Source organism: Spea bombifrons, chromosome 2, assembly GCF_027358695.1.
Source record: "Spea bombifrons isolate aSpeBom1 chromosome 2, aSpeBom1.2.pri, whole genome shotgun sequence".
Classification (NCBI taxonomy): Eukaryota; Metazoa; Chordata; class Amphibia; order Anura; family Pelobatidae; genus Spea; species Spea bombifrons.
Genome location: NC_071088.1, coordinates 119,090,423 through 119,234,601, shown reverse-complemented (window position 1 = coordinate 119,234,601; position 144,179 = coordinate 119,090,423). Strand labels below are relative to the sequence as shown.

Sequence of the window (144,179 nt, the reverse complement as noted above, 5' to 3'; positions counted from 1 at the left end):
TATCTCACTATTTAACCTCTAATGTCTCACTCTCCCACACTGCAATATTCCACAGGGTATATCTGCTTGTGTTTTAGCTCCTTGTGTTCACTATACATTGTGCAGGGTCAACCCCAGTGAACTTCTTCTGCAGGAAGAGCTTGGCTGGCCCTATATACTGTCTAATTAAATCAATGAGATTTCTGCAATGTCTTGTGGATTATGAATGAAGGAATTATGGATTATACAGGACCAGCTCGCCATCTCATGCTAGATCCAATTGCTTGGGACCTCTGCTGCAAATTCGCCAGTCAACTTCCGTTCCTAGTGAATAAACTGCAAAATGGTGTTCTCTGCTCTAGTGTCCATCAGATCCAAACAAGGGCACTCTTAGAAAGAATACAATTACAGATGGATATCCATACATTCATGACTTGAATACTAATGCCTTTTTATTTCTCTAGACAGCATATTGAGGGATTTCTATAATGAGCCAGGTGCGGTACCTGGGTCCTAAGATGACACTGGGCCTGGAAATTTTTAATTCTGCATCTGGTCCAAGAGAGAATATACATTTCTCCTCAGCTCAACTGTATGTTGGCTACATATGTATTACCCTCCCTAAGCATTCTCATATAGGGGACATGTATTATGCCAGTTAGTCAGGCATATGCAACACCTTGTGTTTAAGAAGTGTTCCCAATGAGCACCTAACGACTATAAAGAGGAAAGACATCTACAACTGTGGCATGGATCCCTAAAAAAGTATAAATATGACTGTACTGTATTTCCTTAAAATCTATTTGTAATACATGTCCCAATACTTTTGCATTCCTTTTATGCATATTTTTACTAGTATTATTAAACATAGAGCCCTGATAAGTACTTTAGCTAAGGGAACCAAAAAAGACGACTACCTCTGCATGTGATCACTGATTGCTACACTAAGAAAGCCATGAACCGTGCACTTCATAAGATGATCACAGTTGTCTTTTAATTCTTCCTAATCTAACACATCTTTCTGTGTCTCCTAAACTGTTCTCACACTTTACATGAATAAACGTTTCCTTGCTGCATTCACCTATTCAGTACCAAAATAACATGTAATTATCATTCCTCAAAAGACATTGACAAAAGACTTATTTTACTGCAGTTCACTACAAACACCGGCTCTCACCTGTCTCTTGTTACGAGCTGCAAAAACAACAATTTTCACAGGGCTTCAGATTGCCAACGGTCCTCAGATCGTACCATTAGGTTTCTACTTATCTTTGTAGTAGCCTCTAATACACCCAACTACCTAGCTGCTAGCATAAACATACCTTACTTATCAACCGCAACTAACATTATTAATAATGCCCAATCCTAACAACCTACTCCTGCACAATTTACAATACAACTATAGGCCTTGGGTCCATCTCTATCATGCTTCTCCAAAGTATCACAAACTGGTCTTGTATAGAAAAGTACTGTGGGGAACTATCTGTATGTACAGCTGTAGTCCATGTGAAGTTTTACACTAACATTTGCAGAAGTTTATACCACATGACAATAAACATAAAACATGATGTTAACTTAATGCATTCTAGCATTTTCACAAGGTGAGCCAAAGATTTTTTACATTCAATTTGTTATGGGTCAAGCTGTTTTAAAACAATGTAATACAAAGTTCGAAGCATAGCATTGTCCAAAATGTTTTGGTGTGCTGAAGGGGACATACCAAGACATTTTGGGCAACGCTATGCTTCCAACTTTGTGGGAACAGTTTGGGGAAGACCCTTTTCTATTCCAGCATAACTGTGCCCCGGTGCACAAAGCAAGGCCCATAAAGACATGGTTGGGTGAGTGTGGTGTGGAGGAATTGCAAGGCAAGCCTTCTCATCCAACATCAATGCCTGACCTCACAAATGCTCTGCTGGATCAATGGGCAACAATTCCAACAGAAACACTCCAAAACCTTGTGGAAAGCCTTCCCAGAAGAGAGGAAGCTGTTATAGCTGCAAAGGGGGGGTCAACTACATATTAATGTATGAAAAATGCAATGTCATAAAAGCCCCTGTTGATATAATAGTCAGATATCCCAACACTTGTGTTCATATAGTATATGTAACATGATGAGACCCTTATAAAATCATATATGGACCACATCCATCCTACTGACCTTCAGCCATGAAGTACTGGCATAAAACAACCACTTTAACCACTTTATGGGATGACAAAAGTAGGCAATTAATTCATTAAAAGCAACAGATAAATAATAATTGCTAACAATTACACTGGACTCCATCAGGATGAAGGGAATTAACAATATAATTACTGTTCAAGAAATGATGGGTCTCGGAATAAGGCAGCCAATGTATTACCCACATCTAGTTGAGTTTGGCACTGATCTCAGAAGAACTCTCTCCAGGCCATTGACACAGGTGTCTATTCCACAGGCTTCTTCAAATGAAAACAGAAATCAATTAAGAAGTGGGTTGATTATTCCTTCAAAATTATACTGTAGCTAACACACCACTGCTGGGATTATACCATCTCGCATCCTGTGATTTGTAATACAAATATGCAAGAAATCCCACACCCACCTTAAGGGAATCCTACAAAAAAATAACGTTAACAACTAAATGAATTTAAAAAGCCCACCCGAATGCAATCTATATAGACATAATGAAGCCGAACTAGTTTACGTGTATGTAAGGAACTTACAGCTGGACAAATAAACTTTGGGATTTAGATTTCAAGGAATTTGGGAAAACAATCCAGATCTTGTCTCTTCATGTTTGCACTATAATAATTGTGGAGCCGGGCGCGAAGGTTTTGAAGTTAAGTGAAGTGTGAATCTCAAAACAATACATTCTTCCCCTAGGCCACGACATGATTAGTTGCTTATTGCTTCTTCTTTTCAGGTACAGAATTTAAAAGAAAATAGAAACATAGAATTTGATGGCAGATAAGAACCATTTGAGTTTGCCCATGTTTCCTGATGTAAAGAAAAAAACTTTTAATAATGAAATACTTCATGCAGAGAATTATTTAGTATATCCTAATATGTGTTTCAAATAACTTAGAGAAGATATATAAATTCATCTACCAATGCTAAAGAACATATGAAAATTGGTGAATTAACAAGCTTATTGTAACAATTATTCTATTTTTTTAAATTCTTAATTTTAAATCATTACATATCTCCTCCTTTGTGAATAGCTAGCTATCATAATATTTTCCTTTTGGTTATTTTCTAAATTCAATTTATTTTTGTATATTTTCTAAATGTAATTCAATTAATTTAATATACTATGACAGTATATGTAGAGTGCTTTATGGCCTTTTCATATATATAATAATGTTGCTTTTGCAGAGATGATACATCGAATTAAAATAAGATGGTCAACCACACACATATATTAAGTCATTACAAGCTGGAATGGGGAAGATGTTGTGTGGTAGAGATCTGTCAGTCACTGTTAGAGATTGGGTGTCTAACCAAGAGTACCTGTGTTCTTCTTGAAGGACTTTTTTAGATGCAAGGTTTAACCTATAATTGGTAAAAGGGTGGGGACCCAATACCCTCTACAAATATATCCCCTGTGATCTCTTATCTTGATCAGGGGCATCAGATTTATTTCTGTGTTTTACCCACCCAAGCAAGGAAATTATTGGATTATATATATTCCAAACCCCTACTGAGACTATGAGCAATACATTAGGTCCTATAGTCAACCAGAATGGATCATTGAACCCTTCATTCTGTCGTTATCTGTAATACCATATAGAATACCAATATAGAAACATAGAATATGATCGCCGATAAGAACCATTCAGCCAGTCTAGTCTACCCAGATTTTCCTTATGTAAAGACTCCTTTATCCTTGATCTTGTCTTAGATTGTAAACTTGTTAGCAGGGCTCTCTTTTAACCTAATCTATCAGTTTGTCTTAGTCTGTATGACTTTTGTATTTTTATTTTTTTTTGTATGAGTTTTGTAATGTAAAAAGCGCTTCACAAATTGTAGGTGCTATATAAGTAAAACATAATAATAATAATCATCATAATAATAATTCAGGATAGCCATATGCCTATCCCATAGATGTTTAAATTCACTCACTGTATTAGCCTCTACCGCTTCTGCTGGGAGGCTTTTCCACATATCTACCACCCTCACAGTGAACTAGTTCTAGATTATGATCTTTTGTTCTAACATATCTCATATTAAACATTGCTCCTTTGTTAAATCATTTTAAGTATTTATATGTTGCTATCTCATCCCTCTCCAAGCTATACCTTAGTCCAGGAGTGTCCAACCTGCAGCCCTCCAGCTGCTGCAGGACTACATCTCCCATCCTCCTCAACCAGCCCCTTAGCTGAAAGAGCATTATGGGAGATGAAGTCCTGCAGCAGCTGAAGGGCTGCAGGTTGGACGCCCCTGCCTTAGTCTTTCCTGATAATTTTTAACTCTACAAACCATTTACCATTTTAGTAGCCCTCTTCTGAACTCTCTGGGATGTCCAATACCTTTCTGGAGGATGTGTATCTGGAGTCTACAGTACTGTACCCAATACGGCATAGTTTATGGTATAATTTGTTACCATTTTAACTATATAATATATACTTGTCTGGTATTATTGTAACATTCAGTGTTGGGTTTATGAATGGAATATTTAGTTGATTCCTTTTATTATATGGCAACATAGAAAAAGGTTCTAAAATTATATAAGCTTTTGGGACCTCAACTTAGAGAATGACTCAGACTACAGTACCGCACATTTCTTGATCTATAATAGCCAGCAAATGCATAGATGAAGTGATATTTTGTGCTACCCCACAATGAGCATAGGGGCTCAATTAACTGCTCATTGTACAGGTATGCATGGGGGCTGTGGGTATGTAGACCCTAGCGTTGACAGAACAGAAACGCAAACACAAAAACACAAAAACACTCAGAATCTACTATTTCACTGTATGCCATTTGGATTACTCGGTACTGAAAGGGTAATAAAAGTTGTTGGTAGACTTGTAGCCTATTCTTCATACCGTGTAAATTCTCATGGCTTTTTTGAAGTTCTTCCTGTTTTGGGAAATAAGTAAATCCTCCTAAAAGAATCATACAGATGTTTTGGCTGAAATGTAGCTTTTGGCTACATTTCAAGGATCTAGACGGCTGATTTTCCATGAGAACAAAATGCACCAGGCCAAATGTTTTGATAAATTTCACTGTCTTACTCCCAGCTCTACAGTAGGTTGTAACCTTTAGCAATTGAGTTTCCCAAATCCCAACCCTTTATGTTTCTGCCTACTTCAAACCGTTGCAAACTGCTGCTGAGATATTGTATTTTTTATGAATAAATGAGAACACATTTTTCTCGTTTCCTCTGTTGTTATTCTTACTCTAGCCGCAATAAAACAGGATTTTGCCCAGCATTAAATTAGGCGGTCAAGATCTTGGGATTGGAATATTTTGTGCTTTATGGAGTGATGTTGTGAGCTAAGGAGTGGTTTCTGTGAAAGCCCGCTGAGGTGTGAGCCAAGCTATTGTGATCATAACTCAAACAAAGCAGCGGTGAGTTCCTTTTTCTATATAACATGCAAAGCAGAACAAAGGTCATTCTAAAAAAAACGGAATCAATTGTGAATCATATCAAAGTATCGATTGTACTTTTCGCAACAGTGTGTTGGTGTATGTCTGTGACTCTTTGTCACTCTGGGAGGTATGATTAACTGTGAATATCTAGGCTAGATATCGGCTTTTCAACCTACTTTACTGTCTGCCTCCCTGATATGCCACTCTGCCCCCCAGATATGCCTTATACCCATTTGCCACTCTCCCCCCGGATATGCTTTATACCCATTTGCCACTCTCCCCCCTGATATGCCACTCTGCCCCCCCCAGACTTATCAATGCATCCCCTAACCTCCGTGTTTCAGACTCCCTGGTGTCTAGTGGGGGCAGCCGTTGAACGCCTGCGCGATGTGGTAGACAAACTCTGCTGCTCTCCGGCACTTCCGGAGCACTGGAAGGTCATGTCACGCCGGAGCTCCGTTATAGAAGCCCCAGTAGAAGTGTCGGGTAGAAGCAGACAGAGCCGGCCTTAGGTGTTCCGGCGCCCTGTGCGAACTACTCCTCTGGCGCCCCCCCCTCACTACCCCCCCTCTGCCCCATCAAACTACCCCCCCTGTGCCTTCAAACTACCCCCCCTGCCCCTTCAAGCTACTCCCCTCTGCCCCTTCAAACTACCCCCCCTCTGCCCCTTCAAACCGCACAGGGCGCCACACTCCAGGGGGCGCCGCCGCCGGGTCCTCCACCGCCGCCGCTGCTGCCGCCGCCGCCACGGGGTCCTCCGCCGCCACCGCGGGGTCCTCCTCCGCTGCCGCCGCCGCGGGGTCCTCCTCCTCCGCCGCCCCCGCTGCACCTAAATGAAAACGTTGTTTTTTTTGTTGTTGGTTTTTTTAACTTTATTTAACATCCTCCATGTTAAATAAAGTTAAAAAAAACTTTATTTAACATGGAGGTTATTAAATAAAGTTAAAAAAAAACCAACAACAAAAAAAACAACGTTTTCATTTAGGTGCAGAGGGGGCGGCAGCGGAGGAGGACCCCGCGGCGGCGGCAGCGGCAGCGGAGGAGGACCCCGCGGCGGCGGCGGAGGAACCCGTGGCGGCGGCGGAGGAACCCGTGGCGGCGGAGGACCCCGCGCCGGCGGCGGCAGCGGCGCCCCCTGGAGTGTGGCGCCCTGTGCGGTCGCACAGGTCGCACACCCCAAAGGCCGGCCCTGGAAGCAGAGGTTGTCTGCGCGCAACGTGCAGACGTTTACCGGCTGGAAGAGAGGAGGATCCAGGTCTGAAAAAACCTTGTCTTATATTTGAGCAAATAATAATCATAATAATAAACTCAGAGAGCAGAACGTTTCCCTATGATGTAACGATGCCTCTCCGCTGGAATTTCTTGAAGCAGAGGAGTCCGTTACGAGTATGGTGCCATAGGCTAAACGGTGGGGAAAAACAAATTTTATCTTTGATGATTCTGCCAGGCATAAGAAGCCCAAGACCACACTGGGTGGATTCCTGTAGAAGATAATTATACTCTTTTATTCTGCAGATGACATTTGCATGCAAGATCTCAAATCTCAGGTTTATTGTCTAGTTACCCTTTGCAACATCCGAGAAGCAATTAGATGAGCTTTTTTAAAAAATAATGATCTATTTTTAACACTGTGATACTTACCTGCTGCATTAGCACTCTTATTACACAATTCTATGGCAGGGACTCAGAGTTGCCCGAAAAGACAAAAGACCCAAGAGTTACAAACATTTAAATAATTTCCAGGTCAACACAGACATCATAGATGCATCTGAAGCCTAGCAATATGTTACACTTCACAGATTTAGTGGGGCTATTACAATAAAGGGGAGTTCAAATTAGCTATATAAAAGACATACTGGAACAGAAGGTGAAGAGGGCCCTTAAAACCGATTAAGAGGCTGAGGGGGAATGAGACAGAACATGAGAACTGCTTGACCGAGTTCAATGTAGTGAAGGTCAAACTCAGCAGAGTCTAGTTTAACAACAAGGAACCAAACTTGTTAGATTCTCACCAGTGATGGAGATAGCAGTAACAAGAGGCTCAGTCTTGGAGATGCTAAGCTTCACGTAGTGGGATGCCAACCAGCAGATAACTGCTAATAAATGTTGAAGAACGTTCCAGTTCCTGGTGATGGTGTTTTACAGTCTGTAACTGTATCTCTCCACTAGTGAACTAGTTGAGTTATTTTGAGGGGACAGCAAATTTACAGGCTGTACATTGACTACTATACATTTTAGCAGAGTGTCATTTCTTCAGTGTTGTCAGATGAAAAGATAAAATATTTACAAAACTGTGATTTATTTACAGTTTACAGTTTATTCACGTTTGTGAGATACTGTATGTACAATACAGTAAAGAGATAGTACACTTAGTAGTGTTGTATAATAAGTAAGGTACTCATACAAGACTTTTAGCACTTTGTGTTTCTAGGTTCTTCTCTGATTTTAGCTCATAATAACTTGAATGCTTGGCAAATATGGCCACTCCTTCTGCCTCATTTACTTTTCCACTGAAATGTGACACGTTCCTTTTTGTTTACCCATATCCCATTCCTCCCCATGCCATTTACTCATTCTCACGTTCTGCTTGAGGGGGCAGGTACAAAATTCCTTAAGAGATTGAATTTTCTGCCTAACAATGCAATCCGGGAAATATTTGTTCATCCTTGACCCACGCCTCTTGATTTAATCTTGAGGTTTTTTTTCACATTCCCCACTAATTTAACAACCAGGGTGTGTATAGGTGGGCCCAGGCTTCAGGGGATTCCAAATTGACCCCCACAACAAATATCCAAATGACCAACATGTTGAATGGACCCTTAGAGAAAGAACTCATAATATTTTATCAAGGAACCTACCTGAAGCCTCAGATTACCAGCGTATCTGCCCTTACCATCTACAGTTATACTAGCATAAAGTACAAAAACAGCAGCTAAGGAGGGCCCTGGACAAACAAGTTTACAATCTCTAGACTGTAATCTCGTTTGAGCAGGGCCGTCCTCATCTGTTGTCTCTGCAAGTCAAATTGTTATGTTATATACTACTTGTTATGACCTGTCCTCCCATTGTACAGCGCTATGGAATTTGATGGCGCTATATAATATAATAATAAAAATAAAGTCATCATAGCCTCTTTTGCCCAATGTTAAGAGGTACGTTTTCCTGATCATTTTATTTGTTGTTTTTTTTTTTTTTTTACTACATGCATTTATTAAACAAAGTACAATAAATTGCATTGTCATCTCACTAACTTCACCGCGCACTACAAAGGGCTAACCCCAGTGAGCTCCCCCTGCGAGAACGGTTGAAGCCGCCATGCGTAAAGCAAATCAATGAGGTGACTCTGAAGTAGTGCCAACTCAGTCCATCTTGCAAAAGAACCAGCAAACCTGAGGTTTAAATCTAAATACACATCTTACTCCCTTCTTTCACCACAATTACCAGTACATTCCATGCATAGCAGGAATGTGTTGCCAGCATCAGGAATACTTGGTGTAATTAGATTTCTTTGAAGATTTAACTATGTGTTATCCAAGGACCAACTGCAGGAGAAACCTGTCCACCTCGTATTCTGTGTATTTCTATATAAAGCTCCAGCTGACCTAATAGACAGCAATAGGTGACTTATCTTTCAAATTATTCCTTTACAATGTGTTTCTGTTTGTACTTATTTACAAATGCTTTTCAATGCAAATCCCTTAACTTGGCTAATTTGCTTTGCAGACCTTTGTTTCATTCCATGACATATCACAAGCCATTGTTTTTGAAGCGGCTCTGCAGTCTGTAGGTTTATCTCTTGTATTGTCGTACACCTGCCGTTCTAATGCGGAGGCTTTAGTTTCTTTAGTATTTCTGAGCGTAAACTACATGATCGAAAAATTGCTGCCCCGAGGAGACTGTATAATCTGCGGCCAGGTAAGCGGTGCAGGGCGCGGCCCTTCAAAGTGCCGCTGGGCCTAGACATGAAACGGAAACACTGGAGCAGGTGCACCGTAATTTATACCTGTGTGAGTCACCCACGGAGACGCAATTTAACCCCTTGCTGCTTCAGCCACAGTAATTCTTTTACTCTCTTTAGTTTACATGTGGATGTCTTGCAGGTACTAATTCTACACGCTCAGCCTTTTACATGTTACACGCTGCCCAGCTCCAACATTCAACGAACAGATATGATTACCGGGAGAGATGTAGAAAAGTATTATATGTTGGAGACCTTTCATTCCATGGGGTGAACCTACTATTCCAACATTTTACGCAGCCTAACTTTTACAAACATAATAATTATTGTCTCCCGTCACACATGCTTACCCTGAAGTCAGTAATATTCAGTAATATTATATGCTTGAGTAATATTTACTCTGGGATACAGTTATGTGGCATCTGCCGGACCCCCACTTCTTTCTAGATTGTACGCCTATTGTTTCTGTCTTGTTTGCCCAGCACTGCCCAAATCCAATCAATCAAATAATAAAATCAAATAATAATATGTATATCAAACATAAGGGGGGTAAAGTTGCCTGTTGTTTGGCTGTATATAGACTATAAAACAGAAGTAGTTTTTTTTTTCCTCCAGGAAAGTGAGCCCTATATTTCAGCAAATATAGTACATTAATACATGGATTCTCTAGAATAACACAAGAACCAACAGATTTGTGCAGTGATACTTTTGCTGTTCAACAATAATCCCGAACAGCATCAAGAATAACATATTATATAACAAATGTAACAATTGTAGTTTGCAATTCACTTTAAATAATTCACAAGAACTGCTTTGAGTAACACAAAGCCATACATGTGCCAGATGTTCTTCACTTTTAGCATTGGTAAGGCCAGGTGCAACTATGGATTCACGTCTGTTAACTCCTTAATTGCCAGAGGTGTGCAATGCACACTGCAACTATAATACTGTTTTTGTCTCTCATACATATCGCACAGTAAGACCCAAAAGCAGATAAGGCGATAATAAAAATCATCTCCAGTACATGCTTAGCTTTTTACAAAGGCTGCAACATATATTTACTATACATGAGATTAAGAGGTTAATCTTCCAAATACTTAGTGCTTGAAATTGTAATAGTAAAAATGTTATATATTCCTTATATCTTTACTAAGTACACTGCTCTAGATATAGTGGGGTTTTTTGCATGGATGTTTAAAGATTTTAAATCACCCTAGACGTTGTAAAATAATAATATATTTAATATGTAATATAATATTTTCATTATATGAGTAATTGTGACATTGCAAAGGACCTAAGCTTTTGCATAACATGCAGAATTTCCAAACTTTTAGAATAAACGTTCTTCTTTAGAATTATAGTTCTCTGGTAGCTTGCATTCATTCCTACTTTCGATTACTTTTCTTTGTGTTCACTATTGTTCGGTTGTTTAAATTTTGACTGATTACCTGTGATAACACAGGTATAAGCAAGAAGGTAAGCATAATATCTGTCCCCTCCCCCCCCCCCAAGCACCCACGCCTTGTGATTGTGAATACTTGGCAGGAGGCAGAACTTCAGCTGAAAGGGTGGAGAAATTTATTCCACCCCCCTCCCCTTTCTGGTATAAATCCAACTGTTCAAAGTAAGACTGAGTAGCCAGCAGCTCTTTCTTTAGTGGTTTGTGTGACGCTCTGTCCTTTGCAATCATGAGTTACTCTCGCTCTGTGTATTCTTCCACCTCTACCGTAGGAACGGGCGCTTACCGTCCCTTGAGCTCTGCTCCCCGGTTTGTACCAGGGAGCAGCTCTGCCAGTGTCCATGCTGGAGCAGGGGGTTCAGGGGCCCGGATCTCAGTGTCCAGGGTATCCACAGTGGGATCTGGGTTTGGCGGATCCGGGTTTGGCGGATCCGGGTTTGGCGGGGGCTACGGTGCTGTAAATCTGATTGGAGGGGTCCAGAATGAGAAGGAGACCATGCAGGACCTCAACGATCGTCTGGCATCCTACCTGGAGAGGGTGCGCAGCTTAGAATCAGCCAACCAGAAACTGGAGGTGCAGATCCGTCAGCATATGGAAAAGAAGGGCCCCTCCAAGGATTATAGCCCGTACTACAAAACTCTGGAAGACCTAAGGAAACTGGTAAGGGCTCTTTATGTTCTGTATTATAACCCAGAATGTTTAGAAATCCAAACGCTAAGCTTGCAATGCCAAAATTGTAACTGCGAGTTAAAGTATATATTTTTTTTTTTTTGTACCGTACATGCAAGATTAGAAATTAACTTGTTCTGTTCCCTATTTAACTGGTGCACAAGTTATCTTGCTGATCAGCTTTAACTGGATAAAAAAATGATGAATAGTAACATTATCTCTGCCTCATCCACTTCCTTATATCTGAGCCTCTAGGATGCTGCTAATCAGCAGGTGTTGCAAGGGAGGGGGTGAAAGGGATATGACATGGGTGTGGACAGGATAAGGTTAAGCGGATCCTGTTCCCAGGAGTCAACAAATATGTAAATTTGTAATATGGAAAACATGATATGGCTTCTCTATACTTTGTGTTAATGCATGGTCCATGAATTAACCCCACCTTAGTCTAAACTGCCCAGTGTTGATACCTGTTAATCAGCCTGGTGTATTCTATTTACAGTATAATACACTTCTGGATATTTCTGATCACATGTTACAAGGGCATTTAGGTCTACTGTGCTAAAATTATTTATTAAACTCCCCCCCCCTTACCTGTAAAGCGCTTCCTACATTTTAATACCCTGTGCCTTTTTCTTTCCCATCCTAGGTGTTTGATAGCACAGTTGAGAACTCTCAGCTGGTTCTGCAGATTGATAACGCACGCCTGGCTGCCGACGACTTCAGAGTAAAGTAAGTCTTGATTGCATTGTGTCGCCTTCCATAAGAAATGGGGCCAAAGTTTATTCAATATATTTTTTTCCTTTTACTGTCAATTTACCATTTATACAAAGATGGCCAACAATGCTTTAGCATTTCCCATCCATCCATTTTTCATAGTGTAAACTAAATATACTTTAATCATTGAGTTCTGGGGAGTTTAATTACAACCTTTTTTTTTTTTTTTTTCACCACAGGTATGAAGCTGAGCTGGCAATCCGTCAGTCCGTTGAAGCTGATATTGGAGGACTGCGTAAGGTCATAGATGATACCAACATAAACAGACTGAACCTGGAGAATGAGATTGAATCCCTGAAGGAGGAGCTAATATTCCTGAAGAAGAACCACCAAGATGTAAGTAACATTAATAATGGGTAGAATGTAAGGACTTATAGCTATGTCACCGTTTAGTTGAGTCTCCAATTGTTGCAGCTGATGTGGAAATCAGAAGGAATTCCAGGGTCACTGATGCTTTGCGATAAAACCTCCAATTTCCTTCCGATACCAGAAGGAGGCTGCTTTCTGTTCTGTAAAAAGTTGTCTTGCAGAATGTAGTGACTGTTTTACTAAAGTAATGATTGTAACAATGTCTCTTTGTTATATCTCTGCAGGATGTTAAAGAACTTCAGGCACAGATTGCTGGCTCTGCAGTTAGTGTTGAGGTAGATGCTCCCAACACTCAAGACCTTGGCAAAGTTATGGCAGAAATCCGGGCACAATACGATGTACTAGCACAGAAGAACCGTGAAGATGCAGAGAAATGGTATCAGTCAAAGGTATGTTTATTTGAATGAGAAAAGTACTAGTTTACTAGATATGTAAAAGATGCACAAATAGTATATTTGTCATTGGATGACATTAGAGACATCTTTGTAAATCTTTCTCTGTTCCGCCACTTCCGCAGGTGGAAGAGCATACAGTTCAGATCACACAGGATACCCAAGAACTTCAATCTGCAAGGACCACTGTTACAGAGATTAAACGTACCCTACAGTCACTGGAAATAGAGCTTGATTCCCTGCGCAACCAGGTAATGCACACATCTGAATGTAAACATGTATGTATAATGTAGATTGTTTGGACTCTTTACAAAACCATGTTTTGACTCAACAGAAAGCCAACCTTGAAGGTACATTAGCTGAAACAGAAAATCATTATGTAATGCAGCTGGAAATGCTTGGTGGAAACGTACTATCTCTGGAAGCAGAACTATCTCAAGTGCGCAGTGATTGTCAGCGACAACAACAGGAGTACCAGGTTCTGCTCAACATCAAGATGAAGCTGGAGGCAGAAATCCAAACATACAGACGCCTCCTCGAGGGAGATGACCTTGAGTAAGTATCTTGTTCGCTGTGTTAGATTTTCTCCTTGGGCTTGTTTAAATATGTTCCATGATATAATAGAACCTTCATGTGAACAAGGTCTGATTATAACATTACTACATAATTCATATGGAACTTTTGTGCCCTTTCATCTAACTCAATTGGGTCTTCAACCTGCAAGCACATTTTGACTGGTCCTCTTATCAGGTTTCTAACGCTCTCTTTGCTTTGCAGTCTACAAGATGCAGTCACAGCCTCAACAACACAGACGGTGAAGAAAGTCATCACAACCACACAGAAGATAGTAGATGGAAAAGTTGTTTCAGAAAGCAATGACACACACGTTCTGAAGTCCTAACTTGTTCCACATACTGCCAGGACACAATGTTTCTCATGTCCAATACATGCAATAAATAAAGGTCACTGGTTTCATTCTTACCAGCTGTGTTGCCATCTTATTTTGAAGAAACAAAATTCAAACAAATTACTTGTATATGACACCCAACACTAAGTCTATTTAGAATGGCATCCTCTAAGAATCTCAACATCAGCATTTAATGTCCTCAGGATCATAGATACACAGCATGTCCGTGTTTCTATCTTCAAAACATGGTTCTTCCTATATCCAGCATAACATTAAGTCTGTCTTATGTATGCATACTTTTATTTGCCACTGCCAATTCTCATTCTATTACACATCAAATTTTTTTCCCATCATTTTAGACCTTGCTTTCTTATCCTTCTATGCTGTATGTGTGCTTATCCATTCATTTTCGTTCTTCTCAATGAGTCATATTTCTATCATCTTGAGGGGTTTAAATAACCAGCAATGCATGTAGTTACCAAACCTCAGCTTTAACTGTTCTTCCTAACAACCTTATTTGTGAGATTACTCGATTACTAAATTGTTGTAGTGTGGTTCCGATAAGTACAATACATTTTGTTCTGATGGTGTCAGTTTTGACTACAATTAAAACATAGGAAGCCGCTGCTAGGAAAATATATATGGTTGTGAGTCATTTTATTGATACATTTTGCTGAAACTGGCTTACTTATGAGAGGAGACTAAAGGTCATATACCACACATTCCACAATGGCCTTTTTTCCAAATTTTATTACATTCCAACCTAGAGAAAACAAACCACAGAACCAGCAAAGCTGTTTTTAGAGCAGGGAGTGGTTTTGCGTTGACCATTAACTGGTGAGACGCTCTGTGCGCTTGACCTTTTCTACACCATTACTCATCGGACTGCTTAATGCACTTGATGACTTGATAAGGTGCACTGAAGGATGATAAGGGTGGAATTTAAAATAATCCTGCAAATTCATCATTATGTGTATGTTTATGATCTGGTTCAAGATTATAAAATACAAGGGGAGTAATAAAATGGGAAATAAATATAAAATGCCTTCACCATATGAAAACATTTTTTTGAAAAAACACTGAACGGACTCATTTCTATATTTTGTATAACACTAACAAATATTTAAAATAATACATTGTTGCCTGGTTTTAGGAAAATAATTTAAGACCCACTTAAAATTATTTTGTCAATTCTGGGAATTCTCTCACCATAATTCCACAATAGTATTTTTTTCTCAGGAACATTTGATATTCGAGCATTACGATAAAGAGCTATGATAATTACAAAGTTTAGTTTTAAAAAAAATCAACACTCAACTACATAATAAATATACAGTGTCAAAAGTCTTTTGGTAACCTAATTTTATTCTATTTATTGTAATTCAAAATATTCTGTAATATTAAATATACTAATATTTGTTGTAAGCCAATGATGCACAGCTTGCATGAAGCATTTGAATATGCTGCTGTGTATAATTGCAGTTTCTAAAAAATATTTATTTCAATGAGTCATTGTGGCATCGGTGGCAACAAATTCAGGAATTACAATCCTTCCTTGGCATTCTACTACTTTTTCTGCAATACTACAAAGAGAAAAAGTCTTCAGTACGTGATCTCCTGGCACATATTTATGTCTAGCATTGAATTCATGCTGAACGCTCACTAAATTCATTTTTTTCTCCTAATTCCTCTTTTTTTACTACGCTAAATCCTGCTATACAAATCACCATTCTGAAACCTGAGATGGAGCCAAACTGCGGGAGTCCAAAGCATTTTCCTTCTCTAGTTTCCTTGGCTTGATGAATGTGCTTCTATGTGCTTACTAGTAATGTAGGGGCATGTCTAAGCTGTTCTAAAGGTTATGTAGATAAAAGAGATCACCGCCTTTTAACTGAAAATAAAGCTATACATTGACACTTCTCAAACACAGAACAGAAGCAAACACTGGGAGAACCGCCTGAGCAAGCCTTTGCAAGCGACCCTTTCTCTAGATCCATACCAAGCAGCCTACTATTTAATGTGGTGTTTTCCAAGTATATTCTCTTAAAGTGCGGTCAGTAGCTTTCAGCGGGTGGTAACGTTTCAGAACCTACAGGTTCAACCATTTCTATGCATGTCATTTTGTCTGGAATTCATGTTTAATGGGTAGACACAAAAGAGACCCTTCTCTGGTTACCGTGAAGAAGCCCTGTGGGCTGAAGGATGTAATGATTAATGACTAAAGCCCAGGTTACCTGTTAGTCTGGGGTGTGTGGAAGTTATTCAGCTCCTGACCTTTTCAGGAGCTCTCGCACTTAAGTAAAACATTAATTACACTCTCTTTTATAAGTTAAGCAAATAAACCTAAGTAGATCTGTTTTTTTATTATTTCATTTGAAGGTTTAATCATATAAAACCAGAAGAAGCATTTTCAGACTCTATGGCAACAACCTATGAGTGCATTTTATGAAGATCTCATGAAAATGAAGTGCTGCCAGCAAAAAATATATTAATTCTATAATTCTATATTAAACAAAAGATTAAAGAATACTTTCTAGGAAGGTTTTGAGAATTAGGTATTTATTATGCTGCATTTAGTTACAAAAGTTTAGTTCATTAATTGGAACAGCACATTTAACACAACCACTTTACCTAATTCAGTTCCTAACTAGAGACCCTGAAATTTTGTTGTTATAGGAGTTCTCTTTTCTGACCCATATATTGAGATCTGTTAAAATTTTTATTATGTCGTTTTCATGTAGCGCCAACAATTTATGTGGCGCTTCTTTCAATATATATCAGGGGTATCAAGTAAAGAGGGCCCTGCTCGCAAATTTGGACTTTATAATCTACAGCATCATATAAAAAAAAAAGGAAAATTACCCGAAATTTTTCAGGTATGTGCCCCCCTTATGTGGGAGCAGCCATATTAACTTCCTGCATGAATATCTACTATATCAGATACAAGCAAAGCTGCTCTACCAGTCTTTTTGTCCACTACTTTGCTGGTTAAGACAGAAACAAACTGGATCAAATAGGCTTTAAAATTCTTGCATACAGATTAACAGATAAATCGGTTTGGTGTTTATCTCTGTATACATTCAATTTACATGTTTATGAGCCCTTTCAGCTAAAAGTAAGCACTTAAACTCTTTGAAACCATTTAAAGCTAAAGTCATGGTCTCCATGTTGACTGTTACTAAGACTATAGCCGTAATCTGCATGTAAGAAGTGTACTGTAGTGTAAAAATGTCCCTGAACCAACCTGAGATAGCCTACTATACACCAAACAAACTCTTACATTACATCTTCCCATTATCCCTAGTAAACCATTAACAGGTAAAAGCCATACTGTGGTCGGGGCTTACAGCGTGGGTAACATAGTGTAAGTGGTAAGTATTGGACAGCATGATATCTTGAAGAAAGGTCTAAGAATACACACACACACACACACACACATAAACCCCTTGCCGCAGGTGTATAAAATCAAGCATCTAGCCATGCAGTCTACATTTACAAACATTTGTGAAAAAAGGTCCTTCTGAAGAGCTCAGTGAATTCAAGCATGGCACTGTGACAAGATGCCACCCTTTTGATAAGTCAGTTTGTGAAGTTTTGAATGAGTGAGTGAGTAAATGAGTCAATGAATGTGTGTTTGGGAGCAGAAATGGCACAAGCAGGCTGTTTAAAGGCAGAGGTGTCACAGGCAGGCTGTTTAATATGCACATTTGGCACAGGCAGGCTCTCTAGGGGACAGAGATAGCACAGACAAGCTGTTTGAGACATAGATGGCACAGACAAGCTGCTTGGGACACTGAAAAGCTGCGTGGGGCAAAGATGGCACAGACAAGCTGTCTGGGCTGTGCTGGCTCTCCTGTTAGAAGTCCTGAGTTTTTTTCGCATGCTTTCATGGTAACTCCCATGGAACCACTAATACTGCAAATTTGCTCAAGTTTGGTTGTCAACAAACTTTACAGTCCCAATTATTGGGCATTGCCCCACTTTGGTCAGCTGTGGGGATCATAAGTTATTCTCTGATCTACTCTGATGCGGTGATGCAAAGAATCGCAATACTATTGTGTAAATTCACTACATTGCTATGGATTAGGTAGGTTCACCAAGTCCTGCCCTCCTATACCTCCACCTCCCAATAAGGTTGTCCTGGTTTGGACACCTGAAACGTTGGGGTATGATTTTGTGCTTACATCCACAATTTCTTATTCTATATGCATTTGCTTTTACTATGTTTCCACTCCTTTGGGAATCCCACGGTCATCCAAAAGTACCTAATGTGTTCAAAATAATCAAAGTGTAAGGTAAAAACCACCACACCTTGCTTACGCCATGCATGATTTCAGGTGCTTTTTTTTTTTCTTGGGAGTCATACAGGACTACAAACAAAAGAGCATCTTTTTTCACTAATGCTTGTTTGGCTCATTTGAAAAGCTCAAAGGTTACCGCTTAACAGGGTGTTCTAGTTTGCTACACAAAGAATTTAAGGGGATTTGTCCCTTTAATTCTTTCCCCAATAGTTTCAAACACAGAAAAACATCATACTGTAGAAACATTCTTTTGGGTTCTTTGACTGCCAGAAGATATGTCAACCTATAGATGGTTGCATCACATAAGCTGCAGTAATACAAATTAGCAAAATACATAAATTACCGCATTGGCTCGAATATAGGCCGCACTTTTTTCCCCCACTTTAAGTCTTTAAAGTGGGGGTGCGGCCTATATTCGGGGTCTAGCGCCCGATGCCCGGGACAGGCAGCGGGGTTAGGATACAGATCCCCCGCAGCGGTGCAGGGGACCTGCATCCTACTCCCCGCACGATGCGTTTTACCGTCCGCACGATGCGTTTTACCTCTGCCCACCCCCTACTTACCGGAGCAGAATCCCGGGTGTCTTGCGGGGCCGGCGGGGGACATCTACGCAATATGCGTATACAACTTCCGGTGCCGGCACCTGCTCCGGTAAGTCGGGGGGGCAGAGGAGGACAGTGGCAGCATATCTCGGGGGGGGCAGTGGCAGCATATCTCGGGGGGGAGGAGGAGGACAGTGGTAGCATATCTCGGGGAGGGAGGACAGTGGTAGCATATCTCGGGGAGGGAGGACAGTGGCAGCATATCTCGGGGGGGAGGACAGTGGTAGCATATCTCGGGGAGGGAGGACAGTGGCAGCATATCTCGGGGGGGAGGACAGTGGTAGCATATCTCGGGGGGGAGGAGGAGGACAGTGGTAGCATATCTCGGGGAGGGAGGACAGTGGCAGCATATCTCGGGGAGGGAGGACAGTGGCAGCATATCTCGGGGGGGGACAGAGTGGCAACATGTTTTTTTGGTGCTTTTTTAAAGAAAAAAACTTTTTCTTTAAAAAAGCACCAAACTTTTAGGGTGCGGCCTATATACGGGGGCGGCCTATATCCGAGCCAATACGGTATTTCAAAATAAATACATCTAGTCAGATATTTTAAAGTAATATGGCTGATATTTCTAATGATATTTCTGATATTTCTCATGGCACTGAGATGGAGAGCATCACAAGGATGCCATGTGGTTGTGATGGAGGTCTGTGAAGCAATAGCACAGACCTCCATGTATTTAAAAGCTCCCTTGGCCAACCAGGGGGCATCAGAAGATCTCCCCAGCTGGCTCCTGATCCCTATTGCTGGGGGGAACAACAGGACAGCACCGGAAAATAGGACGCTTGTGATGTATGTTATTGTAGATCACAGTGAAACTTATCTCTGTTTTTTCTTTTGTTTTGGTACATGGAACCAAAATGTTTTTGAGACAATGAATACCAAGACTTGTGAGTTATGTCCAAGACTGCAGTAGTGCTTGGCTACCAGTGTGTTACTTACTACTGTACATCGCACCCAGTATCCCTCCCTTCCCTTATCTATCCGTGTCATTGGCATGGCAGCCTGCCAAACAGCCTACCGTGCCAATCAAACAAAAAAACCAACGCCAGGTGGCTCTGGGCATCCTTACACTGCATGGCAGTGGAACAGAAAGAAAATGAAAGTTGGAAACTTATCTTGAAGTAGCTGTTTATCAGTGCGGTTAGCATCACAACCCTTTCCGCTGCCCCTTAACACAGACTGGAGTGAATGTGTATCTAAGAGAAAGAATTCCAACATCCGAGAACATAAATATGTAGCAAATATGTTTTTTGTGTCCAGTGCATTGCAACAGCATGTTAGGTAACTAAATAAATAACATATTTTAAAGCAAGTTCAATGGTCTATATACTAAGCCAATAGCCGTGAAACAGCTTTGATGTCTTCTGTTTCATGCATATGCCATTTTATGTACAATCATTACAACTCATTGACAAAAAGCGCACAGATTTATCAATCGAACCATTTTTTTCACAGCAGCTTTCCACATGTCTGGGAGAATATCATTCTTGGTCCCCAAGGCTCAAACCTCCTGCTAGTGCCATCTTTGCCCTTCCACAATTATACATCTATGATACACAAACACTTTTACTAACTCACACTTTAATTCAGACAACTCATCCACATATTAACTCATGCTCTCTCTCATTCAGACAACTCATCCACACATTAACTTATGATCTCCCTCATTCAGACAACTCATCCACACATTAACGCATGCTCTCCCTCATTCAGACAACTCATCCACACATTAACTCATGATCTCCCTCATTCAGACAACTCATCCACATATGAACTCATGCTCTCCCTCATTCAGACAATTCATGCTCTCCCTCATTCAGACAACTCATGCTCTCTCTCATTCAGACAACTCATCCACATATTAACTCATGCTCTCCCTCATACAGACAACTCATCCACACATTAACTCATGCTCTCCCTCATTCAGACAACTCATCCACATATTAACTCATGCTCTCCCTCATTCAGACAACTCATGCTCTCCCTCATTCACACAACTCATGCTCTCCCTCATTCAGACAACTCATCCACATATTAGCTCATGCTCTCCCTCATACAGACAGCTCATCCACATATTAACTCATGCTCTCCATCATTTAGACAACTCATGCTCTCCCTCATTCACTCAATGCATCCACACATTAATTCACACTCTTCACTTTTATCTACCCCTCTCCTTCCCTTATCACTTTCTAACCCCTCTCCTTCCCTTATCACTTTCTAACCTCTCTCCCTCCCATATCACTTTCTAACCCCTCTTCCTCCCTTATCACTTTCTAACCCCTCTCCCTCCCTTATCATTTTCTAACCCCTCTCCCCCTTTGTAGTTCTCTCACCTTGAGGGCCAGCGACGGGAGCAAGAAGCTTCTGTCTTCTTGCACTGCTGCGGTGCCCGCTGCTTCACTGCTGAGCGCCGTAATATGACATCATATTTCGGCACTCAGCAGTGAAGCAGCAGGTACCAGCGAGCGGCTTTTAAACACTGTCTTTTTTTTTTATGCGGGGGAGAACGAGGGGCGCCGAGCGGTTGCTAGGCGCCCCTCTCTCTCCTCCGCATCAAAAAAAAAGACAGCGTTTAAAAGTCGCTCGCTGGTGCCCGCTGCTTCACTGCTGAGCGCCGAAATATGACGTCATATTACGGTGCTCAGCATGAAATGCCGGCACCGGGACGGAGGTAGAGGCCTCGTGGAGGAGAATGAGGGGCGTCTCATTCTCCGGAAAAAAAAAAAAAACGGCGTTTGAAAGCCGCTCACTGGCGCCCCCTTCAAATGGCACCTATGGCACGAGCCATAGGTGCCATACCCTAGATAGGCCTCTGGGTCAGTACTATGATTAACATGGATATGATTTACAATTCACACATCTATAGGTTGAAGAACAGGACAACTCAGAAACACGATCCTCCAAAAAACTTTACTAACCTCTGTAAAGAAACCTTCAGAGGAAGTTGGATAAAACATACATAGCTCTACATACTGAAATGCTAAATGACGGCACCTGTCATAAGATATGCAAATGCTTAACCCTTCCAGTACCAAGCATTTTGTGACATTTGGTTGGTAAAGTGGACCTCAGGAGCACTTATGTCACATGTGTTGGCAATCTCCCCACACTCAAAAACATCTTTTTTTTAGAGCATTAAATATTGTTTGATATAGAGCAGAGTTTCTCAAGTATGTACATAGAAACAAGTGTATTTATAATTAGACGATAAATGATCCACTTGTGCTAACTAATGACACTCTAAGGCTAGGTTTCCACTTGGGTTTTTTATGCTAAAAACGCCTATAAAAACGCCAATAGCGCCACCTGGCGTTTTTTTGTGAAAAACGCATGCAGCCAGATGTTAGCTGTAATTCAATGGGAAATCGCAAAATGCCATTTCCACTTGGCGTTTTTCTGTTTGGCGTTTTTTCAGTCCTCTTTGGCGTTTTTCTGCTTTTTTGGGCTCTGTGGCAGTTTTTCAAAACTGCAGCATGTTGACACTCTGGCGTTTTTTGCAAGAAATCTTGGCTTTTTTTCTCCAATAGAAGTCTATGGGAGAGAAAAAACGCCATGAAAAAGCCATGTGGGTTTATTGCCTTGGCGTTTTTTATGGCGTTTTTTCCACAGTTACAATGCAGAGGATGGACCCAGTATCTGTGTGTCCTACGAGAAATAGGCTGAAAACAAACAGTTTCACACAAAACAAAGTCCTGGACTGGTTCATATTGAATTTTACACCATTTGGAACAAACATGCCATTACAAACAAACATTCGCGACCGGATCCTGCGTGCCAAAAGCAACAGCAAACAATTTGCACCATCATTTGGGGCCAATCTTCCCAGAGGAGCAGACATTCGGAATAAAGCATGCCTTACAAACCACAGAAAAGAGACAAAAGGGTCTACCAAGTAAATGACATCAGGAGAGGGCAGATACTTGCCATTTATCCTAATCCCTTTTAGCTGGGTGAAACTTCTAACTTGTAAAGGCTGGAAAAACTGCCTAAGGTCAAAAAAAGCAATTTCCACAGAAAGGCTAAAACGCCAGAAAAAACTGCAGAAAAAACGCCAAAACGCAGGTAAATGCAGTGGCAGTTTTCTTGGCAGTTTTCCTGGCGTTTTTCATCAAGAAAAAAACGCCGGACAAAAACCCAAGTGGAAACCTAGCCTAAGGCTAGGTTTCCACATGGGTTTTTTTAGCTAAAAACGCCTATAAAAACGCCAATAGCGCCACCTGGCGTTTTTTTGTGAAAAACGCATGCAGCCAGATGTTAGCTGTAATTCAATAGGAAATCGCAAAATGCCATTTCCACTTGGCGTTTTTCTGTTTGGCGTTTTTTCAGTCCTCTTTGGCGTTTTTCTGCTTTTTTGGGCTCTGTGGCAGTTTTTCAAAACTGCAGCATGTTGACACTCTGGCGTTTTTTGCAAGAAATCTTGGCTTTTTTTCTCCAATAGAAGTCTATGGGAGAGAAAAAACGCCATGAGGCTAGGTTTCCACTTGGGTTTTTGTCCGGCGTTTTTTTCTTGATGAAAAACGCCAGGAAAACTGCCAAGAAAACTGCCGCTGCATTTACCTGCGTTTTGGCGTTTTTTCTGCAGTTTTTTCTGGCGTTTTAGCCTTTCTGTGGAAATTGCTTTTTTTGACCTTAGGCAGTTTTTCCAGCCTTTACAAGTTAGAAGTTTCACCCAGCTAAAAGGGATTAGGATAAATGGCAAGTATCTGCCCTCTCCTGATGTCATTTACTTGGTAGACCCTTTTGTCTCTTTTCTGTGGTTTGTAAGGCATGCTTTATTCCGAATGTCTGCTCCTCTGGGAAGATTGGCCCCAAATGATGGTGCAAATTGTTTGCTGTTGCTTTTGGCACGCAGGATCTGGTCGCGTATGTTTGTTTGTAATGGCATGTTTGTTCCAAATGGTGTAAAATTCAATATGAACCAGTCCAGGACTTTGTTTTGTGTGAAACTGTTTGTTTTCAGCCTATTTCTCGTAGGACACACAGATACTGGGTCCATCCTCTGCATTGTAACTGTGGAAAAAACGCCATAAAAAACGCCAAGGCAATAAACCCACATGGCTTTTTCATGGCGTTTTTTCTCTCCCATAGACTTCTATTGGAGAAAAAAAGCCAAGATTTCTTGCAAAAAACGCCAGAGTGTCAACATGCTGCAGTTTTGAAAAACTGCCACAGAGCCCAAAAAAGCAGAAAAACGCCAAAGAGGACTGAAAAAACGCCAAACAGAAAAACGCCAAGTGGAAATGGCATTTTGCGATTTCCCATTGAATTACAGCTAACATCTGGCTGCATGCGTTTTTCACAAAAAAACGCCAGGTGGCGCTATTGGCGTTTTTATAGGCGTTTTTAGCTAAAAAAACCCAAGTGGAAACCTAGCCTGAAAAAGCCATGTGGGTTTATTGCCTTGGCGTTTTTTATGGCGTTTTTTCCACAGTTACAATGCAGAGGATGGACCCAGTATCTGTGTGTCCTACGAGAAATAGGCTGAAAACAAACAGTTTCACACAAAACAAAGTCCTGGACTGGTTCATATTGAATTTTACACCATTTGGAACAAACATGCCATTACAAACAAACATACGCGACCGGATCCTGCGTGCCAAAAGCAACAGCAAACAATTTGCACCATCATTTGGGGCCAATCTTCCCAGAGGAGCAGACATTCGAAATAAAGCATGCCTTACAAACCACAGAAAAGAGACAAAAGGGTCTACCAAGTAAATGACATCAGGAGAGGGCAGATACTTGCCATTTATCCTAATCCCTTTTAGCTGGGTGAAACTTCTAACTTGTAAAGGTTGGAAAAACTGCCTAAGGTCAAAAAAAGCAATTTCCACAGAAAGGCTAAAACGCCAGAAAAAACTGCAGAAAAAACGCCAAAACGCAGGTAAATGCAGTGGCAGTTTTCTTGGCAGTTTTCCTGGCGTTTTTCATCAAGAAAAAAACGCCGGACAAAAACCCAAGTGGAAACCTAGCCTAAGGAGGGCACTTGAGCTCTGATGCTTTGAAATTCTGGCATACAGTAGCATTGGATAAATATGTTTTCTTTATTAATGTTACTAGATGGACTTAACCTAACATGATGTTATATTAGGAGGCGGCTGATCCATTAGTAACCAAGCAGTAACCAACAGACAGACTGGGGCACTGAAGTAGGTTTCATTACTGATTGTTGTTGATGGGACAGTCTAATGTACCATGCTGCTGCCTCACTCAATAAAAATGCATATGAAAGTACTTAGTAAGTATTTTTAATGCATTCATTAAATCTGTCAAAAATAGTACTTACTTATAGAAAAAGCTGCAGCTCCAGAGATGCAGTACAATGCTCCCCGTTTGGTCTAGTTTTTGTGCCATTGATTAGCTGCCAATTAGAGGCAGGATAATACTTCTATTTAAGTCACCTTACAGCAGCAATTGGCCGAGAGAATAGCATGGTAGTGCTTCTGCAAGTCAAGGAGTTGGGGTCCGGAATCCCTCCATGCATTTGCAGGAGGAGAGGCAAGTGAAAATTTAAAGGAACCACTCAGCTATTATACACATTAAATATTAATATGACGTCCCTTTAAAACGTAGGTGGGAGGTGTGACATTGTGTGGTTCCCTGTTTCTCATTTCCCAATATTAAATAAAGCCACATTGGGAAGAATCGAGGAGCATGTGTCAAGCTGGCTCAAACTTCTCCCTTCTTTTGGGATTCTTTCGGGAAACATGCACCTCAATGAGTTTAGCCTGGGGCCTGGTTCATCCCAACTCAGTTTGTAATCTCCCACCTCTCAAATAACATGTTGGTAAGGTCACTGAAATAGTTTTTTCGAAACTACCTTGGTTTGTGGTTATTTCCACATGGAAGTAAAACACTGCACGTCATAGGGATATTAATATGCAACTAAAATTAGGTAAATATTTCTGTTTGGGTTGAGACCCCTCTCACCAGCGACACAGAGTGGGTTAAACATTGTTGCGTGTGAGTTGTTGGGATTTGGATGAAGCAGCTGCAGACTTACTGTAATCCATCCCCTATCGCGGCAGAGCCGGTAACTAACACACAGGTAAATTATTATCTGCTGGAAGCGGTTGCTACCTCCTCCAACTACACACCTGCACTCTCCCACTTCACTGTATCCGCTGAACAGTGAGGCGCTATCAGATTGGACTTGCTGTTTGCATATTGGGTGAGACTGATGACTAGTTCTAATTAAATTGGCAGGTAGCCACATCTACCATCACCTACATAAACAAGGCTCACACCGCATCCTGGCGGAACAAAGCAACATCACGCTCTTTTCACATGATGCAACAATGTTAACCCTTATGTTACATGCCCTGTCTCACAAACCATCATGTAGTGTTTGCTCTGCAAGATGTTTTGCCGTCCTGTGATGAGAGATGTAGACCTGTGTTGATGGACTAGCAGCTCTGGGCTTTATTAAGGGCATACATTTTAAAAGATATGAATTGACCACAAGAGACTTGCAAATATGTTGTCCTTAGGAGATGAAAGAACTGTGACTCAGTACAATAATATCCTTGAACGTCTACGGAGCGATAGAAAAAAAAATACTTATCTACCAAAGAACAGTATAATAAAAAATAAACCATGTTATGCATTTTCCAATCTTCCTGAGAAAATGTGGACAGTTTCCATGAAGGATTTTTTTTTTTAAAGGGACCCAAGAAAAATAAATGACCACAAATGGTTTAATAGATTTTATGCATCAGACATAAACTTTTTGTATCAATCTTCTGAAAACAGAACAGGACAAAAGGACCTGGGAAAAGGAGCCCCAGGGTGCATTAAGCGTTGTGGGCGGACGACTGACCTGGCCCATGTCGTACAGGATGGACCCATCTTGTTGGTGCCAGCTTCCGGTTTCAGGATTGGGCGCCTTTCAGAGCAGTTGGGGATAAAAGCAGGAGAGCGGAGTGCACCGTACACTTCCTGTGCAAGCTGATAATGAGCATCCCGTCGAGCTCTGTGACCATTGCCTCAGGATGGCGAGGCATCAGTGTTTCAGTTGGGCAGGAAGCAGATGGGGAAAAGTGAAAGTATCCACCACCAATGTCCCCTCTAAGCTGTGCCCGTGTGCACGCACACACACGTTTTGCATTCAACATATGTTGTAGACGCACACCTTATGTATGCACAGAAGGTTAGTTAACGTTTAAGGTGTGTGTCAATGAGTTGCAATTCAACTGTATAATACTGTATAATACAGCACAAGTGCAACTTGAAATTTCCTGCTAGGATGACTTCTCTGGGGCCATTCTTGAGGCTGGCCATCTAATCACAGGGCATATTGGAAGGCTTTGGATAGGCAAAAGTAATGGGACATCAGAGTGCCTCCACAAAGGCAGTCTTGAGCACCTAGCAGAGTTGGGAGGATAACGGTTGCTGTAGGGCAACGGTCAAGGGGCTTGGAGTTCCAAAGGAGGAGCAGGTGTGTTTGGAGGGCCAAGCACTCTAAAATCAACAGGATGGATAGGTGCTTCAGAGGTCCTCAGGAGGTGCTGCTCACACCTACTGAGAGTGTGGAGTTTGCCCGGGACATTTAGTGCCCATGAGGCAGAGCTTCAGCCTGCACCTTGTAACCAGGAGCCAGAGAGAATGGGGCTGTGTCAGCCATGAAACAGATGAATTGTTCAAGTGTTCAAGCACATAATCATACCAGAGAACTTTATGCCGCTCCCTGTAAAGTGTCTTGGCCAAGATAGCCATGTCTGTGTTGAGAAGTTGTAGCAGGGATTGATGGGTCTGGTCCTGGTGGTGACCACCCATCCACCTTTGCTGACTAGCCTCCTAGCACCGTTGTTGAAATGTGCCAATAATGCTTGTTTTACACTGCATTTTCATAGTGGAGGTCAGGACTTGATTTGTTTGAGCGACAAATGCACTTTAATAAAATGGGTGTGAAGTAGAAATGCAACGTCCAGTGGCGGAACTACCGGGGTCGCAGGGATCGCGACTGCGACCGGGCCCTGGAGTTCTGCCAGTCAGGGGGGCCCAAGGGGTGCCGAGCGGTTGCTGAAAATGACCGCTCGGCAACTCTTGGGCCCCCCCGACTGACAGAAATCCAGGATGCCTCCGCTCCCCGCCGCTGCTGCCACCGCTGCCGCCACTGCCGCCTGCCTCAGCGCTGCCCAGAGTGCAGTGTTGGAAGCATGAGGCCTTTGTCTCGGGTGCCGGCGCTTCACGCTGAGCTCCGGCATACAAAAGCATATAAGCCACGATGACACCATGGAATGGCAATTTTGTTTTTAGATTGTGGAGTTTACCTGTCAGGACAAACTCCGAAAGCCTTTCAGCATACCTTACTTTGTAAATCTATGAAGGTCTCTGGAATCTCTTACTCAGCTTAAGTGGAATTCCAACAGGAGGCATCTGATAAGAGCAGACATTAACTCGCTCCTCCACAATACCTCTAACATCTGGACATGTGTTTAAAATACGCAAGATACCAGCTTTCTTGAGCTAATTATATATTGCAAAATGAAAAACTCTCACCAAGCACAGAGTGACACAGCAGCCATGTTGAAAATATTCAAAAAGCAAATCCAGCAACAATGAACAATATTATATCAGATAAATACATAATATAAAAGAAACAGCAAAATATACAAAAAATAACAATTTCATAGCAAAATTAACCAGATGTTTTTCTATTTTTATTAGACCTGCTTAAACCTCATTTTTGTCTGTGTTGCTTAGATGCCTATGTTGAAATATTCATGTAAAAATGTAATTTTTATATTAACCTAGTATAAAATCTGTGATTTGCTCAACCCATACATCCCAAGTGCCTCTGTTTGGGACTTTTCTCCTCCCTTACCAAGGCTTTGCCATAAGTGCCAAAACATTAAGGTTTTTTTGCCATTCCACCATGTTTGTTTAATCAAGATATTCTTTTTTTCACAGAAAAAATAGGGCTTTCATTTGAAACCATGTAAAATATATTAATTGTGAGTGCTAGTGAAAAAAAACAATACAAACACCCCCTAGTTACAGAAATACCCCACATACATATTATTTATGTTCTAAAGGGCCACATCCATCCCTTGCATTATACCCTATAGGGTAGTGTTTTTAATATTTCTGGCTTAAGGGGCTTGGGGGTTTATAATTTTTACATGTAGTGCTAATAATAGGGCTCACTGTATTGTTTAATTTTTATTTTTCATTTTTATTTATATTTCAGTATAAAAAACTTTTTCATTAAAATACTTTTTCTCTCTTCTAAGTTCTTTCTCACTCTCTACCCTCTGATCTCCTGTGCACTGATCACACAGGGATCAGCAAGCAGGGTTCCATAGACTTGCATGCAGCAGTGGGAGCAATCAGAGATCCCAGTAGGGTCTAGACCAGGCATGTCCAAAGTTCCGGACTGATAAGGCCCCACAGATAAGTTGCCCAAATATAGATCTGTTTTTTATATAAAAGGCAGAGTGATTTAACACCTGTTTAGATTTGTCATCCAAGTCCCAAAATGAAAAGTATGCCATTTTCAATAAACTTTGCATAAAATTGTTAATTTGCATTTAATTTTAATGGTTCAAAGAATGTCAGGCAAAATGGTCGGCCCTCGCACATGTTCACGTCATCAAATCTGGCACTCTTCGAAAAAAGTTTGGACATGCCTGGTCTAGACAGACCCTACTGAGTCTCTTCTGTCCTCAAGCACGATGAGCATCAGTAGTGATGTCTTATCCTACTACATAACTAGCTATCAATACATCAAGTCAAATTAAGCCCTGTCCCATCAAATATAACCATGCAGGAAGATATACGCCATTAGATCCTTATACATCACATGTTCCGCTACCCACTTACCCAGTGACAAATCCTGGCTAATACAGGAATAATGTCACCAACCACAATTTTTACTAGTACAGCTTGCACAGACTTCGTAGAATGCATTAAAAGGTGCTGCATGCCTTTAAGACACAGATGTCTAGATATGACATTGTATCTTGGCGTCCTGTAGTGGAGATGATGGCCGTGGACAGGGTGGTTGGAGGCCTTGCACGGGTTAGGCCTGGGGCAACCATGCATGTACTGCATGGTAGCATGGCCACTAACCTTACCTAAAGAGCCATCTAGCAGATGGGGTTGCCACCTGTTTTCTCCAAAAATATTGGGCATAGATGCGGGTCAGTGAGGGTGGAGCCACAAATGGGGTGGACACTGGACCCCCCAAAAAGATGGAGCCATAAAACGGTGGAGTATTAGAAAGTGTCAGAGCCACAAAAGGGGCCACTCAATGTTGCATGCAGCAGCACTGACTACCTGTCACGAGGGTCTGGAGATTGAGTCAGCACTTCCCTCCTTGGATGTTGGCGTTGACTGAGACACCGACCAAATGCACACAGCACACCGTTGGCGCTACGCATGCCAATATTTACGCCCGCTGTCTGCTCCCCACCCTCAAAAAAAAAACCCGACTTTGCGCAGCTGGTATTTTACTTATGCCAGCAGTGGCTCCAAAGAGTTGACTACCGGCTGTGTCAGTAAAATACCGACTGGGTGGCAAACCTACCTGCAGAGCTCAGCTTTAGAACGTTGTGAGGTGGCCATAAGAGATTTTCAATTGAGGTCTGTGTTGTTGCATAGATTTCACAGCTCCCGCAAAGACTGAGCGGTGGAACAGTTATGCAGAACAGCATGACAGTGTTTGGAAATTGGGACTATCCCAAGGAAACCGGGAAACTTGGGAGTTATGTGTACCTTAAACTGAAATCTTAGCTAACAGGGAAGCAGCATTTTCCACTGAAACAACATTTAGTGAAGCAAATATATTCTACCCCGACGATCTAGATCAAAGTAACATAGGATAACGGTCATGCAATAATAATATTAAAACATTTATAACAAATTATTTGTTATTATTAGACTTAAAAATATTATGTTAAACATTAAATTGAATATTGTTTTCACAATTTAGAGGCAAAATATAAAGGGCTATTGAAATCCTTTTTTCCAATTCATCCCATGTTTGCCTATATAAAGATATTTTGTTTTAGCAGGGAACAGTGCAGGTGGGGAGCTAATGAGCAGCCCTGGAGGGAGGACAAGGGAGTGGAAGACAAAGCTATGTGAAAACAAATGTTATCGGCCAGACAGGGAGGAAATGCTAAAACAAATCTAACGCTACTTTTTCAATCTCTTTTTCCCTTTTATTATCATTCATCCTTTTAGGACATCCTTATCAATGAGTCTTCATATGACTTATATACATAACTCGGAATTCTCAGTGTTTGAACCTAAGTCTCAGAGTTTTTGCCCCAATCTCAGGGTCTCAGAGTTATGAGGCAGAGGGTCTCACAGACTGGAGCTGACTCCTTCCTATTCTACACTGCTGGGATCATATATAAGACTTTTGCCCCCAGTACAATATGGTTGATATTTCTGCTAAAATGTAGGCGACTCAATTAAGTGTATCTTAAAATAAAGACAAGTCAAGGTTTCCATGAGTACCAAGATTAGAGCCATTTGGTTAGTACATTTAGCGAGTCACCACATACACTCTTCTCGGTAGGCTATGAAACGGTTAATATTTCAAGCATCTCTGGTCAGCTCATTTAGAAAGCCCCTTGGTATGCTTGGATGGCTACACATATTTTACCTACTCTTTGTTATGTTATAAAGCACTAAGTACACCTGTTAGCACTAAAGAAATAAAAACATTAATGCATATGCATAAGTAGTGATGGGGTTAATAAAATTACTTGATTTATCATACATTTTACACATAATTTGCATTAATACGCAGGACAGCTGCTAGGAAATCAAAGCATAATATAGACGGTCAACAAAAACATTATTAAGTACAAACACCTCCACAATTATTACAATTGCAAATATAAATATGTCAAGCATGTAGAAACTTAAAACAGCGTTTTTAAAAGACTTTTTGGTGGCATCAAAGTCTTGTTATATGAGAAAATTAACGTATTTCAATGTATATTTCACCAATAAAAAAATTGGGCCTGAGCGGTTGTGTTTCTTCTATGGGGGTTTATTTTATGTAAATGGTTTTGTTATTTATTTAATAAATAAATGTGTTTCGAAACATAGAATATGATGGCAGATAACAACCATTCAGCCCATTTAGTCCTGTCTTGTCTTAGATTCAAGATATGCCATATGCCTATTCCATGCATGTTTTACTTCCCTCAAGTTTATTAGCTTCTACCACTTCTGTTGGGACGCTGTTCCGTTTATCCACCATCCTCCCATTTTTGTGGTCCACATTGCACTATTCCATTGCATACTACATGTATATTATACTATAAATCTTTCCCTTGAACTGCTTGCGCCCCTTTTGGGTTTATTGTTTTTGGAAGTTCTGTCTATGGGTGGCTGCATCTGCCTGGGGGATAGTCATTGATGTTCTATAGTTTAGATTATTAATCACTACATTCACTCTGTACATAGAAGGATCAACATAACTATTACAGCATGTAAAGGAGTTTAATGGAGTGGTCACCATAGCAACCAATGTTTATGTTGCTTGCTCAGCTTTTACCACTCATTGAAGGTTATGTATCAATGCGATTTGGTGCAAAGTTTCTAAAAATTGCTTTATCACATCATACCGGTTCTCTGGGTCAAGACCCGAATCCTCCGGGTCGCGGGAGCAGGGTCTTGACAAGCCCCGTTCCCCACCCATTTTTCCTTTAAATGGGGGTGTTTCCCACTGACCTCATGGGGACCGCCCACTGGCATCAGCAGGACCATCCACTGACATCATGGGACCACCCACAGACATCATCAGGACCACCTGCTGACCTCAGTGGGCAGTTCTGGCCGTGTCCCGCAAGGGAAGGCTCCAGGTAGCCGAAGCTCAGAAGTTCCCAGGTATGATCACCATAGCAACCAATGGAGTGGTTGAATCAGCATGGTGATTTCATCAGTTCCTATGGTGATAAAACCCCCTTTCAATTAACTTTCTTTAAAATATAAATAAACACCATTGTTCATGCAAATCATTGATCATCATGCAAAGGTGCATTTGTTCATCAGGCTGCATGTTGGCATTGAGCCTTCTTAATCTTACTAATGCCTTCATTGTCTAGGACCAAAATGGACTCACAATATGTGCATTAAAAGATTCCAGACCTAGAACAATACAAAATTTCTCACTGCCTCATCTACAAGTTTTATATACAAATGATGTCCTTCACAGGAGGTCACCTCAAACTCCTGCAGACTCCAAATATTGCATTCTCAAAATTGAAGTGTATGGGGTGCCAAAACTTATTGTCCGCTGTGACAAACCCTATAGCATGAGGGCCATACATGTCACTTTTAGGGGTCCTAAGCACAGTCCTCTAGGGCAATCAGAGTCAGGAACAGCAGCTTTGAACAAAACAGCACTTTATTCTTAATTGCTGAAACCCCAAAAACCAAATCATAAAAATAAAACCTAGCTCCCAATTGGAGCCCTCTCTAACTTAACTATGCTGGTTTAGACTGACCAGCCTAATCACCCACTAACTCAACCTCCCAGACAGACCCAGCTACGCCAGGCTCTGGAAAACCTCCCCCAGACAGCACACAAAAGGTCCAGGCAGGTATTGCCTCACTTTGCTCAGGGATTGTCTTCTTCAGGCCCTCTCCTTGCCCTGGGAGCACAGGGAACTTCCTCTTTCCCCAACAGTCTCTCTGAGTATCAGGCTCCAGGGGTTTTTAATGTCCAGCACCTGTGCCTGATGCCGGCCCCATAGAAATCCCGGACCGGTATCCTGTGGACTTCTTGCCTCCTGGAAAACCTGGCATGGAATTTCCACAAAATGGGGAAATGGAGCATTGGCCCACCCTGCTCTCCAATTGCTCCACCCCAGGGACCCATATGTATAATCTGCATAGCAGCTGTACTCAGATGCCATGCTAATCATCTCCCTGGGGTTCACAGTCTCACACCGCATTCAAAGAATGGTTGAATAAAAAAAAAACTAAGAAAAGATGGATGTGAAACAGGAGTGCAGGGAGACGCATGCGGACAAAAGTGAGCAGATTTCCGTGTGTACATAAAGTAGAAGGCCAACAAAAGCAGCTGTCATTTGTTTCCGCCCACACCTGGTCACACTAAGTAAAGCAGCGATTAAAAACGATATAGGTTCGGGCATCAGGATTCCGGATCGCAGCCACAACCTAGTCAGCCAATCACATTCTCCCATGTGTCATTCCCTGTGTCGCCCTGTACTTCTACCGTGTGTCATATCCCAGGAAAGGGGAAATAAATCACGTAAAGCTCATAGTGGGGAGGAGCAAAGGTCTCACCTTGAAAAAAAGTCTGGCAACACAATATAGCAAGTTCACCGATCGAGATGCATTGTGTTACTTTATGTAAACATGTGGCATTACTCACCACAACTGTCTGCTAAACAAATAGGAACTGTGCGGCCCACATGACTTACGTTAACTGTCTGAGAGCCCGGAATTATGTTGCTCACATAAATAGAGTGAAAACATTATATTATCTTTTTTTTTTGTACACACTTGTGTGTTATTCTTGTGTACATCTGTTTCCTTTGTTGTAATAGAATTATTTTATCACAGTTATGTGGAGGAGCTTGTCAAGTTTAATTTTATGATGTGCCTTCACCCTTTGTATATAGACACACACATGCATATATGTATATCTACAGTGCAGTTCTCAGATATAATTATCATCGGCACCACATTTTGTGCCAATAACCATTATTAACCACCTTATTAATTATTTTTTGAATCTTATATGTTTCCAACTTTTCTGTCTTGCTTTTGGGATCATAATATGACATAACGTTACAGGGGGATGTTATTGTATCAAGTAGCTTTAATCATGTTCGAAAAGCAATGTTGTTAGTATGTTCGCATATTAAAAGGGCATCTACCTCTCATACTTCTGTAGCACTCCCTTTCTCTAAACGAGCTAATCCAGAGCACCAAAATTATATCCTATTCCAAAACAACGCAGAGGACAAGGAAGAGATAGCAGAGGATTCCCCTCAGCAAGTTTGGTTCATGGTAGGGGGTTACTGCCCTAAGTCAAAACAAGGGTCGCACTCCTCATCAATACATCACTGAGTGGTGTGCATGTAAATCGCCTTTGGACATCCTGAACCATCATAGAACTAATAAAACTGTCCGGTTAACACCAACAATAGGAAAATCTTTGCCACTCTTTGTCTCAATCCTTTGGGAAGATGAGCAATGAACAATTCAGAATACAGGATATTCCAGTTTGGCAAACACATATGAGGGTTCTTTGTTCTTGTCTCCAGCTTGATTGTGCTGCAGACATGTTCACTGTACACAGATGAGACAAAACACTGTTTATGATGGCCAAAGGCCCACAGTTACCAGCAGGTGGCACAGGGAACATCCAGAAAAGTTTTCCTCTAGTTCCGCTCAGTGGCCATATCTGGAACTGCAGGTTAAGCAGGTTATTTAAACAGTATATAACTTAGACATTGAATTTGACGGCAAGGAAGAACCATTCCACTCAGCTAGTCCACACATTTTTCCTGATGTAGAGACATTAATTAGTCCTTGGTCTAAGATTCAGGATAGCTTCATACCTATCACATTCATGCTTTAACTCCTTCATAGTATTAGCCTTTACCACCTCTGATGGGAGGATACACCAATTATCTACCTCCCTAAGGTGAAGGTATGACAGTAGCTCAGCCCAGAAGAGACAGCGCTTAAAAAATCTACCCTACCATGAACTCAATTCTGGAGAGTCTAGAATTTCAGCTAATTGTTGTCATTACAGAGGAAAACAGCATTTAAGACTAGACCCACTAACAAGAGCAGTTCAGCCTATTTTTATAGCAGGTGGTAACTGTGAACAGGAATCTCAATGAAGAAGAGAGGAAAGGAGAATGTTAGAGCAAGGGGTCATAATCTGAAACTAGGGCATCAGAGGGTTAGATTCAATGTAAGGAAGCTTTACTTTACTTGGAGGGTGGTAGATAAGTGGAACAGCTTCTCATCAGAGGTGGTAGATGTTAATACAGAATTTAAAAATATGTGGTATAGACATAGGGCTTTCCTGAATCTAAGACGAGATCAAGGACCGGTTAAGGTTTGAGTCTTTACAGCAGAAAACAAACTAGATAGGTCGAATGGTTCTCATCTGCCTTTAAACTCTGTGTTCTTAGGGGATTCCTGTTGTTAGGACTGTCTGGGACTGTAGGGACTATTCTATTCTAGGGAAGAGATAGTGCTGTAGATGGATGAAGGAACAGAGAGAAACATGGAAAACCAGGCTTAAGAGAGGTGCCCAGAAGTAAAGGAAAGAGAGGTGGAAAAATATTAGGACTAGTCCAATTGAACATAGTGGGTACTGGGCAGTGAAGGGGTGCCAAGGGTTAGTGCCCTCTACTGGTAAGAGATTGAAGTGTAAATGGATCAGGAACTGCCTCTATCTATAAGACAGGTGAGAATATGGAAGAATGTTTTGCAGGCTTTAAGAGGGGGTTATTGAGGAGGTTTGCTCTGGGTTCAGTTGCTGGGGTGTTGTGGGAAGATAGATGAATGTGTTGCAGGATTTAAGAAGGCAGGAACAGTAAGGGGTGGATATAAAAGATAAATGGTTAGTGGAGAAGAAAAAGAGGAAATATAATAAAACAGGTTGAAGAGAAGACAAGCATGACATACATCTTCCCAAATAAGAACAATCAATAAGAGAATGCAACATAGCTGTGGAATATCCATACTGAATACACAGAGGTAATGGGTTAACTTGGCACAAAAGCTACCATTTCCCTCCATGATCCTACATGTCTTGCCACTAATTGGCTGCTTGGAGATATCAAAAAGTGGCAGAAAAGTGTTCCCATTCAAATCAATGCTTTGCTCTTTAAGTCTTAAGGGGCATGCTCTTTAAGTCTTAAGGGGCAGAAATGGGACAGGCAGGCTGTTTAGGGGGCAGAGGTGGTGCAGGCAGGATGCTAAAGGGGCAGAGGTGGTACAGGCAGGTTGCTAAAGGGGCAGATTTGGCACGGGCAGACTGTTTCACAGGCAGCGGTGGCACAGGCAGGCTGTTTTAGGGGCAGCAGTGGCACAGGCAGGCTGTTTTAAGGGCAGTGGTCGCACAGGCAGGCTGTTTTAGGGGCCTACCTACATTGTCTGGCTTAGTGTATAGTGATGGGAGCTATGCTGTACTACCATCAATGTCTGGCTCAGCATATCGTGATAGGAGTTATGCTATACCATATCTGTTCGATGTTATTTATTTACATTTATTTATAAGTTAAGAATTTATTTTCTCAGGTTTCTATTTTTTTTCCAGTTGACATACAGTTTACAAATTTATGAAAAAAAATATTCTTGCCAACATAATTTTTTTTGTAGGGGGGGTGCTAAATACTCTAGGTACATCCCTGATGTCTGGTTGTGTGTGTTAATACGAAAGTCTGGTTGTATGTGTTAGTTCAAGTGTCTTGTTGTGTTGGTCTGCTTAGCCTTTCATGCAGGAAACACTCGCCTGGTTAAGCTCTTCATAATGCATAATTACAGGGGCAGGAAAAGTTTTTTCCCTTTTGATTTAGCAAACCAGGCTTTTATTTACATGCCGATGACAGTGGGGATTTGAGCTTGCGGTCCTCTGTACTTTCTGAGATTGACTGTAAACTCAAGAGCAGGTAGGAAGCACACAGGGTAGGCACACTCCTGCATTGTGTACTGCTGTGCTTTCTTTAAAAGCTGAGTGCTGGGATATGAGTTAATATTCCAGGGCCACTAGGAAGGACAGCAGTTGGAGCTGCCTGGGTTGAGCCTAGTGCGGCGCCGAAGTTAAATATGTCACTGAGTTTTCGTGTTTGTGAGTGTTCCTACAGACGCACATGAGAACGTTTCTTAAGCGATAGGTGGGCTCAGCAACTTCATGAGCTAGGGATCTAGCACAATTTGTAAAGTGCCACCAACTGCATTGTCTATTTCTGCTAGTGACACAGGTACAGCCAACACGTACTCCTTAATCAAATGAACTTCTCTATTTTTCTTCCTTAGTAATGGGATAAATAAATAAAATAAATAGGATGTGTTGCCAAGAGAAGACACAAGGAAGATCTATTGTACAGTGCTAGGGATTATGATGACTCTACTGTATATAAATCAATAAATAATAATGTGAATAACTAAAAATATGGAATCCACAGGTACTGTAACAAGTCGCGTCTGTAGTAATGGATTGACAAATTGAATAGTAATAAGAAAATGGATTAGCTAGTTAACTTAGATGCAGGTGAGTTGGGACAATGTATTATCTAATATGTGGCCAGATGTGGCAAGTATCTCAGGAAGGGACATCCCTACAAAAATGCATAGTTACATTTGGATTTTATTTCACTGGCTTAAATACTTGGTCCTCGCTGGAGAAGAAGGGGTTTGATCTTCACAATGCATAATTTATGTGCAAGTCAAATCATGGTTATAAGATGTTCTTGTTAAAAGGGGCTGTGGTTTCGTTTTACCAGCTTTAACATGCATGGCAAAGGGACGACCCAAAAGGATTTTTAGGATCAAACTAACAATTGAGCGATGGTTAGGAACATTATAAATTATAATAGCCAATTCTACAACATGGCTAAGTAAGTAAGAAAAAATGTCACTTTTTGGGCTGAAAATGTAGTATCAATATGTATTTAACAGTCATATATCCTACACGACACACACATTCGGCGGCGGTAGAGGGGAGCCCGAAAGTTATCCATCGATTATTAAGGGAGATCACTGAGACACTAGTCCCATTGGGGTATTAGGTTTAAAGTCAAGCTAAGAAGGCCACCTCACGATAACAAGTATTTATATATGGGAGGAATAGCTAGGAAGTTGAGGTGTGCAGCTTGAATATAATCAAACCATAAGGACCAAATAGCATTATATTTGGAAAGATTCTGATTAAAAGAATAAAAATATCTTTCCATATTTGCCTGAAACATAATTTGATTAGTAATCTCGCTCCAAGTAGGAGCTCGGTCCTAGTAGCATTCTTAAACACACTTAAGCACTAACATACACTGAAGTACTAACATACACAATAACAAACATACTAACACACAAGTGCTTACAGACACATTAACATACTAACTCAGGGTTTGATCGGGCTGGCATTAGGAGGACCCTGCAATAAGGGGCCTCTGTTATGCCTAAATTCAACCATTTTGATGGTTATTCATACTTTTTTGTATTACCTCCCCATAGCTGTGAACGCCAGTATATTGTGTGCATCACCATGTATCTAAATATGCATGTTCAGGGCCGGACTGGGAATGAAAAGCAGCCCTGGAAACATTTGGAGACCAGCCTCATATATTGTATCTCGTGGTCGAGTTCTTGTACCCACACGCACCCCTTATACATACCCGAGTCACACTATTTGCCATACAAATAACCATAAAACATTCTTTTTATCACATTATTTGTATTAAAATACCAGAAAGCAAAAGTGTTAAAAGGCCCTAATAAATTAAATACATTAGACATAATGGAATGAAAACGTTTGCTACTGCAAAAATTTTAGAAGAAAAGGTTTTTATTCAGTGGAACAAAACAGCGATCACATTATTCTTCACGATATTCTTGTAAGAAGCTTTTGGCTATTAATACCACCACAACTGTTATAGCACCGCATCATCAGCCAATGAATACCTCATTCCAGATACATATTATTATTATTTTTTTAAATGCACACAGTTCATGGTGCAAAGTGGTCTGCCAGTATGTTTATGTAAAAGGTCCTCTCTTAAGGGGAAAGGATTGTGAAACCAACAGGAATAATGAAATCAGTTCTTACAACTAAATTGGGTTTCACTCTGAAGGTCCCAACCACCATTCAAGTTTCTGCGATTAATCCTTTGTGAAAACATATGCAGATTGAAATAAGAGTAAATAACACAATACCTTTACTTTTCCTCTCACTGATTTCTGGGCCTAGAAAGTTTTGTCCTCTGAAGCAACTACAAATTCAGGAGGGTGTTTTATCTGGATAAGTAAACATTAAATAAATCAATTTATACTAGAGTGCACACACCAACACCCAGACACACACACCAGGACAGCCTCTGCCAGACTGACACCCACACACACCAGGACAGGCTCTGCCACAAACACCCAGACACATACCAGGACAGGCTCTGCCACACCGACACCCAAACACACACACCAGGACAGGCTCTACCACACAGACACCCAAATACACACCAGGAAAGGCTCTGCCACTCTGCTCAAGAACTTGCCATCTACTTTAAAAACTAAATTGACACCATCATTGATAATATTCTCCCCATGGTGTCAATCATATGGTACCCCAACCTCCCTCCTCACCACAAGCCACCATCAACTGCTTCACTCCAGTCACCCCTACTGCTCCCTCGACTCTGTACCTTCACATCTCCTATGACCCCTTACCCCAACCCTGACCAATATATTTAATCTCTCTCTTTCCTTTGGTATATTCCCATCTTTACTTAAACATGCTATCATCTCATCCATCCTAAGAAAACCCTCACTTGATCTCACATCTCCATAAAATTATGGTCGAGTTTCCCTTATCCCCTGGCATCCAAACTGCTGGAACAATTAATCAACTAAATCGCCCCACAAACTCTCTGCTTGACCCTCTACCACCTGGCTTCCGTCCACAGACCGTACTCACTAAAATTACTAAGAATCTCCTCACCGCTAAAACTAAAGGCCATTTCTCACTACTTATGCTCTTGGACCTCTCTGCAGCCTTTGAGACAGTTGGCCACCCCCTCCTTCTACAAACCCTCCATGCCTATGGCATCTGTGACATAACTCTTTTTCTGGTTCTAATCCTACCTCTCTGGCCATACTTTTATTGTCTCATTCACTGGAACCTCTCGCCTACTACTATCTGTTGGTGTTCCTCAGGACTCAGTTCTTGGGCCTCTACTCTTCTCCATCTAAACCTCTTCACTTGGACAACTCATACCTTCCTTTGGTTTCCAATACGATGTATATGCAGATGACAACCTAATCTATATCTCCTCTCCTGACTTCTCACCCTCTCTTTAAATTCACTTCACCGACTGTCTTTCTGGAATAGCATCATGGATGGTGATGCATTACTCGAAGCTCATCCTCTCCAAGACTGAGTTTATAGTAATCCAGTCATCTGCTCTGTCCACAATTACTGATCTCTATCACTCCACCATCCAACCAACAGACCAAGTTTGCTGCCTTGGTGTGACACCTGACTCTGCTCTCTACTTCATCCCTCACATCCAGTCCCTTGCCAAATCCTGTGGTACCCAAGAAATGGCCTCACACAAGAAATGGTCAAAATACTAATCCACTCCCTTGTGATATCCCATCTGGATTATTGCAACTCCCTACTAACTGGTCTACCCCTCTCCTGCCTTTCACCGCTACAATCTGTCCTCAACACTGTAGCTAGATTAATCTTCCTCTGCTCTCTGTCTTCCTTCTCCGTTTTGTGAGATTTTCTCCCTCATAAGCAAATTTCAAAAGAAGCATACAACCCTTCCTCATAGCACTCACTTGGCCTGAACAACCAACAACCTTGAGAGCTCATTATGACTCGACCAGCTCATCCTCATCCAAGCAATCCTCTCCTACTGTTTCACTTCCCCCTCAGCCAACTAGATTGTAAGCTCCCAAGAGCAGGGCCCTCTTCTCCTTTTACACCAGTTTGTTATTGTTTGTGATTTTAAACATATCCTACAAACTCTGATTGTAAAGCGCTACGGATTCTGCTGGCACTATAAAAGTAAATGAAATGTAATGAGAAGAAGGTGGTCCACAGTGTCAAAAGCAGCAAAAAAGGTCCTACCAGAATCTTGAAAAGGCCATCACTGAACCCTACTAATATGTAAAGCTTCCACCCCATCTCTCCACTTCCTGTTGGCTCCCAGCTTCTTGAACAACATGTATATACCCAACTAACCAAGTTTCTCAACTCCAACTCTGTACTTGACCCTCTTTAATCCAGATTCCGCTCCAAATATTCAACTGAGGCTACTCTTTCTGAAGTGACAATGATATACTCATCGCTATATCTAAGGGTCACTACTTTCTGCTATTCCTTCTGGAGCTTTTGACACTTTGGATCACCCTCTTCTCTTTTGACCTCTCCTTTGTTTACCTCTATGATACTGCTCTTTCCTGGTTCATATCTTCCCTTTCTGATCACACCTTCAATGTCTCCATTTTGTAAACTCCTTCTCAGCCGGTCTATGCCAAGGCTCAGTTCTAGTTCTTCTTCTTCTCACTTTATACTAACTTCCTTGGCAAACAAATTTTTCAGTATCACCTATATGCCAGTGACACTTTTTCTTTGCTCAGGCCTTATTATGACACGACCAAGATTTATTAGAAAAATGCATCTAGGCATGTTTGGTTCATGGTAGGGGGTCACTGCCCTAAGTCAAAACCAGGGTCGCACTCCTCATCAATACATCACTGAGTGGTGTGCATGTAAATCGCCTTTGGACATCCTGAACCATCATAAAACTAATAAAACTGTCCGGTTAACACCAACAATAGGAAAATCTTTGCCACTCTTTGTCTCAATCCTTTGGGAAGATGAGCAATGAACAATTCAGAATACAGGATTTTCCAGTTTGGCAAGCACATATGAGGGTTCTTTGTTCTTGTCTCCAGCTTGATTGTGCTGCAGACATGTTCACTGTACACAGATGAGACAAAACACTGTTTATGATGGCCAAAGGCCCACAGTTACCAGCAGGTGGCACAGGGAACATCCAGAAAAGTTTTCCTCTAGTTCCGCTCAGTGGCCATATCTGGAACTGCAGGTTAAGCGGGTTATTTAAACAGTATATAACTGTTGAATTGAATTTGACGGCAAGTAAGAACCATTCCACTCAGCTAGTCCACACATTTTTCCTGATGTAGAGACATTAATTAGTCCTTGGTCTAAGATTCGGGATAGCTTCATACCTATCACATTCATGCTTTAATTCCTTCATTGTATTAGCCTTTACCACCTCTGATGGGAGGCTACACCAATTATCTACCTCCCTAAGGTGAAGGTATGACAGTAGCTCATCCCAGAAGAGACAGCGCTTAAAAAATCTACCCTACCATGAACTCAACTCTGGAGAGTCTAGAATTTCAGCTAATTGTTGTCATTACGGAGGAAAACAGCATTTAAGACTAGACCCACTAACAAGAGCAGTTCAGCCTAAGCCTAAGCTTCTCAGCAGAGGTGGTAGATGTTAATACGGAATTTAAAAATATGTGGTATAGGCATAGGGCTTTCCCGAATCTAAGATGAGACCAAGGACCGGTTAAGGTTTGAGTCTTTACAGCAGAAAAAAACTAGATGGGTCGAATGGTTCTCATCTGCCTTTAAACTCTGTGTTCTTAGGGGATTCCTGTTGTTAGGACTGTCTGGGACTGTAGGGACTATTCTATTCTAGGGAAGAGATAGTGCTGTAGATGGATGAAGGGACAGAGAGAAACATGGAAAACCAGGCTTAAGAGAGGTGCCCAGAAGTAAAGGAAAGAGAGGTGGAAAATATTAGGACTAGTCCAATTGAACATAGTGGGTACTGGGCAGTGAAGGGATCCCAAGGGTTAGTGCCCTCTACTGGTAAAAGATCAAAGTGTAAATGGATCACTAATTGGCTGCTTGGAGATATCAAAAAGTGGCAGAAAAGTGTTCCCATTCAAATCAATGCTTTGCTCTTTAAGTCTTTAAGTCTTAAGGGGAATGCTCTTTAAGTCTTTAAGTGGGGGGTGCTAAATACTCCCCTGATGTCTGGTTGTGTGTATTAATACGAAAGTCTGGTTGTGTGTGTTAGTTCAAGTCTCTTGTTGTGTTGGTGTGAGTGTCTAGTTGTGTTGGTCTGCTTAGCCTTTCATGCAGGAAACACTCACCTAGGTAAGCTCTTCATAATGCATAATTACAGGGGCAGGAAAGGTTTTTTCCCTTTTGATTTAGCAAACCAGGCTTTAATTTACGTGCCGATGACAGTGGGCATCTGAGGGTGCAGTCCTCACAGGGTAGGCACACTCCTGCATTGTGTACTGCTGTGCTTTCTTTAAAAGCTGAGTGCTGGGATATGAGTTAATATTCCAGGGCCACTAGGAAGGACAGCAGTTGGAGCTGCCTGGGTTGAGCCTAGTGCAGCGCCGAAGTTAAATATGTCACAGAGTTTTCGTGTTTGTGAGTGTTCCTACAGACGCACATGAGAACGTTTCTTAAGCGATAGGTGGGCTCAGCAACTTCATGAGCTAGGGATCTAGCACAATTTGTAAAGTGCCACCAACTGCATTGTCTATTTCTACTAGTGACACAGGTACAGCCAACACGTACTCCTTAATCAAATGAACTTCTCTATTTTTCTTCCTTAGTAATGGGACAAATAAATAAAATAAATAGGATGTGTTGCCAAGAGAAGACACAAGGAAGATCTATTGTACAGTGCTAGGGATTATGATGACTCTACTGTATATAAATCAATAAATAATAATGTGAATAACTAAAAATATGGAATCCACAGGTACTGTAACAAGTCGTGTCAGTAGTAATGGATTGACAAATTGAATAGTAATAAGAAAATGGATTAGCTAGTTAACTTAGATGCAGGTGAGTTGGGACAATGTATTATCTAATATGTGGCCAGATGTGGCAAGTCTCTCAGGAAGGGACATCCCTACAAAAATGCATAGTTACATTTGGATTTTATTTCACTGGCTTAAATACTTGGTCCTCGCTGGGGAAGAAGGGGTTTGATCTGCATTATGCATAATTTATGTGCAAGTCAAATCATGGTTATAAGATGTATTTGTTAAAAGGGGCTGTGGTTTCGTTTTACCAGCTTTAACATGCATGGCAAAGGGACGACCCGAAAGGATTTTTAGGATCAAACTAACAATTGAGCGATGGTTAGGAACATTATAAATTATAATAGCCAATTCTACAACATGGCTAAGTAAGTAAGAAAAAATGTCACTTTTTGGGCTGAAAATGTAATATCAATATGTATTTAACATTCATACTAACAGTCATACATCCTACACGACACACACATTCGGCGGCGGTAGAGGGGAGCCCGAAAGTTATCCATCTATTATTAAGGGTGATCACTGAGACACTAGTCCCATTGGGGTGTTAGCTTTAAAGTCAAGCTAAGAAGGCCACCTCACGATAACAAGTATTTATATATGGGAGGAATAGCTAGGAAGTTGAGGTGTGCAGCTTGAATATAATCAAACCATAAGGACCAAATAGCATTATATTTGGAAAGATTCTGATTTAAAGAATAAAAATATCTTTCCATATTTGCCTGAAACATCATTTGATTAGTAATCTCGCTCCAAGTAGGAGCTCGGTCCTAGTAGCATTCTTAAAGACACTTAAGCACTAACATACACTGAAGTACTAACATACACAATAACAAACATACTAACACACAAGTGCTTACAGACACATTAACATACTAACTCAGGGTTTGATCGGGCTGGCATTAGGAGGACCCTGCAATAAGGGGCCTCTGTTATGCCTAAATTCAACCATTTTGATGGTTATTCATACTTTTTTGTATTACCTCCCCATAGCTGTGAACGCCAGTATATTGTGTGCATCACCATGTATCTAAATATGCATGTTCAGGGCCGGACTGGGAATGAAAAGCAGCCCTGGAAACATTTGGAGACCAGCCTCATATATTGTATCTCGTGGTCGAGTTCTTGTACCCACACGCACCCCTTATACATACCCGAGTCACACTATTTGCCATACAAATAACTATAAAACATTCTTTTTATCTCATTATTTGTATTAAAATACCAGAAAGCAAAAGTGTTAAAAGGTCCTAATAAATTAAATACATTAGACATAATGGAATGAAAACGTTTGCTACTGCAAAAATTTTAGAAGAAATTGTTTTTATTCAGTGGAACAAAACAGTGATCACATTATTATTCACGATATTCTTGTAAGAAGCTTTTGGCTATTAATACCACCACAACTGTTATAGCACCGCATCATCAGCCAATGAATACCTCATTCCAGATACATATTATTATTATTTTTTTAAACGCACACAGTTCATGGTGCAAAGTGGTCTGCCAGTATGTTTATGTAAAAGGTCCTCTCTTAAGGGGAAAGGACTGTGAAACCAACAGGAATAATGAAATCAGTTCTTACAACTAAATTGGGTTTCACTCTGAAGGTCCCAACCACCATTCAAGTTTCTGCGATTAATCCTTTGTGAAAACATATGCAGATTGAAATAAGAGTAAATAACACAATACCTTTACTTTTCCTCTCACTGATTTCTGGGCCTAGAAAGTTTTGTCCTCTGAAGCAACTACAAATTCAGGAGGGTGTTAAATAAATCAATTTATACTAGAGTGCACACACCAACACCCAGACACACACACCAGGACAGCCTCTGCCAGACTGACACCCACACACACCAGGACAGGCTCTGCCACAAACACCCAGACACATACCAGGACAGGCTCTGCCACACCGACACCCAAACACACACACCAGGACAGGCTCTACCACACAGACACCCAAATACACACCAGGAAAGGCTCTGCCACTCTGCTCAAGAACTTGCCATCTACTTTAAAAACTAAATTGACACCATCATTGATAATATTCTCCCCATGGTGTCAATCATATGGTACCCCAACCTCCATCCTCACCACAAGCCACCATCAACTGCTTCACTCCAGTCACCCCTACTGCTCCCTCGACTCTGTACCTTCACATCTCCTATGACCCCTTACCCCAACCCTGACCAATATATTTAATCTCTCTCTTTCCTTTGGTATATTCCCATCTTTGCTTAAACATGCTATCATCTCATCCATCCTAAGAAAACCCTCACTTGATCTCACATCTCCATAAAATTATGGTCGAGTTTCCCTTATCCCCTGGCATCCAAACTGCTGGAACAATTAATTTATAATCAACTAAATCGCCCCACAAACTCTCTGCTTGACCCTCTACCACATGGCTTCCGTCCACAGACCGTACTCACTAAAATTACTAAGAATCTCCTCACCGCTAAAACTAAAGGCCATTTCTCACTACTTATGCTCTTGGACCTCTCTGCAGCCTTTGAGACAGTTGGCCACCCCCTCCTTCTACAAACCCTCCATGCCTATGGCATCTGTGACATAACTCTTTTTCTGGTTCTAATCCTACCTCTCTGGCCATACTTTTATTGTCTCATTCACTGGAACCTCTCGCCTACTACTATCTGTTGGTGTTCCTCAGGACTCAGTTCTTGGGCCTCTACTCTTCTCCATCTAAACCTCTTCACTTGGACAACTCATACCTTCCTTTGGTTTCCAATACAATGTATATGCAGATGACAACCTAATCTATATCTCCTCTCCTGACTTCTCACCCTCTCTTTAAATTCACTTCACCGACTGTCTTTCTGGAATAGCATCATGGATGGTGATGCATTACCCGAAGCTCATCCTCTCCAAGACTGAGTTTATAGTAATCCAGTCATCTGCTCTGTCCACAATTACTGATCTCTATCACTGTTGATAACTCCACTATCCAACCAACAGACCAAGTTTGCTGCCTTGGTGTGACACCTGACTCTGCTCTCTACTTCATCCCTCACATCCAGTCCCTTGCCAAATCCTGCGGTACCCAAGAAATGGCCTCACACAAGAAATGGTCAAAATACTAATCCACTCCCTTGTGATATCCCATCTGGATTATTGCAACTCCCTACTAACTGGTCTACCCCTCTCCTGCCTTTCACCGCTACAATCTGTCCTCAACACTGTAGCTAGATTAATCTTCCTCTGCTCTCTGTCTTCCTTCTCCGTTCTGTGAGATTTTCTCCCTCATAAGCAAATTTCAAAAGAAGCATACAACCCTTCCTCATAGCACTCACTTGGCCTGAACAACCAATAACCTTGAGAGCTCATTATGACTCGACCAGCTCATCCTCATCCAAGCAATCCTCTCCTACTGTTTCACTTCCCCCTCAGCCAACTAGATTGTAAGCTCCCAAGAGCAGGGCCCTCTTCTCCTTTTACACCAGTTTGTTATTGTTTGTGATTTTAAACATATCCTACAAACTCTGATTGTAAAGCGCTACGGATTCTGCTGGCACTATAAAAGTAAATGAAATGTAATGAGAAGAAGGTGGTCCACAGTGTCAAAAGCAGCAAAAAGGGTCCTACCAGAATCTTGAAAAGGCCATCACTGAACCCTACTAATATGTAAAGCTTCCACCCCATCTCTCCACTTCCTGTTGGCTCCCAGCTTCTTGAACAACATGTATATACCCAACTAACCAAGTTTCTCAACTCCAACTCTGTACTTGACCCTCTTTAATCCAGATTCCGCTCCAAATATTCAACTGAGGCCACTCTTTCTGAAGTGACAATGATATACTCATCGCTATATCTAAGGGTCACTACTTTCTGCTATTCCTTCTGGAGCTTTTGACACTTTGGATCACCCTCTTCTCTTTTGACCTCTCCTTTGTTTACCTCTATGATACTGCTCTTTCCTGGTTCATATCTTCTTCTGATCACACCTTCAATGTCTCCATTTTGTAAACTCCTTCTCAGCCGGTCTATGCCAAGGCTCAGTTCTAGTTCTTCTTCTTCTCACTTTATACTAACTTCCTTGGCAAACTAATTTTTCAGTATCACCTATATGCCAGTGACACTTTTTCTTTGCTCAGGCCTTATTATGACACGACCAAGATTTATTAGAAAAATGCATCTAGGCATGGTTACAAAAACAGTGAGCAGGGGCTTTTGTTTTAATCCATTGTTGTTGATTTAATGCCGCATATGGTGTATTCACCAGTGTTCTGTTTAATGTAATTAAATACTTAACAGTGTCTGACCCTAACTTCGGCTTTCTTTTGTTACTTTCTATATTACAAAATCCAAGCAACAGTGTTTAGATTAAACAAGAGACACATTTTAGACACCTACTTACTATTCTTTTCTTAAATGAAAGATACGCTTTTGAATTAGTGTCCTGGTGTTTTGTGCAGCAATTTTCTGACCCCTTTGATCATACATAACAGATGCCTCAGCTGTCTTGTTATGATGCATTATTTAACATGACTTGATGTTGATTGATGACAAAAACGTGGCCTTATGCTGAAATCAGGACGTTTCCAGAGCATTTATTAATGTAGGTATACTGTCGTCATAACCCTAAAGATGCCAATGGACTCCTTACTAGTCTAATCCAGGCACCTACCATCAACAGATAAAGAGGTAAGATTTCAGCACACTAAACCGACCAGCCACGGGCTTATTTAATATGATGTTCTCCTCGATGACTTTGTTGATTGCATATAGTGCATTAGAGCCTATGCCCTAAGCCAGTAACAAAAATGGCGGAAGCATGCTGTACGTCTGCTGCGCGCTTACGTCACACCCATTTTCCAGTAGGCTTCGCTGAAAGACCTGGCGCTGCGCGCACGTGACCGCCTCATCCGGGTCTTCGCGTTCTTTCACACTCGGCCCAACATGGCAGCTTCAGGTGAGTGTGTGCGGGAACAGGGGGTCGGGCCGGTATTAAGAGGTTTGCCGTGTATGTTCGTCAGATAATCTGTCGGACATTTAATCCTGCATGCGGTGTGGCTGCTTGGGCGATCGCTGCTTGACGCTAGGCGGCCCATTCTGGTGATATGGGCCACCGCGAGGCGTCCTGCGGGCACAGACACGCTATCTAATCCTCGAGCAGTTGCAGGCCGCACCCAGTCTGCTCGCCTCGCCTTTGCGTGGCCGGTACATGTGTTTGAGGGGTTGAAATCTGTTGTAGGTCCTACGGGTAAGCTTCAGGTTTAATAGATCCCCGAGCGTGATGTCTGTAAAGGGCTGGCGCCCTGCTAGCAGCCGCTCCAGTATGGAACATACGCCGACCGTCCCGCCATCAGACTACTCGATCCTCGCTATCCCCCAGTGTAGTGTAACAGACACCGTACCGGGTAGCCCCTTTTAATGTTTGTATGGCAATGGCGCATACCTCAGATCGCCGCCTGGCCGGTGTGTTTGGGCCTAGCAGGCGGGGAAAGCAGCCACCTTGGTTTGGGGATTTTTTAACCCATTCAGTCGTGGCGTAATCTATTCCCGCAATGCCAGCTCACTGCAGTAGCTTTGCTTTATTTCGGGGGTCCCTGTGTCCGGCTGGGGCATGTGAACAACACGTGGCCCGGAGGAAGTAAGACTAATCGTTTCACAATTTACGGGGAGCGGGATGTAATGGCGGTGAAGGACTGCTTTGGGCAGGCCGGACTCGGGCCTTGTTTGCCGCAAGGCCCGATTTTTTTTTTAACCTTCCGCCCCCAGTCGGGGGGACACGTCAACATATGCAAGGCCAGAGTGGGCAGTCCGCAGTTACTGCAATGGCTGCTGCTCGCAGGCTGTAGCCGCAAACAAAGCTCAGAGCCGTGTGTGAGAATGTGCGCTAAGTGCCTCAGCAGCCAGCGGTGCACGCATTAAACCTCTTTAAATGCTACCATATGCTGCTTGCCGGAGCCCACAGGGTTAATCTCACCGTGTCTGTGGTGCTGATGCTGACACACGGGTTGTGTACCTTAATATGTATTTAACATGGGGATGCTTCCAAACCTCAGTATAACACTAGTGCACAAATAAAAATATATATACATACATGCATGCGTACACGTATATAAACATGACGGCCATCTAGTCTGCCCTGTCTTATTGATGTGATGCAAGTAAGTGAAAAGAGACTTATTTACCTAATGTGTTGGTTCATCTTGCTCGTAGTTTTGGCATCGCCTGTATACTGTAAATGCAGTTTTTTTTGCTATTGCTATATATAAGATAATGTTCTACATGTATAAGGGCTTTTGCACCCTTTAGTTTGGAAGCAATATGCTGTTGATATATCGGCAATCTGTACCAGATACAGTAGATCTAAGCAAAAGTAGAGCTCCAGCTGTGTTTTCTTCTCAAACTACAACTCCCATGATTCCTTGGGTTAGAACCTCCAGGTTGATTTCTTACACTTTGTAGTTATTCTGGGAAAGCACAGTGTGTGATTGTGCTTTACGCGCATGTTCATAGCCTTATCCTATCGTATTCTAAAGGAAGCAGGCGTTCATCGTTATGATTTCTGTTAATTTCCAACGCCACAATCTTCTGATCTCAAATGCTTTTCTAAAATATAAAAAATATAAAGTAAACAATGTTTGAAGTAGCCTGCGGTTTCATTACATTCTTTGCGCTGTCCGGTGGCTCTTCATCTTGCTCATCTTCTAGCCTGCCAATGACAACCTGTGCGGTTTTATTATTTTGGGGGGTTTAGTTGCTCTGTGCCAATGCAGTATAAAATGTTTCATATGCTGTAAGTTAAAATGTTCTCTTCTGGGCTGGACTTGTCTTTGAAGGCCTTTATCAAGCTTATTCAGCACTGCTGCTCACCGAGAGATATCCCTATCATGATCAGCTTTTGCAGTGCTTCTATAACTGGCGTGTGTGCTTGTCTTTGAAGTTACATGTGCATGTTTTCTCACCTTCCCTCCGCCTGCACATAACATGATCCAGCAGCCCCTCTCCTCTATCTGGCAGAACCTGCTGTGGGTTCTTGGTAGTGCCGGACAGAAAGTGAAAGCATGGAAGAGACAAATGTATCCATGGGGGTTCTGCAGAAGCCCCCCACACATTTGCAAAGGGGACACAATGAACATTTAAAGGGGCCATGGAACTATTGTATATTAAAGTGCATATGATGGCTGGAGTGTCCCTGTAATAACATATCCAAATCCAGTTTCACATCGACCCATGCTTTCTCTTTTCCGTAACCCCTTTTGACACTTCTGTGGTTTGTTTCTCTGGTTTACTATACGCACACATTATAGCTTTGTTTTGATCATATAACATATTATAAACATAATAAAATCTAGTAAAAGATTACCACTTTATGACATTTATTTGAAAAATCTTTTGTCTACGAAAGCTAATAAAAACTGACAAATTACTTTAGAAATACCCAATGTCTTTGGGGGTTTTTGTTATAGGGCAATAAGTGCAAGTAGCTTATTCATATTTTATAAGGGCATAAAATGGCCCCTTACATTATACACCGTTTTCCTATATTTGTACTTTAGGTGCCAGAGATGGGTTTTTAATGTATAATTCTAGTGGGAGGGGCACAAGTTGTTTGGGTATCTATTTTTACATTTTGGTTTCTAGTTTTGATTTTCGTGAAACTAGATGGTTCACCTTATGATGTCATGTTCATATCACTGTTTTTACATCTCTAATATTTTTTCTATTTACAGGGCTCCATTGCCCTGCCCCTGTAAATGTTTGGTGTTGCTGAATGCCCCGATATATCAAAGCATTGCAACAAAAGCAGCTGATCGAAGAAAGTAATAATTGATCACTTTCAAAGCTTGTTTAACCCCATGATGTGCCAGGCATGTCAGTTGTCATTAAGGGGTTAATTTCTGGGGGAAGAAACATTTCTTGGAATCAAATTCAGAATTCTGCAGGATTTTTGAACCTCTGCATTCACAATTCACTACGCCGCTTACTTTGAAGCCGTTTTCTGCGTACTGAAGCATTCTAACGTTGACAAGGCATCTTCTGTGTGTCTGGGCTCGCTTTCTTTTTCTCAAGCTAACTAGATATTTCTGCCATCAGCTGCCAAAATCAATGTGAAGTCGATACGATATAAAATATGCTTTAGCAGGTCTTTATCACAGCATAGTCTTGTGGAATATCTGCGATGGTTGCAGTGGGGAATGTTTCTTTGGGCAAAAACACAAATGGCGCACCTTTTCACAGTAAGGGACACCATGACACTAAATGCTCTTTAAAGGGTTTACTCTTATACCATAAGCCAGGTATATATTGCTTCAATCGAGCTTTAGTGTTTTCCCCATGTATATTCACATTGCTAAATTTCTGTTTAGGAGTGCCACCTTCCTTCGCCAAAAGGTGCTACATTAACGAATCTGTGTAAATATATATATATATATATTACAGTTGAATGCTATATAAAGCCCTTAATATTGGAAATGAATGAAAATTGTACCTTCCTTCAAAGGCATAGTTTACTGTCCCCGGTCACCCCCATTAAATAAGAATACCTATGCTACTTTAATAACCATTTAAACAAATCCTTTCCCTAGAAGCTGCAGCCCTTGCCGTGCATGTGCAGGGGGTCTGCGTGCAAATAACTGGGTGGCTGGTAGGGGGCAAATGGATATGCAAATACTGCAGTATCCCCCATGCATTTGGAAAAGCAACGCCTCAAGAATTTAAAAGGGCCGTACAGCTTTCATATGCATTAAAGTGCGTAGGGCGGCTGCCGTGTCCCATCAGTGGAGAAAATCATAATCTGCGAGTGTGTCTTTCTCTCCAATAACATACAACCCGAGTCCATCACTCACTCGATCAAATCCTTACCTCCTTGTACTGATCTATCTGACATATCTGATGGTCACCCCCTGTGAAGTCAACCGGTTAAGGTCTGAGTCTCAGCATCAGGGGTAATGAGTGGATTTAATGGGCCAAATAGTAACATACCTTTTTCCCTACAGCAAAGAAGAAGAATAAGAAGGGGAAGACTCTGACCCTGACCGACTTCTTGGCGGACGATAAAGGTAGTGGTGGAGCAGCTCCTGTTGGTGGCAGTGGCTATGCCCCCAAGCCAGTCAGCTGGGCAGACGAAACCGATGACTTGGAGGGTGATGGTGAGCGTTATTGCTTTTGGTTATTTACCGCCTGCACTTGAATGATTTTGTAACCAGAATATAAAAAATCCAAGAATGACAGTATTTAAGACACACACATGTACCTCTGTTAACGGCCAGAAAGCTGTTACATCGATAAGCGGAGGGATTGGGCAAAGCTCCCAATTTGGGGTGCTTTTGGAGAATTACGCTCTTCACTGGTTTAAAATAATCTTTAGGCACATGCGAAGTTTACATTTATTGAAATAGTTTGTTTAATTTACATTTTTGTTATACCGTTAAACTAAGTATTTTTGATTACTTTATTGCAGTTTCCACAACGTGGCATAGCAATGATGACGATATGTACAGAGCCCCTCCGATCGATCGCTCTATACTGCCAACTGCCCCCCGAGCTGCACGTGAACCTGATGTGGACCGAAGCCGCCTTCCCAAAAGCCCTCCTTTTACTGCTTTCCTCGGGAATCTTCCTTATGATGTGTCTGAGGAATCAATCCAGAAGTTCTTTAGAGGACTTAATGTGAGTTTTGTTTAGATCACTTATTACATCATAGCTGATTAGCTTATTAGATCACTTATTACATCATTTTTGGTCAGTGGAAGATGTTAAAATGGATTTGCTCAATATGTTTTTAGTTTCAGATAAGTTTCACATACTACTTTTAGGAGTATCAGGCCTTTTATATTTCAAGCCTTTCTCCATTTGTATTAGAAATAAATCATGAAAGAGACGCTCCAGCCGTCATATGTTAGCTGTGTGCTCTCAGATTTTTATGGTGTCATCCTTCCAATTCAGAACGTGTTTAGATCTCTGTGATACTCGTGCACATGCATGCAAAATGCTTACATTGTTTGAATGGGGTATCTTTTTTGCCACTGATTGGCTACTTCAAGCAGCTGATCAGTGGCAAACAGCCAGACCACAGAGGAGGAGGGAAGCAGCAGGGCTGCAGCCTCTGTGTGAGGTAAATGCTTTGTTTTTATTTATTTTTTATGAAGTTGTATTGGGTATAGTCTCCATGTATGCTTTTTACTATGATGTATGCGGCAGTTTAATTATTCCAATAAGCACAATTTGTTTTTTGGGTTTTTTTTGGATACTTGTGATTTGATGTTTGGTTAAATCTTAAAAATGTTCTCTTCATGTTCCTTTTTAAATATAGATTAGTGCTGTTCGCCTGCCCAGAGAGCCCAGCAACCCAGAGAGGTTAAAGGGATTTGGTTATGCTGAATTTGATGACTTGGACTCCCTGTTACGGGCTCTGAGCCTCAATGAAGAAGTAAGTTATTGCCACATTTAAGAATTTGTTGTGTGTGTGCAATCTAACACTCCATGACGTCTAAAACACATACTGCAACCTTTTTTGAGACCTTTTTATTGACCGATCATTTGTTAGCCCTTAAATTCACAGTATCCATTGTATGTACGTTTGTATTGGTGCAACTAATAACTTAAGAATCACACACATCGTGTGTCTTAGGTTTGACAAGCAGTCGAGTTCATTACATTTTCACAGTAACTTCAATCTCTCCAAATCCTAAGCACCCTGCTATTGTCACAGGACGTGCATTTACTGTTACAAGTTGATAGTTATGTGGAACAGTCTAGGAAACGAGTGCTTATTTGTGACGTTAATAGAACCAGTTTTAGTATAGCAGCTCTGGCTTGAGTCGGTGGAACGGAATATCATTTCTCTGCCACGCGGTTCACTGATGAAAACGTATGTAGTGCAGTTTTAAAGCCATAACCCATTCTGATCCCTGGTTTAATATTTTGGCTGAAATTCGATTTTAATCCTATGTGTCATGTTTCCTGTAACTAGTTTTTCTTTATTGCAGTCTCTTGGAAACCGAAGGATAAGAGTGGACATAGCTGATCAGGCACAAGATAAAGGTGAGCACTGTTGATGTGGAAGCCATGTCCCCACAGATGGGCTGGGCCATGATATATTAAGTCTATTAAGCTTGCATTTTTCCTTTCTTTCCAGGTTAAGTTAATTTTATCCCCAAGTAATCCTAGGGCAAGGGCGTCCAGCCTGCTGCCCTCCCATAATGCTCTTTCAGCTAAGCGGCTGGCTGAAGAGGTTGGGAGATGTAGTCCTGCAGCAGCTGGAGGGCCGCAGGTTGGACAGGGCTGGTGACCACTTAGCCAGTTTAGTATACCTTAATGTCCTGGTCACAATCTCTGTTGACTTCATAAGGCAACGTGAACATACAATGTTCTAAGTGAAATGTTGCTAGTTTTGCCCAAAAATAGAATTAGTGAAACAGGCGATATGCCTTGATACAAATAATTGTTGCCGCCTTTTAATGCTTAAATTGCGGTAGGTATACTGTAGATTTCTCATGCTTGTACCACTGTGTTTAAGCTGATACTGACTTTAATGCATATTTAATATATTCAAAAATAAGCTTATCAATCATTTCAGTAACTTTGGGGCTCCTTAAAGGGTCAATCATGGCATGTAATCCATGTCTGTTTAATGGCCGCAGACACTTGTGTATGTTTCCAGTTTAACACATTTTATAGCGGAGAGCAAGGTCAGCTAATGTTTTTGCACTTGTTTATTGCTTCAGAACGGGATGATCGCTCGTTTGGCAGGGATCGTGATCGCGATCGCAATAGAGATTCTGACAAGACCGACTCTTCTGATTGGAGGGCGCGTCCTACAACCGACAGCGCTGATGATTATCCCCCACGCCGTGGAGAGGACAGCTACGGAGACAGTATGTTTTAGGAGTTTACAGCGCATGCTTCTACAAACATTTGCCAGTTTTATTGTGTTTCTCAAACCATATTGTTTCTTCAAATATAGGGTACCGCAGTGACAGATATGAATCTGATAGGTACCGAGATGGTCCGCGTAGAGATGGTGGTGGTGGTGGTGGTTTTGATAGAGAGAGAGGAAGAGACAGATATGATGACCGGGATCGCCGTGATTATGATAAAGGTAAAAACCTGATACCCAGAATTAACCCCTTCCTGTGCTTTGATTTGGTAGTAGCATTGGGAGAAGATTTAATGGCCGGAAAAAAAATCTGTAAGATGAATGCATAAACTAGGCAGTTAAAATTGATTTTCTTTAAAAAGCAATGTAACTTATGAGGATTTGAAAGAAGACCATCGGCAGTCAGTTTATGAACTTAGATTCTAAGCAAAACACAAAGCTTTTCCCAATTCTGTTAGTGTGGGGGGTACATAACTATTTTATTTGAACTTGCTGTATTTTGCATTTTCGCTTTCCATTTCCTCATATTTTAAACTTGTGCTCAGGTGGTTATGATTCCCGTGGAGGCAGAAGGGCGTTTGGTAGCGGTTATCGGCGGGATGACGATTACAGGGGTGGAGGAGATCGATACCCTGATAGATATGAGGAGAGACGAGACGATCGATCAGACAAATGGAATGGTTTCTCTCGGAATGAGGACAGCAGGCGTGAAGAACGAGGTAGAAATAAGTAAAAACTTGTTTTTTTATTTTAAAATTTTAGTTTTGCTTCCAAATTTTTATTGCTGTAAATTTTCTGCCTTACACAGCAGGTCCTCCACAGAGACCGAAGTTAAACCTTAAGCCACGTTCGGCGCCCAAAGAGGAAGAAAGTAGTGGGGCCTCAACCGCTTCCAGCCGTGCAGCCTCAATTTTTGGTGGTGCCAAGCCGGTCGATACATCTGCTCGGGAACGTGAGGTAGAGGAACGATTGCAGAAAGAACAAGAAAAACTGCAGCAACGCCATTTGGATGATGACAGGCCTCGACAAATAGAGAGGAAACCCAGAGAAAGGTACAATCCTGGTTTAAAATAGTTCTGTTTGTGTAAAACTTGCTTATTTTATACATATATAGTGTGTGTGTGTATATATAATTCCATATTATATATAATTCAGAATTCCATTATGTGAATCCTCCGTGTGACCTCCGTGTGTTCTGCAAACTACGCCACCATAATTCCTCGAAACCTAGTTTTTACCTTGAGCCAGTTCAAGCCCGTTCACCATTACTGTATTATATATATATATATATCGCACTGTTTCTGAAAGGCATGTCATTGCATATTACTGTTGGCTTATGCCAACCATCGGACATAGAAACAATGCGACAGCTCATAAGCAACATTCTTCAATCTAGTATGCCCATTGTTTCTGATGTAATGACAGACCTTAACCATTACTTGGTCTGCACAAAATTGCCGGTGATTACACCTGGTCAAACCAAATGCAGCCGGTAGATCTCCCAGCTTTGGTGATATACCAACCAGTAACTTTTTATAAAGCAGAATGAGTAATGTGGAAGGAAAGATTATACCTCTTATACAGGTTTTAGCAGCCCTGTGACCTCTGTGTCACAGAGTAAGAGTTTGCTTAGGCAGTTGCCATGTCTAAGCTTTCCTTGACGTGACACAAACTTAACTCGGGAAGAGTTTTAAAATTTGTTTGTTTCCAGCAACACCTGTGTATTGTTAAAATGTGATTTCTGTAATTGTTCCTGGCAAAACTCCCAAAGTCTGTCTTCTGTTGGGCAATTTAATTGATGAAGGGAGAAATCCATAGCCATCCTGTCTATCCAGCGCTTGTGCTGGTCTTAGTAGATCTCATTCCTCTGGCACAATAAGTTAAACATCAGTGCAACAGTCAGACCTTGATCCACCACATGTGATGTACTACCTATGAAATGTTCATCCATTGTATGGTGGTGTGAAATATGCATGTGCTATCTAAATAATTTAATACATTTAATTGGTTACAGACTCTAATATTCCTCTTTCCTTACAGACATCCCAGCTGGCGCAGTGAAGATACCCAAGAGCGTTCTAGGACTGGCAGTGAGTCTTCTCAAACAGGCAACACTGGCTCGTCTTCATCCAGGAGTAAGTATAGCATTTGATTTGGCAAAACATGTTATGGCTGCTGTTTGCTAGTATATGTGGATGTACCCAACATGTTAGAAGGTTGTGTGAACAAATATGTTGAAGGCTTTGTATTGACGTTCATGCAGTTTTTACTTTGTAAACCTCTGCCTTTTAAAACATGTTCAGTATCCTAAGAATCTACATATTTTTTTTAGTTTCAAAGAGAAGGGAGAGTGAGAAATCGGTGGAAAATGAGGTGTTTGGAAAAGACGAGGAAATTCATTCTCCAAACTCAAAAGGTCCCAAGGCAGACTCTTCGCTTCCTTTAAAAGTAATGCCAGCCCCACCGCCTAAGGAGAACGCTTGGGTGAAACGCAGTACAGTAGCTCCTGCCTCACGATCCCTGAGTTCAGAATCCTCACAGGGGTAAGTGTTCGCTTACTGTGTCTATGCTACTCTTTAGATAAAATGAACATTATTAAGCCTTTGTGTCTAATTTTTATTCCAATCTGTTCTATCCCTTTCTGTAGCAGCGAAAGGCAGTCTGACTCTGATAGGTGGACATCAGGGACTGCACAAGGACCAGGTAAAGTAAAAAGAAAGCAGCCAAGCAGAGTCTTTATCAGTTAGACGGGTGCCATGTACCAAAACATTTTTGTTCTTTTCAGAAGATGGTAAAATGAGTCCTGAACCTGGATCAAAAACAAGTGGGCGCAACAGCGATGATCGCGGCAGAGTGACTGATAAGTAAGAAATTGATTTATATATATATATATATATATATATATATATATATATATATATATATATATATGGAATGTGCTTCTCCTCTAAAATATCCACACGCTGTAACATCTGTGTATGAACTACAGTTAAGATTTGCTCCAGTATCCCGGGCGGCCTTTTAGGCGACGCAGAAATGACTTGCCTTTAGCAGAGGCTTCAGCCGGCCAGCTTTTCCGTTGTCGGGCGTTTGGTGCCCCTGCCTGAAGGCGCACCGCACATAGCTGGAGGTTCTGCAAAATACTCCACCATAATTCCTCGAAACCTAGTTTTTACCTTGAGCCAGTTCAAGCCCATTCACCATTACTGTATGAAATACCGTATTGGCTCGAATATAGGCCGCATGTTCGGGGTCTAGCGCTCGACGCCCGGGCAGGCAGCGGGGCTAGGATACAGATCCCCCGCAGCGGTGCAGGGGACCTGCATCCTACTCCCCGATACGCTCAGACAGCCTCCCCTGCCAGCACTTCCCACGGGGGGGGGGGGGGTGCCGGCAAGGGAGGTTGTCTAAGCGCATCGTGCGGACCGTCCGCACGATGCGTTTTACCTCTGCCCACCCCCAGACTTACCGGAGCAGACTCCCGGGTGTCTTGCGGGGCCGGCGGGGCACATCTACGCAATACGCGTATGCAACTTCCGGCACCGGAAGTTGCATACGCGTATTGCGTAGATGTGCCCCGCAAGACACCTGGGAGTCTGCTCCGGTAAGTCGAGGAGGGGGGGAGAGGAGGACAGTGGTAGCATATCTCGGGGGGGGGGGCGGGGGACAGTGGTAGCATATCGGGGGGGGGAGGAGGAGGACAGTGGTAGCATATCTCGGGGAGGGAGGACAGTGGCAGCATATCTCGGGGGGGGGAGGAGGACAGTGGTAGCATATCTCGGGGAGGGAGGACAGTGGCAGCATATCTCGGGGGGGGGAGGAGGACAGTGGTAGCATATCTCGGGGAGGGAGGACAGTGGCAGCATATCTTGGGGGGGGACAGTGGCAGCATGTTTTTTTTGGTGCTTTTTTAAAGAAAAAAACTTTTAGGGTGCGGCCTATATACGGGGGCGGCCTATATCCGAGCCAATACGGTATATCACACTGTTTCTGAAAGGCATGTCATTGCATATTACTGTTGGCTTATGCCAACCATCGGACATAGAAACAATGTGACAGCTGATAAGCAACATTCTTCAATCTAGTATGCCCATTGTTTCTGATGTAACGACAGACCTTAACCATTACTTGGTCTTATCATAACTTCAGCCTAGCTTTATACGTATCCAATGCCTTCTGTCTCTCTAAAATAAATTCCTAAATGTAATTGAGTTTAAGGCTGCTGAACTCTGATGTGTAATTATAGTTTGTAACTTTCGACAGGAAAGAAAGGGGCAATCCAGATTCCAGGGTGATGCCGGAAGGAAAGATGTTGGAAGAAAAGGAAGCTGTAAGAAAATCTCATTTCTGTGGAACCTTCCATTTGTTTGTCTTCTTGATACATTTTTTTAATGCTATTGGGGATAAATGTTACACATTAATTCCATTTTGCTAAGAGAGAACTTACAAAAATATTTTTAACTAGATTTTCACAACGAGGAAAATGAATAAGCTTAAACCTTACCTAATGTATGTGCTGCTTAATCGGCCAATTCTAGTTTTGTCATACCCCTTGAATATATGTATTGTAAGAATCAAATATAATGTGCAAGAAATGTATCAAAGTTATATTCTTCCTGCAGAAATTCAGCCAAGCGAGTAAGTATGCAGCGCTAGCTGTGGACGGGGAGGAAGACATTGAAGATTACGCAGACTAACATGGGGAACGTCTGTGTTCGTGGATTTCTCTACACCTCCCCTTACCTTTATTGTCCCTTCTGCCCTACTCCATGACAGTCATTGGCAAAAGCCTGTCAAGAAAAGCAACACCCTCTTCCGGCTCTGTCCTTCTCAAATGTAAAAACAATCCGACCTCAACACCTCAGACAAGGATCTTCAGTTAGAAATCTAATGAGCTGTTTCTTCTCTTGCATGCCGCTGCAGCTTTTTACCGTGTGTGCGTGGGTTGGGAGGGGTGGAAATGCAGTGCGTGGCAGCGAGGTTTGCCTAATCATCGCTTGGGGTAATAGTTTCCTGAGCTACAACCCCCCTCCTCATTTGTAAAGATATCATTTTAAGCAAGGAGCAGATAGGCTCCAGACTTCATATTAGGGTGCTTCTCAGAGATGCAATTTCTTATGATTGTCCTCTGGAAAACCAGTTCAAAAACATTAATTTGGCGAAGAATGAAAGGAATGATTGACCCTTTTTAGCACATTATGGTAAAGCAGATGAAATCAATTTAATGAAGCTCTTTGAGTATCAGTAGAGAAAGGGATGTCTTCAGATGTATGGTTTGCACTCAAATAGTACTGCTGTCAGAATCCTTCAACCAGTGTGCCAGTGATCATACAAGTAGCAGCCCCCTAAAGGCACTGAAATACTTCTAGAGACCCCCGTCAGGCTTTGGTGTGGTGCTGTGGGTTTGACAGACTGCCATAGCAGTGAATGCTGCTAGGGAAGGTATCTTACAGTGTTTAGTAGGAGTATATAAAGCATCTGGATCAGACAGTGCTCCCTGTTTTCCTAGATATTGCCTTACGCATTTGGCAAATCCCTAATTGGTCCTGTACCCATCCTCAATCACCCTTTTCCCTAATTTATAACTATTGTACTTCTGGGAGCTGTGTCCCGTCGCAGACCAGTTTGCAATACCGCCATTTACCATTTTACACTTGCAAAAGTGTACACCAAGGAATAAAATCTATAATAAAAAACCAAACTTGTAATGATTTATAATCTGCTTTCTCAGAGATGTTTTATTATCATGTAAAGTCCCTTACCAGCCCTCTTAGGTTTTTTTTTCTGTTTATCAGCTCTGTCCCCCTCGAAATAAACTAATCTTTAAAATATTTTTGTCTGGTTGTTATTTATAATTCTGTTTTAGTATGGTTATCGTTCATTGTCTGGAGCTTTAGCTGGCAGCGTAGTTTCATTTACATCCAGGAGATGGAGCAGCAGCCGCTGGGATCTTCGGCTTCCAAAAGTTACTTTCTTTGACTTGGCCGCAGATTTATTAATCGAGGGAGCCTCCCAATGACTTCATCTCTGTAGCCAAAGGAAATTTCTACTGCATGCTTCGTGCAACAGTTTAACCAGTTTCAATTCGAGTGTTTCAATAAACCTATGTATAAAACTCGATTCGATCTGATCCCATCCTGATAGGCCCCTGTTTGTGACGAAATGGGAATTTCTTTTGCTGGATATATTCCTAGAGAATGTGAATAAAATTGTTAAAAACTTAAACAGTGTGAACGTGTATTAAAAGTCCCACTGGGAGACAGGCGCTAGATAAATACTAGTTATATGAACTGATTTCAGGCTGTACCCCCCCCCCCCATTCAGGAGCCTAAGGTTTTCCGTGTATACGCGTTCCTGTTCTGTTTATCCCCACCAACGAGTGTGCCATACAGCTAATTAGAAAAAAATACTATGTTACTATCGGTACACTACCCTTTATTCTGCTATTCTGCTTTTAGTATTTTATATTCCAAGTGCGTCGCATGTCAGAACCCTGACCGGTAACTGAAAGATGTTACTTGAGTGCATGTATAAAAATAATCCCAACAATATATTGTATAACAAAGATATGTAGCATACATCATTCACAAAAGTGCTTTCCATTTTATTCCAACCTTATTGTATAGCAGAGCAATGCAGTATACATAAATGCGTATTGTTAAATGTCTAGCTTCCAGAAAAGCGTATTAAGTTTCCTGCTATGAACATTTGAGCAGCCTAGTTAGAGAAATATGGCTCAAAGGGTTAAATGTGTGCATTAATATCTTTGAGTTAATATGGAGGACTTATATCATTTGTATATTTCTATTTGAGGTTTGCAGAGATCTTTTCTCTGTTTGGAATGGTAGTTTTATTGGAAACAATGAAGCTTCCACTGATCGCGTTTCCCTTCCAAGTTAAATGGCTGTATCCCGCATATATATATGGATTAATGCATGCTTTTTGCTGTAGCAGGAAAGCATATGCTTGTATGCGAAGGAGGAGTGGGACTTCTTGATTGTAGAGGATACCACAAATTCTTAGGTCTGGAGGAGAGTAAAAGCGTTGAAGAATGTGTCCTGTCAGCGACCCCCCCCCAACTTCCTAAATCTCTCTACCTTCCATCCATCAGGTTCTGTCCCAAGCCCCATTCCATCCATTCCTAAAAACCCTCATAGTATAAAAGAGCTGTAAAAGAGCTTTGAGTGACACTAACCCCAATAAGGCTTTAATGCAAATGTTAAGAAATGAATGGTATCCAAACCACGGTTAAGCAGCGCTAAACTTCATACACATGTTTTAATGTTAAAGCAGATCTGTTAACTTTGATATACCCAATCCATGTAATGGTGAATACAGATTATAATAACTATATACAGGCTTGGACTGGTCACCGGGAGAAGCCGGATAATTATTAGGCTTGCTTATTTTTGTACAAATGCGTTTCTGTGCTGGATTTTGTCATTTCGTCAATTGGTCCATGTAACCAACGAATGTAAAATTAGACAAAATTCAAAAAAACGAATGTGCGCAATACGAAAATCTTAGTTCATTTCTTAATCGCCAGGACCGCCATTTTGACTACACTAAGAGAAGGAGAAGCTTGCAATTTAAATTCAGTTTCATTGTTTCCATGGCAACCCGGACGACGAAAATGTTGGGCTCACTGGGGCTGCCCATTTATAATGTACAGCGAACTCAAGGAGTTAAAATAACCTTCATGTTTACTCCCCATAGTTCACCTAAATCTGATGTTTTATTACAGCTTGATGAAAATGTTAATTACAACTTTAAGTATTGACCGTGTTATGTTTGTAACGTGGATCCATTACAAGCAGCTATACATTTTTTAAAACTTGGTAAAACATAGCGCCTCTGGAGAATAAATAGCTTGGATCTATGCAAAACCCAGCCAACCGATGCCCAAAGCTCTAAAGTCAAATATTTGGTATTTAACAAAATAAATGAAGAGGTGGGGGGAATAAAATAACACAACTCCAGGCTCTTATACTTTGTTTCAGGGGCACATTTTGGAAATGTTGCCCATTTATTATTTGCTACAGGGGCTGCAAGGCAAAGGGCATATTCATATGAATCTGATGGGAATTCTGAAAGGTTGATAATGATTCTAGACAGAATATAAATATATACAAATCACCCGATTATATATTGTAGTATGGACATATGTATCCAACATATAAGGATGTAAACAATAAAAGAGAAAAAAAAATTGTGTAATATTGCACTAAATATTCTTGAGATGGAACACTCCAATACCCTCGCATTTCAGTTGGAGTGCAAAGTACATTTTACTTGCACCGTCCAAAGCTATAGTAGCCATGTGTACACATAAAGGATGGCCGAGATAAAAAATAACTGAGATAATAAAAGACGATAAAAAAAATAAAAAGTGACAACGCATTTAGCTCTGTAGTATGAGCTTCCTCCAGATGTAACAAAACAATGCCACTAATATATATGCATTTGAGAAATCCTATGTAATCTCCCTGGATTAATGGTCAAACCTAAACATTGCAAGTACTTAGAAATCATTGCCTTAAGGAGAAGCTGCAGTTCCAAGAATGCAATGCGTCCTCTGTAGGTCTTCTCCTTAAGATTTTCAATGCCTTGTTTGAAGCAGCCAATCACTGACAAGAAAATGCTCTTTGGCCCGAGAACTCTTTATCTTGTCCAGCGGCTCCTGAAATCAGAGATGTGTGTGTTTAACCTACAGGCTAGGCCATTCCCAATGCCTTCTCCGGTCCTGCCCCAATCCTGCTTCTACCTGGCTTCTTTCAAATTGCTTTGGGGAGAAGCTCTATCTAGCCGTGCCTCCTTAATCCAGACACACAACCTCCCTGTGTCCTATAAGGAGCAGCAGGGCGCTGGGGACGTAGCCCTGGGATGTTTCCACGTACGTTAACAACTATAATAAGTGCCTGAAAAAATACAAAACAGCAAATCTGGTTAATAAGCGTTGGCCATGCCCTAGAATCAGGATTTCACGCAATCCATTATAATATACAGATAAAGGAAGCAGCAAAATCAACAAAACATTTCCTAAACCATTTGTCTCTTTGTCATATGTCTGGCTTTAGTTTACCTTCCAGATATTTATCTTGTACGTCAAGAGGCACTGCTTTTTGGCGTCATATCTTATTAATGTTGTGAAGACATTCATCGTCAAGAGGTTACAAACCCGCATAAACTAGATCTTAAAAACTAAAATCTGGGCATCTAGTCCAACAATAAAACTAACACATTAACAAAACACTTAAAACTCCTTGTCAGCAAAAACTAACCTTTCTTTTTAAATGTAGCGTTTCCCTCTGCTAAGAGATATAAATCCTTCTGATATGAATTACGCAGGCACTCTCGTGCCTATGAAGGTATTCAAAAATCTCCTTCATTTTAACAACTTCAAGCAGGATCACTCTGCTCTCCCGTAAACATTTACCCATTAAAGGAATATTTAAGTGACCTGCAGTGTTTAAGGTCTGCCAGCTGCTGCCTGGGAACCAGGAGCCAGAAAATAATTGAGTGTTTTTATTCTAAGAAACCAAATAATTATTTTGGCCAAAATCCAACATGCAAAAAAAAAAAAAAAAAATGTTGATTAGAATAAAGTACTGAGCTTGAAGGGAAGCATGGAAAAGAAGCTAAATTATGGGAGTATGGGCAGACATACAGTATGTATTTATATCATATATACAAAGGAAATCCCTTTTCTTTTACTAAAATTGGAAGGGTTACTGCACGTCACCAATGGTAGTAATATGAAGAACAGAAGTATCTCTTCCTTATTCGTATGTTTATGAATGTGCGTATCCTAAAATGTATATAGAAGCATTCTAAATCTACAAAATATTTACAGGAACGTTTTTGCTCCCTGTCGGGAAAATCTTCTATTCACTCTGTTTCTCAATTTCTAATAACGGAACAAAGTTCTCAGGAAGTGAGCAATGCAAGCAAAACTTGTTCATTCACTCACTTTAAGAAGAACAGTTACGTATAAAAAACATACATAACTGAAATATATATAAATATATATACAGTGTATATATATATATATATATATATATATATATATATATATATATATATGTATATCACGCATGTATATTTGGGGGGGGGGGTTCTAGCTTTTGTTTTTACTGGCTAAAAGTATACATAAAATTGTTAATCCCCTTAAATTAAAAAGTCTGAAAAAGTCTGAAGAAAAGGCAAGTATGCACTCCAATCACATCTTTCAAATCCATTGTGGTGGCCTACAGAGCCAAAATAAAGTAAATTGTGTCACTGTCAGTCAGGTCCATAAATACTTGGGCAGTGACACAATTTACACAACTTTGTAGTTTGGCGCCGTTCACATTAATGGTGACACCCAAAAATGTGACATTTTCCTTACTTCAGGAAAAACAGATGAACTAGATGGTTTAAATTGTCCTTATCTGCCGTCAGATTCCATGACACGTGCTGCTGACCATCTCTCTGAACCAGCTTTAGACTCTGTGGACTCTGGAAGCTGGGTAATGTATACCAAGCAAGGACAAAATGTAAAAATATTTTGCTGTAATAATCCTATTTCACACTATTTATTAATGCCCCTTGCCACTTACAGGATGATGAAGGATTTTTTCGGGTACAGGGAATGTGTGCTTGCGTGGTATAGGCATAAGGTTATCCTAACATAAGCCAAGGACCATGCAAGGTGAGAGGGTCTTAAAGTAGGTAGGACTAGATGGCCCAAGTGGATCTCATCAGCAATCATTCTATGTTTGTAAAATAAATAAAGTGTGATGGAAATAAGGAATTAGGAGGATTTGTCAAAGTCAAAGAAATTAACATATTTCCAAAAATATATTTAAGTGTCTAACCATTTAGGGGTATTGACGTCACATAGGAATAGTATTTTTGGTAACTGGTAATTCTGTCAAAATTGATTTTACAAACTAAGCCCTTACATAAAACACCTAAAAACAAAATAGCAAGGTTTCAGAATATTCTCCCCCCCCCCCTTGGTGCTGGGTAGATCTTCCCAAAATAAGAACATAATGCCTTGTATTGTGGAGTATCTGACCACATTCTGTAAATGCTCAGTATATGCAAGACAAGTCATGCAGCCAGACCCTGCAAAATTAAAGAACGAACTGTCAATAAGTGTCTCATCTGTTCCATCGACAAAAATACCAGCGTCACATTCTGATTTTGTATTGTGGATCACATAGAACAAAGGCCTTCAGTGATGTGGGAGCAGCAGGGAATTTTACAGACGCCCATTTCACACATACCATTGGTTTTCTACTAATTAAAAAAGGACTGTATGTGTCATTGATGTCCAACCACTGGTATCAGTGACCAATGACCTCTTCTTGACTTGTCACAGTAGGTATCCTTCTTGAAGAGAAACTGTCTTTCATCCATGAACCCACCTATCAAACTCTATATTTTACACATAACATTGAGTTTTCCAGATGGTCACCAAATCTATGTGAGGTTCTCATGTATAATTGTCTTTCATCCACATCATACAAACACTATACAGAAATATATGGAAGAATGAATGAAAGAATATTTTTTATTGAAATATTTAGGTATATTTATAGTTTTCAGAGCTCCTTCTCCTTCCCCTTCCATCTTTGGGTACTTGCGTCTGTGTTGGGAAGCACACAGAAGGATCTGCGTTTAGATGTGGGTCACCTAGGTGGCTGGGTCAACATCAGACTCTGCCCCAGCTTAGCAAGTTAAGTTTGTCCCTCTATCTCTAGTATATTTGTTAGAGTGAAATTGCACAAGTTCTGTGGTCAGAAGACCTTCTCTCGCAGGACTTTCCTTCGTCATCTCAGACATTTTATTTATAGAAACACAAAAACGCTTTTTCAAAGCAATGTGTGCTGGTTAACTCACCTACATCAACTACAGCAACATCTACTAAGAAAATGTCAACACATAGTGGAAGGTTCTTTGGATGAAAGTGCGTTTCATAAATTTGACTGAAAAAAACATCACCGCAGAACGACAAATTCCATTCCATGTATGCATTAAAAATAAAGAAATGTTCCTTACTGATATATTCTTGCTATGAAAGTACGTGCTGGCACAATGGGAGTCATAGTCGCAGCAGCCGGATTGCTAAGTATTATCTAATCCTGGTATGACTATGTAGAAATGTTTCCTAACTTTCCCCATCGTTTAAAATGTAGGATTCATTGCAAAATGATTGAGTTGTTAGAGTGGATCAGTGAATGAAGGTTATGTAATCAATGTAAAGGCACTGACAAGCTGGAAAAGTCTCTGAAAATAGACCATTAAGGTTTATTTACTTAGAATGTTAAAGAAATGAAATATCTTAAATCCTAAACTGTTTTTTAGGACTGATAAGAAAGCTTAAAAGTTGGAGCAACCTATCCAAAGGGAGATTAGAGGAAACAGGGCCTGGGCCTCCATGCTCCCATCAGCCTGCCCCACGCTCCCTCCACTTGCTTCACCCATCACGCCTCCTTACGATCGTCCCATAAGCACAGCTTATAAGAGCGGCCGCCTATAGCTAACACACTACACCATACACCAATACATAACACCCTAACACAACTTAATGATATACACACTCACATATCTATCTATCTATCTATCTATCTATCTATCTATCTATCTATCTATCTATCTATCTATCTATCTATCTATCTATCTATCTATCCATATACACATTGATCAGCAATAATCTTGTTATCAAGGCACCTGTAAGTGGATGGAATATATTAGGCAGCAAGTGAACATTTCATACTCAAAGTTAATGTGTTAGAAATGGGCAACAGTAAGGATCTGAGCGACCAAAGGGCCTAATTGTGATGGCTAGATGACTCCGTCAGAGCATCTCCAAAACTGCAGCTCTTGTGGGGTGTTCCTGGTCTGCAGTGGTCAGTACCTGTAAAAAGTGGTCCAAGGAAGGAAAAGCGTGTGAACCGGCGACAGAGTCATGGGCTGTCCAGACTCAAATCCAACAGACGAGCTACTGTAGCTGAAATTGCTGGTTCTGAAAGGTGTTGCAGTTTGTCGCATATGGAGCTGAGTAGCCGCAGACCAGTCAGGGTGCCCATGCTGACCTCTGTCCATTGCCGAAAGAGCCTTCAATGGGAACGTGAGCATAAGAACTGGACCACGGAGAAATAGAAGAAGGTGGCCTGGTCTGATGAATAGACTGGCCTACCAGGATACCAGGAGATTTCCCAGCAGGCCGCATTCTCTGGTGCCAGAACCTGACATGTGCAGTGTGCCCATAATGAAATATGGGGCTGGTATTTAATTATTTCTAGGGCTGGTTTTAATCCCCAGTCTGGCCCTGCTCCCCTTGCTTTAGCCACCATACCTGAAAGAGATGATATGATTAATGATATAAATCATTCACAACCATGGATACTTCAAAAAGCTTAAACAAATGGTGTCAATTTCTAGTCCTAGAAGAATGGTGCCAGAGTAGCCAAATCAGTACCGAGTACTGAATCTTGAGTGAAGATCACAATCACCGTATATGCAAGGTCTGAAATTCCCCAGGCACTGCTGAGGCCACCAGAATGATTTATGGCATAGGTGCGGAATAACTGGCAGATCCGAAGGCAAAGGCCAACAGAAGGGCTCATAATCCTATGTCGAGAATTTCCTGAGCGACAGAAGATCCGAATACAGAGAGTGCAAAAGGGATGTCATGTAGAACTGTGGAAATACAAAAATATACTATTTATTTCTTCTGAATTATGGTATTTAACCCCTTCTTGTATATCGCTACCTTGTGTTATATAGGATCTACTGAACTACATGGGCTGTGTGTGTAATCTAGTTATAAGCTATCCTTCCTATAGCAAACCTATGAAATTTGGCCAACCTCCATGGGGAAAAATGTTAAACACGAAGGATTTGGAAATACTTGCAGGCAATAGACTTGGCAACAGAGTGCAATGTCAGTCAGCTCCTGCAAGGCCAGCAGATTATCATCATGTATAGAAGGGGTATTGGCACATGGGAGGAAAATATACTTTACATGGTTAGCCCCGACCTTGAAGATACGTTGCTGTTAATGGAACATTCTCCAAATTGGCAAAAAAATGTCCTCTTCTGGACAGGAATTCATTTTTGTCCGGCATGGACATATTCTTCACGGGGCAGAGTTCAGACTAAAGTAGCTCCATGCCCAGAAGACTGCAAAGGAGATGCCTGTAAAGATTTACGCTGCAAAAGGGCAGGGGTGACAAAGTTGGGTGGAAAGTCATGGTGACTGGGGGTAGGAAAAGGAAAGAGGAGACGGCTGAGAGGGGAAAGCAGGTTTAAGGTGAAACAGGAAAAGGATTTGTAGAGAGGAGTAAAAAATAGAAATGTGCTACAGAATCTGATAGTGCTATATAAAACAAATAATAATAATAATAATAATAATAATAATAATGATAAATGAACTTTTGGATAATGTGAGAAAGAGAAAATAATACCAGAGTGGAACAAGGGTAAGTGATTTCTGGGTGATAACAAGAAAAGGTCAGGAAAAATAAAGAATACAGAGAAGGATGGAGAGTGATAAAGGGTCATTAATATGGAGGATATGGAAGAAAGAGGGCAAAGAGTCTAGGAGGTTAGAGACAGGTGTGAAGGCTGGGTACCATGGTGAAGGGTTGGTTATAGACCCCCCTTAAGATGTCATTATGAGTTACCCAATAATTGTGTTTCTGCTTTGCCTTGTTGTTTTATGTTTAGGGATGTATCACATTGGATAGAAGGCACTCACACCCAACGCACATGTTGAGCTCAAATGTTTGTAACGGTTCTGTTTGTACACACGTAACAGTATATCTATTTTACCATGCAAGTAAATATGTGCCTGTATCAGTGTATCATTGTACGGGAGTTGTATGTTCCTGTATCCATGTGTATCATTGTACGGGAGTTGTATGTTCCTGTATCCATGTATCACTATGTGTGAGATTTGTATGTATCTGTATCCATGTATCGGTTATGCATGTGAGTTGTATCTTGAGTTATGTGTGTGAATTGTTTGTTGAGTTATGTGTGTAAGTTGTATGTTGAGTTGTGTGTGTAAGTTGATTTGTGTGTTTGAGTTGTATGTTGAGTTATGTGTGAGTTGTATGTTGAGTTATGTGTGTAAGTTGTTTGTTGAGTTATGTGTGTAAGTTGTTTGTTGAGTTATGTGTGTAAGTTGTATGTTGAGTTATGTGTGAGTTGTATGTTGAGTTATGTGTGTAAGTTGTATGTTGAGTTGTGTGTGTAAGTTGAGTTGTGTGTTTGAGTTGTATGTTGAGTTATGTATGTAACTTGTATGTGTGTAAGTTGTATGTTGAGTTATGTGTGTGAGTTGTATGTTGAGTTGTGTGTGTAAGTTGTATGTTGAGTTGTGTGTGTGAGTTGTATGTTGAGTTATGTGTGTAAGTTGTATGTTGAGTTGTGTGTGTAAGTTGTATGTTGAGTTATGTGTGTGAGTTGTATGTTGAGTTTTGTGTGTGAGTTGTATGTTGAGTTATGTGTGTGAGTTGTATGTTGAGTTGTGTGTGTGAGTTGTATGTTGAGTTATGTGTGTAAGTTGTATGTTGAGTTGTGTGTGTAAGTTGTATGTTGAGTTATGTGTGTGAGTTGTATGTTGAGTTTTGTGTGTGAGTTGTATGTTGAGTTATGTGTGTGAGTTGTATGTTGAGTTATGTGTGTAAGTTGTATGTTGAGTTATGTGTGTGAGTTGTATGTTGAGTTATGTGTGTAAGTTGTATGTTGAGTTATGTGTGTGAGTTGTATGTTGAGTTTTGTGTGTGAGTTGTATGTTGAGTTATGTGTGTAAGTTGTATGTTGAGTTATGTGTGTAAGTTGTATGCTCTTGTGTCCGTGTTTCAGCGTGTGCCCGTGGCTCCGCCCCGTGGGCGGGGTTTGCTGTGGCTGCCGCACAGTTGCACACAGTGGTGCGGTGTTGCTGCGTGGTGCGGTGTTGTGCTGTGCGTGTCATGATATTTGTCCTGTATGGGCTGTGCAGGGAGTTGTGCGGTGGGAGGACAGACAGCCGGACACAGCAAGAGGACAATGCATCTGACCGAGGTACCGGCTGCGGCTCGCGTTTACTATTCTTACAGCCAGAGGCACTCGGTTCCCCCAGTACCGAGCTGGCGTGAATGTAGCGGTTATTTGGTGTTACGGGCATTCCTGAGGTTCTGTGTGTTTCTGCCTTATTGTAGGGTTCCCGTTACGTGTGATCTGTCATAGAGGCATCTAGAAACTTTCTAGAGAAACTTCTGTGCTGAACAATCGCTCCTGGCTGCTGACGGGATGGGGGCGGAAATCCCCCTAAACACTCAGTGGATCCCCAGAGTTTCCTGCAGATCATCTCTTAAATCTCAGTGGGTCCCCAGTATTTCCTGCAGATCATCTCTTAAGTCTCAGTGGGTCCCCAGTATTTCCTGCAGATCATCTCTTAAGTCTCAGTGGGTCCCCAGTGTTTCCTGCAGATGATCCCTTCTCAGATCTGCTTTGTGTACCCCTGTTAGTCGCAGTTAATTAGGGCAGCTTTGGTATTGCTGGCATTCTTACTATAGATGTAGATTTTCGTGACACAGTTACCGGAGCCAGCGCTGCGCTTCCTAAGGAAAAATCATTATTAGACCATTAGCCGGGGTGCAGCATGTTGGAGTCTCTGTGCCGTTGGTTCTATGATCCCTGGCTTTGCGGTATTCCAATTATATGAAATGAGCCCAGAAGATTCCGCTATTACAATAGAGAGCGTGAATTAACTGTAACATTAGAATTGTTAATATATAATGCGCTTTATTAACGTTACTGGATATATATGCAGTTGTTTTTTTGCAAGCAATGGGCTGAATGGAGCCGGGAGGGTGCAGATGAGTGTTAACACCTTCAGTGACAGAGAGGTGTACAATGATTTGTGTAAAAGTACAGTACTGAGTACATCCCGTGCATGTAAAAGGGTCGGTGCATATTCACTGGACCAGAAAGTTAGTGTCTGGAGAAAGTCAGGAACATATAGGATGCATGCGTAGGATTGAGTTGTAAAGTGGAGCTGTAAAGAACACTGTATTGATTCATCACTTGGAGTGAGGTGTTCAAATTGCCCGTCTGAATCCCGGAGGATCCGCAGGAGGCAGATCTCTCCCTCAATGCCTCCAAGCTTCAATCCTTGTTTAGACCCAGTGATCAAAGCCTCGATGAATGGGCCTCCAGGGGCACTTTTGAATTACAAAAAAATCTACCCCCAACCTTCTTATAGTGCACTTATGTTGTTCCTGTGTTAAACAATCCAGCCACGCTGTGCAGAGCAACTCCTATGATGTTTAGCCAGCCCTGGGCTCTGTGATCGGATTTGGATCGGTGGCGGAGGTTGGTTGTCCCTTCCCCTCCGTTGTGTATTTTCTTGTGTCTGGGAAATCTGCAACCCCTGTGGCATCCAGAGGAGGATTAAACTTAAAAAAAAAAAGAACTAAAAGTTAAGGAAAGAGGCGATCGTTGTGTTAAAGAAGTGCGAAAAAGTCCATAACGATTTATGGGAGGCTGTTCAGTAGACGCCGAGTTATTGGTAAAATGAAGAATTTCTTTTCCGCATTATCTATGCATCGTACAGGGCTACCTGGGCTCTTCACGTAGGAGAAACTTGCTGGCTTGTCATAATATGCGGTTAATGCAGAGATAAGGAATTCTTCATCTTATTGCGGTTTACTGTTTAGTGAGTAATTGCTCCATCCGAGTTTTTTAATGCATTTTATCATGCTACTGTTACGCAATAGATCTGCTACTTTAACACAAACTTTTCAACAGTTGCAGATTCAATGTTGTCATTCAGGCTCACAAATAACTAATGTTGATTAGTAAAGAAAATATTTGGTAGCCGCGGTTTTGTGGAATGAATGTTCCCAGTCGTTGGGGTTAGTGACGTGATGTAATAGGGCAGCGGGACCGATGTGTATACAAGGTCTCCTATCAGCCTACATAAAACATACCGCTATGTAAGCTTCCCGTCTCCTTTCTGTAAACATTCACATGGGAAGGGTCTGGGGGATGTAGGGTGACTAAGAGGAGACAGGAGGAAAATACTTCTGAGTGAGCAAAGGGTGCAATGGAGGTCCCAACCATGTATGGACTTTGGAGGAAAGGTTGGGTGTTCGTCTATGAACTATGAACAGTTACCATAGAGTAGGACAGCATTTACTCCAACGCACTGCAGACTCCCAGCCATTGTTGGGGTATGGCTGAGATCATCTTCAGGAATCTGTTGGCTGGGGTGATAGGTGTTAGCGCTTCTAGCAATAGCCATGGGACTGAATGATGCCCAACCCTTGCACACACCGTTTAGCAGTAAGCCGCTTAGAAAATAACATAATCTATTGATCTGTGTGTTATCAAGAAAAGTTACACAATCAGTTATCAGCAGCCCCGTTTAGATGTGCTGATTTTATCAGCTCTGTCCATACGTGACATTTTAGAGATAAATGTGCATTTCTGGCCATTGGACAGAAAAATACAACTTCCTGCCTTTCTAATGAAGTAAACAGAGTGACGTAAAATGGTAAACTTAAGACAATGCAGCTTTTGGATTACTGGAACACTTCCCCTTGGGTCCGCGTTACATTTATTTATATGGCACCCGCAGATTCCGTAGTGTAAAGTCAATTTGAAAGTGTCTACAACATTAACATTCATTTTAAGACATACCGGTACAGAAGGAGAAGAGAGCCCTCCTCTTGTGAGTTTACAATCTATTTGGTGATTGAGGACGAAGGAGACAGTAACAGAAGAGAATGGGTGAGGTCGAGTTGATTGAAACGAGGGCAATGTGGAGAACTCTATGTCTATCTTGCAGGTGGCCATCGCTGGTGGCTTCTTTAGGAATTGGACAGTGTGATTGGATATGATGGATGAACGAGAGATCAGAGTAGAGAGTGACATAGAGGCAGCAAACTGTTGGCTGGATTGTGCCCAATTAAATATAATCTACGTTGGCTTTCAAGAGTAGACTACTTTGGTCTCCTCTTCAGGCATATTATAAAAAGCATGGAGCAGAATTGCAGTAGTGTTTGTACCCAAATACCATCAGAATATTATTTCAAAAAATAATTCCTGTTAATTAAATAAAAATAAATTCTGCACAAGGAACCTTGAAGGGCACAGGCAGTGTGTGTGTGGCATTTAAAATACATTATACAAATCATACAAGGAATGTATTGAAGGTAAACTTGTCTTCAGATCTCCGTAAATTGAGTTATAATAGTGAGAGTAACCAGAGGGGGTAAACAACAGCTGTAGATCATCCATCCAGCACTAGAAGGGTTAAGAAAGTCTATAATCAAAAAGGATACATCTTCCATTCATTAGGATGAGGAGGGTACGCTATCATTTGTTTATAGCACCCTTAAATAGGGATTAAAGAGCAGCGTGTGAAATACCATGCAGCTTTTTAATTCTAACAAAAGGGAGGACGTAAAGTATCCTATGTCCCATAAAAGTCAGGGAGTCTTGTATGAGAAATGCTAGACATCTCAGACCCTTTATGTCTGGAGAGCTGCTAGCTGGGTGCTCTCATACAAGCAACGTACATTGCCTAGGTCCGGGGTGGGCACCAACATTACTCCTGCAGAGCTATATGATGTGATTCTTTGCTATCACTTATTCCACTTTGGACTGCAGTCATTTTTGAGGCATGAACCTCGCTAAACGCATCACTATTCTTATCCCCACAACTAAAACCCAAAACAGACAGAAAAGGTCACAGCTTTAAAAACACAGATGAGGTTTGAGTAGATTGTGGGGAAATAGTCTTGTGTTTCTTTCCATAATAATGGTCAAAACTTTGCCCCTAGATGGGCCAGAATGTTCCCGTTTCCAACTGGGAGAAAAAACATCCTTTAAAAAAAAGTGTTGTTTTTGTTGCCGTAATGGTAAAAATAAAAGAAATAGGCAGTCATTAGGTTCTTGTGCTTTTATAGCTGATGGTAATGGTTGAATGTGACAGTTCAGCTCCCCAAGCCTCAAAAATAGATGTCGTTTATAAAACACAATGCAAAAGTACGCATGCCAAGCAGGGATGCGCCAAGGAGCACCACCGCGACTCTACCTTCTGACATCGGAGCTTGTGGTTATGGTTTAAAAATGCCGTGTCAGATGAGGAAACCCAAGTTGTAATGTTTAGCTATGCGTTGGATTCTGGTGATCTGCGCACGTTCTCCCTGGGTCTGTGGATTGTTATACACTGCATCCTGTGACTGCTTATTCCATTACTCTATGGCCTGTCACAAAACCTTCTCCGTCGCTGCTCTGTATTAACTCAAAACATGGGCAGTGTGCTGCGTACTGTCACAAACCCAACATCTCCAAAACTTCTGCATGCTATCAGTGGCTTTACACGGACAGCGGTATTCAGGACCGATATCCTGTGATCCTGATTTCATTCTGAGATGTCTTACAACGGAGAATGCACACGGCACATGCGCAGAATTGTGCGCATGCACAGTAGTTGAGTCAGTTGAGTGGCACTCTACCTCCTAAGCTCTGCCCTCCAGTGTCTCGATTTGCTAGGGTAGAATTTGGGAGGTATGTAATAACCATGTCCTGTGTACATTCTTACTCCTATATATTACCACCACTGCCTATCTTTGGATGTTAATCTTAACCTGTGGCTCTTTACTACTCTGCCATTGCCCATCTTCCATTCAAAAGGTGCGTTTACTTTCTCTTCAGGTGCTCCCCTTGTGATCATTAAGCATTTGTAGTATGTAGGAACTGTGGATACTATGTAGTATGTCCATACTAAACGAACCATTGCCCCAATAGACTGAGCTACCTGGGACAGCGGCAGAGCACAGATCATTATGTATCTTCTCCTTCCTAGAGCCGTCTTCTTATCCAGATAGCAAACGTTGCCGTGTATTGTTCTAAATTCCACTCAAGTTGCTCCCCACCTGTCTTTTAAACCTTCCAAACACCCTGATGCTTCAAATAAGTACAGAGGGACACTTGCTTTAGTGAGGGACACGTTTGCTTTAGGGAGTAGATGCGAGTCATGGTTGGGAAGGCGTTTCTGAGACCTTTTATGTGGATTTGTGATCCATTGACAGCCGTGTATGTAACTAAGCTTTGGATTTGGAGAAAGAAGACATGGATATTAGGAGAGGGACTGTGCCACCTGAAAAGGGTCACTTAGAAGGTATGCAGAGCTACTTGCATATAGCTCACAGGGGAAATCAGGACTTCTTACAAATATTTCTTAAATGCAACAACCTGCTTATTCAGTCTCATGTTCCAGCTTTGGCGTTTGCCAATCTTGGTGTGCCGGGATCACTCCCTTAATAATGAGATGGATGAATTGTTTGAAAGCTGTGTTATCGTCTTCCTCAGCTGTGTTCATACAACACCATCTGTAAAAGCTCCTGTAGTTTGGATATTACAATACCGCATTTCACAGCTGCGCTGTCAACTTAATATCCCACAGCAGAAAAAAAAAATACCTAGCACATTAATGTCCTATTTACAAGTCCTCCTAGAAATCCAAGTTTTACATTTTTGATAAATTTCAAAAATCCTCATCTGATCGCATTGCCTAATGTTTCATTTAGAGTAACACACGCAGTGTGTATACTTTAATTACAAACTTCTTCTCACATCCTACACCTAATTTCCTCCTTCCGTTTCTTTTTTTTATTATATTTATATTTTACTCCCATTGTATCTCATTTGCTTATACATAACTCATTTTAGTTATTAATACATATAAAACTCTCCCTGCCCTTTTCACCATCACACATGGTTTTTCTCAATCATCTGCATCAAATTTCATGGTGATTGGGGGTATCATCTAAAATCTCTGCTCTGTATGTTTTCTGCTTTTTTATCATTTGTTTAATATTTTACTCTTATAGAAACATACAATTTGACGGCAGATAAGAACCAATCTGCCCATCTAATCTCTCTGTAATCTCCATTCCGCTTTCAAAAAACTCTCTCTCTATATACACTGCTTTCCTTTTTTTATTGTACCCTCTGTCTTCATCTTTCTCCCGTTCCTGCTCTCCTTAACCCAATTATCCCCTTTTTATCAGTATCTTATCTGACTTTCTCCTTAGTATGTCTCTTACCTTAGCTTCCTGTTACCCTAAAATTTGTTATCAGTTTCCTTTTTCCTCTCTCCTATTCTTTCCTCTTCTACCACTATATCCTTTTCTTTATCTCCCGGCACTTTTAGTCACAGCAGCTGTGGCGTGATGGGGTATCCAGCATGTGACTCCTGGAAAAGAACCGTTCTTAGCAGGGGAGTGTTTTCACTGTGTGAAAGGTTAATATGAAAACGCATAGTGGGAGCTGTAGAACGTCAGGGCAATGACCTTCTCCAAAACCTTTCATTTAGTCCTCTACTGTGATCCAGGCGTGGGGACACAGCACAGAAACTCTATTATCTAATGTTCATATAGAAGAATTACATCAGAGATGTGGGAAGGAAAATGCCAGGAACCCAAGTAGAGAGAAGTGGGGTGAAATAATTGGTAATAATTTAAATAATTGCTATATCATCACAAATATGTGTTGTGGGGTTCCTTGGTTTAATCATAATGTGAAATCCATACTCCTGTTGATAAGGATAACGGTGATAACACTGACCGGATTCTTGGGGGAGATTTGCTATTGTGGGAAGTAGGCGAGTTCTCTATCTTTTTATCACATACTACCTGTAATCGAGCTAGGAAATGATGCAACAAAACAACAACAAGGGAAATCTCTACACTCATCTGCTTAATACAGACTGTCTGAAATTCATTCATGAGCATTCTTACCTGACCTGGTTTCTTGCCTCTGCCGTATATTTTCCCTACATCAGGTATAAAATTTAAGATGAATTAAAACATTGACCTGACTTCATGCATTAGGCCATGGTAACCTGGAAGCTTCTATGGGGACCTCAACTGGGACCTCCATGTCTCTAGGATGAGAAGCTGGAGGTCTCTGTGCAGCACAGGGGTCTCCAACCACCAGCCTGGTACTGTGGATGGCCACGGCCACCAGCATGGTATTGAGAACAGCCCTACTTCCCCTTCTAACTCCAATACGCGCTAAAAAATCCAAGGGCTGAGGAAAACCATTTATAGCGTTGTGTCATCACAATTTACCCCACTGTTTTCATTACAAAATATTGTACCACGTTTTCTCATTCCAGAAACAGAATGGGTGAAAATATGAGATTCACCTTATCACTATGTGTATGTCTTTAAATTGTTCTCTTCATTCCTGCACGTTCGGTCCTAGCTTCAGCATCATATCCTCCTGGATCCGTGCCAGATAACAGATGTCGTACTTGTGAGCCGTTTCGCTTAAATGCTTATGGTCTAATGGAAGGACAGGCATGCCACTCTAAACCACCAGCAGATGACTACCATAATATAGAGTCACGCCTAAATTCCAATAATTAGACTGTATGAAGGATGCCAGCGTTGCAATATATTCCATCACTTAAAGCTAGATTTGTTTTGCATGACCTCTATTTCTTTATCCCCCTTGCTTGCATTCCTTCTGCGCTCCCTTTCTGTATGTCCCACTTTCCCCCCCTCCGTCTGTCCAGCTGCTGGGATCTCGTAGCACATTCTTATAATATCAGGGGAAAAGTCTTTCTCTGCTCCTCTTATCACAAGAGGGACATCCGGGGAAAAGGGAGGAGATGTTTCTGTCCTGGATCGATGGGACAGTCCTCAATCCCTCTTCAACTTGGACTTCTCGTCATTCCAACCCTCACAGGGTGACTTTCAGGAAGAGAAATCTTGTATTCAAAGTAAAGCGGAAAATCCCTTTCTCGTTTGGTCAGTCAGCTGCCATAAATATCTTCTAGTTAATCAACAGTACAGCTAGATATTTTGGGAGTCAAAAACAAGCACGTGAATATATTTAGTGATTAACAGCGTTGGCTTGTTTATAACAGAACATTTTAACAAAACAGTTCACTCTACGAACATTCACCAACTTTCTTATTGCAAAACTCACTAATCAGTATCAAACAGATTAACTGGCTCAGAGACTTTGTTTTTTGTTATTTTTATGTTGTTTTGATTTTCAGACGGGGGAGGTTTGATAAGTTTTCTCCAAAGCCATTTGTTCTTCTTGTATCCTAATTTTAAATAACTTTTTTTAGAATGTCTGCAGTATCCCCTAGCATCTGTACAATGAAAGCCAATATTGGGTAACTGCGGAGTGAGTAACGGGAACATTCTCTCGATTTTCATGGTTATTGCTCCACATCTAGAGCAGGGTTAAGTAGGATGCCACAGATAGCAGTTTACTTGAATTCCCAGTCTAGTCTCTACTGCCATGATGCTTTCCCTGCATCCACCACTGTCATTGTAGAGCAATATATGGTGTCACCACCGCACCCCTTAACTCCGATTCTACCTTCAGTTGTTTTTTTTTAGAGCCCCTTTTCTTTGGCACTTACTTTCATTGCAAATCCTTATATTACTAAGACCACTCATGCCATCCCTAAACTTTTTAAATCTTCTCCCTTTTACCTATTTTTTAAACCATACTAAGGTGCTCCTAAGAGGTGCTTTCCTGCCATGATCTTCCCGCTGCTTGCATGAAGAACAGTCATCACCCACCTTAAATGTTAACCTGTTTGTTTTTTTTGTTTGGAGCCCAGCCTGTACTTTTGTCTATAAGCCACTGTGATCGAACCGTGAAATTCGAAAATCAAATCTCCTACTACCCTTAGAATGTAAGGCGTTTGTCACTGGGACCTCCTGCCTAGTTCAGATTTAGGATTGAAGTGTAATTCTGAATGTATTGCTCCTTTGTAAAGAATACAGGCAGATAAGAACCATTGGCCCATCTAGGCTGCCCATTTTTCCTGCTGTAAAGAATTATCAAGGGATCCATGTAAAGTGGATATAGAGGCAAAAGGTTATTATTGTTGACCTTATTTGCATGTGCCTACCCAGAATCCCTTGTGGTTGTGGCAGCACCATGAGATTTCTGAGGGAAAAACAAGCCTTCTGGCTTGTCTGGTGTCTGTAGATGAGTGTTTAATAATACTTCTACTATCCCCTTAATTTTAAGTGGAAGAGTTTTCCCATCACCTTTACCCACCATAACTTATATAATGGTAAAGAATTATGTCAGTGTCAGCTCTAGCCGAATACCTGCCCCACTTTCTGGATAATCTTCTAGTTATGTTGCTACATGTTATATGCAGGGCTATAATATGCTGATGGTCGTGTATATGCCTAACGACATATATTAACATGAAATTTGATGGCTGATAATGTGTACCATCTACTATTTTTCTTCGGTTTATTAACAAGGACAATTTGTAATTGAGAGAGCGGTGTACAGCTGGATGCGTATGGAGATTGCGCACGCGCAGTAGAGTGCTTGCATCTGCATCGGTCCTACCTGACAAACTTCAATATACACCCCCTGGGGAATAAAACGCCGGTCATTTTAATAAAACCTTTGCTTCACTTACTCCTGCCCCTCAACCGCCACCATGTGACCCACTCTTACTTAACTCCTTCCTGCTGTAGGCCATTAACAACTTCCTATCAGAAGCTGATGCTGTGTCAATGAATAACTTCCTGTTTGGGATACTGCAGAGTATCACTCCATTTATCTCTTCCTGCTAGAATCCTGCTGAGCATCTCTCTGTCGTTACCGCTGCATTGAACTCTCAGTCACCGCATGTATGTTCTGGACGAGCTGGATGGACGTTCTGGATATTTTCTTCTAGCTGTCATGATTCCTACAGAAATAAACATGCATGGGCTTTGGTTTTGTTCACACTTAGCAAGACTGACCTTGGAAGCTTAAAGCCTTACATACTCTGGGTTCTTTGCATATCTGGAAATGTAGTTATATCTTCCATAAACGTATTGCTGGGGTGAGAAATATCCTACCTGGTATGCAGACAAGAAGACATTCAAAAACGTTTATAGACTTAAAACACGTTAATGCAGGGTGAGCTCATCCCGGCTTTAGTGGAAATCCTGAAACAAAGTAGGCAAGTGTAACCAGTCATGTTAGCTTCGGTTATTGTAGCCCACTCGGGAGAATCAATGGCCGCTTGGAATTAATGGACTCTGTGAAAGTCAGGGTATAAAGAAGCAAAGGGCTAGGAACTCTTGTGAATTGGGCAATATGTAATGTCAGATATTGTCATGTTTGTTCACTTCTTGCAGTTAATGGGCCACGCCATTTAAAGTTTGCCCCTAAAAAGTAGGGCGCATGTCCCCTTGGACTGCTCTTCCATATGTAGCCACCGGGTTGACTATCAGATCAATGACTTCATGCAGTATTTATATCCTGATTTCAGGAACGGATTGGGGATGACAATCGCCCCTCTCACTTTAAGGCTAGCAGCTGATAAATGACATGCTTGCAGCTGTCTGCTGGCTACATGTGGCTGCACGCTACACCCTTACACCAGCCATCTAGACTCTCACAGCTTGGATCCATCGGAGAGCCACACACTCGGTGAGGGTGCAGGACACCAGGTAATTGCCTTCTGTCTGGGTCTACCTGACTCAATCCTTTACTTATGGGGTTCCTTTGCAGTCTGGATATTGCACAATAAGTGTGTTGTCTACACTTCCTTTATTAATGGGCTGCTTGGTTGGACTTGCCCAAGCGGCTGAATGTTGCAGACCTCCCCTAACTAGCCAGCACTGAAAAAATCGGTGGGAAAGTAGGCAGTGCTTGACCTGCCATTAAGTGCTTCCCATCTGTCTCCCTAGACCGCCCCAAAAGAATGGTCCCGATTGAAAAGGGACAGTTGTGATTTTTGGGCACACTCCCGCAGAACCACACACTGTCCCGTTTTTGTGGGCATTGGGGATTATGGGCTGTCCAGGAGATCAGAATATCTCCCCTGACCAGACGACATGCTGGGACATTGATTGAGATCACAGCTCCCACATGGCCCCCTCGTGACACACTGAAGCTTTGTTTACCAACATTCATTCTGCCTCTGACCCACGGCACATGATTAGTAGGAATATCAAGCCCTGTTTACAATTCTAATCGCTACGATAATTCTTTACTGTGCAAATCAGCCTGAGACTAGCTTGGCCTAAAACGGGCAGCCTGCATTAGCTTGCCTCGTAGGGCAGGTTATTACGCCAGTCTAGTCTAGACTTTAAGACAAAAGAAACAGTGTGATAAACGTGAACACATCGTGTGTTACAGAGTAATATATTCAAAATCTGGTAATATTAGAGTGGTGCAATTTCATTATATCTGTTTAACTTTGTATTTAATAAAGTAGATAAAATAATAATAAATAAATCTCTTAGAGGATTTGCTTTTTTGAAGGCGATAAGGGCAGATTTCTGCATCTGATATAATGTACAATGTTAATGTATATTGTGTTTTAGGATAAATACAGTCTTTCGGCACTTCTTCAATTCTGCGTAAATATAAAATTAGTAATATACCAGATCCTTGTTACTTGCGAGTAAAAGTAATCAAAGGATCATACTTTGTATGTTATTATTTCAATAGTATTTTCATAGTCTATTAAACAAACCTATATTACTACTTGAATCTGGCAGTGCTAAGGTTAAGCTCCATGCTTAACATTAGGTGGGGAGGAAATGTGAGCTTTGTCTTTCAGGAAAGGCTAGTTCCCCCCATGATGTCCTCCACCTCCCCCCCCAACATCCTCTGTCCGCCCTGAACAACCACCACTCCCTGCACACCCCCTACACTGACTACGCACAGCTCTCCTACTGAGTGCAGCCCGGGGAGCTGCCGGACAGGGCTGCCTCATATAAGACATGAAGCCCAGAAGGTCGTTACAGGATGTGTTGAGAGGACTTAGCAGGAGTTTCAACTGCGCCACGGTATGGCAAGGTGATACGACGAGTGTGTTTGCACCCGTGTACGTGCTAGTAGGTGATGCATCTGCGTAGCTGGAGGACAGCTCACATCTAGGGTAGGGTACTATGCCTCTAGCAGGGTCGTGGTGTGTATCGGCATTAGATAAGTGAGTGACTGGTTGTGCAAGTCAAGAGATGATGCCCTTTGGCCTGCATGCTAGTGATATACATGCTTATATATATGTGCCAATCAGTTTCTACGCATGTGTCGGAAGGGTACTGTGTGCATGCAATATGGAACATGTCACTATGGATATCAAAAGACCATCCAGAGTTTTGATGTTTACATCCTGTAAGCCATATAGGTGCCACAAAACCACTGCATTCATATATGTACGAATGAATCCCTGTGTATGTGCCAGGGTGGCACTGCATAGATATTGCCTAGGCAACATCTACGTCTCCTAGATTGTGAGCTCGTTTGACTAGGGCCCTCCTCGCTTCTTGTTTCTGTAAGTCCATATTGTGATGCACTGTTGGTCCTGTTCACCCTTTGTACAGATGTGTGGAATATGATGGCGCTATATAAATCACGACGTTGATGTTGGCTTTGAACACCAGACCATTTTGTGTGTTTGAAAACATTGTGTAACAGGAAAGTGATAGTACACCACGCTAGGGACATAGAATCGCTGTGAGTATGTTACAATCTACCATCCTTAGGGTTATAGTGTTTGACAGGTGGACGACTATTATTACTTTCGCAATTGGGTGTATGACTTGAAGTACTATCATTTTCTTTTATTATATAAATAACCATGCTATTTTATAAACATTTGGGTACATTTACCTTTTCTGTTAGTATTTGAATTTACTTACCAGATAAAATCTCTTCTAAGATGACTTTTTACATGGTGCTCCTCCATGTTATTTTCCAAATTAGCTCAGCTCACCAAGGACAGCTAGGTTCCAGTTTTCCAGACAGGACGTAGACGCACGGAAATAAGTTCTCTATAAGCTGACTTGAGAAGCATCTATGTGCCAGCTCACCAGTCTTATGGAAACTACGGTTTGTCAGGAATTCGGAACATATTCTGATTTTTCTAAAGGTTCTTTGATGGGAAGAATGAGCAGGACACAGAAGAGAGTGTTTAGAGCATCTCCTGAAAATGTGGGCTTCAGGCACATGTTCTGTGTTATGGAAAATCCAGATCTGCAAATATGAAAGAACCCGCTACAATTTGTGTGACACAAACTCATTGTTAATTATGAAAACTTGCCAAAAAGTAGCACTTGGATGTTCTTTTACTACTCTGTGTGCAAGTCCAGTTTAATGTCATACCCATCAAGAAATATAGTTTTGTATTAGTAATTGACTTGCTTACTAAGGATAGTTTTGTGTATTTGGGCCCATGAGTCAAAGACCATGCTTGATTGTATTATCCTGTGTGTGATTTTGATATGTTGTGATGTGCTTGGCTGTCACTAGCAGAGCTGGGTGGAAAGTGATAAATCCTTCCAGCACGATGCTATCCCGTTTCATGGGACCTCTCGCTGGAAAAAAGAACTAAGGACAACTCACATGCAATGTTTCCTAAAAAAAATTGCATGTACGTTTTGAAGACACGTACTCCTCACTACATATATGACACAAATAGCTGCAGAAATTCAGCCACATGATTATTCCACGGTTGTTTCCACTGGATGAAAAGTGCTAGTGTTCTTTGGGTACGGGCGAAAGTGTTCACGCTCGCTTTGATCACCAGTATGTTGTGAAGTAAGTATATCAAAACACATCCAGGGAATTCTGCCCCAAAGATCAACCTCTCCTAATCCTAGGTGGGGTGGCTTCATAGGTTATGGGTGGTGTTTAACACTACACCCCATTTAGAAAACAAACCCTAATATTTATCCATCAGATGGCTCTTGCTAGGTGAGTGTCACTTACCTTGGGTGCTCTTGCAGCATCCATTGAGCATTTGCAGGGACCAGTATCCCTAGTTTCATTCTTCCTGGTGAAATAAGGTCACACTCTGATACAACTACACATCAAGATACACACCGGATAAGCTTTTTTGCAGAGAGAGGAGATTGCAAAAATCTTCCAAGTATAAATCCTAACTTCTATTGTAGCGGTACTAAATAAAACGGCACCATGTAAAGGTTTGCAAGTCAGCTTACAACCTGATGCACTTTGTCCAAGAGAGGACTTTATAGTCACGCTTTGCTACAACCCTGTACTGCCGCTTGAAAGGGCTTTTACCGTTACATGTTTATGGAGAGGTACTTGTCCCAGCCTAAACTTTTTAGAGGCCTTTCAATTTCTTGTTGCGTCACTGCTGGAGATCTCGGAGTAGGTTAAGGTACTGTATGCTTAAGGGGTTTGTGGATTAACACAAACCTCCTCTGTATGAGCATGAACACTGCTGTTCTGTGTGAGTTTCATAAAGTACGCTGGATTTACAGTCTGTGTGGTTCTTTGCTGATTTAATACACATGGAAGGCAAGAATCAAAGAAATATCAAAGATGCGCTTGATTTAGAGCATGCAATAAAAAGTCTATTAGAGTTTGCTGGTTCCAGATATTGAAATGTCCAGCACTCGGTAGGAAACTGGGTTAGAGTAGGTTATAGACCACAGAAATATTAATTTAGATCCCTCTTCTTAGAATGTAAACTCTAGCCATCATTAGGACTAAATCAACAACTAATAGCAACTATACACTCTCTACCGTACCTTACAACCCTGAACCCGCCCATTACAGGAATATTGGGGTTTATTGGGAGCTCTTTGAAGCAGAAACATAGAATTTGACGGCAGATAAGAACTAGTCAGTCCATCTAGCCTGTCCGTTTCTCCTGATGTACTGACACGGACCTTAACCGGTCCTTGGTCTGGCCCATTTCTTGCTGTGTTAGCATCTACTGCTTCTGCTGGGAGGCCATTCCACTGGAAAGACAGTAAAGCACATTAGAAATGCGTGTAATTTTTTAACCCCTTAAGGACTATGGGTGGTCCCTAAACCCATTGAAAACAATGCATTTTGAGCCCGTGCATGTACAGGATTTGTCATTAAGGGGTTAACAAATAAGTGTTTGTGTTGATCTACTAATTTAAAGCACAGTATATGTATTTGCCATTAGTTCAATAAACTGTAAGTACCATACCCGGATACTCGTGTAAATCCAGTGGGTCACTGCAGAGTAGGTCCCAGCCATCCATCTACTATAGGAAAAGTTATTCTTTTTCATAGGAAAAGGAGTTAAAAATCAGTATTTTCTGTGGTTGGGGAGTTCTGTCCAAAAATAAAATATGCCTGGCAATTTTGTAGCTTTCCTGTGCCTGCGCTCCCCCACCCCAATTTTTATAAAGTATGTTCACAGGGTTTATTAGTAACCAGATCTTAAAAAGCAAAGAACTGGAAACATTTCATGTTTTCTTACACAGAAAAAAGGCGGTATTTAAAAAATGCTGCAAGCTCTGCTCGTGTAAAAGATTAGGATGAAAGACACTTTATACTGTAAATTTCCGCTATTTATCTTGGCGCCGTTTTACAAGATATTTCCATTTGTCATGCGCACAAGATGTTTACACAATGATCTGTTTCAATATGAAATCTTTTTATTTATTGTACTGCATGGATAAGATGCCATTAATAAAGTCAACTGTGTTGTGGGTGGCGTGGTAACAGCAAAGGCATGCATCCGCCATTTATATGGCAATGCACATAAATAACCATTTTTGGTTTTCATCATTTGGCAGCTTTTTACATACATTTACCTTGTTAAAGAAGATGCCACATGAACAAAAAACAGCGCTGTCTACATTAGCGTGGTTTAGCACCTACATACTGAGAACCAGAATTTTGTATCCATAAACTCCCTTTATCTGCAGACCAGGAGGCCGCCATTGTTGTCAGTCATATGACATTTGGGTGACTTTCCTGGCTCAACAACCACACCGAGCTGATTCTTTATGGCAGTCTGTTCCTCCATAGACTTTCATTAATCAGAATAGTCAAAGGAACCTGAAAACCATATATTATGTAATGAAAAACAAACATATTCAACATATTTTTAATCTGATAATAGTAAAAACGAAATATGGCGGGAATCCCCCTTTAAGTGCATATCAAAGTACACTTAAGTACATATCCAGAACGTCAACACCGCTTTGCATGTAGTTCACTAAATTGTAGTCCATGCAAAATGGATGGCAATATGCATTTTACATGAAACTGGAGCTTGGATGTTCCTTTAACTAATGTGGCTTGTTTGAGTTTGCAAGCCATTGGCATGTATGATTACTCCAATCAGGATAGAATGGGTCCAACAATGGGAGTGCATGTATATGTGAATAGATAGGCGTTCTACTAAACTTCACTTTCCATGCAAAATACCAATATTCTTTTGTGTTTTCTACCAGTATTCGTTAACAATATATCCAAGCATTTCAGTGTTACAGCATTGGATCACACTGTGCAAATGTTTGTCATACCCTTATCTTCAGTTTGTACTTTATGATAAAGGATGTTTTCTCTTCGAGCAACTTATTCCTCTGTCCGGCACAGATCTGTTGCCATGACTTGTTATATTTAGCTGTGTGATGTCATCTCTTAGCTGATAAGTTGAATGTTTTCTTTAATTAAAGCCCAAACTTCTGATTTTGTTGATTCTGAGTTTACATAGCTTTTGAAAATGTATCGAGAAATATATATTCCATGAGCTAATTAAACTATATGAGATGTGCGTGTTGTGTGTATAGCAAAAGGTACTTCAAATGTTTCATGGACCAAACAGAGGTCTACGTCTTACTATTGTGTTAAAGACTTTACAAGTTCCAACATGACCACCAGGCCTGGACTGGCCATTGGGCAAGTTGTTCAAATGCCAGATGGGCTTTTGCCCAATAGTGCCCCCTACGTACCTTTATTGCTGCTCATGTGATCAATTTTTTAACCTTTAATATGTGGATACCTGCTGGATACCTGTATAGGCTGCTGGTCTTAAAGAGCCCCGACCGATTTTAATCACCAGTCCATTTCTAATTGACATGGATCGAAATCCAAGTCAATCCTGTTAGAAGCTTGTTTTTGCAGTTGTAGTTTGGCAATATAACTATTACGTGGCTCCCCCTGATCTAGGTATGGAGGAAATATTAGGATATGTATTTTGTACAAAATGTGCAGTTTTTTAAATAATAGCCACAATGTTACATTGCTAGTGAGCCAGTGAAGTTACATGATTCAGTAGTGGGGTATTCAATCATCATGGCTATTTAGAAGGTGGTATTTTTAATTATGTATTTGCATTATTGGAAATATATAGTTATGAAATTTGATTTGGTTTGCATAGTTTCTCATGTTACTTTACAATCAAAATTATAACCTGTCATTCATTTTAAAACATAAAACTTCATTTTTGTACAAGAAAAGTATTCTTTGTGTGAGTGACCCATCCGTATATGGACACACACAGATCTCATACGGTGTCCCCACCTCCACCTTTTTTTTTTATATTGAGATGATTATCACCTTAGGCCTTCCTGAAAAAAGAGCTAAAAACAGAAATGTTTATTAACTTTGGTTGACTTTTGGAAACTCTGTTTCCTGATCTTACTGTGCATTTTGCTTGACCAACGCAAACCATCCTAAAGAAGACACTTGCTACGGCTTGCCCTCCATAATGCACTTTGAAGTCCTTAAGTTTGAAACCACGACTATTCTGCAAACTCCCAGTTTTAGTGAATAGACCCCAAAGTGTTCTCTCAAAGTGAATATGATCAAACTCCAGCCCATCTAGCAAAGCATAACTTTTGTGCTACATAATCTTTGAGCTGAATCCTTCAGGAATTCCACCAGGCGCAGAAGCAGCTGAGGCTGAACTTCCATATAAAGTGGAAACGCTTACAAAGCCACATTCTTCTTCTTGTGTCTGATGGGAATTGGTCTCCAAAACAAAAACCAATGGATCATAACAAGACATTTAACAGTTCTCCCCCTTATAGAAACATACCATGCTCTCATAATCTTAAAGATATGTGCCCCCCCGCCCTGTTTTTTTGTGTGGAAATAAAGCTCCCTGTATTCACACTATCATTATGTATTGGTTTATATAGCTCCATCATATGGTAGAGCATGTACAGTGGGTAGCGGCACGTAATATTCTGGACTTCCAATGTAAAACCTTTAAAAACGTAAAGCAGGGTTATTATGAGTTGTAGTTCAGTTGGCTGATCCTAAAAAGTCCTGATTTGGATGTCTATTGATGACCCTGCTCCTGAGAACCTCTACTTATTGTCCACCTTTTTATTTAAAACAATGAGTATACTTGCCCAAATGATTAAATCTTGGATTTCACCCTGAGGGAGTCCACTAGAGCTTTCTGTCCTACGTGTTGACAGCATCTCTACGTTATATTTCATTTCTTCCAATAAACTTCCAATATTTCCAGACCTGAAAGCTTACATTTTTCGGCTAACTGGAAACTTTTTGGTGTTTTTTCTTTGCAGCCTGCATCAGCGGAGCGTCATGTATTCCAAGAGAAAGCACTGAAGAAAAAGAAAGCTTGTGCAGCTTGTAATGAGCCCGTTGTGTCTCAGGGAAGTGTCTGCAGAGGTAAGTGCTAAAACCACCTACAGTATATTTTAAAACAAAGTGCTTCCTGATATAATTGTCAGAATTACTTTGTACCTCTTAATACGCATGTCTGCCATGGATGGGACACTTTCAATCCTCTCCAGCTGAGCAGGATCTAATGTCCCTTCAAGAAAGGGTCATATGACATGGTTAAAACGTCCAGAGATAATGGCGTATCTACACCTGTGTATCTGACCCACAAAAGACTACATTTCAGGCACATGGTTATATCAAAAGCACAATTGGTGGTGTACTCGTAACAATTGCTGTATATTGAACAGTCCCACGCCTAATCTAGAGCAATTTGTGTAATTTCAGCAATGTGTGTTTCTGTGTCTTTGATGCGATTAGCCAATGCATTGTGGCACTTTGCCAGGTTGGGTTGGATCTACACTTTACATACCTTGACATAGGTTAAAAGGTAGGCTGCAGAAGAGATCACAGTGCAGCCACAATGTAAACACTCAAGCATTATACTCCTGGTTATTCATTCACTTTTTTTCTTGCACCATTTAGCCAGAAAGATCATGGCCCCATCCTGAGAATACATTAAGAGCTGCCCAATGTTGCTGAATTTAAGGGAAAAACCCCTTTCCTTCCCATCTGTTCTGGAACTGAGAATTACGTGGCTCAGCTGAGGGTGTGTGTGGCACCAAGAAGTGCGTTCAGCACAGTTGACATGACATTATAGGTTAATTATAACAAATAAATAATAATAATTATGCTTGGTGCACTCAGCAGGTGTGACAAAATTCAACCCGGGGGCAATTCCAGCCAATTTTAAAAATGCGCCCCAGAATACATTTGGCAGAAAACATGGTCACTTACCTATACCTGTCCAAGTCAAAAAATACCCAGAAATTGGGCACAAAAGTTTCCCAGTAGTATAAAATACCACCTAAAGCCCTTATTCCTATAGATACCCTTGTGGCCATTGCCAGCCCTCTCCTGGTCCCTGTCTCATAGAGCCTACAGTCTAACTTTTATTGAAAATAAGTAACCTACAAGAACCTACACGGAACCAATATTCATACGTGTAAACAAGATATAGTGAGAAAATCACGCTGTCGATGAGGTTTCTTTGCTGTATCGCTGTGGGTTGCGTATTTTACATACCCCAAAACTGCTCTTCGTGTTTTAAGGACATCTGCAGAGTTTATTGCACATCGCATTTCATCATATTGTGTTATCTTTTATGGCAGTCCATGAACATGAGCTGTAAACATTGGCAGAGAGAGTTTAGAGGGAAAGGGAAGATTGGTCCCAGAAGGGGAGGCTTGGCGTGTTAGAAAATGGGATCTCGTTCCATATTTTCTCGATGTGTTCTGTATTCATTAGATAACCGCCCAAATGGAAATGTTCTCACATTCTGCTCCAGGTATGAGAACCTGATGGCACCTTATAGCTTTGGAATACATTGATGTGAAACGTCTCACACGGGACAGTATATGAAATAGTTAACTGCGGGCCTAGATGAAGTAAGCGAGGGGCCACCACATATATTAAGTAACGCACACGTATAGTGGAGCATTTATGTTGTGTCAATTACTCTCTTGTGTTATCCAACATGCATCCAAGAAATGTTAGGTTAGTCCGCGAAACAAAAGATTCTGACATCTGATATGAAATGACTGCTTGTGGCCAGAATATATATTTCTAAGGAGATTTTTTATGCCATCTGTTTTTATTTATCTTTATGTTCTTTTGGAGCTCAGTTTAATGAGTATTGAACACGAAACATACTATTTTGGCATCTCTGGAGTTTTACATCATCGACAATGAAGGAGTTGTTTTAAATCGGCAGCTTTACAAGAGGGCAGAGGTAGCTTAATGGGGGGGGATAATCATGTCGATCATGAGAAGGGGACATTAAGATGGCTGCTCCCATGTTATACATATAATGTGGATTTTTTTTATTATACATACACTACCGTTTCGGGTCACATAGCTGTTTTCATGAAAAACAAGAACATTTCTAGCTTTGCTGGCATAGTTGCAAAAGGGTTTTCAACTCAAACTTGGATTAGCTAACACAACGTGCCATCGGAACACAGGAGTGATGGCTGCGGATAAAAGGCCTCTGTAGGCCTATGAAGATATTCCATTAAAAATCAGCCGTTTCCAGCAACAGTAGTCATTTACAACATCTACACTGGATTTCTGATCCAGAAATGGACAAAATGTGCCTTCAAAAACAAGGAAATGTCTAAGTGACCCCAAACATTTGAACCGTAGTGTGTATATAAATATAAAAAACATTAAATATGTTTATTTAAGGTGAGTTGCATATATTATCTTTGCCAGACCTGCTTTATTTCAGCAAAACAGGGTCTGAAACCTTGTTCTGCTTCTCTTGATAAATGACCCTGAATTTGTTGTAGTTGAGTCACAATTATGTGGCGTTTCTGTAAAGGTGAAGTGGTGTTGGCTCTGTGCCTTCCTGTGTAATGGACGGTTCTCGGTTAAAGTGGCAATTATCTAATAGTTTCAAGATGAAATTATACTTTTTCACATATTAACACTTCTTCTATTCACAACGTCATATGCGCTCACTCTGGCAATTTTTTCAGTCTAATATACGGCGTATAAACACAGACATTTACTTTTCAGATCAATGTAACATGATACAAATACCCAGGATATATATTTCTCGTCTGCAGGTTAACGTAATTTTGCAGAGGTAACGGAAACGAGCAAGAACACGAAAAATGTAGGAAAAGAGAAGCGTAGTATGATAATGGGTGTTGGATACTAGGTACCGTGAAAATGCTCTGGCACATATAGCTTGACATTATGGATATGTACATATCTAGATACCCTACGCTCACAACAGGAGGTAGCGAGGGAATGCTCTTTAAGGCTGCCCTGGACGTCCCCTGGTTTTGTTCATGTATGGTTCTTGAATGCATTTCTTGCTAATCTCAGTGCATACAGACTATAACCGTTTCCCAAACGCTATTTTATTTTCCGCCCGTACAGAAATATTTTTGCAGAATGGGGAAACTAAGAAAAATCTCATGTAACAATATATTATTATCTTTTATTTATATAGCGCCAACAATTTACGCAGCGCTTAATACAATACATATATTCAAGGTGTATGACTAGACGAGAAACCGATACATGAGGTAGAGAGAGCCCTGCATATGTATATATACTATATATATACATAGAGCAGAAATATACTATGCCTAACATTTACCTTTTGGAACTATAGCGCTTGTGACTGGTTATGTTAATAAATTGTATGCGTCAAACTCTGGGTTTGACTGAGTGGAGAGCTGGCAACATTTCGACCAGCGGTCAAGCCAGACAAATAATCCCGCTGCCAGTTGTATAAATTCTTTAAAATCGGATCAGCCCTCTCCCTTGACAGCCATGACCCGGCCAATGTTACGCTGCTTTGATCCGTCTCTTTTTTTCAGTATGTGGTGAGAGTTGGCATTGCCAATAACCTTTGAGTCTGGTGTTCATTAGAACTGAGAGATATCAAGAACATTTACCACTAAAACAGTTTTGACCTAAATCAGCAGTTTTTTTTATTCGGGTCATGTGCTATCTGTCAGCAACTCTATTCTTAGTGTTGTTCGTGGATGGCAGGTGTAGCTACTTTGGGGGCCATTTAACATGTCCTCTGTTACTATAAATGCCCACCCTTTGACCCTCTTTGCCCTGAAAAATGCACTTGCCTTGTCTGACAAGTGGTTGGGCCACAGAAATGATATTGTACTTTTGTATTTGTTGTATAGATGTCCTTTCGCTTCCAACTGACCACCAAGGTAGTCAACATCTTTCGCTTAAAGTCTGAGCCTAGTGCGTTGTCTGATCGCTGATATCCGCAATATTTTAAGACATGTTGGTACAGAAGGAAAAAGAGAGCCCTGTTCTTGCAAGCTTACTATGTAATTGCCTAATACACATAATTTTGAGAGAGAAAATGGGACATTTGACGTATCTTATTTTTGGCTTTGCAGTAGGCTTGTCTTTGCCTTAAATAGCCTGTAACATGAGTGATGAGCTCTGGTTACAGGACATTGTCCCATGGAGATATCATATAGCTGCCTCTTCCTGTAAACCATAAACGAGAGACCTTCGGGTTGACCCTGTCTGTGATTTCCTTTCCTAAGCTATGAATGACATTTTTAGACGTGTGACTCAAAACAAAAAACCTTTAATTTGTTGGGAAAAACGCAAGACCAGTAATTGTAAGAAGGTGTGAGTCAACATTGCTCTCAGACAGACATAACAGTCTACAACTTACTCATGAATGGTTCCCTGGGTGCTGCTCTACACAAAACATATTTTCACAAATACAGAAGTGCCCACGGTGGAAACTTTTGTAACCCCCCATTCTTATATTGCTTCTACAGCTCCTTTCCTCCATATCATATCATATGTGCCAGATGAAAACTGTGTAAGTCATTAAAGGATGCTTGGCTACACAATCTCACAAAGTGTTGCTTTATGCGTGACTGTATCTATTTTTTTTTTTTAAGGGCCAAACTTCGTGTTTTTAAAATATAACACAATGACAAACCTTGTGTGTTGCAAAGATTCGGTGGTGTGTAACCGCACTCACTGTGAAGCACCTATACTCATTTCTTGTGTGTATTTCATATATTTAGTACTTGTATCCTCCATCTTTATGGTGTCGGTAAAGCTGGTGGTTACTGGAGGTCCGGTAGAAAGTAAAATAAAGAGTAAGGAACTGTAAAGGTCTGTAAGTAACATCCATCCCCATATAATGGCAAAGGATGCCATAAGGCTACAACCAAAACATTGGGCGCAAGTAATAAATGTTTATCATCAATTTATATGACATAAATTTTACCTGATTCCTTGATATTAACCTGTAGAAGGGGTGAATTTCTGGGATGAGCACCGTCACGCATGTCATGATGCGTTTTGGCAATAGTGAGCAGATGTTTCTGCATTACTTGCACAGGTGTTTGTGTTCCCATGGAAGTTATTGCAAGAACAGTTACCCTATAGGGACAGTTTAGTGTCACTGGCAGCCCCAATAAAAAAGAATGCTTATAAAAGTATTCTTAAAGTACTACAGAAATCCCCCCATGAATTTGCAACAGGGACCATGCAGCTATCATACGTGTTATGGTGCATATGATGGCTGGAGTGTTCCTTTAGGAGGTGTTTGTGAATATTCCCCAGAGCAGAAAATCTCACGTTTCATCCAAGTCTGTTCAGCAATTGTGTTAAAAGCAAAGTATGCCCCGAATACTGGACTGTCCACTTGTCAACTAAACATCTGGAAGTACTAATATCGCCTTAGATTTATTTAAAGCTCCCCTGTTAAAGAAAGATCTACAAACATGAAGATAGAAGGCATTTGTCTCATGGGTCTATAGACCTGCCATTTCTAGAATAAGTGGAAACGTTGTCAGGGACTGCAGGCGTATTGTGGCTTCTGGGATCGGCACAGACCTGGCTCTCGGGGATTAAAAATATTTAAGAACTATGAAAGTCTATCTCCCTGACCCAGCCCATGAATGCTCACATTGAAGACCAAGTTGAAGCTGCTCATTGAGAGCTATGTTTAGGGAAAGTGAAAAATCTGTCCAAATTAACAAGGAAAAACTGAAACATAGGTAAACTCTTTGGGGGAGATTTTCTAAACCAAATACTGTTGGAACAGACACGGCGCTTGCAAATTATCTTCAATTAGCTCTCCTGCGCTGAGACTCCCCCACTGGAAATTTTAGCCTGTTCTGTTGAGGCACTTGGTGGATGACTCTAGTGAGGAGGCCTTTTAAACTTTGTCCCTTTACAGTTAAGGCCTTGATGTCCCCATTTTCACAGAGCTGTCTCTGGCACCCCATGGTATCTCCTGAACACCTCTGAAGTATAATGATGAAATATGACACAAACGTGATCCGACTAGTTTAATCCATGTCAGTGAAATTCTAAGAACCCCAAGCAGCCTACCTATATAATAGAAACTGCCTTAAATAATGTATCAGTGATAATCATATATAATAATTGCATATTTAAAGGGGTGCTCTATTTCCCAAATGCAGCCCCACCTTTTAAGCCAGCGCTTGCATTTCCGGTGGCAAACAGGATGGAGAAAGGGGCAAATGCGTGTGTTTGGGGGTGGGTTAGGGGGTTCTTGCTGAATCCATATTTACAAAGGGGATGAAGTGTTCATTTAAGGGGGACACCCAGCTAACATATGCATTGAAGTGCATATGATGAATAGTGTCTCTTAAAGCTATATACCGTATTTGCTCGATTATAAGACGACCCCGATTATAAGACGACCCCCCAAAATCTGAATATTAATTTAGGAAAAAAAGAAAAAGCCTGATTATAAGACGACCCCATAGGAAAAAAGTTTTACTAGTAAATAAATAATAATTCATGTAAACTATTTGTTTTTAATTTCCTTTTATTTACCAACCTGCCCTCCAGTTATGCACATCTGCCCCCAGGCATGCCTTATACCCTCCTATATGCCACTCAGTCCCATGATATGCCTTTTAACCCCCTATATGCCACTCTGGCATATAGGGGGTTAAAAGGCATATCATGGGACAGAGTGGCATATAGGGGGACACTTACATACTCAGACACTAATATACCCACCCAGACACTTACCTACCCACTGAGACACTTACACTTCCCTACCCACCCAGACACTTACCTACCCACCCAGACACTTACCTACCCACCCAGACACTTACTGAGACACTTACACTTACCTACCCACCCAGACACTTACACTTACCTACCCACTCAGGCACTTCACTCACCGCGATGCCTCAGCAGGCGCTTGCTGCAGCTCCCACGGGATTACAGCATGACGCTATGTGACCCCGCTAGGCCCCGCCTCCTCCAGAAAATTGAAGAGGTCTGCTTTGGGACAGCGCAGTACCGCCGGGTTCCGGTCCTGCTTCCGGAGGAATCTCCCCAACCGGCTCTGCTTCCCCACAGTGGGCGGGCTATCCCTGGAGCAGGAAGGTACGCGGTTATGCAGCCTCGGCTGCTGCCGGCACTTTCGCCGGCGCTCGGTGATAGACGCCGGCAGCAGCTGAGGTTACCATACAGGAGGATCCAGGTCCCCTGCAGCGATGCGGGGGATCTGGATCTTAGTCTAATAGTCAGACCTCATTTGAGGTCTGATTAGAAGACGACCCCGATTACAAGACGAGGGGTATTTTTCAGAGCATTTGCTCTGAAAAAAACCTTGTCTTATAATCGAGCAAATACGGTATATCAAAATCAGTCACGACAAGTTTAGCTCTGTTCATTCACACTTTTCATTGGATTGATAATTTTTCCCCATTTTTCTTAATACATTTTAATTTCTTGATTAAGTTTTTTTTTTTTTATTTTAAAAATCTAGTACCACCCCTCCGATAAGCAATATCTGGTTGGGCTTGAGGCTAATTGCCTAGTTGTGTAAACATGTGAGTTTCATTACAATGACTTTGTGAGGTATAATTTAGGCAGATCTGGGACTTTTCCCTTTGAATATAGAGCATTGACAGTTACATAATAGTTGACTTAAAAAAAGTTTGGTTTTTGGGTCTAGGTTTTGTGTTCAAGATAGAACTATGGAATTTGACTGCCTTTAAGAACCATTTTGTCCTTCTAGTTGGTCCAATTTGTTCCTGCTGTAAAACCCCAAGGTTTATTAGGTTGCTGTCCTTGTCTTGGATTTCTCACTAAAATAAGAAAAGATGACCTGTCGAGTAAATGAAGTGTACAAGATAAATATTATATATGTACCAATCATTGTTTTCCAGTGTGCAAGATCGCCAGTCACAAGAAATGTGAAGGGAAGGTGAGAATCTCTTCTTTTGTTTATCCCACCCCTTTTTTCACCTCCACTTCCATTCCAGTGAAGAATTGTCACACACACTCACACACACTAATCTTTCTTTCGCTGTCACTGCGCTGTAGGCTGTTGATCTGGTCACGTCCATGTACATACAGGTCAGTGTTCATACGAGAAGTTTTCCATACATGCAGAGCGTCGCTGAGGCCGGGGCGGGGGTGCTTGGGGTTCCGTGTGTGAATGGGCCCTCTGTCCCAGCCGTGGGTGTGGAGCTCCACATTTAAATATAGAACTGCAACCTCTGCTAGATGAGCACGCCTAGGAATTAAGCCTGCTGTTAATTTCTGATTCACTCCAAAACAGGAGTACGTCATCTACAGCTTTCCAGCTGTTTACCAAAACTACCACTGCTGGGATCCTTAGCGGACTTTAAACTGGGAATCATGGGAGTCGTACTTCAGCTGCATCTAGATAGCTGTGGGTTGCCCCCCTCTGCTCCCAAGCTCTGATTCATTAAAATGGTCTGTTAGCCACAGACCCCCCCATACCATTATCTCCATTCAGCAGTAACACCTTGCAGACGTCATCACCTCTTCTCTACTAGCTTTGAAATAGATTGTATGCTCCCAAGATCCAGGCCATCAGTCCCATTTTTTAGCAGTTTTCAGTGCTTTCTCGTCCCCACTAATGTGCTACAAAATATGCTACTATTTCATAAATAAAACATAGCAGTCATTTCAGAAGTTTTATGTTCCATATGTTGTAGGTTTTTCTTCTTTTTTTATTCTTGTGTCCTTTTGTTGTTTTCAGGTTCCAATTGGTTGTTCCTCCCCTCCTCCAGCTGATATGGTAAGTGAAAATATATCGGCAATCTTTACATTCATACTGTTCTAGATACGGTCATTCTGAAACCGTCATCTTGTTTACCTAAAGCCATATTTTTTTCCCATACATATTGGCGGAGACCCGCATACTCTTTTACTGAATTATTAAAGGGAAATAAAACACCATAGCTTTATTATTGAAAGAGATTTCCTTGGATTCTCGTAAGAATATTGTTGACTGGTCTGCAATTCATTTAATTTAATAATACGCGTAAAGAAGAGGTACCGGAGATCACGTGTTTGAGGCACAAGAGAGGTAAATCCAGAACTCAACAAGCTTCGTCATCTAAGCACTTATCAAGCGTACCACGAAATGGTTTTAATTTGGCAGAGCGAGTTACATGAGAATACTTTTATTTTTTTCTAGTCTCTGAATGTGAGATTTGAGATTTTATACACTGATTGAGATAATTCTATTGGATGATTCGTAATCTAATCCCCTTTTTAAAAACGACAAGGAACAGTTTTGGGCTTCACAGAATAACGTGGTCTCAACAGGGCGACGTTTGACAATAAAAAGTCACCAAGGCTTATGTTTTCTTTCTTATTCAGAGGCGAAGAACAGCCCCAGGACCTACCATCCAGCACATGGTAAGGAAGCCGTGACGTTCTTATGAACTTCCTACAAGGAATAGGTTAATAGCTCTGGCTGGAGAGGGAGGGGGCAGAAGGGACGGCTATGATGGAAATGAGCAGGACGTGGCTGGGTTTCTGCGTTAGGTTTTTCTTGGCTGTTAGCGAGGAGAGAGTGACAAAGCCTGTTTCAGAAGAAGGAGGGAAATAGAAGCAATAGGAATGGGGAAAAACATCAAGGGGGGGAGAGCCATGGAAATTTTGGGTGCTTTCGCAGAGTGTGATCAAACAGCCACATCGGTCGTAATTTGCTTTCACGCCTTCGCTGAAGTGGCGTATACTGGAGCCACAAAGACTTAAATCACAAAGTTACTGCTATCTATAACTTCTGTTACTTCTGGCCCTGAGTGTTGCGTGTTTTATAAGGAAAATGTGTTTAAATGCTTTGCCAGCTGTACCCATGTCTACTAAATGGCACTCATTTTAACGTTGGAGATCCCACTTTTAAGAACAACATATGCCTTTGTCTTCACACAAGAAAACGCTGGCTTTCCTCTTTCTTTTACATCTTGCTAAAGTGTTACACTCTGTAACATCATGCTGGCATTCTACTTAAATTTGGCGGAATATTTTTGACGCATAGGAAGGAATTGAAGAAATTGCCAAAATATTAGCAATGCGAAATCCGTGCAAACATCCCTCTTAACTCAGTGAATGCCAAAGGTGTGTTAAATGCAAATATGCGGAGCAGCGCTTGTTAGTGTAGAATAGATAACTTTACATAAAAATAACAACTCGTTAAAGAGGCATCGGGACAAAGAATGTAACGTTGGCCCTTGAACATTCTATACTATGTAGACTTCTCAGGAGCTCCTCATATGAGTAGGGGGTCAGTATGTGTCTGAATTTGCCCATGGTAAAGCCTGTATCCTTTGTTCAGATTATTGGATATCAGATTATATCATATTTTTGGATCCCTGTTAGTGAAATTCATTAATACACTGAATATGGCCTAAAAAGTGTAGATCGTAACATCTAAAAGAGCAGTATTTCTTTTGGGTCTGCAGAGTGTGATTATTAAGTCATTGAAATTTCTTTCCTGCTCATGGATGAGCAAACTTGGCTTCTGACCGTTAGAGTATTACATTAGAAAGAAGGGGAACTAAAACAACCCAATGCTGTAATATATTATTTTTTTAGACAATTTGATATGGTCATAGATCAAATGCTTGCAGAGACCGGTGCTGGAGCTGTTTGACAGTAACTATATCACGTGGCAGGAGATGTTTGGTCGAACACATCTCCTGCATGGCAGATAGAAGGGGCTTCGGCAAATCTATGGTATATTCTGCAGAATCCCCCTATGTATTTCCAAAGGGGGCATCGCAGACATTTAACTCTGTTATCATATGCATTAAAGTGTATATCATGAGTGGAGTGTCCCTTTTAAATGTTTAGTTTTCCTGCATGACTAATTGGTTGGATGTGTACATTTGTTTAGTTAAAGACACAGACTTTCGCGCTTAATAAGGCCACCATTATCCTAGTGCCCTTTTTCCTTGTAGCTTCTGGGAGTCATATACATTTCAAATGGACTTTAGTTTGGGTCAAATGTTTCTGAAAGTTTGTCAGTGTTGTTGACCATAGCAGGGTCCTATAACACTGATCTCAGCAGGGTGTGTGCCAAGAGATCCTTAGAAGGTTAGAACCCAAGATGAACCCAAACTGATAATCCTTTGGATTAACCCAAGAATTTACAGGCTTGGCACATAAAAAAAGTATTCTCCGGAGAAGAACAATAGTTTAATGCAGGCTGTTCTCAAAATCGGAATTCCTATCAAACACATGCTCATAAACTCCTCTGAAGTAAATGTGTTTCTCTCCTACTGCTACTGATCAGCTGGAGACAATCTAATGGACTTTCTCAACTGTACATACCAAGAAGATGACTTTATTCACCCTTTCTTTCAGGGCTCCAACAAATCTCTTAAAATCAAACAGCGGAGTTCCCTGCCAAGGTGAGAAGTTCTGTTTAGTGACTGGCTGGCCTTTTTTTTTTTATACCTTTGCAGTGGCAGTCCGCAGGACCTGATCTCCTGCTGGAGTCAAGTATCGATAAGTTTGGAGCCCTATCATCCAGTCTGGGCATGGCGTAAACAGTTTAGAATTTTTTAAGATTTTAGTTAGTAAGATATGATGGAGTCTATAGAATGTAGTATACATAAAATGTAATAATAATAATAGTATATTCATGTGCCGGGGTTATGAGAAGCAGGTGAAATGAAACAATCGTATTTGTGAACATGAAAAGGTAATTGCTATCTCATTGAGAAAGTGTATTGTTGGTTGTGGGAGGATAAGACTACAAGCACAGTTATGAATGTATTTTGTTTTTAATCTAGGAACTTCAGCTTGGATCAAGTGATCCAGCGGAGCTATGACTTGGACCTGACATACATAACCGAGCGGATCATTAGCGTATTCTTCCCCACTAACCTGGAGGAGCAGCGCTACCGCAGCAACCTGAGAGAGGTGGCAAGCATGCTGAGATCCAAACATGATGATAAATATCTGGTAAGACAGCAATATATCCACATATAGTGAAGGGCATGAGTTAGTGAAGGGCAAATGGTTCAAGGTCATATGGGGCCGTCAACCCATATTGCTGACCACGTTCATTTTTTTATTAGAGCAAGGAAAACATCCCTAATTATAGAAATGTATGTAGCGCTTTGTATATTATAAGTAATTACTATAGCGACGGCCTGAAGGTTATGGCCTGGCAGTTATCTGCAAAATGGCCTGATGTGTCCTCTCTTTTACAGCTTTTTAACTTATCTAGGAAGAGACATGATATCACCAGACTCAACCCCAAGGTATGTATGACTTGGAGAGCAGATTTCCATGATGGCTTTAAGTAAAGAACCTGGCATAATGAGCATTGGTTTCAGTTTTGTCTCCCGTCAAGTAGTATCTCCTTAATAGTCTTGATAGAGTTGTACTAGAGTTGGTCTTCGTTTCCCTTGTAGGTCCAGGACTTTTACTGGCCAGATTGTCACGCTCCTCCACTGGACATAATCTGTTCCATCTGTAAGGCAATGGAGGCCTGGCTGAATTCCGACCCACAACATGTGGTTGTCCTACACTGCAAGGTACGGAGTGCAATGGGAGCGCACCGCATGGCTTTAGTAAAAACTGGGCTTTGTATGAATAATGTGCATTTCTTGTTGTGGCAGGGAAATCAAGGGAAGACTGGAGTGGTCATTGCTTCCTACATGCACTACAGCAAGGTGTCAGCTAGGTATGCGGCTTTTCCCTTTGGGCAAATTTCACTTGGCCTTAGAGAGGGTACGATATGCATCTCATGCCCTTGGCTTCCTTCTATTCATTCTGGATGTCATTATCTTGTTGTTCTCGTGTTGCAGTGTGGATCAGGCTCTCAGCACTCTTGCCATGAGAAAGTTTTGTGAAGATAAAGTATCCATGTCCCTGCATCCATCCCAACGCAGGTCAGTGAGAACGCTAAATAAGAAAGGTATACCGTGTGCATCATATAGGGCCAAGCACGTCCGTCGCCCTGCAGACTTTAGAATCTGGACCTCTTCCTGCTGTAGGAAAGAAACTTCCCATCAGTATTTAACCCTCTTATCTAGAACGGCAGACGTTTTTTTTAGGTGAACCCACTTCCCTTTGTGCAGAACTTTTTACCGGAGTGACGACGATTACTAGACTAACCCAAAGGATGTGCTCCTCCGGCTTCAGAGAGGTCAAACAGCTAATGAATTCCCAGCAAACGTTACAGAGGCAGTGTTTTTATATATTTCAGCAACGCAATCATTTCCTGTTCCATTACGTGAATTGGCCACGGTGGGTTTTTTTTTTTCCCAAGAATGTCGAAGGCGAACTATCACTTTTTATTTTCATGCTTGATAAATCTTTCATTTGCTTCATGAACATAATTAGGTTTTTTATTTTATTTATTTTTGGCATATATTTTCTTCTGTCCCCACAAGCCCTTATCTTTTACCCCGCTTCCAGCAGATACTGTCTCTTTGCCATTTTTATATCCCTTCCTCAGTCTAGAGCCCTGAGGCTGACCCCGTTTACTGAAAGACTTGTGACCAACATGGCACGGTCATTCCACGTTCATCACAATAAGCGAGACACGTGGAAGGACATGAACGCTTTGGCCTTTTTATGCCCTTATGCCCTGCCCAGCTGGAATTGTATCTTTTAAGATCTTTTTTTGCCTGTATGCTTTCACAAACCTTGCTTTCACTTTATAAAGCTAACCGGGCCTTGGGCTCAAAATACTAAACCGAGAAACATTCTAATAAGTGCAGAAACCAGTCTTGTCCAGATGCTATTAAAGCAAAATTACTTAGAAATATGATCAGGGAACATAACCCATGAGAACGGCAGGGAAAGTGATTTTCAAGTTGTCTAAACTTGTTCCAGTTTTTCTTTTCTTTTTTTATTGTCTGAAAACAATTAAACAATATTGAAACTTCCTGGACACATCGTTGAATTCTGAAAACAGGGTATTACTCTCTGGTTAGCTGAGGTTTTAATAGCAGAGGATATACGTGAAGTCTGGCTCCTTTAATGGTTATGGAAAACATCACAAATAATATGATGTCACACTCCAAATAATTCATGAAAATAGTATTAGTCAGACTGTAAGGTACTGGTCCAGTGAGCCCACATTCTATGTTAATGCTAAATATTCGATTTGTTTATTGTTTATGTATTGGATTAAAATATTGCATGAGAGGTCTTACACTCCATGATCATCCATAATAATGATCATATTTGGGGTGATATCTTTTGGATTTGATATCATGTTTTTTATGATTTATTATATGTTACTTTATCGCTGGAAGTATTTTTTATGATTTATTGTCTATTTTAATTTATCGCTGGAAGTATTTTTTATGATTTATTGTCTATTTTAATTTATCGCTGGAAGTATTTTTTATGATTTATTGTCTATTTTAATTTATCACTGGCGGTATTTTTTATGATTTATTATCTGTTAATTTATCGCTAAAAGACATGAGAGTTCCATATGTGTTAAAATCATTATTTTGTAGAGTTATAGAAATATTATTTTCATAATAAAACCAAAAAAAATATATGTTAATGTTAGCAGTTAATTTTTTTTTCCATTGCCGTAAAATACATTGTCCTAAATGTAATCTCCCTGCGCAGGTATATAAATTATTTTGGAGGTTTGCTGTCCGGGAATATAAAGATTAGCAGCGACATGTTGTCCCTGCAGTGCATTCTTCTGCCTGTCATTCCTGCCCTGCAGACTGAAGAAGGTAAGCACATCTGGGCATTAATAAAGTACACTGATTTCTTGTTATTTCCAAGCTAATGTGATTCAGGGCACAGGATGAATATTCTACAAATTCCCAGGTTATCAATTCCCCAATTCATGGGGCTGCCCCTTGTTTTCATAAGTTTTTTTTTATATATATATTTGGAATAAAGTATATCTTTTTATACTAAAGGGTATGTACTAGTCTCTTTCTTTCCACAGGATAAAAAAAATGCCATGCCAATATTCTTTAAGTTGTCCCTCAAAAAAAAGGCTAACAATAAACCAGGCTTACGAGCTGAATTTTGATGAGAATACAAATAATATTGGAGTCAGAGACCTTAAACTTGGGGTAAAATTGACACGGATTCTAAAGCATGTTGTAGATATTAGTATGATGTAGGATTCATTGGAAGGCTTGCAACAAGGGTATGGGACCATCGCCACTATGGTTTGAAGATTGTGGGCCACTACCAGAAGCTTTCCTTGAGTTCCACGTGTAGCTACTAGTTTGTACATAAAGTAAAAAGAAGCTTAGACAACATTTACCCAATGACTTGATCCATTTTGCAGGGTGAATGTCATAGTGCACTGTCCACCAAATATGTTTTGGGGTGCCGTGTTACTAAATGTTGCAAGCCTACCCCTGGTATGATCGAGGGGTCCAATGATTTCATTTGGCCCACCAATTTTAGGCTCAAACGTAGCTTAGTAAATTCTTAGAGTGATAAATCTCCAGCTGCTAAAATGGTCTGGCTGCTAGAAGCCTTGGTGGTCTACTCGGGTTTTGTTTCCTGGAACAATAATAACACGTTATGTTTCAAAGGTTTAACAAAAAAATAAGATTCAAGGTTTACCGCTGGTAATACAACAGGCGGTCTTCTGTAGTTATGCTCAGGACTTTCCTCTAATGGTTCGTATGCCTAGACATCAGCTTTGGGAATACGGTCACACCGAGACGGCTTAAATCCATCTGTTCCAGGGACAAAACTCCTCAGTTTAAGAACATTTCAGCTTTCAGCATTTGTGAGAAAATGAATCTCTAGATAATTAACACCAGGCCAAGTATAACCAGACCCAAGCCAAGACGTGATTGTTTCCATAATGTTAGAGTATAGATTGAGTGGACGGCTTTCCAGAGTCATGTCGCTTCCTTTTCGGTCTCTGCATACCATGAATCTTCCCCACATATGGCAAACATCTGTTCGGAATTACTGTGCGTCTCTGTTCTGTATTGGCTGTTTCCTCCATTGCTTTTAATAAAGTAATATGGTTTGCCGTTTTTTGGATTATTTTAGGGAGTTTTCCTGCTTTTTGTGTAATAGACCCATTGCATTCATGCTCATATGTAAGTGCATAAACCCCATTAAGGAACATGTAATATGTAAAACAATTCTTCTATCATTTAACTCCTCCTGTGCTGGCGGAATTTCCCGAATAACATAAGCTGCCGACAGTTTTAAAATTTAACACTGGCCCTTCTCCCCTCGCAGCTTCACCCTTGGGGCTCCTTAGGTCCAAACATATGACATAACTTGGAATGACGTTTATTATACGCAATGTTTTACTGGTGCAGGTGTTATCTAGAAGATTATTGATGATGGCTGTTTGTCTAATTATATATATAAACACCCATTGTCCATAACCACATCTGTATAACACCTGCACAAACAAAACATTTACATTAATCTTCATGCTAAACTATTGCTATTCTCTTTAATTTATATCGCGCCAACGATGTACGCAGCGCATCATACAATGCTGATCTTCAAGGGGTCTAACAAAACAAGAAGTGACAGACTAAGACAAACCGATACGTTAGGGAAAGAGGGCCCTGCTGGCAACGTTCATTCTCTACAGCCCCTAAACATGCTACAATCACTGATGGAACAGACGGACTTTCCCGGTGTTCTGCTACCGTCCGTATTTCTTGCTGCCATTGTTACTGTCTTTCTTTAACACGTGTCCCCTCATTCTCCACAATGTCTCTCTTTTTTTTGTTTTTCTCAGGATTTTGTCCTTTTTTGAAGATATACCAGTCCATGCAGCTTGTCTACACATCTGGCATCTAGTGAGTCGATAGAACGAATTCTGTTGCTTTATTTCTGTCCGTATTTTAATAACCTTGATTCTAAAGCTTTTCTTTTTGTAGTTCAAGTCACAGAGATGTACCAGCCCAGAAACGCCAGCTGTGCATTAATTTGGAGCCGGCGCTTCTGCTAAAAGGAGACATCATGGTATGTAAGCAAGACAGAGGCACTCCTCTTCCCCTGCAGGTTTTAGGTTATGTGTCCCATCAAACGCCACCACAAACTGGTGGGAGTTATAGTATTATATCATTTAAAGCATCATTTACTGTATCTTGGGTCAACAAAAAGTCAGTGATAGCTTCTAGCTTATTGTAGGGAGGGTGTAGGGTGTGCATTTAATTGGTATAGGAAGCATGGAAGTATCATTTATTGCTGGATATTTGCTGCTGATTGATGATAGTTGTATTTATGTGTAGTACTGTCAACAGCCATTAGGGGTGCTGTTTGTTGTCGTTCTCTATGAAATGCTTTAGCTTCTGTCGAGCCTACAGAACTAGATCATTCCTCACCCGCAAATGTATCAACTTTAATATGCATGTGTTTTTAGCAATAACTTAGACTTAATATTTAGCAGTTAAGTGTTTAGTTTTTCACAATAAGTAATAACGTCTGTGATGGAACAGCTGTTCTTCTCTGTCTTAAATCTCTTCCATAAACAGTCCACTGAGTCACATAGCAAATTAAGATGATCCAACACAGACCTCTCTGATGGATCTCAAATGACTATTAGGATACAATGTACTCTCGGTTTGGCCACGCAGTGACCGAGATAGGGTGAACCCGTAGTCTTTGTTGTAGGATGAACAGTAATGGCCGGCTCTGGATATGTATATGTTTCTTGCAGGTGAAATGCTATCATAAACACAGCCAGCCCCACGAGAGAGAGGTTATCTTCAGACTCCAGTTCCACACCTGCACCATTCACAACACACACCTGTGCTTCAGCAAAGACCAGCTGGACTGCGCATGTACAGGTGAGATCTAGCCTATGCATACAAGTAGAGGCATAATTCATGCAGAAAAGTCACTACTGGTGTTGGAATGAGTTACAATAAAACTCCAGCAGAAGGGGTCATGGTAAAACTAGTCTTGTATATTTTTTATTTCTATTGTGAAAATAACATACACATATCTACTGCTATGGCAACATGTTTTTGAACCTATCAGTGCTCTCTTATTGTGTCATATGTGTGATGACAATAATAAATCAGGGCCAGGGGGGATATAAACAAGTCAAAATCCCATTGGATCAAAGGAATAATTCTTGTTAGGGTTTGGTACAAAGCAGTAATAACTGCAAGGTTCTTGGCACTGTATTTAATTGTGAAAGTGCTGTATTCAGCAGCCCAGGTAGAACAGCACATTGAACCAAATGCTCGTACAAATATACAGCACACTTTTCCAGAGCTTTTTATCCCAAATTATCTTATTACGGAAGGCAGGATGGGAGATAATGTTTATTCAAACACAAGAAAGGCAAAGATGCTGAGCTTTTGCAAAACCAAAGTAGTCTGGGTTATTGTAACCACAGTCAGAAAGCATGGGAAAGGGACAGAGCTGGGCTAGTGTTAACGGCATTCTCAGAACACATTTCCGATGTAAGTGCCGACCTCTGACATTAGCCTGTGGAAAGAGACATCCACAAAACCATTTGCCCGGTTACATACGGTCTGATACGTTATCAAGTCTTCCTGTCATTAGAAGGAAAAACAAAAACTTTCTTGCTGCTTCTATGCGTCATTTTGTAAGAATAAAAATCTCCACCCCCCCCCCTTTAAACATGTTATACTAAAGAAACATGAAGTGGCTTAGTGCTACAGATTTTCTAATGAATCTTTCAATTATTTTCATTATTGCTTTATTCCCTCAGCCTGACTTTTTTTGTCTTCATCTTCCTCTGCAGATGACAGGTTCCCAGAGGGCGCCACAGTGGAGTTTATATTTTCATCTGGGAATGAAAAGACAAAAGGTGAGTTTTTTTTTTAAAAAAAGTAGATGCTCCCAGAGGGTTTTTTCTATAGGTCTCCTCATTTAATTCATGTTTGTAAACCTGTTGGAGTCGCGTCTGATATGTACTTCTGTAGCTACCCTTTCCTCGCATATCTTCATGTCACTCCTGCGTCTTGCCGCCATGTTTTTCTCGGTTGTTCTTGAACAACTCTATCATCTTTCGTTCTAAGGACGTGAAATATTCCTCAACGACCCAGCAGTTTCAGTGGATTATGACATCACCGACCCGCTGGTTCGTTACGACTCATATGAGAACCTCAACGTGCATCATGAAGACAGCCTGGAGGGTCAGTAATTAAATGTGATAGGGGACACACAGATGTCTCTCTAATCCAGCATACTTATAAATATAACCTTAAGCAAGAACTTGGACTTCTCTCATTGTTAAGTAGAACGGTAGCATGATCCCCATTGTCCTTGGGACCCCTTTTTCTTCTGTTTTTCAGAATACCATTGCTGACCTAGACATATACAAATACACTGTAAAAGCTTTCATTTCTGTATACTCCTTTGATCTTTTGATGTGTTTGTAGACAATCCATTCAAAGAGGAAAATAAATTGCAGGGCTGGTAAAATTATATTATCTAAATACTAAATAAATAGGCATTAAGCCGGAGAAAATAATTATATGCTTTTGTAATATGTGGCTTGGCTAAAACCAACCGTGAGGCTTTTTAAGCTATAAAAGTTTTAAAAAGTACATTTATTTTAAAGGGACAGTCTATTGTCCCTGACACCCCTGCTATAGAGGAATGCACATTAGAGTACTCCATGATTACTCCAGGTGTAATGTAGGTAGAAGGTGTGCAAAATGTGCCAAATGAGCCTGTCTGGGACATCAAAATGCCGTAACTCCCCGTAATATTTAAAATCTGATAACTGCTATTTAAAAATGCCTTCCGCAGTACCTGAAACAATGGTACTACCTTTCTTTTATCTCAAAATGGCTGCAATTAGATAAATGATCAACACAATGCTCAGTTTGGAGTAACTCTCCAGGTATATATTTTTGTTCCCCATTGAACCTTAAATATATGTAAGAAACGTCTTTCTGTCTACAGATTTAAGTCACACTCGTGGTCCGTTAGATGGCAGTCTGTATGCACGTGTGAAGAAGAGAAGCACTCCGCTGCCATCCAGTAATGGGAGCCCTGAACATCATGGGCGCCTCTTATCTGTCAGTAGTGACTCTGGACACTCCTCAGCTCCGACTGAGAGGCTTGAAGAAACGCCTCAAAAACCATTACCCACTGCAGCTGAGCGAGAAGACCTGGAGAGGCTCTTGGGTGGATTTGGAGTGATGGTAAAGCAAGATGTGGAGCCCCAATATTCCCAGGTCATTAAGCATGAAGAAACTGGAACCCAAAACGGAAATCAGCAAAATAATCTAGATGAAAGACCTCGCGATTTACACAATTTTATTCCCAGGGAAATTGCAAACCAGAACACTCAAGCAAAAGTGAATGGAGAAGCAAGGCGTCCATACTCGCCAGGATGGTCAAGAGCAGGCGATGAAAGAACATCTCGGAATTTGCCTTTGACCTCCTCGTCCTGGGAAGGGCAAAGAGAGGCTCCCTGCGAGACACAGTGGGGCACTCAAAGAGATTGTGAGATGGTTATTATGGAGGAAGAGATTGGTCAGTTAGGAGGACTTGTTGTTTACCCAGAAAGAAGACAATTGCTATCTAGACATTGCTCTTGCAGGCTGGGCTACGCTCCTCCAAACATTGAGGGGCCACCGAGTAGATCTTACTTCAGGCCAGAGGGCTTACTAGATCCCAGAGGAGCTCCAGGACCTGCTGCTTCATCACAAAACGCAAACTATCCAGGAATGTATAATGAGCAAGACAGAAGGAGGCTGTATCGCTCACTATCTGAGGGACCTCAACATTATCATACTCAAAGCCCACCAAAACGAGGAAGCCTCAGAGATACAAGGCCATATATGCGCCAGGGACCTCCTCATGAACCTCTTTTGCTTCCACTATGCCCTTGCTCACATTGCCAAAGCTCAGCTTGCTATAGTGTACCCAACATGTGGCCTCTGGAAGGGACCAAGATGCCAACAATGCAACCTTATCACCATGGGGAGCATCCATTACATTTAGCGCAAACTTATGGGCAGAGTGTTCAACCTAGCCATGATATTCCAAACTTCCAAATGCCCCAGGCAAAAATGCATTATGGGTATCCTACACCACACGGGGAAGATGCATTGCATTTTGGCCAATTTGCAGAGGGTGGCTATGGACCTAATTACCCACATTTCCTGCACCCTTCCTACCTCCCAAACCACTGCACTCCCAGTTACAACACCCCCTCATTTCCAACGTGTGTGTCGCCTTACAGTCTCCCCGGTGGTCATTCTTCACCCGGCTCTGTGTCCCCTGTTGCTCCTATGAATACTGCTTCTCGAAGAATGAGTGATGACACCATTTCTGCTGGCAGCACTGGTGAACAGACTCCTCCTCATCATCCAAACCAAGGTAAGTAATGCAGTCATGATGGTCTGCAATATATATTTCTCAAAAAACATTTTCAGATGTCTCAAATGAAAACATAAAAGACCATAAAGTCTCATTGTTGTTATCATGTGGGTTAATATGGTTTTTCATTATTTCACATAAAATGCGTTAGCTTTAATATCAACGTAGACTGAAGAGCTATATTGCTAGGAAATAAGCAGATTTCAGCTTCACCTTCTCTGACCTTTTTTAAACCCATTTTCTTAATTAACTTTGGATATGGGTGGGGTGAGGATCAGGGCTCTGTGCGGGCTACTCCAGTTCCTCTACACCACACTCGTCAGACCATGTCTTTATGGGACCGTGTTTTGTATGCAGTCATGCTGTCTAAAATGTCTTGCAGCATTAGCATTACCTTTTACTGGAACCAAGGGGCTCAAACCCTGAAAAACAGCCCCAGACCATTATTTCCTCTCCTCCAAACTTTACCTAGTACTGTAGGTAGTGTTCACCTGACATCTGTCGAACCCAGATTCATCAGACTTCCACTGCTCCAGAGTCCAGGGGTGGTGGCTTTACACCAATCCAGCTGACACTTGTGATCTTCAGCTTGTGTGCAGCTGCTCCTCCATAGAGACCCATTTCTATGATTGTGGTTGTGCTGATGTTGCTTCCAGGGGCAGTTTAGAGCTCTGTAGTGAGTGATGCAGCAGAGGACAGGTTGTTATGTGCTTCAGCACTTAGTGCGAGTGTGTGTGGTCTACTGCTTCATGGCTGAGCTGTTGGTAATCTTAGACCAGGCATGTCCAAAGTCCAGCCTGCGGGTCAATTGCGGCCCGCGTTCCGAACTGATAAGGCCCCACAGATAAGTTGCCCAAATATAGATCTGTTTTTTTGATATTAAAGGCAGAGTAATTTAACACCTGTTTAGATTTTTCATCCAAGTCACAAAATGAAAAGTATGCCGTTTTCAATAAACTTTGCATAAAATAGTTAATTTGCATTAAATTTTTAATGGTTCAAAGAATGTCAGGCAAAATGGTCGGCCCTCGCACATCTTCACTTCATCAAATCTGGCACTCTTCGAAAAAAGTTTGGACATGCCTGTCTTAGACGCTTCCACTTCACAATAATAGTACTTGCAGTGGTTGTGTGTGTTTATATATATATATATATACAGGGCCGGATTGGGACTGAAAAGCAGCCCTGGAAAAATTTGGAGACCAGCCCCATATAGTTTATCTCACGGTGAAGCTCTTATACCCACACGCACCCCTTATACACACCCGAGTCACACTATGTGCCATTCTTTTTATCTCATTATTTGTATTAAAATGCCAGAAAGGAAAAGTGTTAAAAGGCCCTAATAAATGAAATACATTACACATAATGGGATCAAAACATTTACTACTGCGAACATTTTTAGATGAAAGAGTTCCATTTTATTCAGTGGAACAAAACACTGATCACATTATTCTTCACGATATTCTGGTAAGAAGCTTTTATTTCTTTATTAATTTATGTAGACTATTTTTTTTCCATATTTAATAAAAGCTATGATTGAGACATGTTTGGTTTTTATTTCCTTTCATTTGACAACCTACCCCCGAGTTATGCATCTCTGCCCCCAGGCTTGCCACTCTGCCCCCTGATATGCCTTCTAACCCCCTATATGCCACTCTGCCTCCAGAAATGCCTTATACCCCCTATATGCCACTCTGTCCCATGATATGCCTTCTAACCCCCTATATGCCACTCTGCCATATAGGGGGTTAAAAGGCATATCATAGGACAGAGTGGCATATAGGGGGTATAAGGCATTCATGGAGGCAGAGTGGCATGAAGGGGGTTAAAAGGCATATCATGGGGCACTCTGCCTCCAGAAAAGCCTTATGCCCCCTATATGCCACTCTGCCTCCCTGATATGCTTTATACCCTCCTATATGCCACCCTGCCCTATAATATGCCTTTTAATCCCCTATATGCCACTCTGCCTCCAGAAATGCCTTTTACTCCCTATGTCACTCTGCCTCCAGAAATGCCTTATACCCCCCATATGCCACTCTGCCTCCCTGATATGCCTCAACCCTCCTATATGCCCCTCTGCCCCGTGATATGCCTTTTAACCCCCTTTTTGCCACTCTACCTCCAGATATGCCTTTTGACCCCCTATATGTCACTCTGCATACAGAAATGCCTTATACCCTATATGCCACTCTGTCCCATGATATGCCTTCTAACCTCCTATATGCCACTCTGCCATATAGGGGGTTAAAAGGCATATCATGGGACAGAGTGGCATATAGGGGGGTATAAGGCATTTCTGGAGGCAGAGTGGCATAAAGGGGGTTAAAAGGCATATCATGGGGCACTCTGCCTACAGAAAAGCCTTATGCCCCTATATGCCACTCTGCCTCCCCAATATGCTTTATACCCTCCTATATGCCCCTCTGCCCCATGACATCCCTTTTAACTCCCTTTATGCCACTCTGCCTCCAGATATGCCGTTGACCCCCTATATGTCACTCTGCATCCAGAAATGCCTTATACCCCTATATGCCACTCAGGCATATAGGGGGTTAAAAGGCATATCATGGGACAGTGTGGCATATAGGGGGTAAAAGGCATTTCTGGAGGCAGAGTGGCATAAAGGGGGTGAAAAGGCATATCATGGGGCACTCTGCCTCCAGAAAAGCCTTATACCCCCCTATATGCCACTCTGCCTCCCTGATATGCCTCAACCCTCCTATATGCCACTCTGTCCCATGATATGCCTTCTAACCCCCTATATGCCACTCTGCCATATAGGAGGTTAAAAGGCATATCATGGGACATTTTTGTTTACTTTATATGGCAAGCCGATCCAGCTTGCCATATTAAATAAAAAATAATATATGCCACTCTGTCCCATGATATGCCTTCTAACCCCCTATATGCCACTCTGCCATATAGGGGGTTAAAACGCATATCATGGGACAGAGTGGCATATGGGGGGTATAAGGCATTTCTGGAGGCAGAGTGGCATGAAGGGGGTTAAAAGGCATATCATGGGGCACTCTGCCTCCAGAAAAGCCTTATGCCCCCTATATGCCACTCTGCCTGCCCGATATGCTTTATACCCTCCTATATGCTCCTCTGCCCCATGATATACCTTTTAACCCCCTTTATGCCACTCTGCCTCCAGATATGCCTTTTGACCCCCTATATGTCACTCTGACATATAGGGGGTTAAAAGGCATATCATGGGACAGAGTGGCATATAGGGCGGTATAAGGCATTTCTGGAGGCAGAGTGGCATATAGGGGGACACACTTACATACACACACATGCTGATTTTTTTTGTTTTTAACAAATACAAAAAACATACAGTACAAAAAATACATTATTTTACTCACCTTCTACTTCTCTTGACTTCCTGGTAGCTGCACACTGTTCTCCTCTATGCTGACAGCCAGGATGCCACTGACCTGACATCCGGTGCTGCTGCAGTCTGAGCGCGAGGGGGCGGAGCTTCCACCTCACGCTGCTCCCATCACTCTGCAGCCATCAGACTGCCGGGAATGTAATCTAAATGGCCGGTGCGTGCTGATGCCGCCGGCCGGAGCTGCTTTAACACTTTTTTTTTATTATTTATATGGTAAGCTGGATTGGCTTGCCATATAAAGTAAAAAAAAGTATTAAAGCAGAGGCGGCCGGCGGCATCAGCACGCATCGGCCGTTCAGATTACATTCCCAGCAATCTGATGGCCGCAAAGTGATGGGAGCAGCGTGAGGGGTGAAAGGTCAGTGCGAGGGGGCGGAGCTTTCACCCCTCACACTGCTCCCATCACTAGACGGCCATCGCACACGGCTGCTGGGTGCTGATGCCGGCCGGCCGCATCAGCACCCAGCGGCCGCTTTGATTAGATTTCGGGCAGCCTGGGGGGCAGCTCAGCGGCTGTCTTCATGGCCGCCCAGCCCACGGACCTTCCGGCCCACCGGGAAATTTCCCGGTATCCCGGTGGGCCAGTCCGGCCCTGTATATATATATATATATATATATATATATATATATATATATATATACACACGTATATATGCTGCACCCAGTGAGTGATAACATGACATTTAAATAGCATTTTGCCCTCATCATACATGTGCCTCATGCTAGTGGGTTAAAATAATTAAGTTTTCCTGGAATCTGACCCCATTCTGCCCCCTCCCTCGTCTCTCTTGGGAAACCACTAGGGTTTGTTTATCATCATCTCTACAACAATGACTCAGAGTCACTCCAGAACCAATTGGCTGTCACATTCTATACATTTCACAAAATGGTTTGGGTTACTTAAGTAAAAAAGGCATTTTTCAAATAAGCAAATGTAAGTCCTTGATAGCCAGCTGACGTCCCTCCAAATTTTTGGGACTGCAACTGCTATTATTTTTGGACCCCTTAGACTCATAGAAGTCAAGCTATGGTCCCCGTACTAATAGTCCTGTCTGCTATATCGATGACACCCAATGCATCCCACTCAGTACTGAAAACGGTATCTGTCTTTAAAGTAGAATTGCTGTGGTGGGGCGTTTTCTTTAAGCATAAAATAGAGTGCTGTACACAATAATGTAGAGGCCGCCATTGTTGTCAGTCTTGTGATATTTTGGTAAAGAGATGGGCCATCAAGTCCATAAATCATCATGGAGATTCCAACTACACAGCCTCAACCCACCATGACACTTATGGAAGACTTTATTAGATGGCCCTAAACTTGGTTAACTTGCACCTTGCTAGAAATAACTAAATCACAATATAATTATATGGTAACATCATTGCTTTCTTTTTTTTTTCTACAGAACTTGGGATCAACGACCAACAAGCAGACAATCCATCGTCTCAGCCACAGGCTCACAGAGAGGCCATGCCCATCATCAGCACAGCAGCCATCATCCAAACAAACTCAGTTGCGCAGGGTTCCCTTTGTATAAATTCTCATAGCCCAGGACACACCAACAGTTCACCATATGCTAATGGTTTGGGGCGTGCCCGTAGTCCAGTGCAAACAGATGGCTATGTGTACCCACAAAACCCTATACACACAAGTACCCCCATAAACACTTACAGCCAGACACAGCATAACAATGTGCACACGCAGCATGCGGCTAATCAGAGACCGTCTGTACAAGCTGACTGCCCAGCTGGAAAACACACTCCATCTTCACAATACAGCCCGGTCCATACACAGAGTTCACTTGTACAGACACATGATCCGCATGCACACATGCACAGTCCTGTACACACAAACAGTGCACCAGTACACACAAACAGCAAGGGAAACACAAAGAGTTCTGTACGATTCCAAACCCCTGAACTCACACAGGCAAATAGCTATGTAATGAAATGTGACCAGCCTGCACAGATGGAAAAGACCGTGCAAACACACAGCTCGAGTGCGCACTCTAATTTACCTGTGCACACACACAGTTCACCGGTTCCCCCTCATTCTCCGGTATACACACAGAGCTCATCTACAAATACTCATTCTCCTGGGCACATGCAGGGGTCATCTTTTCACCCTCATACCCCTGGGCACACACTAAACTCCACTATTCATGCTTGTTCTTCTGTTCATGGGCAGAGTTCATCTGCTCATTCTTTGGAAACCCTGCAGAGCTCACCTGTGCACAATCAGGTTCAGGTGCACAAACAGAGCTTAATATCAAACTCCCACTTTCCTGGCCACATGAAACCAGCGCAAACTAACTCTTCTGGGAATACACACAATCAGTCTCCTGTGCACGTGCAGAGTTCACAAGTGAGCCCTGCGTCTCCTGGGCACGCGCAGAGTTCACAGGTGAGCCCTGCGTCTCCTGGGCACGCGCAGAGTTCACAAGTGAGCCCTGCGTCTCCTGGGCACGCACAGAGTTCACAAGTGAGCCCTCAGTCTCCTGGGCATGTACAGAGTTCACACGTGAGCCCTCAGTCTCCTGGGCACACGCAGAGTTCACAAGTGAGCCCTCAGTCTCCCGGGCACACGCAGCGTTCACACGTGAGCCCTCAGTCTCCTGGGCACACGCAGAGTTCACAAGTGAGCCCTGCATCTCCTGGGCACGCACAGAGTTCACAAGTGAGCCCTCAGTCTCCTGGGCACGTGCAGAGTTCACTAGTAAGCCCTCAGTCTCCCGGGCACGTGCACAGTTCACAAGTGAGCCCTCAGTCTCCCGGGCACGTGCAGAGTTCACAGGTAAGCCCTCAGTTTCCTGCGAACACACAGAGTTCACCAGCACAAACTCACTCACCAGGACACATGCAGAGTTCACCAGTAAACCCTCACTCTCCTGAGGACGTGCAAATTGCCGCTGCCCAAACACCAACACAAAGTCCTATGTGTACAGACACTTTACACGACAAACTAAGCACTGTACACACAAGTAAACTTGTGCAGAAAGACAGCACTTCACAAACAACTATCACTGTGCGCACACAGATGTCTTCTGGATCTTCACATAATTCAGGACTTAAAGTGGGTCCTAGTGGGCAAATGCATAACACCGTCCGCACACAGAGTGTTTCTATGCAAACGTTCAGAAATCCTGGTAATCAGGATCCCTCTGTGCAAATCAATAAGCCTATGGATGCGAGTAACCAACAAGGACAGACATCAAATGCCCCTGGAACCGACAGGTGAGTTTATGAATACCATCATCTAGTTTTACTAGTTTACTGATAAATTAGGGTTAAGAAGCCATATCTGTTTGGCCACCAGGAAAATGTAATTCAAATGTTTGGGGAGAAACTCATCCCATGGAAAACGTTTGCAGTGAAAGGATCCAATTATGTTCTTAGTGTAATAACATATTTAAATCCGAATATAATCTGTGGCACATTATTAAGAAATAATTGGGCATACCTGACTAATGGTGAATATATATATATATATATATATATATATATATATATATATATATATATATATATATATATATATATGGGTAAGCAGGACTACCTCATGATAGTTAAGTCAACAGGGAGTAGAAAGTAAAAGAATGGCCAGAATGCCGTTCCCCTGCCTAGAGAAGTCACCCCGAGATGCAGGGCTTCATCAGGAGAGTTCCCAGGGTTTTATATATATATATATATATATATATATATATATATATATATATATATATAATATATATATATATGTGTGTGTTTTATGTATATACAGTATGTATGTATCTGTGCGTACAAAGCATAACATTGTCCAAAGTCCTTGTTGGTGTAATATTTACACAGATATAAATTATGTTGCAGTCTTTTTAGGCTTCACAGGCATACCTCAAGTCCTATGTTATTTGAAAGCTTAAACTCCGTTTTATGTACATTTGTTAATATGTATGTTGTATTATTCTGCTGATTAAGCGCATTTAATGTATTTTTGTTATACAGACCTGGGCTATCAGTGTCTTGCGAGGATGTTCCTATTAAACATTTGGAAGAGAAGGCAGTCATGGCGCTTGCCACAATACCCTCCAATGTAATTAAAGTTGCTCCTCAATTTTCAGCCAATCCTCGGACTAAGTCATTGGAGGCCATCAGGGGTCAATTTTCGTTTGGTCCAATTATTACTTCAAATGAAGAAATTTCCTCAGACATTGGGGGGTCATACCCTTCGCTCCTCCACCCTGATCCTAAAAACTCAATTACTGCACCAAAGAGAAGTCTAACTGTTTCTCTGCCCATGAGCCATGGAACCACCTGCGGCGGTGAAGCTACAACCAGCCCGCCACTCACGCCAATGGGAAGTCGGTGTGACCTTCTGCCTCCATCCCCAACTCCTTCCTTTCCTATCAGCACGGCCTATTACACAGGAAGCCCTTGTCCTCCAAGTAGGATGGAGCAGCCGCCAAGTCTGCCCGAAAAAGCCCATGCTGCAACTGGAAGAGGGAAGACAGAGAATGTAGACAGCCGTAATGGGCATCCTGCAAGAAAGATATCTGCACCATCCACAGGTTCGTGTCTAGGAGGAACATGTACCAGCTTATTTGCCCATATGTTTTGTTTAATTGGTTACTATGGTGCCATCATACTTGCAGTGTTATACATTACAATAATTTTCCTTTTAATTATGTAATTTTATGAATCAACTAAATGTGTAGAGCAACAAGCAAAATACTTCTACTTCTTCAGTTTCAAATACATTTTCCATCATTTGATGGGACAATTCATATTCAACAAAACCATGAGATGATTCTCGGTATTCCTTTATAAAGTCAGCTAGAACTTCTCTGCCGTTCTATGGATCTCCTGAGGTGACCTCAGAGAATGACAATTTCCCCTCTAACTCTATTTCACTAGAAGTGCTGCAAGACGCTCCATTGACTGTCAGTTTTGTACAAGACACCTCCAGGTTTTGGTATAAGCCGAACATCTCGAGGGAACAAGGTAATGCATGGTTTGAGGGCTATGAATGTCTATGGGAACAGGCAAGGGGCTGGAGAACACAGACCGGGGTAATGGTCATTCAGCAATAAGAAGTATCATTTCTAAACTAGAATGTACATTTTTGGGGTTTATGTTTTTATTTATACAAGTTTCACACACGTGGAAAAAGAAGGAAGCATTGACCCAACAGCGCATGCATAAAACCAATACATGATTATATCTCTTGTAACGGGAAACAATACATGGTTCTTTTTATATCTACCCCAAATATTCATAATTGTAGTTTCTTCCATAGACTCCAATGAAAAAATGAGATGTGCCGTAATTATCTGTGATTGCATGTGGGGTATGAATAGGGATCTACAGAGACACATTATGTCTTATTGACATAAGTTGATGGGAAACATTGAAGATATTGAATTACTATTGGAAAATAATTATTTTTGTGCATTTTATTCGGAGTAAAGCCAAATGACAACAGAATATGGATACTTTTACAATTAAATAATATTTTTTTGCAAGTCAAGCCTTTTTTTCCACACATTTTGTCCATTCCTCATTATTGTTTTTTCTTTTTGCGTTATTATTTTTGGCATGTTAGTTGGTTTATACAGTGCAGCAGGCAGACAGATGAGTTTTATTTTTAGGTTATACTTACCAACTCTCATCTCCTTTATTTTGTGTCCCAGCCATTACCCTTTTAAGAGGGGCAGAACCGGGCTGCTTCTTGATCCGAGACAGTAACTCCTTCCGCGGGGCATATGGTTTGGCTCTAAAGGTATCGAGCCCACCTCCGAACGCAGTGACGCAGCCATGCAAAGGTAAACGTGGTCACAGGCTGTTTAATGCGGGTTACCAGGTTTATTTCTAGAGGTAATACCTAACCTCATTTTCTGTCCCTGCAGATCCTGTAGAGCAGCTGATTCGTCACTTTCTCATCGAGACGGGGCCAAAAGGAGTGAAAATCAAAGGCTCTCCCATTGAACCCTACTTTGGTTAGTCAGATTATATTCATTCTGATGACTCCACTTTCCGCTACAAGTACATGTTAAAGGGACAGATCTCTCCATCACGTAACTTGTAATACATGTGACTCCTAATTAGATGTCACATGAAATGAGAGGAAAGTCCGTCCTGTAAGATGCCACGGGCATGGAAGTGAAGGTGGCTAAAAAGTATTTTTCTTTCTAAATTGAATGTAGTAAAGCTCTGGTCAAGGCCATGCTTTGGGACTGTCCAACATTAAGCAAACGTAGTACAGGAATCAAACCACGGATATAATGAATAGCTTGGCTCTGTCAAAGACTTTTTATATAGGATGTGGATAAGTTAATGGTCTTGCGTCAATGACCCAGCTGCGGAATGTACTGGGGGGGGTGACTCCATAGGAGAGTGGAGCAGACAGGAGGGCCCGGCCCGGTGGCTGGAGATGTTTTCTGTCTGTTAGCACTGTGTTAGTGGATCAGTCTGGTCCTGTAGGTGGATTATACCGTGCCAGACTGATGGTTTTAATGCCAGACATCGTACAACTCAGTTGTTGACATTCCGACACATCAATTTCCTTATGTGATTACTTTATTAAAAGTGTTGTGTGGCTAATTTAACAGGGAGGACCATGTAATTTAGGTAGAAAGATAAAATGTGGGAGATGTCATAACCTTAGTGTGATAGGACAGACAGTATGATAATGTTACTTCAAATCGTACGTGTTATTTGAGCAGATGAGGCTTTTAGCTATGGTTTTTATCTCATGTTTTTTTAATCGCTTAAATTGTAGGAAAAATGCATGATGTGGTTTGCGGGCATTCATACACATCCTTCTGAACCCAAACTGTGTCATTCTCTGTGGAATAATATTTGAGGTGGAGAGGTTTCTGTCAGTGGTGTGACGGGGCCTTTTAGTTCGTCCTCCACATCCCAAGGTTGTCCCAAGGAGACTTCTTCTGTTTCAATGACAGCAGAATATGTTTTGGTGACTGATAAACTATTTTGTTGTACGTAGGAAGCCTGTCTGCGCTGGTGTCTCAGCACTCAGTCACTCCTCTCTCTTTGCCGTGCAGGCTGCGGGTCCCTTGTCGAGGTGAGTACAATCCATCAGTATGACTTCTCCTACTCCTATACTGGGCCACTGCCATAGAGTTATTCCTCTAGTTCCGTATTCCTGCACTATAGTCTGCAGTTTTATCATGTCGTCCCCACAAATATATGTTTTTCATGGGAATTCACGTTCTCTCACTCCTTTCAGATCTGGCTGAGCAAAATTCAGAGGTCTTGGCCCCAACCAATATGAGCACAGCCGCTGACTTACTGAGACAGGGGGCAGGTAAGTGATAACGTGTCTTGGTCAGGTGGGGGAAGAAGTTGTTGGTCGAGCCCTGGAAATTATATATATAGAAATAGTGTATTTTTTTGATCAAGAAGTAAATATTATCATTGTTTCTTCAGAAGGGAGGTGTAAAGGGCAGGTGATTCATGGTCTGAAGCTAGAAGATGGGATATTTCCTTGTAGAGTGTGGTAGACGCATGGGATAGAATTAAGACGCTGGCAGTATGACCAGATGCTTGGGTTAGTCACACTTTTTTGCGTAGGAGACCGAAGTCAACTATTGAGGTTGTCCAGATAAACAGGAAATGGGTAAACCACATGGGCTAACTGGTTTTTATCGTTTGGCTCCATACATAGAAATACCAGATGGGAGATAAGCCTTGTCTATTCTTGTTACAGTAATTCTAGTTTTAGCGAGACATTGGGCCAAGATGGAAAATTATCTAAAGTTACACGACCTCAGATTTCACTTCTTTAGATGTAATCATTGCATTATATAACTTTACATGTTTTTATATGTTGGCCTGATTTTTAAATGTCTTCTTTTTTAGCCTGCAGTGTGCTCTTTCTTGGTTCTGTGGACACGGAGTCGCTTACGGGCCCCCAGGCCATTTCAAAGGCCTCTACTGCCATCCTGACTCCCCCAAGATCCAGCGCAACAACTGTTCATTTTAAGGTTTCTGAGCAAGGCATTACTCTGACGGACAGCCAGCGCAAGTACGTTTGCACATAGACTTTTCTGATGGTGGAATGTTGTTATTTTTTTTTGTCATTTTCTGTAACCTGGCCGTGTGCGTATTTTGCAGATTGTTCTTTAGACGACATTATCCTGTTTCAAGTGTTACGTTCTGCAGTGCAGACCCACAGGATCGCAGGTAGTAGAAACTTCCTATAATAACTTCCTATAACTATAATACACTCCTTTTGGGACTAGACATTTAACAGCAGCAGACCTTATGCTGGTCACGAATGCATCTTTTCTTAATGGGCCTCTTCTAAATGTCTGTATATATTTTGCAGGTGGACCAATCCAGACAGGACAACGTCGAAGTAAGTTTTTTTGTATAATATATATTTATTTCAACTTTTTATTTTTATAATGACAAGGATCTCTTGGCTGTCCAAAGTACCTAAAAGTACCTACAGCTAAAATGTTAAAATAGTCCCGTTTCTCTGCAGTCAATTCACAAAAGTCTCCTAAAAGAGGCATTCTAGCATCCTATACATCTTCACCAACGAAGAATGAATAATTATGTACAATTAAGAATCTGCATCTCTGGGGCTGCAGGGGAAAAGCCCCCCTAGTTTCCATGGCACTGATTTCCCACCATTGTCATTGTAAAATGAAGTGGAAGCACCTTCTGCACATGCGTACCCCATCTGCACCCCTTTAACCTTGCTGAGCTGGGGCTTGGCCTGAAGGGAATAAATGCATTACTTTTAAGGTTGTAATATATATCGAAATTTGGTCTTTCCAGGGTCTTCGGCTTTGTGGCTCGGAAACCCGGCACTGCGGCAGAGAATGTGTGCCACCTGTTTGCAGAGCTTGACCCAGAACAACCTGCATCGGCCATTGTAAACTTTGTCACCAAAGTTATGTTGGGCACGCAGAAGAGATAAAATGCACATTGGTAGGGAGAATGGTCTGAGAAAGTTGGTGGAAGCCAAAAATGTGTATGTGACGGGTGTTGTGATTCTAATACTTAGTTTGAAGAGTATGTGAGTTTGAATGTTACTGCCGGATCATGAAGGTCTTATTAACGTGGAAATGAAATGTCAAACGTCTTCTAATGAATTATATATAGAGAGCATTTGTATCTCTATTGAAGTAATAAAATAATTTGTAATTACATTATCACTAAGTCATTGCAGAAACATACTTAAATTGGTATCTACAACGTGAGATAATTCCACATGTTAAGGGGTGAAGATGCCTCAGAAAAATTCTTACCGAAAAGACATCTTTTCCATGGGGTCAACTGGAGCGAAGACCAGATGTTTAGAAAGCCATGCCGAGAAGGTTATATCTGGAATACAAATGTTCTTATAAACAAAGACTAACGAAGTAACCGCTTCCAGGAGTGTAGAAAGTGACTCAATGCTACTAGTAGCCTACAGTGTGCTCTGTAAAGTATGGCCAAAGATCCAGTCCTGCTTATTGCTAGCCTATATTCTCACCAACAGCAGGACGCCTGGTCACGTACAGCACGTTAGATCGTAACATGGTCTGTTCCTTCATCTAAGTTCCGGTGATGCAGACGTGTAGCTTACATACTGTTTAGTTAAGCATTTCTAAGTGGCGCTGGCAGCAGGAGCAAGCAACGTGGAACCCGCTAGCTCCTTACCTTAATAGAAGGTTCAGCCTGGTGTCATGAAACGGAGTACTATTGAAATGCATCACAATATATATCCAAAGCTTCGTTGTTGTTTGTTGGGGGGATAACTGCAGCCAAGACCGAACTTGCTCCTGCTGTCTATTAATTATATTAATGTAGATATACTCCCCCTCCTGTTATTATTAGTTACGCTATGTGATTATTACTCTTGAAGAGTTGTTTTAATTTGTGTTCATCATGTTTATCACCAGATCCGTAACAGTAAGGAATGGAGGGGGAAACGTGAAATATTCCAATATATGGGAACGCCTTGTTTGAAGTGTCATTAGTTGGTCATCGACCAACCAGGCACATTTCCTCCTCCTCCTCATAAACAGGACATTTTCACATTATTAGGGAGGCTCTTGTTTTTGCATCCTGTGCCAGGAACATAGCGAACAGCAATTACATGAGGCCAACAGCAGCTTTGATAACTTTTTTTAGCGTAGTGATCTATGAAATGGCTTGCTTCGGGGACTCAAGGGGTTATGTTAACGGGATATTTGACATTGGCAGGGTAATGTTTCCTTGCTCTACTGGGAGAAACCAGTTTAACCACCATATTCTTACAAAGCTAAGAATACATTACGTTGGGTTGACATCTAAAATGCTAACAAATGATTGGAGAGCATTTTTAGGCAATAAAATACACTGCCCTGTGCAGATATTATATACAGCTCAAGGTAAATGAACATTGTGACAGTGTACATTAAAATCATGTATGCAATACTTATGTACATATATGTATACAAACACGCACCTTCTGTATAATGGAAAATCTTAAATTCAATCTTTAAACTTTTATTTTATTTCCAAACATCTGTATGTAATCCCATTCTAAATGCAAACTACCCTGGAGCAGCCTATAGGGGCATCCAACACAATGTATAGACGGCTACAAGCCAACCAGGCATTCTGTAAATCCCTTCATATACAGAAAAGACTGAATCAAGTCTCTCGATTGAGCCGCCTGTGCTGAAAAAAAAATCCCTGTTCGCTTCACGAGGCCTCGTGTGTGATTACATACTGCTAAGGCTGATGGGACTTATAGTCAGTTGCATATTGTTAGAGCAAGTCACTATATTCAGACATTAATAACCCTTTTATTCCTCTGCTAGCCTTTGGACATCCATGTAATCGTAACTAATGAATAGCCGCCACTGGCATGGAATATCAAAACGGCTGTAATATCAATTTTTTTCCACTCATATTTTATGAGGTAATTTATTCGCCTGAGAGCAAGTCCTTCCTCACGCTTTGTGTACCCCTTACATCCCGGTCTATTAGTCATTGAAGAGTTTGTTTAAAAGATTGTCAGCAATGAGAGTTATTTTACTACAGAGGACGCTCATCTTTTTAAATAGGGAATCAGAGCATATTTTATTTTTCTTGTGAGACTGTGTGATCTTCTTATAGAGAAATATATTATAATATATATTGTATATGTAATATATATGTTTTTTATATATAAATAAAGTCTTGCCTGGAGCACTTGTGCTTTTATACAGTCATTTCCAGTTTGGATGGAAACATACATATGTTTTCTGCTTTTTCTATGCAAGCTTGGTAAATATATTTTATGGAAATATTTAATCTCCTATGTTTAAAAAAAAAATTGAAATAAAATACTTTTTATCCCATTTTGTGGGTCAGATTATTTGATAATATTTTAGATTAAGAGGCTAAACATGTGGTCCCACCACAAAATACAAGGAACACATTTGGAGTCTAAGGAATAGTTGGCAGGAGCGATGGCAAAGGAGTTTTGGTTTTAACTCCAGAAGTATTTCTGATAAACAGCCAACTATGAAGCAAGAAGAATCGAGCTGGCCCTGTATAATGCATAATTGAATGGTTGAAAAGACTCTGCATTATACAGAACCACTGATGATCTTTACTATGTAGCTTTAGTAAAGCTTTTAGGGCTGCAACAACTAATCGATAAAATCGATAATAATCGATAATGAAATTCGTTGGCAACGAATTTCATTATCGATTAGTTGAATCGATTATTATCGATTATAAAATGAGGGTTTTTTCAGAGCAAACGCTCTGAAAAATCCCCCTCATTATATAATCGGTTTAGTCTGACTCACCGTCTCACAGCAGCAGCTCCTACTTACTCCCCCTCCCTGTAATCACTGTGACAACTGGCCCCGCCCCTTCCTTCTCCAGGCCAGAACCACATGGCTGTGACACTCATCTAACTGTAAGTATATGTACATTATATATATATATATATATATATAATGGGTATCTGTGTGTATATATATATATATATATATATATATATATAATGTGTATGTGTGTATATATGTATGTAATATATATATATATATATATATATTTGGGCTACTGAAAGTTAGGGGAGGTGGGGGTTAATTTAGGGGCAGTTATGGTTAGTGTGGTGTTTAGGGTTAATTTAGGGGCAGTTATGGTTAATTGGGTGTTTAGGGTTAATTTAGGGGCAGTTATGTTAATAGGGTGTTTAGGGTTAATTTAGGAGCAGCTGTGGTTAATGGGGTGTTTGGGGTTAATTTGACGCAGTTGTGGTTAATGGTGTGTTTAGGGTTAATTTATGGGATACTGTGGTTGATGGGGTCTTTAGGGTTAATTTAGGGGATGCTGTGGTTAAGGGGGTGTTAAGGGTTAATTTAGGGGCAGTTATGGTTAATGGGGAGTTTAGGGTTAATTTAGGGGAATCTAAATCCTGGGGGCAGTGAAGTGACATATCTGGGGGTATAAGGCATATACAGTATATAAGGCATATGTTGGGAGGCAGTGTGGCATGTCTGGGGAGGACGGAGTGTTGTATCAGGGTGTATAAGGCATATCTGGGGGTAGAGTGGCATATCTGGGGGTAGAGAAGTGGCATGTCTGGGAGACAGGGTGGCATGTCTGGGGAGGATTGAGTTGGGGTATCAGGGGATATAAGGCGTATCAGGCACAGTGGCATATGTGGGAGGCAGCGTGGAGTGGCAGATGTGGGAGGCAGCGTGGCATATGTGGGAGGCATTGTGGAGTGGCAGATGTGGGAGGCAGCATGGCGTGGCATATGTGGGGAGGGCAGGGTGGCATGTCTGGGGAGGATGGAGTGGTGTTTCAGGGGGTATAAGGCGTATCAGGCACAGTGGCATGTGGGGGGTAGAGTGGAGTGGCAGATGTGGGAGGCAGCGTGGCGTGGTATATGTGGGAGGCAGCGTGGAGTGCTGTGGTAGGCAGCATGGCATGTCTGGGAGGCAGCGTAGCAAGCCTGGGCTCAAATGTGCATATATTGGGGGGCTGGTTGGGAAATAAAGACAAGAAATTTATTATCAAAGTTTTTTTATTCTGCTGTTTGTATTTAACATCATTTGTTTAGTAAATTATTTTAAATAAATGAAAAATTTACATTCATTTTTTTTATCCGATTAATCGAAAAAATAATCGGCCAACTAATCGATTATTAAAATAATCGTTAGTTGCAGCCCTAAAAGCTTTAGTAAATAAGGTTGAAAAAACCCCTAATCCCATCAAATTTAACCCTTGTGGAAGTTGAAGCTTCGAGTGGGGAAGTTGAAAATATAACTTCCGCAAACTCGACTCTCCTCTTGAATAGACCCAACCGAATGCAGGATTGTCGTTTTCACCGTTGTTGGCGAACGTTTGAGAAATGGCACCTCTGTTTAAGGGACGTACAGCAATGTTTGGCAAATTCAGCAATGTAGAAAACGTCAACAAAAGAACACACACAAGCCATATAAATAGAGATCTGTGTCTTTATTATATGCATATAAACATGTATATATTGAATATGTACAGACATTGAGATATGTTCTAGTGCAATTCCGTGGAACCGTTTATATATAAATCAAAAGACAGGCCAGACACATGGAAGAAAATGGGTGGCAGAACCAGTAGACAGAAAGAGAGGAAACAAGACTTGTCCCGCTCCCCCCTTATTACATGGAAAACAATAATCTGATCGCACGTCTCAGCACCGCATTCGGCCTACTCTACTACTGAAGTTCAACATCTGCTCATGGTGATCACAAAAGCCCATATCAACATTAATGGACCCGCAGCCATTGGTTCCCTACAAAGCCTCATGTACGCAGCCCTAGATATCCTAGACAATGGAACCTGTTCTAACATACAAAGCTGTTATGTCAGCAATTCTTCTGAACACCATATGTTCCAAGAGAGCAGAGGTATCCTATATGCCATAGGGAAACCATCCTGTCCCCATTTCCTTAACTACAAGCTTTCACTTATTAAAATATCATTCTCATGTCTTTGTAAAGCTTTTTGGTTAAACTAAAAAATAACTTCTGACATTTAATATGTAATTTAAAGTATTTATTGTACCCAAGTGGGTTTTACGGTTAACAGGGTATACAGCAGCAGCTATTACGGTCTATGACCATTTAATAATTAAAAAAAAAAAAACTTTGGTTGTGTGTATATATAATAAATTCTGTTCTGAAAAGGAATGCAGCTTTCAATATATTTACAAAAAATGAGAAACAATTGTCATTTCTTCTGCAATTCCAAAATGCAAGTGCTATGTTTTGGTCAGTACTGACATACGCTACCTTTATTTCAACAAATACACGTCTGGAATGGTTTACTTAACGAATAAATCCGGAGCGGCAAAAGACACGGACAAGGACCGCAGCACCATGAGAGCTAAAACGAAAAAGGTGAACCTCTCTACCTTCAAAAAGGTAGTCACTTAAATACAAAATAATGATCTGGTCACTGCCATATCGCAAAAATCATGCATACGATGCCCTAAGACTGTATATATTAGTATATATTATAGAGGTGGGCAAGCCAGACGCAGAGACCCAGCACATGTATCTACCACACGGGAAAAGGCCTACACGAGGAGTCTGAGCCGTTTTGGCTCTGTCTTCCTATTTTGTTAAATTTAAAATTCTTTTAAATTTAATATCTTAGGCCTCTTATTGGTTCCCAAAACACTGCTCGTGAAAAGGAGTTTGAAAACCCATTTGAAATTAGACCAGTGGCAAGGAAACGAATAGAACCCAATTAGAGTCAGTTCTGTGAAAGAAGATGACCCACGCTCAGTGTAGGGGAGAGGAAAGCGGATTCTACATCATAGCCGCAGCAGAAATAGTGAGGTAGAAATGCCACCAGATTCATGGGAAGATCTAACCTACAGTACAGGGACCCACAGGAAGAACGCACAGAAAATATGCGCCACGGTACCCAAGGCTACACAAATGAAAAGAAAATCCACTGTCTATAGTCTACTAAAAACGGGGGGAGTAACAAAACAAAACAATTCTCCTTGGCTTCTAGCCATGAATACTACAGGAAAAATATTTTTTCCCCCAAAGAGGTATGTAGCAGGGTGGCCCTGGGCCCTTGCTATTTAGAATGGATCTTATCCAAGACAAATCATTTTTTGTTATGAACGTTTGTTGTTGGCCAAGGGAGGTAATCAATGGCTAAGGAAGTAGCCAGTCTCTGGCTACTAATGGCCATGAATAGTTTTCATTAAAAAAAAAAAAAAAAAAAAAAAAAAAAATACTGAAGAACAATTCAGTATAGAAATGGTTTAGTGTGTTGCATGCGTCATTTTAGCAAACTAAAACTTGAGACCACAAAACTGCTGTTGTAATGACAATTTGGTGCTTTTAGACTTCACAGCACCAGGGAACATCAGGTAGCACCAAAGGTGCCATCGTGAGGTAGACAGCGGAGGAGGCGTAGAGAATGCATAGATAAAACACAGGGATTTCACAACAATTAAACGAGGATGTGAGGCATGACTGGTGACCATTACAATACCAGATATTAAAACAAATTACAAATCTTATTTGCCATGATATAATCTGTTTAGAAGAAGCCTATGTATGTCAATAACAATGGCTGGCCCACTGGTAGCCTATACTCGAACATACTACAATATGGTCCGAGAAAAGTAGTCATTGAGGCCAGAAAACAGAACTCAGTTCGAAACAGAACCGCCGGATAACTGCTTACTGAAAACAATGTATTTCCTCAAGGTCACATTAATATTCCTAAATTTTCCACACAAATAAATCCCATGAACCACTAGGGTGTCTTATTTTCCTATATTTTTATTCTATTTATTGTGATGGTTGTGGACACCATCATTGTGTATGCAGCTTATTTCTAATATCCACTCTTTTTAGTTTTATATGTTTGGTGTTCTCACCTTGCCGAGTTGACTTATTCAGGAAGCAACAAATCCAAAGTCAGACCACGGGGTCATGACTATTTTAGTATTTTATATATATATGTGAGTAAGCTCAAGAAACCATCATCATCTACACCACCTTACTCCAGCCTTGAAAGTATTTGAGGCTTACCATGGACTCCCAACAAGAACATAAAAAGGAAAACCCCCACGACTAATGCCAACAACTGCTTCACAGTGACCTGTAGAACTGCTGTCTTGTTTCCTGTCCCATCATGCCTTCTGCTTTGCCAACACTTACAAGCATGGGGTGTAATACCAAACCCACGCTCACTCACTAGTAAGGGCACGGTGAGACGTTTCCAGACACGAAGAAGCACTATCACAAGCCCACGTGCAAATCGTGCATGACCAGGGAGTTGGCGTGAAGGGAAGATGGCAAAATGATGCAGTGTGTTCTTCCACCGAGATGCAAGTCTCCTCATCCACTCAAGGGATGCAGGTCCACCTTGACTTTTTCTCCGCTGCTCAGCATTCCTATGGTTGGATAGAATCCTCCTTGGGGCAGCACCGTCTCCTTCTTCCCAATTATTTTCCCATTTCGTGTGAAAAAAACCTGGTTGAACAAGAACTAGGTCTTTTATATCTGCTCCAATTACAGGACATTGCTAAATCAACGTATAACTTACAACCAATCATGAAAAAAAATTATTTCATCCACACTAGTAGATTTGTCAAAGCATGTCATGCACGTACCACTACTTTTCTGCCCTCGTGTTCTCTCTCCATTTCCTCCTCGTCTTCCTCCTCCTCCTCCTCTTCCTCACCATCATCTTCATGCTGCTGCTCCCGTCGGAGATACATTACATTCCTCACTCCACGTGGTTGCAGCCTCAGTTCCTTCATATCACAGCTGTCATCACTGTCCCCTACGAGACAAACGCATTAAGAGGTATACCTCTTTGCAATCCATATCTCATATCGGCAGTGTTTTTATTACTACGCATCTCTCATCAGCCGAACAGAAAAAAAAAAAAAAAAAAAACTTCATAAAAAAACATACCTTCACTGTCAAGTATATAGTCCCTTGGAAACATGATTCCACAGCCCATGATATCTCCTTTATAGCACCTTGGTCCAAAGGGGTCGCCCACCCCACTTCCATGGAATATCTTTCCATCATCTGTCAGATAGAGGACAGTGAGTAAATTAACCTATTAGATTCAGTATCTTAAGACATTACATGTTAAAATACCTACCCCTACGTGCACTTATCTTGCAGTGTCCTGCTACTCAGCCATGTGCCGGGCAACATTCTTCAAACCCGTCATACACCAGGTGTACCCGGTTAACACTTGCCCTCTATATATATTATTGGCTGGGCAGGAGAGAACCTCCATATTCTTTAACCTACTACTGCTACTCAGTGGTCCTATTCCATGTATCCAAACACAGCTAACTACATCCAGTCATTGAATTATCTTAAGCAATAACCGAGAATTGTACTTCTTTATTATTGGAACTCCGAAAATGCTGAAAGTATTTCTTAAATGGAAATGCAAGGCTGGCAGTATAGAAAATGATTCACACCTGCATGATACGCAACAGATCCACGACTCCAGCCCGGGTGCCTGTTTTTAGGGTAATCCTGAAAAGAAAAAAAAAATTCGGCGGCATTATAGAAGCAGAGGAAAATTTAGACTTCATTAGATACCATTTAGCATGTAAAGAACACACAGGATCTAGCTACCTGTAAACTAGATAGACAACATATCCTCTACATTGGAAGCTTGCAAGGCTCTCCTCACCTGTTTCTGTAAGTCTAATTGTTAGGTTATATATTTGTTATGTCCTGTTTACCCATTGTGCAGGGTTGTGGAATAAGATGGCCCCAAATAATAACAATAATAATAATAATAATAATAACAATAATAATAGCTATTATTGATATGTTAGCCAATATAAATCATATTTGATGGTAGTATGCAAACAAAAAGCTGAAGAAAGATGGCATTAATTGGTTAATTTTTAAAAAAACTTTTTTTTTTTTTTTTTTTTTTACAGTAAATTGAGTTTATTGGATTGTTGTTGGGTTGTTGCTTTTCATGATGCTTTATTGCGTGATGTTCGGATTTCACCCTTTGTTTACAAACCATGAAATATTCTAGTTGTCGTTAAAGACAAACCTTGTTGAAATGAGACTTCGTAGACCCATTATATATTTGTGACAACTGGCATAAGAAACGCGCAACTACAAGAGCCACTAGAAAGACCTACTTATCCACAGGCTTGGGCAGCCAAAACCGTTCCACCAGGTCTGGGAGAAGTAGGCGGTAGAAAGCAGCAAGCACATCGCAAAAATTACCATCAGGAAGCAAAAGCAAGCACTTTTTGGAATCTAAATAGTCCAGCCAAGAGTAAACACATTTCTGTTGCAATGCAACAAGGACGGCACATGGGTATGCGGTCAAAGAATCCCATAAAGGCACATGCAGGCAAGAGGAAAACCGCTTGAAGTAAATGCTGCCTGAAGCGTGGAGGACTGCTACCAGAATAGGGATGTCCACCTGGGATCCCCAGTCTACCCAGCACCAGAAAAGTCCAACAGTAGACGGATGCAGCCCACCCACACCTCGTCTCAGTGGGGAGCCACAGGTAGGAACTGTGCCAAAAGGACCCAATGGTCTGTCCCAGGGGGGGACCAGAGCCACAATAATCGGGTAAGGTCCTAACCAATGTCAAAAATTCACCAATAATAATTGTGTTACTTTAATACATTATTGTTGCTGCCTAACAATTCTACTTCCTTAACATTAACATTACCCCAATGACTAACAGGTTACACCCAGCTGAATCCATCACGCTTTTGTGAGTCCCATGACATGATTGGGAACAAAGTGAATCGTAAAAGAACAGAACATTTCACACTGCGAGGAGCGCCAGGTTGGTTTAACAAGGCATTTCTTGTGATTGTGTTGTACGTGCGCCGCCAACAGTAACGGCTTCCACTGTGGAGTCAGTTTTGTGCTGAAGGAATGCGTCGGGGAAAAACATTCAATGCCAAAGTGTTTCAGACTTCCACTCAGTGCCTACTGTAACCCGATCCTGGACAGCAGTTACCTATTCTGAATCGGTGCTATCCAGAAGCTCTTCTTTACTTGCATTTGTATCAAAATCATACCGTATTAAAAAATTTTGGGAAGGATCTGTGCTTTTTACATTGCTAGGGCGGACACTTCTCATAGCGCATTTAGTTACAAACAAAAGTAACGAAACTAAGTAGGTGTGGAAGCGCATATTAAATTATATTCTCAGAAGTTAGCGTTCACTACTTGTAACGGTTTGTAGCAATGCAGTTTAACTTACATCAATGTAACATTCAAGATCTCCAGAAGCTAATGTTACCGACAGCAATGACTCCCGTACTTTTAGTTTAATTGACTGAAGTAAAATCTTAACACAATACATTAACTGTCAATTTTGTTTCCGCACTCTTCTACATTAAAGCATACCAGTCATGTTTATTTTATGTTGGGCTTTGGTCAGTTTTATTGCCTCACAGCCGCCATTGATTACGGGTTACATGTTTCTCACCTTCCTTGCCAGCCCCAGGGCTATGTAACACTTCTCACCAGGGTCCACAATCTCAACTTCAAAGTAATGACTGCGTGTACTGAGAGAACGGCGGGCTTGCGCGAGGCCCACATCAATGATGCTTTTACCCTTCCCGACATATTCCAGGAGCTAAAGAGAAAGATCAAACATTTCATCAATTGAAAAAGGAAAGAAAGAAAGAAAAGAAAAAAAAAGAAGGAGGATGGCCATCATGTTACTACAGTGGGGCAAAACCACCCTGGCAGAGACCCATACAGTACACGTGTATAGACGCTTTAACTTAAAACGAAGGACTGGACTGATTTTACATTTTTGTACCCGTCGAGACATTGAACATTTCTTCTTTTCAGGACAAGAAGGGCTATTTAGAGAATATATCATTTACTTTTTAAAAAAAATGGTGAAAATTGAAGAAAAGGGAAAAAAAACCAAAAAAAAAAACACAAAAACACAAGCAACCTCAAGAGACAATTTGACCTGAAACTGTATTTCTTACCGTGCCACAGACTCGAACATCATGCAGCCTGCCCCATTCATCCTCATAGCTGTCCACCATCATTATGCTGTCATCGTCCTCACTACTAAGCTCAGCATTTAGATGAAGGCGTACTTCTTCACCAAGCGAATGCATTCCAACTGCTGGAAAAAGACCGTCGGGGGACAAAGGCATCACAGTGCTTCCAACCTGAAGGGAAGAAAGCCACAAAAACGGATGGGTTCTCTTACTACGGCATGGAACCAACGGAGACATTCCACAGAGGACAAACTACACGTGAACGGTTTTCTTACCCTCTTCCCGTTCTTGGTAAAGAAAATCTGAGCCGTCTGTACATGGAAGGAGCTGGGTTCAATGCCGCAGCCAATACGGTCTCCTGAACTGCACTTTGTTCCAAACTGCCTTCCCTTTGCTCGCCCATTATACAACCTGAGAGACGCAAGAGTGCCAAGTGTTAAGGACAATTCCTGCAATATTTAAAGTCATGGAACAGTTCACGATTTCAGCCCTGCTTCCGCCCGGTCTCAAGGCGGAGGATGGAAAATGGAAAAGTAAATACAAGTACTACACAGAAAGAATTGAAGCCAGGCACAATCGAGGTCAGATGCAGGAAGGAAACAGAGTCAGCGCATTCAATTACATTTTAAAACAGATTAGATCCTAAAACTTCACAAAAAAACTGCCTGGATTTATATTCCTGTCAATATTATTTTACATTCTAACTATTCTAACAGTTGTGGTGGCCAACAATATACAGGACGCAGTATACGTTACCATTCTAAGCATAGTATCTGCCTATTCTAATATCCATATGTTTGGAATGGTTGGAATATTTTGCTTTATTTTGTTTGTTAAGATCAGTGAGTGTTTAAGTAGGCTCATAAACGTAAAGGTTATCTTTCCACATTATTATTAACGTCATCTTCCAAAAACCTTTCATCATCATTTATCAGCAGAACATCAACAACTAAGTTACACAAATATATATCAGCAAAGGAAGATATATAATATAGATATAGATATAGATATCCCCCCCAAAAAAAAATGAGGGAAAAATCCATATTAATGATAGCCTTGAGACTCCCTTAAATCACACCCAAACATGGATACTTACTTGCCATCATCTGCATGGTAAGCCACGGAATCTGGTAGCCACCCAGGCTGGTGGTCTAGACTATAATATTGAGGCACCAAACCCACAGCGATTGTCCCACGCACGCCACGGTCCACAATGGACACCTGCAAAGAAAAAGCCCAAACCCAAAAAGTTCAAAGCATGGCCATGCAGCCAAGTGCAATATTTTAGCAAGAGCTCAACAGCTTTACTAGATGGAGAGGGGATTTGGATGTTTCCCTAAATCTGCACAAAGCTGCTTTGCTTCTATTCATAACACAGATGATATATAAATATTAATGTAGATTGTCCAGCTGAGACCAAGTCTAAGAGCGCCCATTGATCACTGAACGAATATACACAAAAGGATGAAGTAGTCAGCCAAAGAAGACAAGTGGCATTAACTGGTTTAGTAGTTTGTAGTCACTTTTAGTAGCCTAATCGACATAGCTTTAGAAGGGCGCTCCAGATAGTAGGCGCCTTTCCTCTTTTATAATATGACGGCCCACTAGAAGACATTACAAACCTTTAAGGACTTTGTCTCCTCTAGAAACAATATGGCATGAAATAAAAAAAACTAACCTCAAAGTAGTTATTGTCTTTGCTCAATGGTCGTGGAGCAACATAGCAACCAACTTCCCCGGAGTTTCCCTGGTAACTGCAGAGACAGGAAGGAAATGGGAAATTCAGTGGGTGCATCCCGCATATCGCGTCAAGATATAGATGGATTTATTCACAGATCATCGCCAACTCCACCGATCAGACTGATGTACCAACGTCATGCAATAACATACTATGGAATATGAAGGCCTCTCCTCTATATGTGAAAGAATCTGAAACACAACATTTTGGTCCACAGACTATGAAAAGGGATTGGGGCAGTTGCCTGTTTGAGGTTTCATTTAACTATACATCCTCGCTGGTTCTACAGAGGCAGAACTTCTTCTTGTGGGAAAAGAAGCCTTTAAAAACCATGACCAGACAGACAGTCATGCGGTCTGTGGTTACGCACGCAACCTCTTCACGTGAAGTCAACCTCTCGTCTACACGCTTACTAACCACCATCACGCGTCACCAAACCGGTGGCCAAAGAGGAACTCTGGATTAAAACGGATCCATAAAACAAAGTAAATGCTCTGTTAAAATCAACAAGGTCCAATTTGACTGATCCATTTAGGAATAACTTATTCTTATCTACTAATTTATTTGTTACTTAAACCCAAATTCAGTATCCATGCTATTCCAGGTACACACAAGAACCATTCAGCCCATATAATCTGCCCCCCCCCATTATATCCCGATTCAGGATAGCTTTATGTCTATATGCATGTTTAAATTCCTTTGGTGTATTAGCCTTAACCACTTCTGCTGGGAGGCTTTTCCATTTATCTACCACCCTCTCAGCAAAGAAAATGTCCTTACATTACATCTAAGCATTGGACCTTCAAGTTTTAGACTAAAGCCTCTTGCTCTAAATGTTCTCCTCCGGCTACAAAGTTAGAATAAAGGGTAGCACAGAAAGCCTTACTCTGTAGCCCAACAAATGGCTAGCGAGTTACAATGGCTGCCGAGGGCACCGATCATTCTCCCTTTAAAGCCTGCGCCGACGGCTCTGATGAGCTGCAGTCTTTGCTCCCACAAGCCATGAAATCCTGGTTTAGTCCCTCGATCAGAATCATGTTTAAGGCTCCTCTTGTGGCCAGTAACGGGGATTACCGCATCCTACAATTCTCTATCACATTGTATGAGCATTTTCTTCCAAAATAATCACTGTTCTATTAGCACAGCATGCTGTTTGTAGTATGTGCTGATAACACAGGGGTTAACCTTTGTAAAGACCATAAAAACCAATGACTCCAGACTGAAACGCTCTCTTACCCCACAGACACGCTTATCTCCCATTTGTCTGTTAACGCCAGTAAACGCTTACAATACTTTACACCAGGGCTCGACAAATCCCGGGCGCCAGGTCGCCATGGCGACTCAGAATTTTGTCCTGGCGCCTAGGAGTTTGTCAGCCTCTTACATTCACAAAAAAATGCCCCCGTGTCACCACGCGGGGGAGCTGCTGTTGCTGTCTGCCCAGGAGTCTGGGCAGACAGCACAGCCACTCCGAGCCCGCCCCCAAGCCTGTGATCACTCCCACGGAGTGATCCTGTAGGCTGAAACCGCGATTGCAGAGAAACCTGCAATAGCGTTTTCAGCTGCCACAGGCAGCTTCAGGAAAGGGGGTTCACTGTTGATTGGGTCCCCACACAAGTGTGGGGACCTGACACAACATCCCCCTGCTGCCTGATCGCTCCATGAGAGCGACAGGGCAGCGTTAACCCCTTCAATGCATTTAGGGGTTAATTCCCGTTTTTCAAGGGGCTCTGCTGCTGGTGGTCTGCTTGGAAGTCCAGGCAGACCAGCAACAGCAAAAACGAGCCCCCACAAGCCCTTTGATGACTCCTGTAGGCATGGAAGCCTACAGCAGTCATCAGAGACTCCCCCCTGCAATGGCTGGTCTATAGACCAGCAATTGCTTCCCAGCTGCCAGAGGCAGCTTCAGTGACAGGGGGAGAGGGTTCTTTGGTCTCCACATGAGTGTGGAGACCAGCCCCAACACCCCCCTGCTGCCTGATCGCTCCATGAGAGCGACAGTGCAGCGTTAACCCCTTCAATTCCACAATTGTTTATAACACATTCGTGGCATTGCAGGGGTTAATATTTGTCCCCACAAGGTTGTGGGGACTAAATATCAATCAATGCTGTGCTCCAATGGAACATCAGCATTGAAAGTGTTAAAAAAAATATATATATCAAAAAAAATTATTTAAAAAAAAAAAAACCCAAAAAAACAGCACCGACCTGAAAGTCCAGGGTGCTTCCAGGTCAAACGCTGTGAGTTTAGTAAGTGGGCTGATGATGATCAGATCACTCCTAACCAACTGTTAGTTTAAAAAAAAATCCTGGCTCCTAACTTTTTTAGCTGGCGCCTAGATTCACAACAAATTTGTCAAGCCCTGCTTTACACCACTTACCCATAATAAGCAGGCACAAGATAACAAAACGTCAGGTTGCTGGTCATTATAAACCCACGGGGAAGAGAATGATATCGCGCATATCCCTCCGCACCATACAGGGCCAGCTTAACCCTTCTCAGAACGGCTGGCCCTTCATAATACATTGGGATATAGGACTACTTTATTACTTTCTATTGGTGGATGTAGCGATACCTTTCAAACTTCGCACCCCAATCACGGTTTCTACATAACCCCCAGCGCACCGACACACACACACACACACACACACACACACACACACATTCAGTTACCGTATTTACTGTGCTGTGGACCATTACATTTATTTATATAGAGGCAGCAGATCCTGCAGAATTGTGGCACAGAGGAGCGGCAGATGAGGAACTGTGATGGAGAGCAGAGAAAGATGAATCTAACTGCAGGGTTGAGGACAGATTGGAGCGGTGAAAAGATGAGAGGGGGAGACTAGTGAGAATGGAGTTGCAATAATCCAGATGGGATATCACGAGGGAGTGGATAAATTACGGTTTTCGTTTTAATCACAGATAGACGGCAAATTATAGGTTTCAGGAGACACCGTCACCTAGCATTGTACTAACCCATTCCACTAGTTACAATACTTTGGAGACTACTACTTCTAGCTGACCGTGGCCACATGAAAAGCAGTAGCGCTCAGCAAGCACATTTGTGTTCAAAGGTAAACATTACAACACGGCACAGAAGCTCGGGGACAGGCTTGAAGACTTTGATGAATGCCATTTAAATCACATGTTAAGGTTTGGGAGCAGACATGGGAACCATCACCCCGGGTCTGTATACACGCTTCAACATCAGGTCTTCTGTCAATATATTAATGTTGGCTTTAGGTCTAACGCAATAAATCGTAGATAAGGTCTGGCCACTAATCATTACATCTTGATTAACGTAGGGCAAAGTTAAATATTATGTAACGGTCAACAATAAAATTCTTGTAATAAGTACAAAGATACAAGGTATTTAAGGTTGAACCAGGTCAAAAAAGTAATAGTGCCTCAAGCCATTCATTAATTATAAAAAATTTTACTGCATTTATTTTAAGTTTCTACAATAATAATTTACATTCGAATCAAGAAGTTAAAATGGTATTTTTGTCCCAGCATATAACATGTATTTCCCTTGAAGAGACCGTACAGATAGAAGCCAAAGTTAGTTTACGTTTTCCTGTTGGAATCACCAGAAAATGAAGCGTCTCTAATGCAATAAACCTAATTTTCTGCAGCCGGGGACTGACGGAGTCTGGGCACATCTCGGCAAGTACTAGGCATGCAGGCGGTCAGTGTCGGCTGCCCAGAGAAAACAGCTCATAACCTCTTAACTACAAGCTGCTTTCTAAACGGTGAAGTTATTAGGTTTTAGCAACACTGAAAGGATAGAAAGAAAAAATAGGAGAAGAAAGACCGATTCATCTTACAGTTTGCATTGGTTAAAAGAAATAACAGCCGTATGCAGCTTTTCGTAGATATACGTTAAAAATAATCCCTGGATCAGATATTTCCAACCAAGTGTCCCATTATCCCTAATCACCTAGCAAAGGACATCAACAAATGAAACAAAACAAGTTATCGCCTGTCCTATGGTGCGTCCCCCGCTTGGGGACATCTAAAGCTTCAGCTCTCTCGTGCCGTTACAGAGAAACAAAATCCTCTATCAACATATCAGCCTGATCCTGCCCCCGGGGGGGTGCCCAGAACTGTAACGTGAGGCAAAAGTCCCCTGCACGAGGGCACCAAACCATCACGGCTATATAAATAATCACTCCTCTTACCATAACGAGCAATCAATGTGTCCCATAGAAAAAAAAAATATAATACCAATGCCAATGTTTATTGTGATAAAACACAGACGTTTCAGCCAATATTACGTAACGCTACATTGCAAGTGCCACATGTGTTACGTGTACATATGTATGTTAGAAAGCCAGCCTATGTGCATACCATGAGGAAAAGGATCAGGATTTTCTGTTCTCACGTCTCGTTATTTTTCTCCCATTGTTTAATCGATGATTTTTCACAATCTATAGATTTTCATAAATACTGGGATTAAAGCTACGGTTAACCCTTAAGCATCCCTTACGCTGTCAACCTATTTGATTCTATGTTATGATATTAAGGCTCAAATGTGGTTGTTCTAGTGATCTGTCTTAAAAGAAAATAAAAAAACATTGTAAAAAGTGTTAAATTACTGACGTTTAACTAATATTCTAGATGGAAGTACTGTAATAATAATAATAATAATAATAATAACCATTTAACCCAGCTCTGATTGCGCAATGCACATTGTTTCTGTCATACTCATCACTTAATGAATGGATGTTCTCTAAGTTGATAATAAAACTCACGTGCTCTTAATTATATAGAAAGGGAAACAAAAATGTACGGTTGCGCTGATGCAATATTTATTGACATAAACAGGGATTTCTACTGCTGAAATAATGAGTAATATTCAGAAGATGACGCCTCGTGTGACGGGCACTTCAACTTTTATCATCCCGTGTAAGGCAGTTACCGACTGAGCCACAGAAATGTAGTACCAGAAGCTGACAATCTTTATTTAACCCTGCCCTTACCTGAGAGTATCACCATCCACCACAATGTGCTTGGCTCTCTCCTGATAGCGCACCGCTCGCACTTCCCGGATCTCACGGATTCGCCGTCTCCAATTCAAGAATCTGTAATGTAGATTCAAGTCATCCATGTTTAAATCCTCCATGTCTTAACCTGTAGTGGAGAAGGGACACATGTTATGATCAATTACTCAGCAAGGCGCTATCGTTCTATAACCGGACATCTTACCCCTCAGATATATGCAATTATTCAACCTTCATTCCCACATACTTATAACAAGAAATGTTATTGGCTCCTTTTCCTGTTAGGTGTCTCTACCTACACGATCATCCTATTGAATATCTGTCCCCAAGCACCCATTCCTTACGTTTACATCGTTTCCTATTATCTCACTGGTGATAAAGCATTCTGCAGCCATTCTCTTACAAAAAGGCCTATATTAAACCCAATACAAGCAATGTGATTACAACCCTCTGGCTGAAGCCTATACTATTGACGTTTATCAGGCGAACCCACCCCGCCAATTTCCTCCATGATGTTTCATCGTAAAATTTAGCCACCCTCTTCACCGTTTTACATTTTTTTTCCTCCCCATTTGCCCAGGTTACAAACCCTCTTACCTTCCGCCATGGATACCTTCAGTCACTTCCCCCGAATCTCCCTGCAACGAGGCCAATAGCAACTCGTCATTCTGAAGGATGGTGCGCCGCTGCCAATCAGTGCACTCTATTCTGAAGGACAAGTAAGTGCAGCCTATCGCAAGAGGAAAAAGAGTTGTAAAAGGCGGGCTCTGCGGCGTGCGCTAAATTTCCCATTAGAGTTCTATATCAAAGAGCGCATACGACGAATATTCATGGTGCATTTCTTGAGGCGTGTTTTAGACTCATGTGGCGATAGACATTTAAACGGAGACTACAACCCATTGGGGATAATGAAATCCAGCGAACCAAAATGGATCCTTTGTTGGAGACACATATTTCGATGATGTCTTGCAACTCTAGTGTTTACGTTAATTTTATTTTTCGGGAAATAATGAGGACTACGAAGCTGATGACGTTTCACTTTGAGTGTCGGGTTTAACGTCACGGGAAGTTATTGCTTTCCCAAAGACGCGCTAGTAGCTTTGTAGGAGACGTCTATTGAGTGGGTTCATAAACGCGGCATTTTGCAGGAGATTTGTAACTTTAAACTTTCCGAGAAAGTTCCTACACCATATATGTTTAAAGTAATTTATGAATGCAAATTCAGCCAATAAGAATGCTAGAACCTTTTGGGTTTTTTTTAACCCCTTAAGTGCTGGGTATCACAACACATTTTTAGAAACTTAGAAATAGCTATATACACATATATACGTATTTATTTATTTTGTTGGACAAGTTAAGATTTTCATGGGTACCTATTTTAGAGCTAACCATTCATCATATAGCAAAAAACCTAAAAATCTCCAACATCTATTTTTCCCTAACATTTCCTCCAAAATCCACACCAAATAGGAAAAGTGATGAAAATGAAACAGTGTTTATGAAAATTATATATATATATATATATATATATATATATATATATATATATATATATATATATATATAGCCTGCACACCCATCCCATGTAGGTGACACTGCACAATACAATGCTATTTAGACACAAGAAGGGGTTAAATTTACTAATTAAAGAAACAAAATATAGGCAGAAATGCTGCAACATTTTTGCACCTCTAGTACTTTTTGAGGGCTACAACTCCCATCACCCTTGCCATCATTCTGGCTGAAGACAAGGAGAATTGTAGTCTACAAAGCTCATTGGTCTTTTTTTTTTTTTTTAAATGTATGAAAATAAATGCAGCTAAATCTTTTTTTCTTTCATGGATGGGGAGGAGTGTTTAGCGTAGAGGAGGTCGAGTGTGAAATCACGATCCCTGATGTGTTTTAGCAGGTATCAAGGCTTTTCCAGCATGCCAGCTGATCTCACAATAAAAATGTCATATTATCGGCTTGGAATGTGCATGTTAAAAACGTATATCCTATAAGAGAGTCAAAGAGTGAAAAAGAGAATATCCTTCAA

At 41.3% G+C, this 144,179-nt stretch overlaps 4 protein-coding genes across 6 annotated transcripts; 3 read left to right on the top strand and 1 right to left on the bottom strand.

Annotated features, from left to right (window-relative positions):
- Positions 1-11,148: 11,148 nt before the first annotated feature.
- Positions 11,149-14,160, top strand: KRT18 (keratin 18). The gene is made up of 7 exons (XM_053456234.1): positions 11,149-11,635; positions 12,291-12,373; positions 12,598-12,754; positions 13,012-13,176; positions 13,305-13,430; positions 13,514-13,734; positions 13,957-14,160. Exons 1-7 carry the CDS (start codon positions 11,204-11,206, stop codon positions 14,078-14,080), a joined length of 1,308 nt encoding a protein of 435 aa, XP_053312209.1. The 5' UTR covers positions 11,149-11,203; the 3' UTR covers positions 14,081-14,160.
- A 35,238-nt stretch (positions 14,161-49,398) lies between these two features.
- EIF4B (eukaryotic translation initiation factor 4B) lies at positions 49,399-62,234 on the top strand. Of its 3 annotated transcripts, none has more exons than XM_053456231.1 (15): positions 49,399-49,485; positions 53,522-53,674; positions 53,986-54,194; positions 54,838-54,954; positions 55,514-55,568; positions 56,252-56,401; positions 56,491-56,625; positions 56,949-57,122; positions 57,215-57,455; positions 58,444-58,538; positions 58,736-58,946; positions 59,051-59,106; positions 59,189-59,267; positions 60,667-60,733; positions 61,026-62,234. In XM_053456231.1, exons 1-15 carry the CDS (start codon positions 49,473-49,475, stop codon positions 61,098-61,100), a joined length of 1,830 nt encoding a protein of 609 aa, XP_053312206.1. In that variant the 5' UTR covers positions 49,399-49,472; the 3' UTR covers positions 61,101-62,234. The 3 variants fall into 3 exon arrangements, with proteins under 3 accessions (XP_053312206.1, XP_053312207.1, XP_053312205.1); XM_053456232.1 differs by having other exon boundaries at positions 57,212-57,455; positions 59,192-59,267; XM_053456230.1 differs by having other exon boundaries at positions 49,400-49,485; positions 57,212-57,455.
- A 10,062-nt stretch (positions 62,235-72,296) lies between these two features.
- TNS2 (tensin 2) lies at positions 72,297-124,572 on the top strand. Its single transcript, XM_053456050.1, has 29 exons — positions 72,297-72,462; positions 90,726-90,831; positions 98,619-98,656; positions 99,461-99,499; positions 100,087-100,125; positions 102,079-102,125; positions 102,510-102,681; positions 102,933-102,983; positions 103,137-103,259; positions 103,344-103,408; positions 103,533-103,616; positions 105,319-105,431; positions 107,441-107,501; positions 107,583-107,667; positions 108,365-108,494; positions 109,424-109,489; positions 109,701-109,817; positions 110,593-112,017; positions 116,824-118,651; positions 119,399-119,961; positions 120,308-120,394; positions 121,084-121,215; positions 121,300-121,389; positions 122,397-122,474; positions 122,640-122,717; positions 123,272-123,437; positions 123,527-123,595; positions 123,741-123,770; positions 124,199-124,572. The coding sequence occupies exons 1-29, from the start codon at positions 72,388-72,390 to the stop codon at positions 124,338-124,340; spliced, it is 6,099 nt and encodes a 2,032-aa protein (XP_053312025.1). The 5' UTR covers positions 72,297-72,387; the 3' UTR covers positions 124,341-124,572.
- A 6,683-nt stretch (positions 124,573-131,255) lies between these two features.
- Positions 131,256-142,835, bottom strand: SPRYD3 (SPRY domain containing 3). Its single transcript, XM_053457745.1, has 11 exons — positions 142,739-142,835; positions 142,121-142,271; positions 137,075-137,150; positions 136,493-136,617; positions 135,672-135,807; positions 135,379-135,567; positions 134,862-135,011; positions 132,858-132,915; positions 132,331-132,450; positions 132,024-132,196; positions 131,256-131,883 (listed from the first exon to the last, which is right to left on the bottom strand). The coding sequence occupies exons 2-11, from the start codon at positions 142,261-142,263 to the stop codon at positions 131,749-131,751; spliced, it is 1,305 nt and encodes a 434-aa protein (XP_053313720.1). The 5' UTR covers positions 142,264-142,271; positions 142,739-142,835; the 3' UTR covers positions 131,256-131,748.
- Between the last annotated feature and the right edge of the window lie 1,344 nt (positions 142,836-144,179).

Excerpts from the sequence above, each read along its gene's own strand:
- EIF4B (XM_053456230.1), top strand. Across the intron at positions 58,947-59,050 it reads AGTTCAGAATCCTCACAGGG|CAGCGAAAGGCAGTCTGACT; the intron begins GTAAGTGTTCGC and ends CCCTTTCTGTAG. Across the intron at positions 59,268-60,666 it reads CGCGGCAGAGTGACTGATAA|GAAAGAAAGGGGCAATCCAG; the intron begins GTAAGAAATTGA and ends AACTTTCGACAG.
- KRT18 (XM_053456234.1), top strand. The coding sequence starts at position 11,204 with ATGAGTTACTCTCGCTCTGTGTATTCTTCCACCTCTACCGTAGGAACG. Across the intron at positions 12,755-13,011 it reads TGAAGAAGAACCACCAAGAT|GATGTTAAAGAACTTCAGGC; the intron begins GTAAGTAACATT and ends ATATCTCTGCAG. Across the intron at positions 13,735-13,956 it reads CTCGAGGGAGATGACCTTGA|TCTACAAGATGCAGTCACAG; the intron begins GTAAGTATCTTG and ends TTTGCTTTGCAG.
- TNS2 (XM_053456050.1), top strand. The coding sequence starts at position 72,388 with ATGGGCTGTGCAGGGAGTTGTGCGGTGGGAGGACAGACAGCCGGACAC. Across the intron at positions 102,126-102,509 it reads CAGCGGAGTTCCCTGCCAAG|GAACTTCAGCTTGGATCAAG; the intron begins GTGAGAAGTTCT and ends TTTTTAATCTAG. Across the intron at positions 103,260-103,343 it reads TGGTTGTCCTACACTGCAAG|GGAAATCAAGGGAAGACTGG; the intron begins GTACGGAGTGCA and ends TTGTTGTGGCAG.
- SPRYD3 (XM_053457745.1), bottom strand. The coding sequence starts at position 142,263 with ATGGAGGATTTAAACATGGATGACTTGAATCTACATTACAGATTCTTG. Across the intron at positions 132,197-132,330 it reads CTATATACTTGACAGTGAAG|GGGACAGTGATGACAGCTGT; the intron begins GTATGTTTTTTT and ends TTTGTCTCGTAG. Across the intron at positions 131,884-132,023 it reads ACGAGGGCAGAAAAGTAGTG|GTTTTTTTCACACGAAATGG; the intron begins GTACGTGCATGA and ends TTGTTCAACCAG.